Consider the following 111,583-nt stretch of genomic DNA (forward strand, 5'->3'; position numbering starts at 1 on the left):
TCCAATGTCGGGCTCGATAACCATGATCTTTCTAGGGACGATGTCACCTTCTTTGAATTAATGCTCTCTATCTTGGGAGTTATAGTATCTTGCAACTCTTTTCTGGTAGGCCGCAACCATGATTTGGGATTGCTCTCGGACACCTTCCAACAGGTCAAGGATGTTCCTAAACTCTTCATTGTTCTCAGCTTCCTGGTATGCTTTGGTTTGAAGTGTCGGTTGGTCGATCTCTACTAGGATGAGAGCCTTTGTCCCATATTTCAAGTTAAAGGGAGTTTCACCCATGGCAGTTTGAAGTGTCATTTGGTACACCCATAGAATGTTGTACAACTCGTCCGCCCAAAGCCCTTTTCCTCTATCTAATCTTGTCATCAATCCATCTAGGATCGTCCTATTAGTGACCTCGGCTAGCCTGTTAGTTTGAGGGTATTCGACCGAGGTGTATTACTGCCTTATTCCAAGGCTTCCACACCCTTCTTTGAACTTGGAGTCGTCAAACTATCAGCCATTGTTAGTGACGAGAATGTATGGGATGCCAAATCGATAAATGATATTTCTTCTAGAAGAAGCTCTAAGTCGTCTTAGCCGTAATGGTTGCCAGGGCCTCGGCTTCAATCCATTTAGTGAAGTAGTCTACTGCCATGACGAGGTGTCTTCTATTCCCCATGGATGGGGGAAAGGTCTAAGGAGGTCCATTCCCTACTTTGCAAAGGCCCAAGGGTTGTTAAGGGCCGAGAGGGTCGTTGTAGACCGATGAAGAATGTTGGAGTGCCTTTGGCATTGGTTGCACTTATATACCAACTCAACAGTGTCCTTCTGGCTGGTTGGCCAAAAATATCCTTGCCTAAGTGCTTTCTGTGAGAGGGCCTTTTGCCTAGATGAATGTCGTAGATGCCCTCACGATTTTCTCTTAACACATACTCACTCTCCTCTCGACGGAGGCATCTGAGATAAGGAAGGGTGAAGGATCTTCTGTATAGCTTGCCTTCATATATGGCATACCGTATTGATTGTCGTCGTACTCTCCTTGCCTCATTCTTATCAGATAACACCTGCTCACGTTGCAAGTAGGCAAGGATAGGATCCATCCAGCAAGGTTCGACTTGGATAGGATACACTTTCTTCTCTTCAATGCTGGGATGTGTTAAGTTCTCGATGTGCACAACGCAGCTGAGGGTCAATCCCGAATAGTTTACAAGTTTTGACAAGGCGTTGGCTGGAAATGACTAGTTAACTCTTGGACTTTGCCCAAGTATTTAGCAATATTTAGCTCATCGACCTCATACTCTCCATTCACCTTGTTCACAACCAACTACAAGTCACTGAAGACCTCAATGTGCTAGACTCCAAGGTCTTTTGCAAGTTGGAGGCCAACAAGCAAGGCCTCGTACTCGGCTTTGTTGTTGAAAATAGGGAAACCAAATCATAGTGGCCATGGCTTTTGAAGTATGAGGCCAGATCCACTTCCTTTGGCGTTGAAGGATTCATCTATGAACAAGGTCTAGGTCGGTCGAGGCTCTTCCTCAGTCTCGGGGGCTTGGCTGTGGTCGTGGATGAAGGTACATCCAACCAAGAAGTTTGCCAATGCCTGCGCATTTATTGCAGGCATCGGTTGATAGTGTAGGTTAAACTCTAACAGCTTGATATCCCACTTGGTTAGCCGACCTGAGGTCTCAAGCTTTGAGAGCATTGCTTAAGGGGCTGACTGGTCAACACCGAGATGTTGTGGGCTTAAAAGTAAGGCCATAGCTTCCTAGCTAAGACCACTAGCGCAAAGGCTATTTCTCTACTTTTGGGTATCTAGTTTTGGCCTCATAGAGGACCTAGATGACGTAATGTACTAGCCTTTGAATTCCCTTGTCCTCCTGAACCAGCACCAAGCTGATTGTCTCGTCCCCAACCAAGAGGTACAAGAATAAGGTTTCTCCCGGGATGGGTCGTGTAAGCAATGGAGGCGATGCGAGATAGGACTTTAATTCTTCAAAGGCTTTCTGACAACATTCTATCCATTGGAAATCTTTCAACTTTTTGATGGCCCAGAAGAAGGGTATGCACCGGTCGACTGACTTGGACATGAATCGGATGAGACTTGTGACCCGGCTAGTGAGCCTCTGGGTTTCTTTAATTGATTGAGGGGGCTCCATGTCTCATATGGCTTGTACCTTATCAGGGTTGGCCTCTATGCCTCATTGGGTGACTAAAAAACTCAGGAATTTCCCAAGGTGACCCCGTAGGTGAATCTAGTGGTGTTTAGCTTCGTGTTGTATTTCCTCAGTACCCCAAATGTTTTGCTAAGGTCCGAGGTCTGCTAGCTAGCCCTAAGACTCTTTACAACCATGTCGTCGACGTAAGATTCGACACTCCTCCCCATTTGCACTTTGAAAATCTTGTTCACCAGTCTTTGGTAAGTGGCCCTGGCATTCTTTAGTCCAAAAGGCATCACCTTTTAGTAGTAGGTGTCGTGCTCGGTGATGAACGATTTCTTCTCTTCATCATTAGGATGCATTTTTATCTGATTGTAGCCGGAGAAGGAATCCACAAAGCTTAGTAGCTCATACCCCGTGGTGGCAACAATGGGATGATCAATCATTGGCAAAGGAAAGTTGTCTTTGGGATAGGCCTTGTTGAGATATGTGAAGTCAATGTATATGCACCACTTTCCATTAGCTTTCTTAACCATGACCATGTTAAATAGCCATTCAGGGTAGTACACCTGTCCTATGAAGCCATCGTCAAGTAGTTTGTCCACCTCCTCTTTGATGGCTTTCCAGCGCTCCAGTGCAAAGTTCCTCTTCTTTTGCTGAATTGACCTACAACTCAGGTTCACGCTCAGCCTGTAAGTAATGATTGAGGGGTTAATTCTTGGCATATCAGCTGTAGATCAAACAAACACGTCGGTATTGGTTTTGAGGAAGCTTTCCAGTTCGGAAAGTGTATCCTAAGGGATGCGAGACTTGACTTGTGTCGTCTTCTCGGGCTTGGCCTCGTCCAGGGGAACCGAGATGAGATCCTCGGCCGACTGGCCTTGATTGAATGGTTCCTTATTCTTGCCTTTTAGCGTCACAACGTAGCACTGTCTAGGACTAGCAACTTGTTGGTTTTCCCTAACTACCCTTACACCATGCTCCGCAGGGAACTTCATGGTAAGGTGGTAAGACGAGATAACAGCCTTGAGTGCGTGAAGGGTCAGCCTCCCTATGATGGCGTTGTAACGTGAGCCTATCTTCACGACGAAGAACTTAGCCATTCGAGTGACGTTTCAAAGTTCGGTCCCTATAATGACCAGTAGGGTTATCTTTCCCTCCAGTCTGACATCTAACCAAAAAACCCAATGAGTGGCACCTCAATGGGTTGCAGTCAGTTTGGTGTCAGCAGAATCTTCTCAAATGTCTCGTAGAACAGGATATCGGTCGTGGAGTCATTGTTTGTGAGGATCCTTTTCACCATGTAGTTGGAAATGACCATTAACACCACCAACGCGTCATCGTGGGGCATAGATACCCCTTATAGGTTGTCATTCGAGAAGGAGATGAGGTCCTCCAGCCTCGGCCTTTTCAATGCTTGGATCTGAATGTTATATTTCCTAGCGTATGCCTTTTAAGACGAGGTGGATCGGAAAGTGTATCCTAAGGGATGCGAGACTTGACTTGTGTCGTCTTCTCGGGCTTGGCCTCGTCCAAGGGAACCGAGATGAGATCCTCGGCCCACTGGCCTTGATTGAATGGTTCCTTATTCTTGCCTTTTAGCGCCACAACGTAGCACTGTCTAGGACTAGCAGCTTGTTGGTTTTCCCTAACTACCCCTACACCATGCTCTGCAGAGAACTTCATGGTAAGGTGGTAAGACGAGATAACCGCCTTGAATGTGTGAAGGGTCAGCCTCCCTATGATGGCGTTGTAAGGTGAGCCTATCTTCACGACGAAGAACTTAGCCATTCGAGTGGTGTTTCAAGGTTCGGTCCCTATAATGACCAGTAGGGTTTTCTTTCCCTCTGGTCTGACATCTAACCAAAAAACCCAATGAGTGGCACCTCAATGGGTTGCTGTCAGTTTGGTGTCAACAGAATCTTCTCAAATGTCTCGTAGAACAGGATATCGGTCGTGGAGTCATTGTTTGTGAGGATCCTTTTCACCATGTAGTTGGAAATGATCATTAACACCACCAACTCGTCATCGTGGAGCATAGATACCCCTCCTAGGTTGTCATTCGAGAAGGAGATGAGGTCCTCCAGCCTCGGCCTTTTCAATGCTTGGATCTGAATGTTATATTTCCTGGCATATGCCTTTTAAGACGAGGTGGATGCTCCCCCAAGGTCATGCCCCCTATGACTTCAATGACTCTGGCCAGGGGGCGATGAGTGTGAGACCAACTTGTGACTGTTGCGAGGATGACGATGGGGTGTTGCCTTCAACATAATATTTTAAGTGCCCACGGCGAATGAGGGACTTGATCTCTTTCTTGAGCTCGTAGCAGTTCTCGGTGTCATGATTGGTGTTGTGGTGGTACTTGTTGTACTTTTTGGAGTTCCCCCTTCTCGGGTTCCTCTTCAATTTGGCTGGCCACTTCATGAATTCCCCCTTCCCTACTTGCATTAGTATGTGCATTTGGGAGAGTTTAGTGGCATGTACTTGTCAAAGGAAGGGGTTGGCGGCCTCTTCTCACCACCCTTTTTGGCGGGGCCATCGCGCGGCCATCCCTTCCCTTCCTCTTCTTGTCACTGGGCCCTACTTCTGGATCTTGGAGGCGTTTGTTAGATTTGACCTGCTCGGTAGCAATGTACTTTTTGACCTTTTTCAAGAACTCAACTTTAGACTTGGACAGAGTCTTGGAAATCGACCAGCTGAGGGGTCCATGCCGGAGGCCACTAATGGCCGTGTGCATGGAGACCGAGGGGTCGAGGTCCTTGAACTGGTCCCAAGAGCCAATGGAGTGTGGAGGCATTGACATGCTACTCCCTTGAATGTGGCCTGGAAGGCTCAACACATGAGGGCGTTGGAGTATCCACACAGGAGCATGAGGTCCTAGAAGCTTTCTAGGTGGTCTTCAAGATCTGTACTCCCATCATAGGTCTCCAGCGTCGGGCCTTGAAATTTGGCAAGAGGGGCTCAGAGATGATGGAATGCACGAATGCCTCTATCCGGCTGAATGAGGCATGGCAACTAGTGGAGGCGTAACCTTGGCCCTCCTTTACCTATCGAAGTTGATCTCGAATGGTACCAATTTGCATATGAATATCTCCGAGGCATTGGTCGATGTGTGGCACCGTTGTTTCAGCTTGGACTTGGTTCTCTCTCATGTGGGGCGAGCCAACCCTATTCCCATAGTGCTTGGATGCCAGCACGTCCTGAGCCTTGCAGGTGCGGTGATCACTGAGGAGGTCACAAAGGTCAGAATCCGATGGGGGAGAGACGTGGTGCCGGCCTCCTCCCCCTTGAGGGAAACTATAGTGGTCAGAGTGCCCGTCGTCATCCTGACTGGTCACCACACGACGTTGTTGGCAGTCGTGGTTCTTGTGCTCAGTGTGGGACCCCATGGGGCCACCCCCTTGGGTACTGCTGTCGGATTTTGAGGGGTTAGTCCCCTTCGGGCTGCCCAAGTGCTGGCATCGTGGCATATTGGCAGATCACCCGCCATGTTGTCCATGGCTTCTGGCGGGCTTATCGGACGCCCTATATCATCCAACCGCTAGGCTAGGTTGTCTACATTATCTAGGACTAGCTCGAACTAGTCGGTCGTGACTAGGTTTTGAATGTTAGGAATGGTGTCTTGCTTGTCAGCCATTTCAGAAACACTAGTTGATTAGGTTAAATTTGCTTTCTTAGGGAAAGTTTTGAAGATGTTTCCCACAGACGGCGCCAATTGTTACTGCCAAACATGGAGCTGAGGGCAACAATTATATTTCTGGTGTCTGAGGTCGACGGGTCCAACCTGTTGAGACAAATAAGATGTCAGAGGCCCCAGAAGTTATCCCAGGGGCAAAGGCTCTGATGGTCAAGTTAGCCGAGGGCTATAAGGGGTCGGACCAAGCAAGTGAGGAAACTTAGAGCTCAAGTCTGTGTGTGTCTACCTCAATGTGGGAGCCCCTTTTATAGCTAGAATTGCCTTAGAAGAGGAGCCGTTGGGAGTGGTTGATAGTAGTTGATGATGGACGGCCAGGATGCATCAAACTGACGCCATGTGTCACGATATAAATGTAAATATGTACTTTGCATAAATGTAAATGCAAATATGTACTTTGCATGTAAATGTAAACTGTGTCACGATATAAATGTAAACTGACGCCATGATGGACGGCCAGGAGCAGTTGGGAGTGGTTGAAGCATGTATGTGTAACATGTCTAAAGCTGCATTTGGCTGTGATATAAATGTAAATATGTACTTTGCATAAATACCCTCATTTTGGTTCAAGAATGTAAAGTGGGTTCATAGTGTAATCGATTTCTGTATTCTTCTTGTTTGTTTGAAATCAGTGCAAAACATGGGAGCAAACATTAAATGCTCCAATTACTGATGCTCTATTGCCTTGAACTTTGGTTAAACGCACCAATCTATAAGCCTTTTACATTGATTATCAGAAGAGCACAAATCTATAACCAAATTAAAAATGGGTACAATAATGCCCTCTTTTTAGGATACAAAGATGTTAGAAAAAGCATTTTTTGACCTCTTAACCATTGCACTTTTGTATGTGAAATAAATGCTCACAAATCTGAACCAGGGTACATAAATACCCCGATTTGGCATTTGTATCCCAAATAAATATAGCCTAAATGTCTAATGCTAAGTTTGGGAATGCAATCTAAAAAATAAGTGTTATTCTAATAAGTGATTATGAGCATTTGATGAAAAAGAATACTTATTTTAAACAGGGGTATTATAGGTATTTTTACAATGACATGGCCGGTCAAGATAAGCCATAAATGAAATAAGCACTTATTGATAAATTACTTAAAAATAAATCCATAATTTGAGCTTCTCAAATAAGTATTTATTCTATTTTAGGCTTATTTATCAAATGCAAATAACTGCTTATTAGTGCGGTTCCCGTCCAAAATAAGTATAAGTATGTATTCAAACAAGCACTTATTTTTAACCAATCCCAAACTTAATCCAACACGAATTAGGATCTGCTCCTCACATGGACCTCACAGCTACATCCCACTGTGTACTGAGAACGTCTCCCCTGTGAGGAGCGCTCAGTGAGGAACTAGCAAATCCCGACTCGCCCAACACTAATATATGATAAAATATTTCTTTAAAAGCTACAAATGCATTATTAACATTACCTGACTAGTAGTACGTAATACCATCTTAGCTATTATTCTCATCAAGAAATATAGATAGCCTACCTTTCAAAGAGAAATGTTTAGATAGTCTGGTAGTGGTAGTAGTTAGGTGGGATAGGGCTTGAATATAGACCGGAAGGTCGTGAATTCGATACCCGTGGCCGGCAACCACGACAGGCCATCGATGAAGAAATCGACCGAAAAGAAATAGACGGTTCTAACATCGTTGTTTGGTATCAAGTGAAAACCCGGCCACCTGATTCGTCTTTCCGGCAACCATCCAGGTCCTCCATTTTCGTATTCGCCATAATACAAGGTGCTGAGTGCAAAGTTACCATTCCATTCCAGCCATCCTTCCGGCTGAACCATATCACTCAGGTAAGTCCCCATGAATACAGTCCTTGAGTACTTCTTCCAAGGCCTCCCCAAGTAGGCCGGGTACGTGGCTTCCACTCTGCAATCTTGTAGCGAGAATCCCGTGCTCTGGGTCCAGTTCGTCCTACCGTGGGCAGTGATGGTCACCTGTTGTTGCGGTAAAGGCCGGTTCGTTTCTATAAAACAGTTCTGGAACACCGCCTGGCCGTTTCCAAATATATAGTCGACGGTGCCGAAGATGCGGCAACGGCGGAAGAACTGCCGGAGTGAGTGAGAATACAGGGTGTCTTGGTACCCTTCGATGCTGCAGTTATAGAACGCCGATTTGTCCGAGTCCACCCGGAGTGCTACGGCTTGATGGTTTTCGGCTCCTGCCGTGTTACGAAATGTGATGAACATGGCTATGAAGCCTTGTCCCGTTACCGCTGCCATAAATTCAAGAATGTGAACGTGGTGTCAATCAAGATTTTAAGTTAAGGGAAATTGTTTAAAATTCATCATGATTTTTTAGAATTTCTCTTAAACTCATCACAATTTTTCAAAATGTCTAAAATTCATCATGTCAGTAAGTTTTTATTTTTCAAAACTCACCTACCGTTGGTACACCGTTAATGCTTCTTAATAGAAGTGTCCATGTCAGCATAAATAACAATTTTCATGACCAAATCACCATTGAATGACGAGTTAGAGGAAAATGGTCTTTTTCAGTTTTCAATTTTCTTGTTTTTTAATTTCTAGTGTTTTGTTATAATTTCCAATGTGTTTTATAGTTTCTGTTTTTTTTTTATATTTTTCTATTTTCTACAATCTATAAATGTCCTGTATTTTTTGTTATTAATTTGCAATTTCTATGTTTTTCTATAAAATTTCTGTGTTTTTCTATAATTTTTGGTGTTTTTTCTACAATTTTTATTTTCTGATTTTGTTTTTCAATTTCTATAGTTTCTATAATTTGAAAATAATTTTTCATTTTGTGTACAATTTCTATATTTTTTGTAATTTATGTGCTTTTATGTATTTTATATTTGAAAATATTTTTAAAACTTTTTTCTTTTTTTCATGTCTAAATATTAAAATATATGTATATATTTTATATTTTTCTACGAAAGTTAACATGTGGTAATATATTAACACCCGTTAGTCTCTTTAACGTCAAGCTAGTGACATAGTGAGTTTTAGACATTTTGAAATATTGTGGTGAATTTAAGAGAAATACTGAAAACTCATGGTGAATTTTAGACAATTTCCCTAAGTTTAAGTATGAATGAAATTTAACCAGGTCAAGCACCATCTTTAATTTATTAAGGGTGGAAGTATGGATCGGCTTAGTTCGGTGATGGCAGAATTTTGAATCTATCTTATAGGGTCATTCCCAAGTTTTTGCTGTAACCTATTCTTTGAAAGTCGATTTCAGCGTCAGATTTGGTTTTGACAGTTCCGGAGGTAGTTAGAGGATCTACTCCTCAAATTTGTTCTTTCTTTATTCTTTCCTTCTCCCTTGAAAAAATGTGGGACAAGTTATTTAAAAACTTGATTTTAAATAATTATAATATATAGTTAAACTTTATATATTAATGCGTATGTTTCAAAACCTTTTTTATTAATTTTAATTTTGTAAATATTATTTTTTACATAACTTATTATAGATATTTAAATATTAAAATAAAAAAAAAATGACCAAACTATTTATGACTCAATGATAAAGTGAGACCAAAAGGGCTTCCTAACTATGAGTGCTTGGCTTCAAGTCTTTACTTCCTCAAATTATTTTGGGATTTATTTTAATGCAATTTAAGTTTTAAGACCAGTTTCAATAGGGATGCAAACGGATTGGATTCCAATAAGGGTATATTCGATTCCGATCTGACATTGTTTATGGTGGATCTGATAGGCTTCAACCTGAATTTGAATCCTATTGGTAAGTTGAATCTTTGGATCTGATCCGATTCGACTTGTTTACTTTAAAAATTAATAAATTATTAAAAGAAAAATAAAACATACCAATTTAAATAAAGAAAAAAACAAAAAACTAAGTATTTTTTTTATTATTTCATCATATATATACATGTTTTTATAAAAATAAATAATATAACAAATTTATAAAAATACAATATAAATAATATATTTATAAATCAATAAATAACATACATATATATGTATATATTTATATTTATATAAATAAATATATAACATATATCAGATCAAATGGAGATCATCATCGGATCCATTTGCACCCCTAAATTTCACAATGCGAATAAAAACTGGTTCTTCCGGTCGGTTCAGGTAAGATAAACATTTAAACCCTGAAATCGGTCTCAATAATTTAGAACCAGATCCCACCCTTTTTATAAATTAGCTAGGACGGGTTCAAGATGGATTTCGATTTGAGGTCAGTTGCATATGGTTCCGGGTATAACCTAACCATTTGCACATTATTACGGAGGTTGGACCTTAATTCGGCAGAAACTCACCAAAGGTGGCTGATCGAAACGTGGTCCATCCTTGTACGACACTCCGGTTTCCACTAATCACTGTGGTATCCATCTGTTGCCCCATAAGCAAGATATTCTGCTTTTTCTTGTTCAGGTCTACAATCTCTTCATACACACCTTCCTTGACGTATATAGTGTATCTCGTGGGACTGTAATCAGGAGCCTGGTTCACTGCTTCCATGATCGACGTGAAATTTCCGCTCCCGTCCTGTGCTACAATGACGTCCACATGCTCACCGTTGGGACCTGCCATTAGAAGATCACGATCCTGACCTGTCATCCACGGTGGGAAATCATCGGAGCTCCCTTCGTCTTCTGGATCATAGACGGGAGTTTCACTCATGGGGAAACCATGAAGCATCTTATGATACAAAACCAGTACGTTGCTGATGAGTTGCGTCACTTGGTATATGCTCCCTTTGATGCAGTCCGAAATGCGACCATCGGTGCCGTCGAAGCCTTCCAAGCAGGTATCTTGGTTGCCCAGAGCTGCACTCAGCCACGCGTGGAGGCTGGAGTCATAACAGACATCTATCATTTTCTCCGTCTTCCCTAAAGAGCATGACAATTCGTACACCGACATGTCGAGGAGTTCCATACAGTCTTGAATGGCTATCTTTTCAAGAGGAGTCGTCGGTGAGTTAGCGAACTTGTTAACCACATTCATGGCTTGATTCGCTTCGACAATCGACGCCTTGATGGCAGCACTGAGAACTGCAGCTGGGCTCTTCAATCCCAGTAGTTCGTATTCGCGTCGGAAGTTGGAAAAGCAGGATTCAGGGTCGGCCATATCCACGCAAACTTGCTGTATCATGGCTTGCATGGTGTGATTGCCTTCGTGCGAAAGGAAGGTAGATGAATTCGAAAGTGCTTCAAGGGAGGGAAGGACGAAAGGGAGGAGAAGGAGATGAGCTAATGCCATGGTACTGACGACTGTGAAAGGAAAGGATGTACGTGGTAGGTTTTTAAGCTGGAAATTCTGTTGGGTTGAGCCATGCGTTGTGCTTTTCTGGCGCTGGGCGCCGGTCACGGCTCCGTGTGGTCTGGTTTGTTAATGCACGCTCTTTGTGTCTTTGGTCGTTTTAGTACAAATCGTTTTAAAGTGGATCACCTGCGAAATATAAGGTTTTGCATATTTATATTTACAAATATGTATAATGCAAATACGGTTTTGTACTCTACATATTCGTATTTATATTTATATTAATGATCAGTTTGGAAGGAACACAAATACAAATATATATAATGCAAATAATACAAAATATAAGGTTTTGCACTCTACACATTTGCATTTATACTCCTTCCAAACTGAGCCTAAAGATCTAGAGCATTTAGAAGTATTTCCCAGATTTTTTGTCATCTTGGACTTTCATGAACTTTTTAGGGCATAGGATTGTTTGGTTTCTTGTCTTTCATCACCAAACAGAAAGACCAAATTTTAATCTTCTAAACTTTGAAAAGCCCAAAAAAAAACCACACAAAAAGATTTACCAAATGCCTCGTAAATTGAGTTACATCTTCTTTCCGTGTTGTCCTGCCTACACTTTTGAAAGCAGTGAAGCAATGCTAAGCATATAGCTTCTTTACTTGCACACCTTGCAAATACCTCGTTGACCACTGATTTGGAACATTGTATCATTTGAAGGTGGGGTAATCTCTCTAGTTGGCACACTATATTCCAAATGTGTGGCATGAGATGAAATTGTTAAACTTATAAGAAAAGCATTTGGTATGCTTAGAAATTTTGAAGTATGTGGAGGACTATTTGATTGGATTGAACCAGATAATATTAAATGGACCATATGGGTAAATTGTATCATGAGAAAGAAAAATAAATCTACTACTTATTTAGGAAACCAAGGTCCAAGTCGGGCAGGATTGGGTTAGGTTGAGGTCTACCTTCAGCCCAAGTAAAGATGCAACTTGAGTTGAGTTGGGTTGAAAATTTGTTAAATTTTTTAATAGGCCCAAACCCTAATCCCTTCTTGATGTAGTTGAAATTCTTTTTTTCTCACCAAAAAGTAATTGGAATTCTTAAAATCAGACAACCTGACTTGCAGCCCTAAGCCCAAGATAATGTATTTAAACCTCAAGCCTAATCCAAAACTAACCTGTTTGGGATTGAAAATCACCTACCAAATTTACAAACACATGCATCAATACACGCGAGCATGTGAAGCTCATGAGCCTAGTCGAGCCTAATACATATGTACATCTATCTATCTATCTATCTATCTAATATATAACTTGCTTGAATTATTAGGGAGGTGCTAGTAGGGGTGGAAACAAATCGAGCTTTTCACAAGCTAATCGAGCCTAATACATCTATCTATCTATTTATCTACCTATATTTCATATAACAAATTAATCACTACATTCATGTTGTAGGGGTGTCCTGCAACATGAATGTTTTTGCCTTTATTTACTTTTAAAATTGAGACATAGGCAAAAAGTATGAATGCTCTTTAACCATTTTTTGTTTTGACAAGCAAAGAGAGTTTTGGTTTGTTTCAAAAAACAATTCATGTTTTTGAAACCAACAATGGTCTTTAAAAAAATAAATATTGGAGTACTGATCTTACATAATTTATAGAACATGAGATCAAATAACCAAGGAAGAGATTGAAGAGGATATTACATATAGATTAGAACAAGATGGGCAAAATGGAGGGGCGCATCTGAAGCTTTATGTAATGATACACAAATACTATTTAGGTTAAAAGAAAAATTATACAAAAAATTTTGTAAGGCTAACTATATTGTATAGAGTAGAGTGTTGGATAGTTAGGGGAAAAAAAAAACACACTTAGAAAATGAGTATAGCAAAAATGCATATGCTGAGATGGATGAATAGAGAAGCTAGAAAGAATAGGATAAAAAATGAAGTCATTCAAAGAACTTAATTAGGAATAGCTCCAATAGATGATAAAATAAAAGAAAGTAGACTAAAATGGTTTGGTCATACACATAGAATACCGTCAACGACACCCACAAGAAGTGATTTGTTACAAGTTGAAGGGGCTAGAATGACTAGGGGTAGACCAAACAGGATCCGAGTTGTTGGCCCCATATAGTAGGGATAAGTCTTAAATGATGGCAATGATAATGATGATGATGATATCAAATCAAGAGATGAAAATATGTTTTTCTAACCAGAAATTCAAAAACAGGTTATTGGTTTTGGTCTTAGCAAAAACAACACATATAAAACCAAGAACATTTTTCTATGTCTTCTTGATTTGTTTTGAGAACTAACTTGTTTTCAAACCAAATTTTTGGTTGGGAAAAAGAAGGGTGTATTTATTTTTCCTTTTAGGGATCATAGGAAATGACTCCTCTCTTTTCAATCCTTTTTTCGAGTTTGATGGGATGGGTTGGGATAGTATCCTAAAGGGAAAATGGGTGGAATTTTTTCATGTTCTATTGTTTGGTTGCAAAAGGGAAAATAGTGGGAAAATCAACCCTAGTAACAATTATTAATTAATTAATTAATTAATTAACTAATTAGTAATATTTATATTTTACTATTATTAATTATTAATATTTTAATGTAAGAATTCTATAATTAATTAATATTGATAATTGTGTAATTAATTATTAATTAAAATTTAATATTTTAAATTTTATTTTATTAATATTTACTATGAATTAATTAATAAATTTATTTTATCATTAATTATTTTTTAATTATTTAAAAGGGGAATGCCTCAGGTGCCCAATACATGTTTTGAAAGACTAAACAAATAGTTTGGAAGACTAAGTAGGTCTTTGACATTCAATGTTGTTTCTCCGAAAAAACGGTGCCACATCAGCACCACATTTTGTATGTGTTTCTTTGAAAAATACCTAATATTTGATTAGTCATTTTTCTGAAAAACATTTTCTTAGACCATGTCTAAGAAATTGGGAAAGGTGTGGTCTAAGAAAGCACCCACTTTTTTTTTTATATTTTCTCGTTTTTTTCTATTATTGTTAACAATATATAGTATATTGACATGGCATTAAAAAACACTTATGTGATAGCAATAACAATGATACCAAATAGAAAACCCTAAAAAAATATTTTCCAAACACTGCCTTCAAGTGCCCTGCAGTAAATTGCTTTCTATCGTTAAGAAGAGTGATACCATCTTCTCTTAACTAGGGATATGTCAGTTCATAAAAAAAAAAAACGAGACGTAACAATTTCGGTCCCTGTGTTTATTGTCACATCATTGTTTCCCATTGTTGTAGTGGGATAGTGTGAACTTGAAAAGTTCACTTGTTCGGATCTGGAACACAAGATAGTCCCTAATTGCAGTCTGGGGCACTTATCACGTGGCAGGTACTCCGAAGATAGTGACCCATTTTTGGATGGAGCCCTGCATCCAAACAAGTATGACGTGGTGTCATTCAACGCTCATTGATCACTCTTATACATAGCTATTCATCATACATTCAAATATAAAACTTTGACCACCATGGAAATACAATTCAGCCCTATTTTAATTTTTTAATTCAAAACTTACACCAAGTGAATCACGACCACCTTAGAATTTTATTAATTACTAGCGGGAAACTATGCAATGTGATGTACAGAATTTATTAAACGAAATTATTTAAATAATAGAAACATACAAGAGTATATAATTTTTTATATTTTTAATTGTTTAAATAATTAATAATTATTTATATTTTATATATTATTTTTAATTATTTTTTAAATATAAAAATAACAATAATTAATATATATATATATATATATATTAATATTTTATATTTTTAATACAAGAAGATAGAAAATTCCTATATTTCTTAGTCTAAAATATTTTATATCATAAATTTAACTTTTACATTTATTTTTAATAATGACATTATATTTTTTAAAATTTAAATTTAAGTTTTAGGTTCAAATCTTTTTAACTTACCAATCAAACCAAAAATTGACCCAAATTGATACAATCTGAGTTGGCCAGTTTTCACTAATGGTTAGTTGGTTTCGGGTGACCAACTCTTCAACCTGACTAGGTTGATTTGGTTGGCCAAACATCCTACAACCAAGACAAAACAACTCATGAGTGCTGCTAATTTCAACTAAATTAATAATCTAATCTCTAATAAATAGCAATTGTTTAATCTCCAATAACTATTAAAAATTTATAGCAAAAATACACAATTATTGAAAATATATTGATAACAAAAATACAATAAATAACTACTAAAAAATATATTAAATTAGTCAATAAATAGTAGGGGTGCAACTTGGCACAGGCCTAACCTGAAATTTTACACGGATTGGGATTGGATTTTCAATCTTTGGGTTGGGCTCAAGCCCAAGAAGTTGTGGCTTTTTTTTATTTGGGTCGGGTCCACGCCTGGGCCTATAACCCTTAGGTAACTCGAACCTAGCCCAAGCTATATATATATCTGTGTGTGTGTGTGTGTGTGTGTAAATTATACATTTGTATACATGTCTACTTATATACATACTTATTTTACATACATATTTACATATATACAAAAATATATGTATACATATTTGGATAAATACATATATGTATAATTTTAGAGTGGCTTCATTGACCAACCCAAGCTCGAGCCCAACCCGAGTGCATCAATTTACAATGCAGGCTAGGCTTAGGTTGGGAAGATCGGGCTTGACCTTGGGCTCGGTTCGGGCTCAAGTCTGAAGCCCAAATTTTAGGGTCGAGCCCGGGTTGACCATCAACCCGACCCAACTTGCTTGACTTGCACCCCTAATAAATAGTTTAATCTCTAATAAATATTAAACAATAAATTATAAGAAAAATACAATAAGTACAATAAATTAAATTTAAAAAAGTTAAATTTTAGTATATTGAAAATATCTTTATCACAGAAACAATAAATATTAATTTAGTATAGATAAATATATAATAAATGTAGATTAAGATTTTAAAATTATTATTAATAAATATTAATTTTTTAAATATACTTTCTAGAATTATTAATTGATATAAGTGAAATTAGTTATTTACAATATTAGTTTTTACACTAGTGTTGTATTTTAGTGTATATATATACTTGAGAATGACCCCGTACTAAGTATGGGGCTAGTATTTTTTGATAACTTTTATTTTGTTTAAACAAAAAATGTCTAAATTTTTATTATTATTTGTATTGTAATATTTAGTTAATTATTATTATTATTATTATTATTATTATTATTATTATTATTATTAAGTTTTTAATTAATGATTTTGTTATCATAATAATTATTATAATTAAATTTTTTACTGTAAAAATTTAAAGATTAAACAAAATATAATATTTACTTAATTATTTAATTAAAGATTAATATTATTTTTAATTAGTAATGATGATGATTATTTTCTTAAATTTTTATTAATACTCAGTATTTAATTACTAAGTATTGTTGCTATTATAGATTTTCTAATTACACTAATTTTTTTTGTAATTTATATAACTTTAATGCACAATCAGTTTTTGAAGTTTACTATTTAGTTATCAAAAATTAAAAAACTATTACGGGTCTTACATCTTTGTAGTTGACAATCTATTCTGATCTATTTTATTTGAAACTCACTATTAATTTATGTTTTTTAATTCGATTTAAGATATTAAATGAGATCTTATTGGTAAACAATAACCCACTTTATTAGGTATGTACTATTTATCTAAGAAATCTATTTTGAGTTATTTATTTTTAAAAGTTAAATTAGGTTGCTTCCTAAAAGTTAAGTCAAGTTTGTAATTAATAAAATATTTTCTTTTTAAAAAAATCATTTAAAAATAAACATAGATTTACGGTAATTCAAACATGACCTAAGTTATATATTCAGGGTTTTATTTGGTCATTATTTTCTTTCAATAAGAATCATAATGATTTTAGATTTGGTTAAATGTTTTTATGTCGGCTACCAGCCTAATTACCCAAACTTAACACCAATAATTTGAGACAAATTGTCAACCAATGTTTAAAATATGAGTAGGTGATAGGCCTGATATGGGATAGGGTGTATGTGTGGAATGCAATGAAAACAATACATCCTATACCAGTCATGGTCATGACTGCCAATAACAATTGCTATAGGCTGCTCCAACCAATGTTTTTAAAACCGGATTAGACTGGATGGTCAAACTGAAAAAATTGGGAATTGGTCACCCATTTTATATATTGTTTGGCCAAAACCGTTGATTTAGTTAGTGAACTGTTGAATCAGGCAGTCGAATCGTTGAACTGTTCAACCCATGAATGATATTTGGCCATTTTTAGATTTTTTAAAATATTTAATATTTTTGTCAGAACGGACCATCCGTGACCAGATGGTTGGACCATTCAACACAGGAACAGGACCTCAGAACGGTTACTTGTCCATTCCAGTTTTAAAAGCCTTGGTTCCAACAACCTATAGAAAATTATATGTTTTAGATGATTTTCATTGCAGTAAAGAAAATTATAAATGAATCTATTGATAGTCTTTTAAACTCATTTATCTAACAATAATTTATATGCCCAAATGATTTTTTTCTTAATTTAAAAATTAAAAAATAAAATAATTTATTTTACATATTCTAAGTGATTTTTATAATAAGGAAGAATTATAAGATAGGTCTATCAATGATTTATCAAACACATTGATCCAATAATTTTGGAAATTTACATTTCTTATTTGTAGGATTTATAAAAATTATCCTAACTTATGAGGCCCAGGCTAGTCATGGAGCTTATCTTATGTTCCCAAATCCATGTATTTTTGCCTTGGGTTTATAAGTGAGACTGATTCTGTCATCGAATTAGGCTCTAGTTTAAGCTTTGACCAAGGTTTTTAAAATCAGATTGGACAGAGAATCGTTCTGGGACCGGTTCTCGGGTCAAATGATCCGACTGTGCGGTTTAAATGGATAATCAATTCTAATAAAAAATTAAAAAATGAATTAAAATTTAAAAAATAAAAAGGTAAAAAATGACTGTTCAGGTCAATGATTTAACAATTCGACTGCCCGAATCAACAACTCACTGATCAAATCTACAATTTTGGGGTAAAATGGAATTGATCAGGTGACCGACTTTCGATTTTTCCTGTCCGACCTTCCGGTTCTATCCGGTTTTAAAAACACTGGTTTTGACTGTTTTCCAGTTTTCCTCTCACAATAGTGGGCCCAGCGGGGCTTTAGGCTTTAGCATTCACCGAAAAACTGGGCTTTGTGTTATTGGAAACGTGGAAAGAATTCCGAGAATAATCAAATGTCCTGTTGCCATTAACGAAGCTTCCACTTTTTGCACAGTGACGCACCGACAAGCATAATTCCATTGCTTTTACCGGACCTCCTTTTTGTTGACTACTCTAAAGGGTTCCAGTCCATAGAGAGAGTTATTACTCAGTAACCCAAACTGGGTTCAATCTAATCTAATGAATATCGTTTTGGAATAGTTGAATTCAATGTCTCAACCATCTAATTTATTTAAATTAGTTTTAATTTAGATTGGGTTTGATTCAAACCTGGCATATTGGTACCTGTATTTTTCTCTTTTATCAATAGGCTATATTGTTTCATTAATCTAACTCAATTTAATATATATTCATTATACATGGACCAAATCCAAATCCAGTCCATATTGACACTCATAAATGAACTAATTTCGTGGTGGTTGCCTTGACGTGAGGCCAAGGGCAACTATATATCTATGGTAGATGAAGATATTTATGCACTCCATTTTTGCTCGGTTGCTCTCTCTCTATATATATACTTACATATTTTGCCTCCTCTCCTCCCTTTCTCCTTCCGGTCCGGCCACCATGTTTATCATGAGAAGAAGAACTAAAATCCAGCTTCTTGTTTTAACCATCTCAATTACTCTTTTCCTAGTCCAAGCCTCCTCCTCCATCCCAGTATTGCACCACCTTCAGATCGCACACTCAGCTTGTGAAGGTACCTTATACCCAGAACTCTGCGTTTCAACTCTGTCTTCCTTCCCAGACCTAACTTCCAAAACCATCTCACAAATGATCTCTTCTACTGTCAACTACACTGTAAAAGAAGTCGAGATTTCTGCCTCTAACTGCACTGACATCCGAAAGAACCTCAAAGCGCAAGACCCACTTGAACAGCGGGCTCTGGATGACTGTTTAGAACTTTTCGACGAAACCATCTCAGAGCTTCAAACCGCTCTCTCTGATCTATCACCAAAAAGCTCACCTTCAAAGCACTACAATGACTTGCAAACGTTGTTAAGCGCTGCTATGACGAATCAGTACACCTGTCTCGATGGATTGTCCTTGGGCAATGAGCAGGTAATCAGAGAGGAGATAAAGCAAAACTTAAACAACATAAGCCATTTGGTCAGTAATTCTCTAGCGATGCTTACAAAGATGCCAAAGGCGGCCGATACCCTGAAGGACGAGGTGTTCCCCGAGTATGGTAAAATGGCCGGCAGGTTCCCGGGATGGGTGTCGCCCAAAGATCGAAAGCTGTTGCAGGCGTCGACCAACACGATGAAGTTTGATCTGGTGGTGGCTAAAGACGGGAGTGGCAACTTCAGGACGATAGGCGAGGCGGTAGCTGCGGCACCTAATTCGAGTGCAACCAGATTTGTGATCTATATAAAGGCAGGAACATATTTCGAAAATGTGGACGTGGGGAAGAAGAAGACCATGCTGATGTTCGTCGGAGATGGGATCGGAAAGACAGTGGTCAAAGCTAGTCGCAATGTCGTCGATGGCTGGACTACTTTCCGTTCTGCTACTGTCGGTAAGTGCTACTTTGTTTTTATACTATCGATTGATTAAATTAATTGATTTTCATGAATTGATTAATCGCGAGGTGATTAGTCATCCCAGCACGGGTTGACAGAATCAACATCATTCTCAGAGCTCAGAGGTTGGGTTTTTTATCGTTCTTTTTCTTCCGAGTTTATTAACCAAAAAAAGAAAAAAAAATAAGCTTCTTCTGAGTTCTACCGACTCTATAATCTTGATTTCTTTTAGATTTTTAGGGGTAAGTTTTGAGCGTCGATCGGGATCTGATGGTTATCTGTCAGCAGGATACATCGATGCCGACAATCTGTCCAATTAATAATGCACCTTGTAGGTTCTAACGTACACCACACCGCCGACCGTATGCATTTAACGTGAAACGTCAGCTGTGACTACGACATTAGAACTATCCTGATGCAGTCCAACCAAAAGTTACTTCCCTTTGACTTTGTATTTGAAACAAATGGTTGAGATCTCCTCCCAACGAAAAGCCGTTTCAATACGTTCCAACATATGATCTATGTTCGAAGCCTAGAAGACCGTTGGGACTGTTTTTATTGAATAGAGATCCCAAATCTGGAACAAAAGTCCAACGTTTAAAGAGGTTTTTCTTTTCAAAGATATAATAAGCCAAGAACTACTCTACTTTGGGGTAGAGTGGATAGTGATTATTTAAGTATTTGAATTTACATTTTCGAGTCAGTTGACAAGACTCGACCAAGGTTTTGAAAACCGGATTAAATGGAACGGTCGGATCAGTTGAATCAGAAATCATTCAAGTAATCGGTTTCATTTCACTCTAAAACTGTTCATGCACCAAAAATCATTGATTTGGTCAATAACCCGCTGATCCACTAAAACTGTTTATCTTAATTATATTAATTATTTTTTTAAATCAAAATAAATTATCTGTTCGAATTGAATGGCCGAATCACTTATTCAAAAACTAATGACGAAAACAATCCTAATTTATCAATTTTTAGAACATTAGAATTAACTGATATAGCGGTTCAGTTGGTGGGATCTTCCATGTTTGTAGAGGAGATCGACTAGCCGAAGGTTGGAGATTAAGGGTATGAGGATGGACTGCCCCCGTTGTATAACCCCAAGAATATCCACAAAAAAAAAAAAGTTTGTGATACGTTATCAACCTATCATAGGTGTGGGGTAGAGAGTATTAATTTGTATTCAATGTTTGACAAAGAAGGGGACTGAGTTGACTTGTCATAGAGAATAAGCTCCTCAACAGCCCTTGCGATCTTGGCTTCTAACCACCAAAGTTTTCTAACGTGGAACCAATGATAATAAACCCATGCAATCATAACATACATGAGACCCACAAGTGAGAGATTGAATGATGTGGGTTTCATGTATTTTATGATTGGCATGGGGTGTATCATTGATTTCAATTAATCCAATTCCGCACTGTTGTAAGTAATCAATCAATTTTGAACTTTTATTAGATCATTTTGCTCTCATGGTAGATATCCCATCTTTCAAATCTCTCTCTCCACCATGTGAGGCAAATAAAGAGAAGAGAAAAAATATATATAAAGAAAATTTTAAATTTTGGGTTTTAACTTTTAAGATCCATAAAGGAAAGAGTAAAATGGATTTCATAAAAGTTTAAAATGGACAAAATACTACTAACAAGAGCAGAGTATTGGGATCTAAAAATTCGGAGTAACTCTCCATTGTAAATATGAAAACTCACACAACAAAGTGTCACTACCTCCAAAAGGGTAGTTCTTTGTATTTTATCCTTTTTCTATGAGTGCAAATACAAATATCTATAGTTGATTTGTTTATGGGCTGAGTCGGGATTTCATTCTTTTTTTTTTAACTCAAGCCCAATCCTCATAAAAAGCCCAAAGCTCAAGTTCGTCAGTTTCCTGAGTTTGCCAGTAGAGAGAGAGAGAGAGGACCTGATCACTATTACTTGAGTTCACCGAATGTCGCTGCTAGCCTACGTTTATGGCCGACTAGTCGGAGATTGATGAAAACTATGAGAGTTGAGAAATGAGAGGACTTGGCCGCTGGATCGTTGCTACTTGAGTTTGCCGGAGAAGGTAATGCAAGAAAAAAAAAAGGTTGCCGCCTACCATTGCTAGCCTACATTCGCCACCGACTCACTAGAGATCGATGGTTTGTTGGTCGTTGCTAGCTTGAGCTCTCTAAGAAGTGGGAAGTTATAAATGATATACGATGAAGATAGGGAAAGGGAAAATCAGGTAAGGTTTTTAGTTTTATGAATTTATAAATAATAATAAATATTAGGATGCAAATGGATTGGATCGGCTTCGAATCAAGGTATATTCAAATTCGATTTGACACTGTTCATGTCGGATTCAATTTGATAGGACTCGATTTGAATTTGAATCCTATCGGTAAGTCAGATCTTCAGATTTGATCCAATTCGACTTGTTTTCTTTAAAAATAAATAAATTATTAAAAGAAAATTTAAATAAAATAAAAACAAAAAATACAAGTATTTTTTAATTGTTTTCATCATATATACATGTTTTTATAAATAAATAAATAATGTAACAAATTTATAAAAATATATTTATAAATAAATAAATAACATATATATAATATATATATCGGATCGAATAGGGGGTGATTCGAATCCGATCCAAAGATCCGAACAGGGGGTGATCTGAATTTGACCAAATAGGATGGGATCATGATCCGATCCATTTGCATCCCTAATAAATATTATATATTTTATATTATATAAAATAGTTAGACTTGAGTTGGGCTTTTTTGGCAAATCCTGAGCCCGACACACAAAGCAATCGGGCTTGGTGTTTTGGGCCCGAGGTCAAGCCTGTGGCCTTAAAAACATGTCCAAGCCCATCGAGGTACCAAGCTACGCCGTTGGGCTACCCAGCCCATGAACAGGTCTGATCTACAATATAAATACGTACAAAATAATACAAAATACAATGTTTTTCACTATACATATTTGCATTTATACTCCTTCCAAACAGAGCTTAATGAGAAAAGGAGAAGACACATAATTTTAGTAGAAAAAGAAAGAGCTAAATTTATTTTTAATTTTTATCCAGAGCCAAACCCTTCACATTTGAACCTAATAGAAGTGAAGCAACAGTAAGAAAACTTAACAATTTATTTTGGAAATTGTTAAAAAAAAAATTATCAATAGATCCGAGGTGTTGTCAAGCGTTGTGCCCACGTGTGTTGATGTGGTGCAGTAAAGTGCCCCTCACATTGCCATTAAGGCGTTATTGGGGATAAATCGACCGCATGAGGTTTATATTTGGAAGGAGTACAAATATATTTACGTTCTTGTACATATTTATATTTGTACTCTTTTCAAACTGAGACTAAAGCTGTGTTTGATTGCAATACAAAATTATGATTTATTTTTGTTTCGAATTTTACCTTATTTTATTTAATTGCAGTAATTATGATTTATGAAGTAAAATAAGACCTAAATCAGAATAAATAAAACCTAAAAGAAAATTAAACCAGAATTTACATTTATTTTCATTTGCATTCATGCATTTGTAGTAGTGTAAATAAAACTGCACTGTAATCAAACGCAGCATAAGGAATTTTTTTGATGCCTCTAGTGACAACTATTGAGGATCATTCCCTACAAAACCAGGCTCCACTGTCGGCAGGATTTAACTTTTAACCAGCAATGGGCTTCTTGCCCAATTAGGAAAGCCCAACAACGGTTGAAACGTTAATGATTTTATTCTTTTCTTATCTGCTCCCTCCTGTCTTAAAAACATTCCATGGTAAAGAAGTCTTCGTCAAAGCTGTTGGATCATGGACGTGCACATGCTTAGCTCCCTGATTTGAAACATTTAAAGGATTAATGTGGGCCTTGTCAGCATCTACCTATAGGTAGGGGTGTCAATTGGACAATATTTGATCTAATAAGTCAATTGGACAATATTTGATCTAATAAGTCAATATTTGATCCAATCCAATTCAATGAATACTTTGGATAATTTTAGACCATGTCAAATCCAATTTAATGTCTGGACTGTACACTATACTCAATTTGGTTTTAATTTAGATTGGTTCCAATCCAAACTTAATCCATTCACACCTGTATTTTTATCTTCTATTAATGGATAAGATATTGTTTCAATCGGACCCAATCCAATTTAAATCTGTTACAGATGGACTAGGCTTAATCTAGTCCAATAAATACTTTGGACTATTAACTCTGGACTGGTCCAATTCAATGTCTTATTGATCCATCCAATCCATCCAAATTGGTATTAATTTGGAAGGGGTCCAACAGTCAATTGACATGTTCAAATCTCCTATTCACACATCACTACAGCCACACATTGGGAATATCTCCAATATTTCCATGCTATCATTCATGGGGAGATACTTCAATGTAAAGCTATAGTATCTTGCAGGTAGGTGTGGATAGGATTCTTGTGGCTAGGAGATCCAGATTGTCAATTGACACCCTGGCTATTGGGCATCTCTTGAGCGGGTTCGGCTCAGTTCATTTCCATGAATATCTGCCTAGGATCGACAAACCTAAGCCTGCTCCATATCATGCTCAACCAACCCAACAGGGGAAAACATTAAAACAATAATGTACTTGTGATGGATGTGGTGGGTTCGGGTTATAAAACCGTAATCATAGATTGGACCTATGTCCGATATTTGGAAACGTTTCTTTCCATGACCTGCTTGGGTTCAATTTGGGCAGGCCCAACCCAAGCCCGGATCAATCCAACGTGTAACTTTACAGAAGCTAGGGTTGGAATTTTGGTCTTCGAGTTGGGCCTGTCACCAAAAAATTGGGCTTTTTATGTATTGGTCCGAGCTTATGTCTAGCCCTTAGGTAGCCCAAGCCCTGCCCAACCTCATCCTAACTTGAGTCCGGCCTGTTTATAGAAATGCATATATATATACCACACACACATATATATATATATATATATATATATATATATATATATATATATATATATATATATACGTGCATACATTCATAAAGTACACATACATTGATGTTAGGCTCAAATTGAACAGTTCGGGCTTGAAATTTAGTTCGACCCAGGTACAGGCTTTAGGCCAAATTCTTAGGGTTGGGCCTAGGTTGAGCTTAGCCCAGCCCAGCCTGCCCCACCCCGCCACCCGGGTTGCACCCCTTAACTGAATTTTGAAAAACAGTAGTCTCTCTCTCTCTCTGTCTCTCTAAAATCTAAATATTGTTTTGTGCTTGGCAGCTGTGGTGGGCAATGGATTTATTGCCCGGGACATGACCATCGAGAACGCAGCGGGACCTAGCAAACATCAAGCGGTGGCACTAAGAAGCGGTTCAGATCTTTCTGCATTCTATCGCTGTAGCTTCGTAGGTTACCAAGACACTCTGTATGTGCATTCTCTCAGACAGTTTTACAGAGAGTGCGACATATATGGCACAGTTGACTTCATCTTCGGCAATGCAGCTGTTGTATTTCAAAACTGCAATCTGTATGCTCGTCGTCCCAATGCCAACCAGAAGAACATTTTCACGGCACAAGGAAGAGAAGACCCCAACCAGAACACCGGCATTTCCATCCTCAACTGTAAAGTCACCTTAGCGGCGGATCTCAGTCCGGTGAAATCATCATTCCACACATATCTTGGTCGGCCATGGAAAGAATACTCCAGAACAGTATTTATAGGTTCCTATCTCGATGATCTGATAAACCCAGCTGGATGGTTAGAATGGTCGGGCAATTTTGGATTGAGCACCCTTTACTATGGGGAGTATATGAATAAAGGTCCAGGTTCAGATACAACCAACAGGGTGAAGTGGCCTGGTTACAGAGTCATCAACAGCTCTACGGAGGCAACCCAGTTCACAGTGGCATCTTTTATACAAGGAGGTGGTTGGCTATCATCCACCGGAATTCCATATTCCGCAGGTTTAAGTTGAACATGAATTAATCAATCCTTCTGCGTTGAATAACAGCAGCTAGCAGTACTGTTTCTCTTGTGGTGTAACTTATCAATTTGCTGTTGCTTGGAAGAGGTTCACCGTCGAATTCTCTATATGGTGGTAATTTCACTTATTTTTCTGTGTTACTATTAAAGCTATGTCTGAATCCGTTAGGTCTATAATTGTAATGGTTTCCAATGAATACCAGCTAGTAATGCATCTGATTTGCCTGCTGTAACAGGGCTCTTTTACTTTGCTCAACGAGAGCTTTCCCATCATATCATCACTCTCTGGGTTGGCTTAAGATTGTGGTTTATCGCGTATTAGGTGGACGCATGAGATGCATGGTTTTATATTTTATTTTTTTAAATAATTAATAATTATATAAATTTTATATATTATTTTTAATAATTGTTTTACAATACAAAAAAATAATAATTAGTTTTAGTTAGGGTTGCCAATCAATCTAACCCAATTTGGCACGAGTTGATCGGTTTCTATTATCTCCAATTGACTTGATTCAATAATTTTCCAACCTGATCAGGTTGAATCAATTTCACTTTGGTCATTTAAAAATCAATTAAAATTGAATTAACCTGGCCTATATCGTAATGATGGGCTTGGCTTTTTTTTTTTTTTTTTTTTGTAAAGTGGGTTTAATTGCTTAGATCCTTAAGGCCCACAGTAACTAAGCATGCATTTAGGGATGGAAAATTTTCCCTCATGGGGACAAAGGATGGAGAAAGTTTCATCCCCATTGGTGGGGATGGGGAGAGTAGTCCCTGCCCCATGGGACCTCAATCCCCACCCGATGAGGATTATAAATTTTAATTATTTTATTTTTAATTTTTAAATTAAATAAAAATAAAATAAAATAATTGACATCATAAAAAAAAGTTATGGGGAATAGGAATCCCTGTGGGGATGGGGATAACCTTGTCCTTATGAGCAGGGATGGGGATAGGGATTTTTGTGGGAATGGATCCCATCCCCACTGTGCCCAATTGTTCCTATACACATTACAGATTTTTTTCATAAAATTTATTTTAAATCTGAAAAATACAAGTTAAAAATATGACATATTTTTTAAATCCAAAAAATTCAACATGAAAGCTGGGAGAATTTTCCACCAAAGTTAGGAGATATTTAATCCTACTTTTTCTTGAAAAACTACAGAGTAAATTTATTTGTGATGGCCTGGAAGGGCTTTGACATATTTTTCCGATTGAATTTACGGGCTACATGTAATTCAGGATTTTCCCTTTTTCATGAACATTATACTCTGACTGATAAAAGTGGGACTCGATCCCAGTCTCTACTACAACCAATTAGCTAGCTTTTTTATGTCTCCTATACACCCATAACTTGCAATGAGCTGCATCGAAGAGCATGAGAAATACTGCTAGAAGGGTCCAACACGGAGATTAGCGGGGCAAAAGTACAGGTTTCAACTACATCTTCTTTATTGTATACATTTGAGTAGTGGGGATCGTCGGGGAGAATATTCAATATTGCATTATAACTTTTAGATAAACTCAAAATTCATCGTCATTATCCAAGCCTTATCCCAATCATATGGGATCGGTTATCTGAATCCTGTTTTATTAATTTATTTTGTTTAATTTCATATCCATTATTAAACCATTGGCACTTAAATCTTCCTTACCTTTCTAGTCCATTCAACTTGTAACAAATCATTTCTTACCGGTGTTGTTGATGGTTTTTTATACACACTTCCAAACCATCTTAATTTATTTTATCTTGTTTTATCACATATTGGAATGACTCCTAAATTCCCATAAATGACTTCATTTATAATCTTATTCTTTTTAGTTTTTCCACTCATCCATCTCACCATACACATATTTACTACACTCATTTTTCGGGCATATTTCTTGAATGCCCAATATTTTGTTCCATACAATATAGCTAGCCTTATAATTGTTTTGTAGAATTATCTTATTAGCATTCACCCATCACATAAAACTCCATATACACCCCCTCCATTTTGCCCATCCTACTCTAATTCTATGGGCAACATCTTCCTCGATCTCTCCCTTGTTAGGAATCATCAAACCAAGCTACCAGAAAAAGTCACATTGATTTATTTTTTGGTCTCCAATTCTAAGCATACTTTGATTTGCACCCCCATCCCATTGTTGTCAAATTTATATGTGGTAACCTATTTTCTAAGGCATTTGTCTATAAGTTTAATTTTGCATTTAATCATTCATTAGTTTCAATAAGAACAATGTTATTAATAAACAACATAGATCATGGGACCTCCCTAAATATGTTTAATTAATTCATTCATAATTAATGCAAATAAATAAGGGCTAAGTGTTGGACCTTGGTGAAGACCCATCATAACTGTAAAATATAATGTCTTTCCATGGGTATTCTAATATTGGTTGGTGTGTCAATACATATATCCTTAATTAGACCTATATGCCTATTTTGAACCCCTTTCTTCTCCAAGACCATATGAAGACTTCTCTTTTTTTTCTCTAAACTTTTCTATCAATCTTCTCAAAAGAAAGACGACTTTTATAGTTGATCTCCGTAGCATAAATCCAAGTTGGTTTTCTAGTATATTTGTCTCATATTGTAATTGTTTCACAATTATTCCCTCCAAAGTCTTTATAATATGGTTCGTGAACTTAATCCCCTCATGGTCATTACAATTTTGTATATCATATTTGTTCTTAAATATAACTCAAAAATATGGATTTGAAATAAAATGGTCCATATCTCCTCAACTTTGAGTTTTGTCGATTCGTGCTAAGTTGTTCACTAACCAATAAGAATTAATAAAAAAAATCATTGGGTGGTTTTAATTGGTCAAACACAAAAAAATGCGATCTTTGACTTACATCAATATACCTCTTATTGTAATTATTGCACTTTCACATGTCACAGCAAACAATCAGGCCCTTATTGGTTAATGCAGAATTTATCACAAATTTTCAAGTTTAGAAGATTTTTCCACGAAAGCAAATAGTTTGTATTTATTTATGCACAAGAAGATCTACTACCCACAAGACACTCCTAACTTGTATGTTGCCATTGATAGGGTTTGTACGTGAGATTTGCAGCTATAGACTTATAGACAGCGTATTGTAGGTAGCAGATTAGGACACATATCTTTTATAATTTTGGTAAAGTAAATTTATAAGTTTGTTTAGTATGAATCAAAGTAGGCAAAGATGGTGAATGCATTAAGTAAGCACTTAGAAAATTTTGACACATGTCCCTTAAAATACCCCCACTCTACCCATGAAAAAGACTAAAAACAACTTTTGATACAGTTGTAAGAATATTAATTTGTGCCTACTAGATTCGGACTCGATCCGAACTCTGGTTGGAGGATATGGGACTTGTATATATGGTATGGGCTTCTAACTATGTGTAGACGGGCCAAATTGGGCTTGAATACAAAACTTATGTGTTGCTTGGGAAGTTATGGGGTATATTGCCTTTTGTAATTGGTTATCCATACTCAAGCCTCTTTTAGAGAAGTGTATATTGCCTTTTGTTCCTAAGGCTGTGTTTGATTGCAGTGCAGTTCTATTTGCACTAGTACAAAGGCATGGGAATGCAAATGAAAAAACAAAAAAAAATGCAAATTTCTTGTTTAATTTTATTTTGGGTTTTACCTTATCATGCTTCAAACCTTAATTTACTTCAATCAAACCAAATAAGTTAAATGTCTTGGAATTGTAATTGCTGATCTTTTGGGTACATAAATGTATTCTTACGAAATACATGCAAAACTGAACCAAAATTTGTGCTCTCTTACCAAACCCAACTGTCAACTTATGAACACAATCATCATTGCTTATAAATTATTCCACACAACAATAAGGAAAGAAAATGAGATAATTCAAATCAATAGCTGTGAGATTAGATATTTATATTCATCATCATCATCTAAGCCTTATCCCAACTATATGGGTCCCATCCGTTACATGAATCCTATCTCAAAAGCTTAATTATGGTCAAGTAACTTAGGAGATATTGATTGTTGTCTTTAAAAGGTTGGGTTTTATCTGATGATGGTGTGATCTTACATATGAATGTATTTTTATGGTTATAGTCTCTTAAAGATGAAATTCAAACTCATAGAGCATTAGGCCAAGGGACCATCATCTCACATGGTTTTTTTGAATTTATGGGATAAAAATTCAAGCTCCCGCCCCCCTCCAAGGAGTCTCCTCAGTCTCAATTAGGTCCTTGGTCATGGTGATGGAGACCAAAGCTTTGAGGAGGGGAAGGCTCTGGCAGAAGTTGTAGGAGTTCACCTTATTATGAAGAAAAGACTCTACCATAGCAGTGGGCCAAGTGGCACCTCTACTTGATTTTGAAAGACTGATAAACTGAAGGCTCTCATGCATTTACAATTATAGATCTCAATAATAGGATTTTATTAATATATGTTCACTAGTTCTGTTATGTAAACAGAAGCAGCAATCATGCTGCACACTTGTATAGCTCAACATGACAGACTCCAAATTGGTTACTGTGGTCAGTTGTGGACCTACTAATGACTGATCTGGTTTTGCTTCAATTTTTCTTTATTTTTCCGTGTGACAAGTGGCAAGTGGCAACACAGCATTGGGCCTTATTATACAACCTCCCAGCTGAGGCCATCCAAATATCCAATGGTGGGTTCCAGTCCATAAAGGACACGTGGCATTACTTCTCAAGAAAATAAATAAATAAGAAAGAAGAGGCTACAACTTAAAGTTAGAATCTCTAGCCCTAAGCCTAAGGCCATAAAGGAAGATGAGAATACAACTCAAGCTGTCGACATTACATGTATAAATATATATACATAAATGTAAAAGAAAAAAAAGGAGATAATAGTGATGAAGACTGACTGCTTGCTCTAATGGGTTGGGTTGGGCCTCCAAGGAAATATTAATAAAGAGTATCCCTCGATTCTCAACGTCACTGGTAAATTGTTCTAACTCCTCGGCCACGGCCAAGCACAGAAGCAGTCACAATTGCAGAGCTGCAGAATACAATTTGTTATACTGATAGAACCAAGCACAGAGCCTCTCTCTCTCTCTCCCATCTATCTGTTTGCTCTGCTTTTTGCATGTGAGGGATATCAGAGCCGCACATGAACCCCAATGCACAGACATACGGTCTAATCTGAGCCATCACTTTCTGTCAAAGCAGGAAACAAGGAGAAAAAAAAACAAAAGAAAAAGTTGGAGACTTTAATCTTATTTCTTAATTTGATCTTTTTATCCAATCCCATTGGCTATTTTAGAACCACTTTTGGACTTAGGATGACTGGGGTTCCCGGTTTCCTACTATCTTTACTTTTTTGGGGTTTTTATCTATTTTTTTTCTACGTGGACTCACACTGACCAATTCTTAGTCTTCTTTTCCCAAAAGTATATTATCATTGATTTTATAAACTGAGCCACCCTTTTTCTTCCTTCTCATTGTCCCACAACTACATCAAAGTCTAAGTCTGCTTAAAAAGATGAGATCTGTTTTAATATAAAATCTTTATCATTCTCTTCACTAAGATTACTTAGGTTACTGTGTCACTGCTTCTTTTTATCTGTTTTCTAGTTAACCTGGGTCTGGGTGGGTGGACCAGGTGATGGATGGTTGGAGTTTGGACAAATGGGAAAATAAATTTGTTTTTCTCTTTTCTATCAACTTTGACGACCAGTGTGTTTGATGTTTTTCTACATTCTACCCCCATTAACTACTAGGGTCTATGGGGTTTCTGACCTCTTAAGCGTAATCAAGGTCCTTGAGCAAGGCTGGGGAGTCATTCCAGTCCATCAACCATAGTTAATGGGCTCTACTGGCTTAGTCAGCCCAGATTATAATTTTGGGCCATATGGTCGGGGTGTCACTAAGGTTAGAGACAACCCATATGCCCAATTGCTCATAACTAAAAAGCAGATGGGTAGATTCATACCCTTCAGCCACACCATAGATTGAGTACTGAGTAGATGAGTATTGAGTTGGAATGGAACCAAGTATTCTCTCTCTCACTCATCATAGGTCTTGTCTGGTTTTTGCTGGGACTTTTATGACACAAGGAATGTATCATTGAGATTTATAACACCTAAATGGTCCATCCTATGGGTCCTTATAATGAACCCACTTGATTTGATTTATTAGAGGAACTCACTTAAAGTGATTATAAATGGTATGGATGGTTTTGGGGAGAGATTATACTATAATTAACGAGTTGTGTGGATTTTTTGTTTTTTTTTACTAAAACATTTCTATTTTGATTTTAGTCCTCTATTAGATGGTGTTTGGTATCGATTTAGCTTTTGGAAGAAAGGGTGCCAGCTCTGCATTTGAGATGAGTTTAACAAAAAAAATGCCTAAAAAGTTATTTAGTTGAGTCATTTATCTAATAAATGGCTCTTCCGAAAATCATGTGAACCGTTTATTAAATTTTGATGTTTTTCATTTTCAAGACTGATTTTTTCACTGTTTGGCTTATATGACGCCTAATGGTGCTGAGATGTAAAAAGAATCATACAAAACGTTTAAAGCAGATTTTGTCTCGTTTTTCAAAACAAAATCGTACAAAACATTTATCTTATAAATGTCATCGGCACCAAACAACCTCTTAATTGTTAGGGCAAAAAATATAATTATTAAAAATTAATACTTTTTCACTTCCTTTAATTCTTCTTTCATTGATTCCTATATTTAAGGTGCTAACTTCCAGTTCTCTTTTCTTCTAAACCTATATTAAAGATATTTTTATTTCTCACTAATAAATTCTACTTATAAATTCATAATATTATTCATTTACAGTAGTTTAATCCGTGAATGGTAATTAACCAAAGAATATATCATATATTCAATATATTGATTAATTAATTTGATTTCAGTTGTTTTCTCTTGAGACTAGTGATTAATCGATCAAAGTATTTTTAGCACAAATCAACGAAGATAACTAACAAGTAAAGTGTGGAAAATGGAGATAAAAACGAGTTAATTAAGGCCTACTGAAAAGTTGGTATTAAATACAGTAAAAGTGTAAAACTGAAAAGGAAAAAGAAAAAGAAAAAGGAAGACGAAACAGAGGGAGTTCTGCTTATAAATAAAGAACACCGGGTCTCAGGACTTGCAGGTTGGTTGTAGCAGTTGGGTTCGTTAGGCATCCCAAAATGGCTCTCTCTGTTTCTTTCACCTCTTTCTCGACTCTGATCCTCCTCTGTTTCTTCGCCTCACTGTTTCCCGGCAATGCCTTTCCATCCCAACTGTACCATCACCCCAACCACCGTCGCTTTGCCAGTCACAACTACAGGGACGCACTTACCAAATCGATCCTCTTTTTTGAAGGACAAAGATCAGGGAAGCTTCCTTCTAACCAGAGGCTTTCATGGAGGAGAGACTCCGGTCTCTCTGATGGCTCGGCCATGCATGTAAGCTTCTGACTTCAACTTCGACCTCTCAACCGCCATCTTTCCTTTTCTCAGTTTTCTCCTCCTTAAAAATCTGAGCTGGGTTTTGTTTATTTTTGTATGGCAAAAAAAAATGCAGGTTGATCTGGTGGGAGGATATTACGATGCAGGGGACAATGTGAAGTTTGGGTTTCCCATGGCTTTCACGACTACCATGCTTTCATGGAGTGTTCTCGAGTTTGGTGGATTGATGCAGGGCGAGTTGCAGAACGCAAGGGTGGCCATTCGTTGGGCTACTGATTACCTTCTCAAAGCCACTTCTCATCCTAATACCATTTATGTTCAGGTCAGTACTGAGTTTGTATTTTCAGTTTTCACCAGTCCTCTTTTCAGTTCTGTGCTTGTTAATCTCCTCTCTGTTTCTTCTCTACCTGGAACAAGAACCCAATCTGTTGTGGGGGTTGCCCTGTCGATCATTAATATATCTTCTATTTGTTTACCATCGCAAACATTTCTTCCATTGGACTGGTAGGAGAGAGCAATGGAGAGGAACTGAAGGTGGTTTTGGTTTCTGTTGCAGGTTGGTGATGCTAACAAGGACCATTCTTGTTGGGAAAGACCAGAGGACATGGATACTCCGAGAAGTGTTTTCAAGATTGACAAGAACACCCCGGGTTCCGACGTAGCTGCAGAAACTGCTGCTGCTCTTGCATCTGCTTCTTTGATCTTCAGAAAATCTGACCCATCTTACTCCAGGCTTCTCCTAACAAGAGCCATCAGGGTAGAGTTAAAACTGTTGGCGAAATGTGTTGCTCTCCTTGTTCGCACGCCAAACCCCCTGAGTTCTCACTCTTTTTCTAATTCTAATTATTGTGTGGGGCTGTAGGTGTTTGCTTTCGCTAACAAGTACAGAGGTTCCTACAGCAATGGATTAAAACCATACGTCTGCCCTTTCTACTGCTCTTATTCGGGTTACCAGGTAAGTTCCTCTGCTTTTTTCTCACTTAGGTTTCTTATTTTCAAGGGATTCGTTCTAAACCTTCTATTTTCCATTGTTTTACTCTGAAATGAAGGATGAGCTGTTGTGGGGAGCTGCCTGGTTGCACAAAGCTACCCGAAACCCTGCTTATTTGAACTATATTCAAGTGAATGGACAGAGCCTTGGAGCAGACGAGTCTGACAATGTATTTGGATGGGATAATAAACATGCTGGTGCAAGGATTCTTCTCTCCAAGGTCCTATTTCTGTAGCATTTTCTGTCGTATTTTATCTTATATTAATACTCATTCTATTTAGTGGAATGGTTTTTTTTTTCTTTTCTTTTCTTTTCTTCTTACCTTGTTCTATTTCAGGCCTTCCTTGTCCAGAAGGTGCAAGTCCTCCATGATTACAAGGGTCATGCTGATAACTACATATGTTCTCTCATACCAGGGAACCCATTCTCTCAAGCTCAATATACCCCAGGTTGTACTCTCTCTTTCTCTCTCTCTCTCTCCTAAATTTAGTGTAACGGCTAGTAATTGACATTCTTTGAAAACAGGGGGGCTTCTGTTCAGGATGAATGACAGTAATATGCAGTATGTGACTTCCACTTCGTTCCTCCTATTAACTTATGCCAAGTACTTAACCACTGCCCACAAGGTCGTCACCTGCGGTGGAATGACAGTCACCCCAAAGAGGCTCCGGGCTATTGCTAAGAAACAGGTATTATTATTTAGTTGGGTTAATAATGTTAAGATTTGCTTTGCTTGTCTGAGAGTGAAGAAAGAAGATTAATGGGGTGTATGGGGTGGTGAACACTGAACAGGTAGACTATCTGCTGGGAGACAACCCACTGAAGATGTCCTACATGGTGGGGTACGGAGGGAGATACCCACAGAGGATACACCACAGGGGCTCATCACTGCCGTCCATCGCCGTTCACCCAGCCAAGATCCAATGCTCTTCCGGGTTCAGTGCCATGAAGTCCCCATCCCCAAATCCCAACATCCTTGTGGGAGCAGTGGTCGGAGGGCCAGACCAGCACGACCGATTCCCCGATCAGCGGCCCGACTACGAGCAATCAGAGCCTGCAACTTACATCAATGCACCTCTAGTGGGTGCACTTGCGTATCTTGCCCATTCCTCCGGCCAGCTCTGACTGAAGTCGTCTCGATCTCTAAATTCTCAAGCTTTTTTAAGTTTTAACATAACACCACCAATGACCAAACAAATCAAAGGCCCAAGGCCTTTTATTGTAGATTTGTTGTTTGTTTTATTTTAGAATTTAGATTTGTTTAATTTAAACGATGTTGTATTGAATTGTTCCTGTGGAATGTGGAATCTAGACGATTAGCCCCCTCAACAAGCAAATATCTTATCTAACCAAGCAAAGGATTTCTTCTCATTTCTGTAGGAAGTGTTTGCGTGCTGAGTTTCGTGCCGGGAACGGCGTTTAACTGTTTGTTACTGGTGGTGTTATTGGGACTTGTGCTTTGTCTGCTTTTAACACTCTGGAGTCTGGGCTCTGGAGTGGGACAAGTTAGCAAATTCTTCAATTAAAAACTGTAAATAAAGCTTAAGAGAGATTAACTGAAATGTAAATAAATGACCGTTGGTTGGTATCTAGCATTGAATATTTGACCGTTGGCGGTAATTAACGAAAGAGACGAAACGACTTCTACTGGATTGATTATTGGTTCGTGTGGTCAAAAAAAAGAAAAGGTTTCAGTAGTACGTGTCAGGTGTCAGATTACGCGGATGCCCAGGAGGACACAAGGTGATAAGAGATTTGATTGGGGGTGTGGACACTCTCTCTCCACACTCCCACTCCACTGGACTCTCTCTCTCCAAGTGATAAGATCATAAGACCAGAAGACATTCATTCCACTCTGTCTCCCACTTTTTTTAATTGGTTTTTTATTTTCATAAAAGAGTAGTTTTTTTGCTGGTTGGGTCGTATAGGAAGGAGTCTACTGTATATCAACCAGGAATCTTCATACGTGGCATCGCGATAAGAAAGCAAACAGTTGGCAATGTATGCAGGGAAACCGGATCTGCTGCTAAGTGTGCCACGTGTCCTCCACAGTAATCGACCACACACAACATGCATTGTGTAATGTGTGTCACATGGTGAAGGCAGGTAGGTGGCAAACAAACATTTGCTTGTTGGCAGCAAATCCGGTCTTCCCATGATCCCTCCACTCCACTAATAAACGAAAGGGGTCGGATCTGGACTTTGTGATCCATATAATCCATATCCATATTCAAATGGGAAGGAATTATGAAGTTGGTTTGTTCGAATCCTCATGGTAGTTAGTAATTTAGTATCATATGGGAACCATACATGCATTCGGATCAGATCCCCAAAATTAAAGAAAATGCTTTCTTTTGATCTGATCCTGTGGGTGGTGGGATCTGATCCCAAACCCAAATGCTGATTATGAGATTTTTTTGTGAGCTTTCATTTTGGAGGTCTTGACCCAATTAACACCATTCTGTTTAATTCCGAAACTTGTGTATGAGAGAGAGAGAGAGAGAGGGGGAGAGTATGATGTGTTTTGTTGGAATATATGATTGAGTAATTATCAAACATACAGAGAGGAATGGAGGAATCTAAGCTGTGTTTGTCCCAGAAAAGACCCAACATGTAAAAAGAGTTCTCTACTAATAGCATTAGCAATAGTAGCTCCATTCCACTGAATCAAACATGAAAAGTTGTTATACTTTGGATGGGCCACAGGTGCACATGTTGATGTTGATTTTCAGACCAAGAACTAGATAATAAGGTATCTCAATTCTCAAAAGGCACGGCACGGCATGGGAATCGGACTCGGACCCAGGTACTAGTTATTGGAATCAAGGTAGTCCATCTCCAATTCTCCATTTGATTGCAGTTGCAGTTTCAGTTGCTCCACTCGATCCCTTTTGAGTAAGAGTGAAGTATTTATATCCCACATTTGCTGTTGTAACAGTAAACTTTGAAGTTTATGGTGAAGATCATATTTAATAGAGTCCAAGGAGGGGGTTGGTTCATGGTTTTTAAAAACGAACTGGTGACCGAACCGGTCAGGGGTCCGGTTACCAGTTCAAACGGTCCGACTGTTCGACTCGAACGATCGGCCCGTTCTGATAAAAAAATTGAAAAACGGTCAAAGCCGTTCGAACGATTAACCGACCGGTTCAGCAATTTTCTGACCAAAATCAACGGTTTTAGAGGAAAAGTGGTTTTGGAGGAAAACGGAACCAGTCAGGTGACCGGTTCCCAGTTTTTCCAGTTCAACCGTCCGGTCCGATCCGGTTTTGAAAACCATGTGCATGGTGCCAGACCTGTATTCGAATATGTTTTTGCTGCTACTGGCTCAGAGTCTCAGATTTTGAATTCTCATTTGAAATTTGGAGAATTCCAAAAACTTGGAGATCCAACTACAAAGCAGAGATAGTCTGATAAGTGGCAACAACATTTCTCTTGGCATCTTTCACCCTTTATATTCGACCTTGAGTGAATGGAGTTGCATAAACTTGTAAATACATGACTCAGACTCTTCTGAGATGGCTACTTCTTAGTCTTCAACACACACACACAGAGAGAGAGGGCTTCATAAGTTTTTAGAACAAGCTTTGTTTGGATTGAACTCCAATTCTATAATAGAGAGGAAGCGGAAAAAACATGTGGTCATATGAGAAAAAAGTTTGTTTGGCCTTGCGTGATAGTAACATGGGGGCGCAATCAGCAATGGTTAAAGTCAATCATGTAATAATTTCAGCATCCAAATACAGGGAACCTGCCCATTCATTGCAACACGTCTGTCTTCCCTTTTTTTCATTCTGGCCATGTGCTTTTAAGCCATCCATGTTTAATGTTTATACAAAGAACAAAATTCTCCCTCTAGTTTTTTGTTTTGTTTTCTTCTTCTGAGCGCTGACGACGAATACAGACCACCACGCCATTCAATTCAACATGTCTAGAGCTTTGGTTATTTAATTAACCATGGCTGAAGTTGCGTGCCAACCTTACAATGCGCTGGATACACGTGAAAAACAGAATGTAAAGATGACTCTTTTCCAACAATCAGCATGTTTTTTCTCTTTTTATTCAAATCTAGATACAATTGTTTCTAATCAAGGTATCAACGTCCAGTCCAAATTCAACAGTTAAAATTCAGGGGCAAGATCAGAACTAGTCCAGCCGATCTCATCACTTGAATGATTGTTTCTCCACTAAAATGAGGCATCTTCAGTTTTCCTTCTCCATATGAAATCTTTTATCTAAACAAACCACTGAGCTTACATGATAATATTTATTGAAGTATATACTAGTATAATACCGTGGTATTTTATACAACATGACTGGGAATTTATTCTACATGGTCACTCACCATCATGGCTTATTGCCGATTCCGTGTAAAAACGATATTTTCAAGCTTCTGTAGATTTTTACAGCCTAGCTCTCTGTAGCTCTAACTTAGCTATGGTCCCCAAATGAACTTCATCTGGTCCATCAGCAATTCTCAATGTCCTTGCGGTAGCCCATAAATGTGACAAGACAATGTCTGAAGATAAGCCAGCCGCACCATGAACTTGCATTGCCATGTCAAGAACCTGCAATGCCATATTTGGAGCTGCTACCTGCTCCATGCACACAAACAAAACAACTTATCAATTTTGAGCTACTCCACGTCTCTTGGTTAAAATGCTCGAGAAGGATAATATTTTATTTCCCTACAAGCCACTGTTTTAAAATCACCAAGTCTGGTACTGGTAATAGCACATATAACGAACAAGGAGTTTAACCTTTTCCACCTCAGCCTTCAGTTGTTGTACAGTTAATAGTTATCGTCAATGTTTTAAAAACCGACCTGGAGGCCGAACTGTTTTTTCCTCCGTGTTGCAGGTCACTGGTTCGACCATCCAGATCAAATGGGTCAGACCATGCTACATGCAATAAATAATGTACAGTTATGTTCTACATGTACTATATGTATTATTTTGTATTTAATTTAGGTTTTTTAATTCCATTTTTTAATTTTTTATTTGCAAAATATATTAAAAAATGTACTTCAAAAAAGGTTTTTTTTTTTTTTGTGAAAATAGCGAGGCAAGGCGCCTATTGGACATGTACTTTGGGACACAGAGATCTCAAAAAGTTACCCAAAATTAAAAAAAAAAAAATCACCTCAATTGGACATGACCACCCAAAGTTTGTATACACATTTAGTATGCAACCCGTAACCCAATCACCGGGTCAAATAGGTCAATGGTCCAACCATCCGGGTTGGGTGGTTATTGACCATCCTCTGGGTTTTACTAAAATCGGACCCGGAATCTTGAAAGGGTGATGGTTCGAACGATTCAACCAGCCAGGTCAGCGGCAGGTTGAAAAGACTGGTTATTATACAATTAGTAGTTATTGTATGGTTACTGTAACTAGCCTTATCGTGTATAATTTTTCTTTGTTCAAGTCAGTGAGAATTGAGTCGAATTGTAACCAATTATAAGTTGGTATCAAAGCAGAAATCCATTCACAGATTTCAATGGCTAAAGGAAACTCTACTACCACAGGGGCAGTTGCCGCCACTCTAGTCTATTATACCACTCCCAATCCTTCAAGCATGGGTAATATTGCTCATCTTCTTCCCATTTAAATTGAATGGGAACAATTTCAATCTCTGGAAGGCACAATTTATGCCTATTTTTTGACTTCATCAATAGATGGGGTATGTGGATGGTTCGTTCAGTCAAATGTCCACCACAGTTTGTTGGTGACTCCAGTGATTGTAATAGTGCATCCAACACAACCTACCTGCATCTGATGTGATATTTTGTTGTACATCATGTATGATAATATTGATTAATGTATATAATTTTGTTTATTTCAGAAGGGGGAGGAGACATATTGGTTTACGTATACAGGTATGTTAATGTGAAAGGGGATGACAAAGGGTGTTTCATTGTGAAATATTATTAGAGTAGATGTCTATGCCTCATTTTCATGTAAAATATATGCCCTTGCATGAGTGATAAAATATGATAAAGTGTATTACACATACAATTCAACTGAATTCAACTAAGCCTTGTCCAAACTATATTGGGTCAGCTACATGAATCTTATTCTGAACTCTATAGCTTCTAATAAAGTGCCTTGGAAATATTGAATTTAAAAAATCAAATTGGAGAAGTGTATCTTTGGAATCAATATGGGTGTGGAAGAGAATAGGGGGTATGCATCTATATTGAGGTATGTGGTGAACCAATGGCCTATGACAGATATTTAGGCCTACTACTTGGAGGTAATCCTAAATCAAGAAATTTTTGGGATCCAGTCATTGATAGGTTCACTAGAAAACTGGTTACATGGAAGAGAAACTGTGGCCTTGGGGACTCAAAGAGGGATCATTTTATAAGTTGGGAGTTAGTTTCTAAAATAAAGGACCAAGGGGGCCAGGAAGAGGGCAATTTGGCTTGAGGGACTGAGCATTACTGGGCAAGTGGCTGTGGAGAATTCTATTAGAGTGAGGCTATATGGCATGATTTGACTGCCAGCATTTATGGGGTGCATGCAAATGGATAGGATTTTATCTTGTTTACAAGCTTACCTTATCCCCTCCAATGTTTTAGCTGTGTCTAGGCATGAGCCTTTTTTGTTATTAACTTTTAAAATAAACATAAGCAAGACCTTTTAAATACCTAAACACTTTGTTCTTGCAAATAAGAACACAAATAATAAAATTTCCACTAAAGAAGAAATAACAATACAACCAATGCCCAATTCTTGATCCCAAAATAGAATGAACTGCAACTAAAATTACAAAACCAACCCCTTTAAATATATGGACTGAACATTTAGCTTGAAAACTGCCCTAAACCCCTGAATGGATTTGTTGGTTTTGCCTTAAAGGGCCTTTATGGAGGTAAAGGCCAATTTCCTAAGAATGCAATATGCTTAACATCGTATTAGCTACTTGAAGTAACGCAACTAGGAGATAAATAAACAGATTAAAAGTTTAACGTGTTTGAATTGTTGAGAGCTTAAAGCACATAGCTACAATCCACATATAGTTATCTTCATTTTTGCATTTTCACTTTGAGGGCTTATTCGTTTCCTCTGATGTCTGGCATCTGAAAATGCAATAATTACATTAAGAGGTATATTGGTATTGGTGAACTTTTCTTTCCTCTGAACTCTGAATGCAGAGAATGTTGTTCTGAATTCTGAATTCTGAAAATTATCAAATATCCATTTTGACCCCATATATGAGAGTTTTTGGTTGTCTTTTTGGAGAAAACAAAAAGTTGTATGATTGCACTTTAAGAAATAAGAGATAAGAGGAAACAAACAACCATTTTTCTCTTAAAGTTAAAAGATTCCTCTTAAGAGATAAGAGTTAAGAGGAAATAAACAGGCCCTGAATATGTCTTATATGCTATGTTTGTATTTTAATTTAATCTAATAGGCATTTTAAAACATTTAATTTCCTTTAAAATTCGAGTTTTCATTTTTATGTATTACTATTTTGTATGTTTTTTTAATTTGCACCTTTCTTAAAAAAGGCATGCCTCACCTAACACCTTTCATGCTAGAAAGCCCTTGTGCATTTATTTATTTATTTTAATTTGCACATTTCTTAATCATTTGTTTTATAAGGATTAAATCTTGCCATAACAGCAAATTTTGTCATTTTGTATACAAAAGCCCTTCTATATAAGAGACGCACCAATTTTAGGTATAGTGTAGCTAAACTGTGAGTTTGTCACATTGTATAAATAAGGGTAGAAGGGTGTGAAAGGGCATCAGGCATCATAGAAATTCAATTTTGAATTTAAATTCATAAATGGATTTAAAGAAAATTACAACAGTAAACAGAAAGTAGTTTTTCATATTAGTAGAGCTTCAACTAGTAGCCCTCATCATGTGTTCTTCACAAGCGGTTTCTCTTCTTTATGAGAAGAACAAAGCAACATTTTTCTCTATTGCAGATCAGGAGATTTAACTCTTTATTTGTTTTTATTTTCCCCTTTGTAATCAACAAACCATTCCCCTAGCCTTATCTCTTTCTGTGACCAGAACAGGGGATCCACCCCATGAATTCTTTCTTTTTTCTTTCTCCATGATTAACACAGACACACATCCACTCTTCTTATCGCAGTCAATATACTAAGAGCTCCCTTCATTGTTTGTTTTTCCCCATATTTGGTTTTATCACACACACAAATGCATACCATGTATCTCCCTCTTACATTACCCACAAGGATATGTTCTGGTGCCTCCATTCCACTTTATGTTTGACTTTCATTTTAGATCAATTTTAATGTTTTCAACTGAGGAAACAAACTAATCTATGAAACAATAGGGAGTTTTTACCAGATTTTATATAAAGAAAACATCACCTAGGTAGGCACCTAGCACATCTTTAAAAGTTGCACTTTGGTTCACAGGCATAACTCATTTTGTGGGATGCACCTCACCTAAACCTATGTGTGCCTCACCTGGCTTGTTGCTTTATTTTAATAAATCAATCTTGATTTTGATGTTGAATGTGATACTGAATAGCCACAACCATCATGTCAATAACCATAGTTGTCAAGGCGATGCCTAGGCGACAAGGCGCCCTTGGAGGCTCGCCTCACCCAGTCGCCAAGCAGTTTTGTGCACTGGGTTATAAAATACTTTTATATTTTTAATTTTTTGACATTATAATTATAAAATAGACATTATTAAACTAGAATATCCATTTTATATGTTTATATACTAATTTCTTTTTATTATTTTCTTATTTTGTTAGGGTTTAATCAACGCAAACATTGCTAACTATTGTATTGAACCCATGGTTCAAAGTATCGATACACCTCTGTGTATTGGCAAAGGTGACTCCCCCTATTTTTTTATTTCTTTGGTTTTCAATTTCATTTTTAAATATATATATATATATATATATATTATTTAAAAGAATGGGTCCCCGAAAACACCTATAAACAGGGTACCGGGACCCCAAAGATACAATACAATACAACCGATACGGGGCGTATCGTATTGAAAATTTGATCCTTGATTGAATCGTCAAAAATCCAAAACCTGAACCAATATGCAAGGGAAGAACTTAAAAATTTGTCTAATCAACACATTTTCTTCTTCCACCTTTTCTTTTCTTCTTTCCTATAACAAAAGTAGGGGTTCAGCCCCTATATTTTTTGAATTTTCTTTCCTTTGTTCTTTTTCTTCTCATAAAATCTTGATTTTCTAGACTTAAACATGAAATTTATATTTCTCTTATGAAAATTATGAATAATTGTTAAGAAAAGATGGTTATGGAACCTAGGGAACTACCCTAGGATATATGGTTTTACTAAAAAAAATCCATCACCTAGGCACCCGCCTACACGACTAGGCGACAAGGCACTCCCCTGTCGCCTAGCCTCGCCTTGGCGCCTTGAAAACTATGTCAATAACACTACTATTAGAATCCAATCTGCCTTTGAATTCTGTTAGAATGGTAACAGTAGAAATAAGAGAAAGAGAAGAAGAAGAAGAAGAAGAAGAAGAAGAAGAGAGGAGAATAGAGAGGGAGAAAGGTCTGGTTCGAACAAGAGAGAAAATCTTGTTAGACAGTTTTGTATGCCCTTAGCTTCAATCAGAATGATGTACTTTATGAATTTATTGTAAATGAATAAAAGTGCATATTTGATTCATGTTCCCTTGGTATGTTTCTGTGTAATACCCTTAAATTGAACACTTACTGAGACTCGTGTTAGTTTAGAATGTTCACAGCCAGTGGGTCGGTCTGGGGAGACCTATCCTGACAAGGCTGACACTGTGGTGCCACTAAGTCGGTTGGGGTGGCCTGTCTCAGCTGCCAGGGTGAGACCCTAGGCACATACAGTGTAGGATTAATTGAATCTATGAACTGGACCAGAATTCCAGTATTGCCCTGGACCTTGGAGATTGATGGGCAAAACTGGAAAGTTACACCCGACCCCTAGACTCGATTATGATACTGCACTAAGTGTCGGATTGGGCTGTCTTTGATGTACCAATCAGTGAGATCCTTAGCGGGGGTCAAAACCTGGGTATGTTGGGACAGTCTGAGAATTCATCTAAGTGGGTGATCATAGTGACAGAATCAGCCCCTTTGTCGGACAAAGGTAATGATCGGGGATGCACTCTCACTGATGGAAACCAAGACTGCCGGCAGCCGATTTCAACCATTGAGATTTGTTTTGCAAAGTATATTTTATGAGATATAAAAATATATATTATGGTTTCTAAAATGTTTGCAAGAAGGTTTTAATTCCTGGGATCCATATAAGTAGAGAGTGCAACACTGTTCCTTGCAGCCGAGGGAGAGGTCCTCTCTTGTCGGGCAGTGTATGACCATTATGGGCTGAGAGGTTATGTGTAAGACCATTGAGGATAATACCTGATGGGCTAATCTTGCATCTGCCCACAGTCCCTGGGTGTTACAAGGTGGCTTGGCCCAGGGACCACTTAGGGTAAGTGTTGGGCCCATAGAGGCCATTTGATGGGTTTCAGGAGGTGAACTGTCCATAACAGTGTATTCGGCCATGCCTTGTAACAAAGGCTGGGCCGAACCCATGTGGCTGATGTGTAGATCAATGCTTGGGTCCCACGCCATACAAGAAAGCCCAACTGGGCAGCAGTTAGGAAGGTTAAGTGAGCACATAAGCTTAATGGGCCTAAAGCCCATTTCGAACTGGGCTATTTTATTAGTTAATAATGGAGCAAATTCTGAGATGGATTAGCAGATAGGATAGGGTCTTGACCCTATCCACTCAAAGAGTCCAGATCTGAATGTGATTCAGATGTAGAAACCTCCTAATGAGATTAGGAGAAAGCTAATCTAATCTGCAGATAAGATAAGGGTTTATCCCTATCACCTAAAAGGGGTCTTATCCAAATATGATTTGGATAAGCAGCTCCTAATTGGATTAGGAGCTGATCTTTTAGGTTAACAAAAGGAGGGGGCGGCAGCCTTTAGGAGACACACAATCAGATTTTCTTCAGTGCTGAAATCACAAGAAGAGAGAATTTTGCACCCTGCGAATACTCTCTTGTCGCCTCCCTGTTCTTGCCGCACTGTTTGCCAGTTCGATCTCCAGTTGTGGGAGAAGTCAAGATTCGATCTTGACATCAGTTCTTTGAGAAAGAATTGATAGGAAGCTGTGCTCACGTGCCATCCTGCTGATTCTTGCGAAGGACAGAGTTCTTGGAGAAGAACACTGCTGATTCTGCTCCATCCTGCACTACGCCATCTTTAGTGGGAGCAGTCTTTGGATCCTTCCTTGGGCGTGAACACCTTCGTTGGGAGATACTATTTCTCTGTATCAGGTATAATCCTCTCCTACTCCTTTTGATTCAGATCTGGTTCAGTTCATGGTTCAAGAATGATCCTTGAAAATATGATTTTCTAAAATAGGGAATGCGATTCCCAATTGAAGGGAGAGAAAAATTTTGAAATTCGCACCCTTATTCCGCAATCTTTGAGCGTCCATACGATGGATCTCTCATCCCTTCAAATCTATCTCACTCCATTTGGCCAAATCTATTTTATATTACTATTAATCAAGAAAGGACACCTTTGCCCCTACTTAAGTGAGGGACACAAGTACTAACATAACTTTACACATCAGCAACTTAAACATAAGCATAAAGATAAAAATACCCCTACATAGTTGACATTAGCACTCCCCCTCAAGCTGGTGAGTATATATCATATAGTCCCAGCCTGTTACACATGTAGTCCACTCTTCCCCAACTCAACCCTTTGGTAAACAAGTCTGCCCATTGGTTTCCTATGTTAACATATGCAGTATCTATCACTCCACTCAGCACCTTCTCTCTCACAAAGTGACAGTCAACCTCTATATGCTTGGTTCTCTCATGAAACACCGAATTAGAAGAGATATGGACTGTAGCCTGATTGTCATAGTAGAGCTTCATTAGAGTGTCAATAGTGTATCCCATCTCCTGTAGAAGGTTCCTCAGCCACACTAATTCACAAGTAGTATGTGCCATAGCTCTATATTTTGCCTCTACACTACTTCTTGCCACAATTGTCTATTTCTTACTTTTCCATGTCACCAGATTACCCCCAAGAAAAGTACAATAGCCTGTAGTGGATCTCCTATCAGATATCGAACTAGCCCAATCAGCATTAGTATATCCCTCTATTTCAAATTTTCCTCCACTTCTATATATCAAACCACAACCAGGAGCCCCCTTTAAATACCTCACAATCCTTAGAACTGCATCCCAATGTGGAACCCGAGGTTTTTGCATGAACTGACTTACCACACTAACCGCAAATGAAATGCTTGGCCGAGTAATAATTAGGTAGTTCTATTTACCTACTAGCCACTGGTACCTACCAAGGTCTACAAACTCTTCACCATATCACTGCTCAACTTAGTATTTGCTTCCATAGGTGTTTCAGCTGGTTTAGCACCTAATAATCCTATTTCTTCCAACAAATCAAGAACATATTTCCTTTGACACAAGTTAATACCATGCTTAGACCTTGCTACTTCTATCCCCAAGAAATACTTTAGTTTACAAGGTCCTTTGTCTGAAAGTGTTCCTGCAGAAAGGTTTTCAACCTATCAATTCCCACTTTATCATTCCCGGTAATAACAATATCATCTACATATACCACCAATAGGATCTTTCCAGCCTGAGAGTCATGACTGAAGAATGAGTGGTCAACCTGGCACTGTTTCATACTAAACTTCTTTACCACCTCATTGAACCTACCAAACCATGCTCGAGGGGACTGTTTAAGTCCATAAATGGCCTTCTTTAGTCAGCACACCGTACCATCCTCCCCTTGAGCAATAAACCCCGGTGGTTGCTCCATATAAACCTCCTCAAGTAAATCACCATGTAAGAAAGCATTCTTGATATCAAGCTGAAAGAGATGCCAATCATACATAGCATCAAGGGATATCACAACATGAACTGAACCAATCTTAACAACCGGGGAGAAGGTTTCTGTGTAGTCAATATAAGTTTGGAAGTACCCTTTGGCAACCAGTCCAGCTTTCAACCGCTCTACACTACCATCAGGTAAGTACTTAACAGTGTAAACCCACTTACAACTAACAACCTGCTTACGAGGAGGAAGTGTGGTGAGATCCCATGTATGATTATGAATTAGAGCGGAGAGTTCTTCTTCCATTGCACGACGCCACCCTAGAGAGGCAAGAGCTTCCTGGACATCCTTAGGGACAACAACAGAGGATAACAAGGAGATAAACTGGCGATGGGAAGTAGAAAGGTGAGTGAGAAACATAATTAGAAATAGAATGAAGGGTACAACTGCATTTACCTTTCTGCAAGGCAATGGGAAGATCAAGTTCAGACACTAGGGTTGGGGATGGTGTGGGAACAACTGTCGGATATGTCGACGATGATGGAATTGGAGGAGGAGCCAGTACATGTTGGTGATGTGTATACACTTGACAAATAGGTGGCCATTCAACAGGTGGTGGCACTGGAGGCAAAGACTTGGTCACAGCTGGAACAAGTGGAACGGAATCCACAACTGGAAGGGGAAGAGGAGGAGGTAGTGAGGAAGAAGAAACATCACCTGACCCCGAGAAAAACGGAGTGGACTCAAAGAAAGTAACATCAGCACACACAAAGGAACGTCGAGTACTAGGATTATAACACATACCCTTTCTAAGTCAGGGAATAGCCAAGGAAGATGCACCTAATGGATCGTGCATCTAACTTGTCCCTTCCCGACCCCAAATTATGAACAAAACAGACAAACCCAAAAACCCGAGGAGAAAGGGAAAACGGAGACAAGGTAGGAAACAAAGTGGTGAAGGGAGAATGAGCATCAAGGATAGACGTGGGCATTCAGTTAATCAGGAAGCAAGAACTAAGCACAACATCACTCCAAAAAGATTTGGGTACATTCATGTGGTGCACGAGGGATCAAGCAGTTTCCAAAAGATGACGATTCTTTCTCTCAGCCACCCCAATTTGTTGTGGGGTGTAGGTACATGAAGTCTGAAGGATAATGCCATGTTGGTCCAAATATTCTTGAAATGATGTAGAAAAATATTCATGGCCATTATCGAAACGAAAAATTTTAATGTGGACACCAAATTGGTTTTGAATTTCAACATAAAATTTTTGGAAAATGGTAAACAATTCACTCTTTTCTTTCATTAAATAAAGCCACGTCATCCTTGAATAATCATCAACAAAAATAACAAAGTATTTATACCCATTGTATGACATTACTTTATAAGGACCCCAAACATCTGAATGAACTAAAAAAAAACGACTGACAAACGTTTATCAACCTTAGGACCAAAGGGAACAGGATGATGTTTCCCCAACTGACACGACTCTCAATCCAAAACAAAAAGATGACTCAACGAAGGAACAAGAGACTTCAAAACTTTCAGCGAAGGATGACCAAATCGACAGTGCCACTGGAGAGGAGAAAGAGATGTCTGGAGAGCTGTTGACATACTTCCACTACCATCAAGATAATAAAATCCACCAGCTTCATGCCCTCCACCAATCTTCATCCCCGTCTTGAGATCCTGAAAAAAACACGAATAAGGGTAAAAAGTGATAGAGCAATTAGGAAACTTGGTTAACTTACTAACAGACATAAGGTTAAACGGAAATTTAGGGACATACAAAACTAAGGATAAGGGTAAAGGGTTCATGTTAACATTACCAACACTACAAATGGAGGATATAGAACCATTAGCAAGGGTAACAGATTGTGATGTTGGGCAATGAGAGAGGGAAGAAAACACACCTGGAGTTCCAGTCATGTGATCAGAGGCTCTAGAGTCAATAATCTAGGGATTGGGTGTAGATGCCAGACAAGCCATACCTGAGTGTGCAAGAGTGGCTGTGTTGTGTTGAGATGTAGCCTGGACAAACCTCTCATACTCATCATTGGGGACACTCATCATCTCCTTCCTAGGAACAGCTGTGGATGTAGGGAGCATCTGATCAACTGAATGGCTCTCCTGTCTGAAGTTGCTATCACTGGTCATGGCATGATTGGCCCAAGTTGAAGGTAGACCATGCAAATCATAGCAATAATTAATGGTATGTCCATCCATACCACAGTGTGTACATCTTCTCAGACCTGAACTACGTCCTCTGCCGCGGACTCCCCTTGAATCTCGATCTCTAGTACGACCACCACCACGGTTATACGTAGGTCCACCACCACCATTACGGCCATATACCGGTCCACTGCTACCACTACGACTAGATTGAACTCCCTGAGCTCCACCTCTAACACCAAGGCCCCTTGATACTACAAAGGTTGATCTATCGAAAACACTAGAGTTCTCGGTAGATCCAATAGAAATCCTCCTAAGTCGAGCAAACACCTCTTCTAAGGGAGAGCTGATCCTCCTTGTATCTGTGCCCGCACTGGTTCATATTCAGACTTCAGCCCCACCAAAAATCGGGTCACATCTGGTTGTTCTCTCTACTGTTGCTAAATTTTAATATCAGATGTGAGGGGGTGATACACATTCAACTCATTATGAATCTTTCTCATACTAGCATAGTATTCCTCAAGACCCTGATTACCCTGTTGCAAATTAAAATATTCCTGATACAGCTGATATACTCTAGTTGTGTTGTCTTGACCCGAATACAATTTCTTAGCATGGTCCCACACTTCCTTGGTAGTATCAAGAAACATGAAATTCATACTAATCTTGGGTTCCATATTGTTCCATAACCATGTGATAATTTGTGCATCTTCTTGTTCACAGTCATCATACTCATGAGAATCAGTAGACGATTTTTCCTCCCTTATGTGTTTCACTTTCTTCTTTGCCTTATGAAAGACTTCTACAAATTTTGCCCAAGGTACATAATTTTCTCCATTCAACTTAATAGAGGTCATCTGAACATTCAGGTAGTCAGTAGGGACCACCACACTAGTTTTACTGTCACTGTTGTCTCCCATTGTTGAATTGTTATTGCTGAATTCTGCACATTGCACACTAAACCACACTGCACATTGAACCACACTGTTCTCAGCACCTGTTATTGCTGAATACCACACTCTCTACACCACAACCCTACCACACGACTACCTGAAAACTCACCACACTGTTCGAGGATCACTCCCCCTTCAAATCACACTAGAATTTGCATAAACCCTAACACACTACAACCTGAATTCCCACCATACGATCTGAAGCATACTCATCATTTGATTCACAATAAAAAACTACATAAAAACCTCTTACCTAATCACCAGAAAATCAGACTATACTCGACACCCACTGCATCACTCGAATCAGCCCTCTTCTCTTCATCGATTAGGGGGGGGGGTTCCTACATCCACAGCAACCACCCACGAACTGCATGACTGGAGGCATAGAAACCTCCAAGGAAAGAGGACGATCACTCCTTTTCAGCTCCTTCCCTTATCTCCAACTGATGGCGAAGAAAACAAGAGAAAACCCTAGACTGGGTGCGTGATGAACAGAATTCTGGGCAGATTCAATTTGCTCAATTTGGCTCTGATACCATATTAGAATCCAATCTGCCTTTGAAATCTGTTAGAATGGTAACAGTAGAAATAAGAGAAAGAAGAAGAAGAAAAGAAGAGAAAAGAGAGGGAGAAAGGTCTAGTTCGAACAAGAGAGAAAATCTATCTCACTCCATTCGGCCAGATCTATTTTATATTTCTGTTAATCAAGAAAGGACACCTTTGCCCCTACTTAAGTGAGGGACACAAGTACTAACATAACTTTACACATCAGCAACTTAAACATAAGCATAAAGACAAAAATACCCCTACACAGTCGACATTAACAATTACAACCAATTAAGCTAATAAGCTTTTGAAATATATTATTTCTTTCAAAATCTAGGTTTACACATCCTCCTATATGAAACTCTTCCTTTGTTTTCTTAATAAAAAAACAGAAACAACAACAAAAGGTGGTACTTTGTTTAGGTGCATGCCTCACCATGCACTTTAGTTAAATTTCTTGCTGTTTTAACTTTGGCGCTTAATTACCTAAGTGAGAAGGTGCTCTCCTATCACCTAGCCTCACTTTAAGCAGATTTTCTTCCTTTTTTATTTTTATTATTATTATTTTTTTTTGGGGGGGGGGGGGAAATAACTAAAAGTTGAGCATATGCAAGATTTAAAATAGCTCAGAACCATTGGAGGCTTATATGATTTAACAGACCAATCAAGTATTTGGGACTTAAAAGCAACAGGAAATAGTCGGAATGAAGAAGGCAGCTTGGTGACTGTATATAGGATTTAATTGTCAAGACCAATCCAGTTTCCAGGTTAATATATAGATAATCTCTTACCTTGGCCATGGCAATGGTTCCGCGGGCTTTTTTGTTTCCAAGACGATCAAGCTGATCTGCTGCTTCAAGAACTAACAGTCTTGTCTTTTCCAGCTCCACTCGACACTACAAAACATGATACAATTCTAATTCACATGGATTTATCAAGGCCAAAATAATTATCTGACTTTTGATTTAATCAAGCTTACTAGATTGTTAGATGCATAAAAGGTCCAAGATCTATACACTTCTAATAAATGAGTTCTTCAGTTTTGAAGCCCCACCAAATGACTCAAGTTCTGAGTCAAGTTAGATCGACACAAGTTTCATAAATGAGATGGCCAATCAGTATAACAATCCAATGGGTGATAAAACAAGCTTAAGTATATACAAGTATAGAACCTTTCTATGGTATAACTGTTACAGATGTAGCCGCATTGCATTTAGAACCTGTTAGTATTTTTTATTGCCAGCAAGCAAGATAAGTGGGTAAAGAGATTCTAAAAATTCATATATAGAAACTTCAGCAATTTGTATTTTGGTAATGGATTTCATCAGTTTTTCTTCACAAAGCTAGGGAGGTATCTTTCACTGTTTCAGAGTCAGGATGGGCAACCCAATACAAAGAATTGAATAACACACCTTTGCAATATCAGAGAGAAATGAACCTTGCTCAGCAATCAATTTTCCAAACACCTTCCTTTTAAGAGCTCTTTGTGCCATCATCCCCATCCCACGCTCTGCAGCACCTATCAGTCTCATGCAATGGTGTAGCCTTCCAGGACCTAGCCTGCCCTGCAAAATTTCAAGATAATCTGAAGTATCCACGAAGATATGATATAATTTATTTTAGATTTAACAAAGACACAGGGTAATCTAAAGTGTATTCACGAGGTAGAACCTAATGAAGGCCTACCACAATAAATTTGTAAACATGATTATGTGAGGCATATGCAGAGGGATGGTACCATATTTCCATGACACCCCTGCAAAACCCCTCTATAATTGAATTATCTACCCATTTCTCCTATTAGCATCTGGACCATTCATAGTAAATCAATCTGCAGCTCAAATTTTGTTTTGAATAGGTCATGAAGGAGATCCATTTGACAAAGGATGCTAACCCTAAATTGCCACTGAATAGAGTGGAGTGGTTTGAACAGGATCAAAACATCCCTCAAGAGGTAAGCTTTAAAAAGGTCAAATAATTTTCACCTGTGCAATCTCAAATCCACGTCCTTCTCCCAGAAGTATATTCTTGGCAGGCACAAGTACATTCTCAAACAATATTTCTGCATGCCCATGTGGTGCATCATCAAATCCAAATACCATGAGTGGTCTCTTTACATGTATACCAGGAGTGTTCATATCAACTAGGATCATGGATTGCTGCTTATGTTTGGGAGCCGTTAAGTCTGTCTTTCCCTGCATGTTATTCAGATCACCTTAAAGACATCAACCAAAACACAGTGGCAGTACTGGCCTATTCTCTTGAAGTTTCAAAAGTGGCTATACAAGTACAACTAACCATGACTATCAGAACTCTGCACCTAGGATCCATCGCTCCACTTGTCCACCACTTCTTTCCATTGATGCAATAAAAGTCCCCTTGTCTGCATAGAGAATGTTTAGGTGATCCATCAATAATAATGAGCAGAAATCCCACTCTAGACCAATTAATACTAACAGTTACAGAACATTGCTGCGAAATAATTAACATATTAGTTGTCTTAAAATGTACTTTATAATTCAGAACCCAAAATTCATGACCAGAGCATACAGTTCTAAACTTTTAGCAACCAAGGAAGTTAAAACTGAGCTCCAAAAGGTGAACATATTGCATATCCACCTACCTATTATACAGGTATTTCCTTAGTAGTAAATCAATATTGAGTACCTACTCTGACAATCCACCTTACTACCATATCACAAAAAACACTTGAAAATGATCAAGAATCTGACCTTCCCCTACACATCATCCTCAATATTCTTTCTACCCTATAAGACTGCTAGTCCACAGATCCATGCCTTTAAAATCCAGAAACCCGTGCTATATTATACAGTTCTTGTTGACCTTTCCAATTAAAACTTCTTTCATGAACCTACCTTTTTATTGAACACTCAATATTGGTTGCATCAGAAGATGCAACTTGTGGTTCTGTCATTGCAAATCCAGAACGAATTTTCCCATCAAGTAAAGGAATAAGCCACTCTTCTAGTTGCTCTTTACTTCCATACCGCAACAATACCTAGAACAGAAGAGAGCACAACACAAAGATACACAAAATCCAAAATAGATTCATTAGGTATGACATATTCTCTTCTAAACAAACCAAAAAATAAAAATAAAAAAACAGTTGAACACCTGTTGATAGATTTTACCGTTGATTAATACATGATTAACCATCAAATGAAAATATATTTCATAGGCCAGAACAAAATAGATGAAAGCAATCTCCAAAACATGATTACCTCCATATTTCCAGTGTCAGGTGCACCACAGTTGAATACCTGAGGAGCCCAAACTGAGCGCCCCATGATCTCACAAAGGTATCCATACTCAAGGTTTGAAAGCCCTGCGCCAAATAAATGATTTTTTGCATTCCCCGAAGATAAGTAGTTTGACCCATCAGAAAGTATCTTTCTTGCTCTGGCTGCACTGTCTAGCTGTGTATAAATTACAAATACATGCATCAAACAGCTGATTCGTAGGTACATAATCTTCGAACTGTCAAAAATATGCTTTCTGAAGAAGACATGCATATTGAGCACAATTTTACTAGAGAAATTACAAGGAGCAGAGCATTAAAAAAAACGCAAAATGAAAAACAGAGCTGAAATACATACAGGTATCCACAAATTCCATAACCCTTCTTTCTTGGCCAGCTCCTTCAAGTTTTCCTCCTCTGGATGAACAGTCCAGCGTGAAGCAGACTGAGCAAGTTTGTAGAACTCATTTTCCATGGGGTATATGTGATCCTCCATGAACTTGATCAACCTGTTTCTCAATTCAAGAACCTTTGGACTTGGAACAAACTTCCCACCATTTGTTATAAGCCCTTGGTTTTGACTTTCATTTCCATACTGCTTTAAATAATCAAAAGAATCTCTAGCAATTGACTGACCTGAGGAAAGGTGAAAAGTGATAGTTTGAGTCAGCAACCAGATAATCAGAATGATGGTGAGCAAGCAAACATGGTGATACTATGCAACTAACTGAAAAGTTTTGAAAACCGTCAATTTTTTATTTCTAACTGCCTTCAACTATCATTTAGGAGGACGAGAGAGATCAACCTTTTTAAAGTTGATTTGGTCTAAAAGATGGTGTTTGGTAGCACCAAATGGACCTCCAAATGCAGAAAAAGTTCTTTCCAGACGTTCGGGGTCATTTGGTATCTCCTCCAAACTCTTCAAATGTCAAGCTACCTCCAACCACATTTAGAGATAGCAGACGAAAATCGATTTCCACCCATGCCTCTTTGTTCGAAAAATCCAAAACTATTCATCGTCTTGTTTGAATGCTGTAAAAAACAGGAGTCAACAGTCAGACCTCATGTTTCTTCTTTCTCTGTCATCTCTTCCTCATTGTCGGTGAACAAAGGAGTCAACAAACAAAGAATGCCGACTATTCACTCTCTCATCCCTGTTGGAGAACTAAAAAGAAGGGAAGAGAGAGGGGAGAATGGGAAGAAATGGCGGTTCATTGACTAATTCAGTAGCGCTGAATCGATGGGGAAGAAGAAGAAGGAAAAAAAAGTAGAGGAAGGGAACTGGGCACACTGGTGGCCTGTTTGGAGTTTTGGAGAATTGCATCACAGCCACCGTTAAGACAAGAGATAGGGGAGTCTGTAAGGTGTGCCCCTGTAAAAAAACTAAAGAGAGAAAACAATCCTCTCTTAAGTGTGCCCCTTATAAAAACTAATCAAACTTAATTACTCTCCCATACTCCGTTTTTTATATTTATATTTTATCTTTTTTTCTCTCCAGGATTCCAATCTCTTCTATAATTAAATTAATATTTTTTTTATCAATAACAGAAAACTTTCATTAATTAAGAAAAACGTTTAAATACAAAGGTGTGGGGAGGTAAACTCTCTTAACTATCCCCAAAAGGAAAATTACAGTGTAGCCCAAAACAAATGACTTCTTCCCACTGGATACACACTTCCATTCCTTGAGTTAACCACTTGAATTGGCACATCTTTTAACCCACTGGATATGCACTTCCATTCCTTGAGTTAACCACTTGAATTGCCTTTGTTCATTAATGCATGAACATAACCCATCATTTGTCTTCTCTATCCAACCAATTACCACTTGCGAATCTCCTTCAATAATCAATCTGTTTATATTTAGTTCCTTAGCCCTTTTCACCCCCTCCAACAGAGCCAAAATCTCTATAAATAAATTAATATGATTTTATAATATTTCATAAAATATCATAAGATTTGTTCAATTAATATTATTTTGTAATATTAATATTCAAAGAGAATTATTATTTTATAATATTTTTCAATTAATAGTATTTTTATAATATTAATCTTTTTAATCTTATTTATTATTTTTTAATTTATTAATTTTATTATTTCTTAATATTTATCTTTTTATTATTTTATAATATCATAAGATATTTTAATCATTTTGTTATTGTTATTTAAATAACAATTTTAGAGCTAAATTTGTTGTTTTCTTTCTAGGACAGAGGAGAGAGAGGGGAGGAGAGAAGAGAGAAGAGAAGAGAAGAGAAGAGGAAGAAAAGTGTGTGGGAGTCAAAAGGTTGGGCTGGTGGCGCCCAACTTCTAATTTATAATAGCATGCTGTAAAAATAAAAGAAAAGGGAATTACAAATATGTCCCTGGCGGGACACCCTAATAATAAAAAACTTAAACAAAGAAAAGAACATGCTGACAGCACTTTAACGGTAGAAATAAAACGAAATCCAACAACACTCCCCCTCAAGTTGGGCTGAAAATATCTATCATGCCCAACTTGTCACACAACTCATTGTGTCACAAGTATGGAAGCCCTTTTCTGAGAAAATCAATTAGTTGTTCCTTGGAGTTGACATAAGGAGTACAGATTTCTCCCTTTTCCAATTCTTCTCTTATGAAGTGCTTGTCCACTTCAATGTGCTTGGTCCTATCGTATAGGACAGGATTGCTAACAATGTTTATAGCTGCCCTATTGTCACAATAAAGGGACATAGGATTGTGAACTGTAACCCCAAGTTCCCCTAAAAGATTCTTCAGCCAAAGAACTTCAATCACTCCATGTGCCATAGCCCTATACTCCGCTTCAGCACTTGACCTTGCAACTACACTTCGCTTTTTACTTCTTCATGTCACTAGATTTCCTACTACAAATGTGTAATACCCACTTATGGACTTTCTATCATCCACAACACCTTCCCACTGAATAAGCAATGTTTGGATGTGTCATGGACAAATAAAGCAGCGTTCCCACTAACCTATGAAATTGTTTCACATCTTTTATAGGTTCACCATCACAATTTATGATCAACATCCATAGGAGTATCTGCTAGCTTTGCACCTAACTTGCCTGTGCCTTGTAACAAATCAAGGATATAGTTCCTCTAAGAAATAAAGATGCCCCTTTTTGAGTGGGCAACTTCAATTCCAAGAAAGTACTTTAGAGGACCCAGATCTTTCACTTCAAATTGAGAGACTAAGAACTCCTTCAACTTTTGTATTTCTGAGCTCCAGTTTCCTGTAATGATGATATCATCCACGTACACTATCAACACAACAACTTATTCCTGACATCTCTTCACAAAGAGAGTATGATTAGATAGACATTGTTTGAACCCTACTCGCTGGACCGCCATATGAAATTTACTGAACCATGCTCTAGGAGATTGTTTTAAACCATAGAGGGACTTTCTTAGCTTGCACACATTATTTTCACTTCCTTTAGCACAGAAACCTAGGGGTTGAACCATGTACACCTCCTCCTCTAGATCACCATTTAAAAAGGCATTCTTTATATCCAATTGATGCAATTCCAAGTCAAGGTTTGTAACCAATGATCGAAGAACCCTAAATGAGTTCATCTTAGCTATTGGAACAAACGTCTCATCATAGTCAACACAATAGACTTGAGTGTACCCTTCTGCTACCAACCTTGCTTTGTACCCCATTGGATCTTTCCCTTTTGGAAGATCCACCAACTCCCATGTATGATTCTTATGGAGTGCATTAATCTCCTCCTTCATAGCATCTGTCCATTCAGGGTATTTTAAAACCTTTGCAACATTCCTGAGTATGAGGATGCTATCAACTACAAATAGGAAGGCACGGTAAGGGGGAAATGTGATCATAGGAGACATACTAGGCAATGTGGTGTTTGGTAGTGCATGACTTGACTCCCTTTCTATGAGCAATAGGAATGTCAAGGTCATCCACAACCGAAATGGGAGCAGGGGTATCAACTAGTGCAATAGTGCCTAGTTCATTTGGACTTACCTCATGGGAGTCTAAAGGTGTTGGTTGCTCAATGTTTGGTGGCTCCACATCTTTGCCGCACTGCTGATCTCTACGGCGTGTACGTTGGAAGACACGAAAAGGAGCAAGATCCAGAATAAAAGAAGAGAAACATGATGGACCTGGACCTGCTTCTCTTCCACGTTACTCTCCCCCTAAGAAGAAACCGAGAAGAATGGTTCAAACTCAAAAAATGAGACATCCATAGAGACAAAGAACTTATGACCAACGAGATCAAAGCACCGATAACCCTTTTGAGAGAAGGGATACCCCAGAAAGATACATGGAATAGACCGATGGTCTAACTTATCACAAGATGGAGATAAGTCATGGACAAGCACGACAACCAAACACCCTCATGGGAATGGAAAATAAAGGAGACTAAGGGAACAACAACTGATGAGGGGCCTTGTAGTTCAACACTCTGGAGAGCATGTGGTTGATGACATAAGCAACAACAAGTACAACATCTATCGAAAAGCATTTTGGAACATTCATGTGTAACATCATCCCCCGTGCTACCTCAAGAGGTGTTCTTTCTTTCTGCAACACCATTTTATTGCGTTGTTCTTGCACATGAGCTTCTATGAATGGATCCAACAAAGACCTCATTAAGCTCACCATGGAATTATTCCTTCGCATTCCGATTGAAAAACTTGAATTTCAACATGAAACTGTGTAAACACCATCCTTAGGAAATTTCTCACGATTGTTGGAACTTTGTTTCTACTAGGCATGGGAAATACCCATGTATAGCGGGAGAAATCATCAATCAATGTGATAAAGTACTTATACCCGCCCTCCGAAGTTATAGTAGTAGGCCCTTACACATCAGAATACACAATATGGAAAGGGAAACTTGATATTTTATTACTTGAATGAAATCTTGTTCTACATTGCTTGCTCAACTGACATGTTTGACACTGGAAATCCGGCACTGGACATGACTTAAATAAATAAGGAAACAAAGACTGCACTATTTCAAAAGACACAACCTAACCGATTATGCCACAAAAAAAAAATGACTCTTATTTGATTGACTATGCGACTTTAAGAATGACACTAAGAAACCAGCCTTGTTGTTGAGAGTGTAAAGACCATCCACTAAGCTTCATCTACCAGTCGTCCTCCCAGAAGTTTGATCTTGAAAAACACATGAACCAGGAAAAAAGGTTACGTTGTAGTTTAAAGAGTTTGTGATACTACTAATAGAGAGCAGATTGATAGGAAGTTGAGGGACATGTAAAACATTATTCAAGTTAAGTCCATGAGGAAGGGATGTTGATCTTTGGCCTGCAATGGAGGAGAATGATCCATATGAAAGTCTCACCTTATCCCTTCCTAACAAAAAGCTATAAGACTGAAAAAGGTCTGGGTTACTGGTCATGTGATTAGAGGCCCCTGAGTCAATGATCCAAGGGGAATCAGTGGCAGTGGAGACATGGAAGGTAGAGGCTACATTAACTGATGTAGACGCAAATGAAGTAGAGGGGGTACCAATAACTAAACTGTCCATCTGATATGATTCCAAATGACTACGACAGGAATTCATGATATGTTCCTTGGGGTCAGAACCAGTGAAGTACTCCCAAACAGTCAGTACCAGTTGATACCCCAGCAAACTAAGTATCTGGGATTGCCACATTTGCTGCATTATGTATTGTATTAGGCTTCTTCTGACCCTATACCTTACCCTATTCTTGGTTCTTTACAGCCCACTTTGGCCTCCCATAGAGCTCCTAGCATGTGTCACGTGTATGTCTTGAACGCCAATAGTGGGTACAGAACAACTTGTCCTTATCATCAACTTTATTGAAGTCATTTTTCTTTCCCATATTTTTACCACTCATTATAGCTAATGTCACCTGTTTCTTCCCCTCAGTTGTAACCATCACACTCCGCCTACTTTCCTCAAACTGAACAAGGGAATACACCTATTAAGCTAAAGGCAACTCTTTGCTAAATCTGAACTCTAAGAGGTTCATATACAGGGTTTAGTCCCAACAAGAAGGCAAAAACCCACTGCTAAGAAACCCGCTTCTTATAGACTTTAGCATCATCATCATGCTTCCATTCTATAACCTGATAGTGGTCCAATTCCTTCCATACGTAAGGGCTGAATAATAGGCTAACAAACTCCAGTTTCCCTATTTACAAGTCGAGAATTCATCTTGTAACTAGTAAATCTTGGCATAGTGCCTTTGCTCAAAATAGGTGGTGTTCCCATGTTTCCATATCTCACTACCAGTGCCTGCCCACATAAAGTTCTTCACATCAGGTTCCATGGCTACAAGAAGCCAGGACATCACCATACTATTTTCTTAGTCCCACCTATCATGTTCAGCTGTCCCACTCTTGGGTTCTTTCACTCTTCCATTTATGTAACCAGCTTTTCCCCTTGCTGTTACATAAAGTTTTACACCTTTAGCCCACTCTAGGTAGTTCAGGCCGTTTAAAGGGGTAATTGGCATAGGAAACATCAAATTTTTAGCTCCCATACCAGCTGTACTACGGGTTGATGTAACCCAAGATGAGGTAGAATCATCATTTGCCATTGGTAGAAACAGGTCTACAAGACAAAAAAACAAAGCCCACAGGTGCACAAGACCAGTCCCCACTCAACTACTACCTCTCAGAGTCACAATTAGGGCACTAAACACCAAAAAATCTGCTTCTGAAATAAAGAACACACTGCTGAGGTCTACTGGCGGCAACTAAACAGTCCAGAAATAAAGAAAACACTGCTGTAATCCACTGGCAACAAATAAACAATCCAGGAACAGTCCAGAAATTTAAATTCCAGTCACCATTGGACTACACACTTCACACATCAATCAATCACAGCACAAACCTGTGACAAAGGGGATCACACACCCCTGTACAGCACCTGTACGAAGGTGCAAATCCAAAGACCAAGTCTTTGCAGCATCGGCCTCTTACTAGGGTTACCTTGGTGCTACGATCAAGGAAGAACCCAGAAGAAACAACAAGAAGTGGTTCTGATCATTCCGATTAGGGTCTCTTGCCTTCACTGTCCAAGAAATCAGAATACTAGGTTGAATGGATGTGATTCAGAGAAGGGAGACTCCTATTGCCCAGAGTTGCACTCTGATACCATGTTTTCTTTCTAGAAGAGAGAGAGGGAAGGAGAGAAGAAGGAAGAGAAGAGAAGAGGAAGAAAAGTGTGTGGGTGATGTGGATGCTTTTATTGGGAAAACATATCACCGCCGGCAGCAGCAGTAAAGGGAGCAAGATTTGCTGATTCTCATCTTATCTAATTCTAGCTAGATACAGTTCTTATCTTATCAGTTCAGTAGGATAGATTAAGGGAGTCTTATCTTATCTTATCAGTTCAGTCTTATCTTATCTTATCAGTTCAGTCGTATCTAATCTTATCAATTCAGTAGGATAGATTAAGGGAGTCTTATCTTATCTTATCAGTTCAGTAGGATAGATTAGTAGGAAGTCTTCCTAAAAGTAGGACTCTTATCTCTTGTAATCTCCTATTTAAGGAGCTGAGAATATTGAATAAAATCATCGAAAATTTCAGTCAAGAAAAGAGCAAAGGAGAATTGGTGATCTCTTGAACAAATCACCATTAAGGCGCCAAGATAGGTTCCTCAAGAAAAAGGAGGAACAAGGGAAAACAGGAGGTTTTCCCCATGGACCGACCCGTGACGAGATCCTATTCGCGGGCCCATAACAATTTGGTATCAGAGACAAACGTCATGGGCGATCTGGAGCAGTTGACGTTCAGGGTCCACGAACTGGAGCACAAGCTTGTGGAGAACAGCATGGAGGTACGCGAAATCAAGGACGATATCCGAGAGTTACGGCGCTAGATGGAGTTGTATTTCTCTAACAAGGAAAGGAATCCAGAAGGGGCTGCAACCACAAACAGCTGCCAACCAGACTGGACGGAATCGTCCGACGAACAGCAAGTCGTCGCCCTGGTAGCCGCAGTCGTTCCCAAGTACAGCAGGCTAGAGTTCCCTTCTTACAACGGCACCGGAGATCCTTTGGGATGGCTGTACAGATGTGAGCAGTTCTTCCGCAACCATCGGACAAGGGACAGCGACAAGGTAAGCTTAGCCGCATTCCACATGACAGAGGAGGCACAACTCTGGTTTTATAAATTGGAGAAGGAGGAACCCAAGCTCAGTTGGACCCAATTCAAATCCTACTGCCTTCTCAGATTTGGGCCCCCATTAACAAGCAACCCATTAGGCGAACTAATCAACCTCAAACAGACGGGAACGGTGGCTGAATATCAGCGTCAGTTTCAGACCCTCCTTGCAAGAGCATCATCGGTATGACCAGACTAGCAAGTTGACATGTTCACCGCGGGGTTAGCAGAAACCTTGAGGGTGGATGTGAAGATGCAAAATCCCCCCAATCTGGTTACTGCTATGAATTTGGCTCGCACCTTTGAACGCAAGCTGCAACTCAACCGTGGAAGTATCAGTATAGGGCGGCCTCCAGCAGCATGGGCATCCCCGGAACCACTCGGAATGGCTCCATCTTCAGCAGCCAGCCAAGAACGGAAACCACAGACAAGCAACAATTCTAGATCAGCACCCAGTGTGGGGAGCAGCGTTGTTGCACCCCCTATCAAGCACTTGTCCAGGGCTGAGATGGCGGAACGCAGGGCAAGGGGACAGTGCTTTAATTGTGATGAACTTTACTCAGCAGGGCACAAGTGCAAGAGACTTTTCTGCCTCCTGGTGGAACAAGAGGAAGATGAGGATGAACCCTCTTCATTGGAACCCGATCCAGGAGGGCAAAATCATTCCACATATCCTGGATTCTTTTGATTGTGTTTCAAGACACCCATCCTGAATTCGAGCTTGAGGACAAGCTCTTAGTCCAGGAGGGGAGTAATGATGTGGACGCTTTTATTGGGAAGACGTATCACCGCCGGCAGCAGCAGTAAAGGGAGCAAGATTTGCTGATTCTCATCTTATCTAATTCTAGCTAGATACAGTTCTTATCTTATCAGTTCAGTAGGATAGATTAAGGGAGTCTTATCATATCTTATCAGTTCAGTCTTATCTTATCTTATCAGTTCAATCTTATCTAATCTTATCAATTCAGTAGGATAGATTAAGGGAGTCTTATCTTATCTTATCAGTTCAGTAGGATAGATTAGTAGGAAGTCTTCCTAAAAGTAGGACTCTTATCTCTTGTAATCTCCTATTTAAGGAGCTTAGAATATTGAATAAAATCATCGAAAATTTCAGTCAAGAAAAGAGCAAAGGAGAGTTGGTGATCTCTTGAACAAATCACCATTAAGGCGCCAAGATAGGTTCCTCAAGAAAAGGGAGGAACAAGGGAAAACAGAAGGTTTTCCCCGTGGACCGACCCGTGACGAGATCCTATTCGCGGGCCCATAAAAGTGGGAGTCAATAGGTTGGGTTGGTGGTGCCCATCTTTTAATTTATAATAACATGCTGTAAAAATAAAAGAAAAGGGAATTACAAATATGCCCCCGGCGGCACACCCTAATAATAAAAAACTTAAACAAAGAAAAGAACATGTTGGCAGCACTCTAACAGCAGAAATAAAACTAAATCCAACAACATTTGTAAAATGCACATTTTTCAGATGTCGCAGCATTCAAATTACCATACAACTCCACCACATTCAGATGTCTACAAAAGCAAAAAGGCAAATTTTCTATCATTTCTTTCAGACACTTTTCAAATATATACATACAGACTTCAGATTTAACAAACACCACCTAAATTTAAGATCAGAGCCTTGTAAAGTTCAGACTGTCAGAATAACCATCCAACCTCAGGTTAATTTTGGCAAGTTTTCTTTGAGGCTTAGTAGAAGTGGAAGTTATTGTTTGCACCCATATTCTTTGTTAGTGTCGAGTATGTAGGGGTATTTCTGTCTTTGTGCTTATGCTTAGGTGCTGATGTATAAGTTTATGTTAGATCTAATGTCCCTAACTTAAGTAGGGGCACATGTGACTTTTCCACAATATTTTAGTAATATAAAACAAATCTGGCCGAATGTGAGAGTTGACTTTTCTCTCATTCGAACCAGACCTTTTCCTCCTTGTCTTCTCTTCTACTCTTCTCCTTCTCTCTTTCTCTCTTCTCTCTTTTCCTTGACTGTTATCAGTCTAACAGGCAGGCCGAACTCGATATTCTTGTTATGAACTAATATTGTATCTCAGACTTTACTGTGGATGACATAATCAGAAATTGGAGAACAGTAGCATCCTCTTCATCAGTAAAGAAGGCCTTAAGGAACTGGGACCCCCCCCCCCCCCGAATCTGGTTTTCTCAAATTAAACTTCGATGGAAGCAACTTTGGTAATCCAGGAATGCCTGGAATTGGAGGGGTGATAAGAAATGACAAGGGGTCTAGTGGGGTTGTATTCGGGCCCTATTGGAATGGGAGATTCCATTACAGCTGAACTAAAGGCAGTGATTCTTGAGATACAAAAAGCTATGGAATTGGGACTTTGGGAATGAGAAAGCTAGTTGTAGAAGGCAACTCCAAAGTGGTTATAAGCTGGCTACAGCAGAATGAAAAGACTCCTTGGTTCTTCAGAAATGAAACCAAGAAGATTAAAAACATATCCAAGGACATGCAGTTACTAATTCAGTGGACCCCAAGAGCGACAAATAGTTTTGGAGACCAGCTAGCTAAACAAGGGGTTAACAGGAATCATTGTTTTTGGGTTCAGTTATAAGGCTGAAAAGTCAAAAGCTGATAGCTGGCTAATTTTAAGTCCTAGTGTGGTAGCTGAGGCTACTCATAATCCATACTATTTCCTACTTTTTTAATGAAATTGCTTATTGCTGATAAAAAAAATATGATATGGACCTAAAGCTACTCAGTATAACCATTAGCAACCAAATATATGGGTCTAGCCAATATCTGGAACATCTTTCCAACAATCATTCAGGAAAAGATTGCTTTTCAATCCAGAATTTCAACACTTGCAACATAAGACATTTAATTGGTGTCATAAGACATACTTGACATCAATTGCTATGTTATTAAGGAAAATAATGAACAGAACTCAAGCCTTCGTTTCACTGCTCCATAGTGCATCAAATTCTAAAACACAAGTTGATTTATGATTAGCAATATAAAAACCTTTATTATTTATCTTTTCTCTTTTCACTGCACCCATCCAAGTTTCATTTCACGCCAAAAAAGAATTTGGTATGCTTACATTACAAAGGAACAGAAAACATGGCCTATTACTACTTTAACAAGGTTAACCAAACAAAATTATGAAGAAAGCATCCATAAGTTATTCTACAAAAACCTCAAAGTTAGTATTATGGAACCAGCAATTAACAGCAATTGAAATGCCTGGACAGTGAAAAGAGATGAATGGCCAATCTGTTCCAAAGTTTTGATAGATTAATAAGCTGTAAGGTCTTGCAAAAATTACATGTGATGCTTCAAAATTTGTATTCATTTTCAAACTTGATTTGGACAGATTGTTGCAATTTTCACAGTAAGGTATCAAATGAAAAGAACAGCTCTTTTTCCAAAATAAGAAAAAATTATATGGTTTATCTTTGGCTTCTTTTTTGGTTCCTCAGGCCCCTTTTCTTCTTGTTCATTCAGCCTTTTTGGTTCTGAAACAAGTGAAAGGATAGTTCAGACTTCAGGCATGGAAGAGAGAGAAAAAAAGAGTTTAAGAAAGCAGATTTAGGAAAAGATTAGTTATGAATTTCAAGGATAAGTATTCTCATTATAGGCTTTACTTTAAGCAATTAATTAGTGTTAACTGAAATATGCATGTAGATGGTAGATACACACATACGAAACACCAAATTCAGGATTGGTGTTTCTAAAAAGGAATATGTGTACATATAATGGATGGTTAGATTTGATTAATTTTTCAACTGGTGAAGCAAAAAGTTCAGGAACAATTTGATTTTTTTTCCTTTCTTATCACTGTGGCTAAGTGGAAAAGACATGATGCAATTATAGAGGCGGTTCAAGTTCCCAGTTTGCTAAATTCTGACTCTTATATAAATTCATGAAACATTATGCACCTAACTTAACTTAATGTACCCCTCAAACTCTACAAAGCTGTAACCATCTTAATACTGACAATGAGCAATATAACATAATTGACAATACAACTAAAGAAATTACTGATCAAATTACCAGATGGAGGCTGCTCAGGAAGCACAGATTTCCTATTGATAAATGCCCATGCAGAATCTATCATAACATTAGCTAATATCCCTGTGTTTTTGGCACGCTCACCCCCTGAAGCATTACCCTACATTTCAGTGCAATAAATATATACATTACAATTTAGGCCTTATTTATCCATATTCCATTCAAAATATGCACGTGTGCCCAAACACTTCATTTCCAAAACAAAAGGACCAAATAGAATGCTTACCATAATCCATCTGTGATAGACACCTGCATAAATTGATGCACCACGAAACAAAGAAAAGGCAACACAAAATTTCCACTCAGAAACTGGCCATGGCTTCCCCTGAATTCCAATAGTCTCCAAGAAGGTAAGTTTCAGTCCAATCATAGTAACAATGTTAAATGTGAAATAGGAAACAGGTACATGTTTAGACGGGGTTTTTTTGAAAGAGGCAAAGTATAATTATTTAATTAATATATCAAAAAAGACACCTCATGTACACCAAGGATCTGTACAATGGGGATTATGCAACCTTTCCAACCTACTTGCCAAATTTTACAAAAAGAAATCTTTTGTCAAAAAAAAAGTATCATAAGATTTCCTTAAAAAGCCCTTTACACACCCACAAAAGAAAAGTCCTGGTCTTCACTTTTTTATCATAACTGAACCAATTCAATAAAAGATTAAGAAAATACAAGAGAAACAGAGGAGGGATAAGCTCTCTTAGCCCTCCCTACCAAAAAACTCAACTTGCAACAGAGTCCAAAACATGTTACCCTTGTTTAGCAAGTACATCAGAAAATGTATTAACACTTCTCCCCACCCACTGAAGCCTCACTTCCATATTCTGGGTCAGCCATTTAAACCTCTTTTTTTTGTTAATATAACACCTGAATGCATTTTCCTCTTGTTGTAACTTGTAACCAGTTTATATAACACCAGCTCCTACAATTTGCAGATGACAACTTTTGCTTCATTGATGCAGATGTGGATCAGTTGGGTGTGCTGTTAGGGTTCTTAGCTGGTTTGAAGTAGTGTCGGGTTTGAAAGTTAATTGGTCAAAAAGAAGAATGTTCCCAGTGGAAAGGTGGAGAACTTAGAAGAACTTCAGAGGTGTTAGCTTGTCAGATTGGTTTTCTGCCTGCTATTTATTTAGGTCTTCCTATAGGAGCTAAGCGTACTTCCTCCTTGGTGTGGGATCCTGTAGTGGAACGTGTGGAAAGGAAACTCACTTCTTGGAAAGCCAAATACCTTTCCCTGGGAGGTAGAATCACTCTCCTAAAGAGTTCCCTATCCAACCTTCCCTCTTACTTCCTCTCCTTGTTTCCAATTCCAGCTAAGGTGGCTCAAAGAATAGAAAAGTTGCAGAGAGGCTTTCTTTGGAGAGGGTGGGAGGAGGAAAAAAAAGATCCATCTGGTCAATTGGGACCAAGTTTGTGCTCCAAAGGAGAAAAGGGGCTTGGGAGTCAGGAAATTGAAGTTATTCAATGTTTCTCTTCTAAGAAAGTGGAACTAGAGGTTTGAAAAAGAAAAAGACAACTGGTGGAGGAAGTTAATTGCTGCTAAATACAATACTGACAGAGGTGATTGGGTAATGTTATAATTCGGCCTGCCTTTGAGTTCTGTTAGTCTGATAACAGTCAAGAAGAAAGAAGAAGAAAGAGGGAAGAAAGAGAGAGAGAAAAGAGGAGAAAAAGAGAGAAGAAAAGTCTGGTTCGAATTAGGGTAAAAGTCACACCCCCATTCGGCCAGACATGTTTTTATATTATTAATAGAATGGAAAAGACACATGTCCCCTTATTTAAGTGAGGGACACTAGTTCTAATATAATATAACAGATCAGCAACCTCAACATAAGTATAAAGACAGAAATACCCCTACACTAACAGGCAACTATATCCCATTTACCTTATTTGGGGTGTTCTCTTTGGAAGAAAATCATGGAATCTCTTACTCTTCTTAGCAGTTTATCCCCAAAGTTGGATAACGGTCTTAGACTGAGTTTCTGGAAGGACAACTTGTGCAGCAGTAGTTGTGTCAAATTGCAGAGGTTTATTCCCCCAGCTGTATCAATTGCAGAGAATCAAAAAGGACTAGTGGTTGATTGTTATGAAGTGAGGGATAATATCATCTCCCGGTGCCCTTCCTTTAGAAGACCCTTTCAAGATTGGAATCAAGTGGCAGAGTTGTTGGAGTTGCTGTCTAGGCAGTCCCTAGATCTGTTGGCAGATGACACTTTGAACTGGAAAAAGCAGTGCAGATGGGTTTTTTTCTGTCAAGTCCTTTGCAAGGATTTTAGCAGAAGGAAATGCCTTGGGCTGGGCAGCAACGCTGGATAGGTGCCTAACCAAAAGGAGCCTGATAAGAAGAGGCTTACAGATTCAAGACCTGCTGTATGTGTGATGTGTGGCCAAGTAGAAGAGGATAGCAATCACCTGTTCATCCATTGCACTGTTTCCTCTGATATTTGGGGGCAATTTTTTATCTTCCTTGGGCTTATCTTGGATCATGCCAAATTCTGTGTTGGACCAGTTATGGAGTTGGGAGCTCCAAGGTTTGTCCAAGCTGGAAAAAACTAAAAAGTGGTTAGTACTATCTGGACAGAAAGGAATAGAAGTATTTTCCAGAAGTATTAAAGATTTGGACTGTCTAATTTCTTATGCTTTTGGCAAGCTGGTCTCTTGGGTTGCGGCTGCAAAAGGTCTCCAGACCTCAGTTCTTGGGGCTCACCTGAGGACTAGAAGTCTGGTAGAATTGTAATGTGATCTAGAGCTTTGATCTTATATACTCGGCTCCTCTTTTGGGGCTGCTGTTGTAATCTCTTGATCATTTTCTAATAAAGTTACTTTACCCTTAAGGATAGTCTCCCGATCATCTATTCTCTTTCTTTGAAAAAACTTTAAGTTATTTCTTCTTTTCATGTCTCTGAGGATTCTTGTTATTTGGGGCTAAGGAGAGGATTAGGGGACTCAGAAGTGGGATTGGCAGATGATCTGTTTTATCTTCTCAGTTCAGTCTTCTTGGACCCTTATTGTCCTGATAGTAGAATTTGGATTGAAACCTCTTCAGGCTGTTTTTCTTGTTCCTCCTCCTTCAATGCTTTGTTGCCCCCTACAGACCTGATTATACCTTTTCCTGTTAAATAAATCTGGAGTGCTCCGGTGCCTCCAAAGGTAAGGGCTTTTTGTTGGAAAGTGGTTCTCCAAAAAATTAATACCTTAGAAGTGCTTCAAAGAAAAAGACCAAGTTGGTGCTTGTCTCCACATGTTTGTAGCCTTTGCTTGAGGAATGGTGAGACGGTAAATCATCTATTAATTTCTTGTCCCTTTGTTACTCTTTTATGGGATTGGTTCTCCTCTCTCTTTGATTGCAGGTGGAAATCTCCCTCAAGTGTACAGGATCTCCTTGACCCTAGCTTCTTCCAACAACCAAAGAAGAAGGGAAGGGTGATGTGGAGAACAACAAAGGCAGCTTGGATCTTCCAAGAAAAAGAAAAAACAGCTCTTGAACTTATTGAAGGGATCACCATCAAGGCTATACATTAGCTGAAAACTCTAGATTTGTTCAAGAACTACTCTACAGATGACTTGACTAGAGGATGAAGTATAAAAGCAGGGTCTTCAGTATCTTGTTCTACCTTACAAGCATCTTGGTCCCCTCCTTTACAGTGTACTGTGAAATTAAACTTTGACAGCAGCTCTGTGGGGAACCCTGGACCATCTGGAATTGGGGGTGTATTTAGAGATGAGAGAGGAAGAATCTTAGCTATATACTCCGGTCCAATAGGTGTGGGGGACTCACTTAGAGCAGAAGTGTTGGCCCTCCTTCAGGGGCTCAGATTGGCTAAACAATTGGGTATGCAACAGCTAGAAGTGGAGGGAGACTCAAAGTTAGTACTAGGGTAGGTGCAAACAAATAGTCTGGGAACTTGGTCCCTAAGACAAGCTGTAAGAGAATTATTGAGCCTTACAAGGGAGTTGGGTGTAGTTGTTAATTGGACTAGGAGGTCAGCAAATGCTTTAGCTGACTTACTAGCAAAGCAAGGGGTGAATAGAGAGACTTTGTTTTGGGCTGTGTTGTAACTTGCTTTTTGTTTCAGGGGTCACCTTGTCCTTCTGTAGGTGACAGTTTGTAATTACTGATTTTCTATTTAATGAAAGTTACCATTTCCTATCAAAAAAAATCACCAGCTTAGAGTCACCTTCCACAATTAGCTTTCTTAACATTTAGCTCCTTTGCCCTTTGCACTCCTTCAAATAGAGCCATAATCTCTGCTTTGAGTGAATCACCTGTACCTATTGGCCCTGAAAACAATTCAACAACTTTTCCTTCTTCATTACTGAAAACACCTCCAATGCCCAAAGGACCTGGGTTACCCTTACTGCTTCCATCAAAATTCAGCTTAGTGAACCCCTTAGCTGGTGGGGTGAGAGAGAGGTGAAGAACAGGGTTGCTCTCGTTCTTTATCGGGAGGTTGAAGAAGGTAGATGAACAATGTCACATCCTGCTAATAGGCCTCAAGCAAAGAAAGATGTAATATCATGACTGCAGCAGGATCTACTGTCTGTAAACTAGGATATTAGTAAATGAAAGCCTTAAAAAATGTGTGGAGAGAAGGTTCGTGGAGGCAGGACGGTGGAGAAGAAATCTGAAGGTTGAAGCTAAGGATTTCCTGTTTGAGGAAGAAAAAGGTAGAGAAAAGCTGAGTCTGAAGATAAGGGAAACGAGGAGGGCTATGATTCTGTTGACTGGGATAAAAGTAGTAGAATGGCTGCAGAAGTTTGTGGAAGGGGTTAGTTCGAAAGGTAAGCAAAATAACAGCCAAGAGATTGCAGCTGATGAAGGTAAGAAATATATAGTTGAAAGAAAAAAGAATGCGAAGGGTTGCTACATAGCTCTGGCTGAGTTTTTTGGTGGAGGAAAGAAACAGCTGGTTTGTTTCCCAGCAGGAAAACAAAATCAAGGGTGGAGGGACGTGAGTAAGGTGCTTCAGGAATTTTTGCTCCGTGGAGTAACAGCAACAAAGGAGAGTTCAGGAAGGGAAGATGGGGTGTATGAGAGAGCTACTATGACTGGAAACATGGAGCAGGGCACTGTGATCTTAGCAAAAGCCAATGGTCAATGCAGGGTTATGGATTATTCAAAGAAGGAAAAGTGGGATAACAAATTCATAATAGAGGCAGGGATGCAGAATACTGACTGGAGGAGAATTGCAGATTACTTAATATTGAACCTGAAGCTGAAAAGTGAGTTTATTGTAACTCCCTTCGATAAATGTAAAGCTGTAGTTGATTTTGGGGAGAACAAAGTAGACTTCTCGGCTGTCAACTTCCAGACTGATCTGGGGCCTATCACAATCTTCAAATGGAATCCTCTCTCTAATGCCAAGAACTTCTCGATTAAAGATGGGGTTCTGGTACAGATAATAGGTTTGCCTTTCCATCTGTGGAGGCAAGAAGTAGCAGATGCCATTGCATTGATGTGTGGAGGGAGATTGGATGGTGCTTACTGGGGAGACCTCCACTCTGCGGCTATTCTTCTAAGTGGAGTGAGGCCTGAAGATATACCAAGGAAGGTGGAGATTAGAGTGGAGGGAGTTTTCGTGTCAGTCTGGCTGGAATCCTCTATTGAAGCAAGCTTGTGGAAGGAAGCAAGAATGGAGAGAGGAGAACAGGTTGAGGAAGAAGTTGTACATGGAAGAAGCAGATTGGAGGATTCAAAAAAGATTGTGAGTTATACTAAAATGGGCCAACAGCTTTTGGGGAGTCATAAAGACATGGGGTTTTTGGAAAGTCAGAGGCTTAAAACGCAAGAAATCCCCCTGACACATAGCAGAACTTTTGCATAGGTGGTTGGGAACAATGCCACGACAAACCTTAATGTTGGGGAGGGGACTAAAGTAGAGGCAAGTGTTAAAAATCAAGTTGGTGGGCCAAGGAATAAGGTGGGTGAACCGGGGGTGGGTCGAGGTGGTGGACCAAGTTATCAGGTGGGGTCGGACAAGAGCACTGAGCCCGTGGACCTTCTTTCTCTTGGGCCAAGGGTGAGAGGAGAACTTATTTCAGTTGGGCCCATTTTTGAGCCCATATCTAAGAAGGATAGGTCACATGATCACTTAACACAGCACGTGACTGAAGGGAGGGAACAATTGATAGACGATGCTAATCGTCTATCATCTTCCTCCTCGAGCTCCATCGCTCGATCTCGAAAGGGAGGGTAGAGTGAGTCAAGTTGTTCCCTTCAGTGGATCCCAGCGAAGAGCCTGAATCGGTTGTTGCCTGAGAGGCGGAATCCAAGATGCATCAAGCGCTCTGATTTAGAAAAGCTAGAATCAGGAGATTGGCCTGGAGAAGAAAGCAATAGTGACGACGGCTATGAGTCAGATGGAGCCTCGAGTCTGGGAGGTTTGATCTGTGCGCAAAACAAAATTTGATCGAAACAGAGAGCTTGAATACGGAGGTTCTGTTCTTAGAAGAAGAGGGAACTATTGCAGACTGTCCCAAGGAAGAATGAAGGTTAGGAGGTGCTGCGAATGCTGAACAGATTTCACTCTCTCAAGATGAGGAAGCCAACGAAAACTCTCAGGGCATACGGGATTTAAATGGAAAAGCACAGCCCTCTCTTGTGAGCATGGATAAGGATGAACCAGAAAGGGGAGTACTGGATTTGGGTCTTCAAGGGGGTAGGTTAGGCGTTGCTGTTGGATCCACAAAAGTCCCCTTGTAAGGAAACAACACCAGACTCAATCGTTATTGGCAAACAGCCCAGTCCTAGCATTCCGTATGTGATCCCTATCCAATTAGGTATGGATGTCAATTTGCTTGTGGTTACTAACCAGTGTGCTATGCCTGAAACAGAGGTACCAACATCCCATCAAGAAGGTACGACAAGAGTATGATTAGAGGTGGAAGAAGGTGGGAGAGATGGGGAAGGGTTTTTTGAAAAGAAGAGTGGAGAGGTAGATGAAGTTTGGAGACTGGTTTGCACAGAGTTTGAGTTACTCAAACAAAAGGAAGGATATGTGGATGGGTTCAACAAAGTGGTGATGGGTAGGGGAAAGGAAGGGGTTGACTCTGTTAGAGGAGAATTTCAGACCTCAGTTGTGGAGGTTATTGGTGAGGGGGATCAAGTTGATGCAAGGGCTGAAAGGAGAGAACGGGTGAAAACATATAATAAAAAGACTAAGAGGGAGGCAAAAAAGAATAAGGAAAAGAAAAAAGGATCTGAGGTGGAAAGATTAATTTGTGACATAGAAGGGAATCTAGAGTTTAGTGGTAGAGGAGATAGGAGAAAGGGCATGAAGTAAGGAGTTGTGGTCTATGGCTGAGGGTGCTTTCTTGATTTGTGCCTATGAGGATAGTTAACTGGAATGTTAGGGGTTTAGGGAGTGCAAGGAAAAGGAGGGTGATTAAGGATTTACTTAGAAGGGAAAGGCCTGACATTGTTATGTTGCAAGAAACAAAGTTGTCAGAGCTGGACAGAAGATGTGTGAGGAACGTGTGGAGGTGTAGAGGAGTAGGGTGGACTTCAGCCCCATCTTGGGGAGCCTCAAGGGCGATTGTCACACTCTGGAAAGATGTAGTAGAGGCAGTGGAGGAGTTAATAGGGAGGTTCTCAATTTCCATTAAATTTAAGAATGTAGAGGATGACTTCGCTTAGGTGTTAACTAATGCCTATGGTCCCAATAACTATAGAGAAAGGAATGGCATGTGGGAGGAATTGTATGCAATTCAAGGTCTATGGGAAGGTCCATGGTGCTTGGGAGGGGATTTCAATGTGATAAGATTTTTTTAAGAAATTAACAACTCCCAACAAACCATCACAACTAGCATGAGAAAGTTTAATAGCTTTATTGCTAATTGTGAGTTAAAGGAGATCCCATTATTGCAAGCTCGATTTACTTGGTCTAACCTATAGGAAATTCCCTTGTGGTCGAAATTGGATAGATTTATCTTTAGTGTTGATTGGGAGAACTACTGGGGAAACTTGGTGTCTAGAGCTTTGCCTAGGGTAACCTCGGATCATTGTCCTATAAGAATAGGTGTGGAAGATTTTACTAGTGGACCTAGACCTTTTAGGTTTGAGAACATGTGGCTAACCCACCCGGACTTTGTGAATAAAGTAAAGTTATGGTGGAATGAGGAATTGAGGGGGATAAAATGGAAAGGAGTAAGATTTCACAAGAAACTACCGAGGCTAAGATCCAAAAAAAAAGATGGGATAGGGAACACTTTGGAAGACTTGAGGAGAAAAAAGTGAATCTAATCCCTAGGATAGAAGAGTTGAATGAAAGAGAGGCCCAATCTAGAATGGAGGAGGGGGAGAGAGATAGGGCTGTACATAAGAAGGCCCAACCCAACCAAACCGACCAACCCGAACCGACCCAACCCGAGTCGGCCGGGTTTTCATCAGCACCGGTCGGTTTCGGGTTGGGCAAAATCATAAACCGACCCAAACCAAACCGAACCAATTAGTTTTCTAGTTCGGTAGTTCCTAGTTTCCTACTTAACTAGTCTTCTACTAGAAGTAGAACAGCCCTATCTTCTAGTTCCTACTTAACTAAATTGTATCTATCCTAATTTTTTTAGTCTTTTACACCAAATAGGCAACCCATTAGGCAATTACAATTAGAATTAGGTGTCCTTCTAGTTCTAGGCTTCTCTATCATTTTTGTACAGAAGCAAAACCGAAACCGACCCAAACCAACCCAACCCGACTCAAACCGACCAGGTTGGTTTCGGTTTCCACCTCATGTAACCCGACCAGGTCGGGTTGGTTGGGAAAACCCCTGTAAACCGACCCAACCCGACCCGTGAACAGCCCTAGAGAGAGATTTGAGGGGACAGTTGAAGGACCTAGAAGAGGTCTTACTGAGGGAAGAAATAAGCTAGAGGCAGAAATCGAGGCATAGGTGGATTAAGAAAGGTGATGGAAATACTAAGTTTTTTTCATGATGTGGCAAATGGGAGGAGGAGAAAGAACTGTGTATCTAAGTTAGAGGTAGGGGGAGGCATTCACTAATCAGGATGATATTGCCAGAAAGTTTGTGGATCATTTCAAGTCGATTTACAAAAGACCCTTGGAAGAGAGGATGGAAATAGAAGGGGTAGATTGGCCAAGGTTGGATGAAGATCAGGTTAGATGGTTGGAAAGAAATTTTGAGGAAGAAGAGATTAGGAAGGCGGTGTTTTTTATGGATAGATCCAAAGCTCCAAGCCCATATGGTTTTACAATGGCTTTTTACCAAGATTGTTGGGAGGTGATAAAAGTTTACCTTTGTGAGGTTTTTAATGAGTTTGCAAAGAAGCATATAGTCAGTCGAGGCATTAATGCTACTTTCTTGGCCCTTGTTCCAAAGAAAGCTGATGCTATCCATCCTAAAGATTTCAGGCCAATTAGTTTGGTGACTAGTATCTATAAAATCCTGGCCAAGGTCCTATCTTTGAGGATTAAAGAAATCCTTCCCTCCATTATTAGTCAAGCTCAAGGGGCTTTCATCCAAGGGCGTTAGATAATTGATCAAATCCTGATTGACTATGAATGTGTGGAAGATATGAAGAGGTCCAAGCAGAGAGGCTTTGTTTGTAAGCTTGATCTTAAGAAAGCCTATGACTTGGTGGACTGGCAGTTCCTACTAGAGGTTTTGAGGAAGTGTAAGTTTGGGGAAAGATGGTGTAGTTGGGAGTCTGGTTGTGTCATCTCTTGTCACTATTCCATCCTAGTAAATGGGGTGGTGAGGAACTTTTTTCCAGCTAGTAGGGGTATTAGACAAGGGGACCCACTTTGGGTGATAAGTGGATGGAAAGTAGGCACAAACCGAATTCCAGTAACTCACCTTCAGTTTGCAGATGACTCGCTGATCTTCTGTGAGGGAGGCTTCGGTGAGAAGGTGGAAAACCTTAAAGAATTGATTAGAGATTTTGACGGAGTTTTCAATTTGAAAATCAATCTAGGAAAAAGCTGCATAGCCGGAGTAAATCTAGACTTAGAGGAGGTTGAGGCGATTGCAATTTGTCTTGAGTGTTCCATTTCTTCCTGGCCTTTGTCCTACTTAGGGCTTCTATTAGGGGCAAACCCTAGGAAGAGTAGGTTTCGGACCCCAGGCTTGGAGAAGATTGAAAAGAGATTAGCTGTGTGGAAGAAAAATTATATCTCTTTGGGTGCAAGGATCACTTTGATAAAAGCTACCCTCATGAATCTACCTACCTATTACCTCTGTCCTTGGGATACTATCTAGGGAAGCAAAGAAATTGGAAAAATTGATGAGAGATTTTCTTTGGGAACCGCAAGAAGGTAAAAAAGATCACTTAATTAGTTTGGGGGTTGTGGGTAGAAGCAAAGAGGAAGGAGGATTAGGGCTCGGGAATGTGCTTAAAAAAAAAAAAAAAAAAAAAAAAAAAAAAAAAAAAAAACTCAGCTTTGTTAGGGAAGTGGCTGTGGAGGTGGCCTTTGGAGCAAGATAAACTCTGGCACGAAGTGGTGAAGAGTATTCATGGATGTTCAGAGAGTGGTTGGGATGCTAGCGCATCAAGGAAGGCTAACCTAGCTACACCATGGAAAGCAATTCACAAAATTCTTCCGCAGTTCCTCAGTTGTGTCAAGTATGATGCTTGCTCTGGTAATTCTATTCGGTTTTGGGAGGACATTTGGACAAGAGATCTCCCTCTAAAAAATACCTTATTCCATCTTTGTGCTCTGTTTCTTTGTATAAAAAAAGAGGTGATTTCAAAATTCCTTCCGCTCTGCATTGTCTTGGGATTTTGGTTTCCATAGAGGGTTAAGGGATGAGGAAATTGAGTGTTTGTCTACTCTTCTTTGTCTCCTTGATAAGGTTTGGTTGGATCCCTCGAAACCTGATAAAAGGATTTGAGCCATTCACCCCAATGGGTCTTTTTCTTGTGGCTCCTTTTTCTATTTCCTCTGCCAAACATCTTCTCAACAAAGTTTCCCTTCCAAAGAAGCCTAATGTAGGCCGGTCCCCTCCAAGGTTATGTCTTTGTGTTGGGAAGTGTGGCATGGTAAAGTAAACACGATGGATAACCTACAAAAGAGAAGACCCGTCCTTTGTACTTCACCAAACTGATGCATTCTCTGCAGATCTCATGGTGAAGATTGTAATAATCTATTTTTATCTTGTAGCGTAACTACAGAGCTCTAGGTTTGGCTTCTATCTTTGTTTGGGTGTAGTTGGGATATGCCAGCAAAAGTAAGCACAATCTTTAACCCTTCTTTTATCTCTTGGCCCCATAAAAGAGGAAGGAAAATATAGAGGTGCATGCGAGCAGCATTGTTATGGACAGTATGGGAAGAAAGGAATGCCAAGATCTTCTAAGAAAAAGGAAGGAGCAGTCAAGCCTTAAAGGACTGCATTATGTACAGGTCGAATACATTGGTTAAATACTCTAGAATTATTCAACCATTTCTCTTTTACTAATTGTTGGAAGGGTTGGATGTTCGTAACAAGTTGTTCCTCCTCCAAGGTAAGGGTATTGACTAGCTAGGTCCCCCCTCCTCTTGGTTCTTTGAAGCTGAATTTTGATGGGAGTAGCCAGGGTAACCCGGGTCCCTCTGGGATGGGAGGTGTATTGAGGAATGAGGCTAGAGAGGTTGTCTTACTCTACTCTAGCCCTTTAGGTGTTGGGAATTCTATCCGAGCAGAGCTATTAGCTGCAATACAAGGAATACTTCTTGCAAAAGAAGTGGGCATGGAGCAGCTTCTGATTGAAGGGGATTCTAAGACAGTGGTGGATTGGTTAAATAATCTGGAGGATGTCACTTAGGGCTACAAAAATGAGTTAAAGAAATTCAAATGGCTGACAAGAAATATGTCTATAACAGTACAGTGGGTTGGGAGATCAGCTAATGCATTTGCTGATGTCTTGGCAAAACAAGGGATAAATAGGGAAACATTGTTCCGGGCGCAATCGTAACTCTTGTTTAACATCAACATTCATGTAATCTCTGTTATAGTTCATGTATTTGCTGTTTGGAGAGGCCGCACCTCGCTCCTCTAAGGGGATTTTCATGTAACCAATCTTTGAATTAATGGAAGATGATTTTATTTATCAAAAAAAACCCTTAGCTGGTGGGGACCAAGGAGGTCTAGTTACAGCCTTTAGCCGGAGCTGAATCAGCCACTTCCTTCCAATTCTGGTCTTCACTTTAGCTAACAGGCCTTCTTTTATATCAAATTTGCTTTCAAAGATCCTTGAATTTGTCTATGTCCATAAGGGGACCAAATTTGCTCCTCACAAAGCGCTCCTTACACAAACCTCACACTCAAAGAGCATTCATCTGTGCATTGGGAATATCTCCTCTACATGTATTTTGTAATTCATGGGGAGATGTTCCCAATGCACAGCTACAATGTGCTGTGAGGATGGTGCAAGGAGTGCTCTGTGAAGAGCAAATCAGAATTCGTCCATAAGGTCCAAAAAACTGCAAATTATGTGATTCCCCATGCAATCTTTCCTTCCTTAACTGGCCCTCTGAGATTCCAGCATTTAACATAATCTTCCACCAACTACAGTTGCATCCATCTGCCCCAAAAAAAGCTTTCGCCCACTGCCAGAGGGTTTCACCAATCTCACAGTAGATATAAGATGATTAGTGCTCTCCATTGCTTCATTGCACATGGCAGATGTCTCTCCATTTACCACCATTACCCTCCTCAAATTTTCCTCAGTCAAACAAAGAGATCCATGTTTAAATGATGAATGAGACTCATCACAATATGACATGCCAAGAAGATCTATGGCAAAAATTAAGGTGCCGTTTGGCAAGTCATTTTTGAAAGATCTTGGCAGCCCACAGACCGTTTGGTTGGAGGCATGTCTTTCAGCACGAAGATGAGACGAAAAAAGAGAGAAGCTTCATTTATAGCTTCCCAAAATAAACTTGAATCGAGCTTCCCACGTCTTTTCAGGGCGGAGTCTTTCAGCAGCTAGATCTTCCCTCAAACAAACGGGAAAAGACACAGGCTGCTGGGCTTCTAAACAGCCAATAGCCCACGCGGAAAGATGTGCCAAACGAGGCCTAAGCTACATTCGGCTTTTTCAATCACCTTGCATCGGTGTTCTTTTGATCCAAAGGAGTTCAAACATTAAAGATGGCACGTGTGAGGCAAGGAGCTAGGATCTTCTGATGCATGAGACATAAAATTCACAGGATTTCATACTGTCAACAAAAAAAAAATTAACTAAAAGTCTAAAACCAGAAAATTATAGAGCTATACACTAGGAAGCTCTTAATGTAAACCAAAACATAAACTCATGTTAAAACAACTAAGTATTAAAATAAAACAGAAATATAGCACATACACACATGGAAAACTTAGAACGGTATCTAAAGCAGTCTCCTGATGAGAACTGTACTTCACTTAGCATATGAAGCACATGTTCTCAAACAAGGCACCTCAAGGTGTGAGGCATTTATCTTACTCATTCAGGCATAAACCTCAAGGTTGAGACTCAGGATGTTTCCCTTTAAGCCTCACCCAAAGCAAGCCTCAAGGCATAAGTCCCATGCTACTTTTAAAACATTGATAAGTCAATATTTAGCAAAGGAGGTTTCATGATGAAATCACTTTACAACCCTAGTCCCCTGAATGAAAACCAACTCTACCGTTTTCCCTCCTGGGCACCCTCATGGTAACAGCCAATGACCTTAAATTTCCTCAGTGAAGGGAAAAAAATAAAGAATCATACTGGAAGCACAAGATGAAATGTTCCAATCAAAACCATCAACATGGTGCTTACACATGCAGAGCAGTATTCTGCCAGGTATTCTGCTTGTGATGGAATCCCTTCAGAAATGCCAGTACCTTCAAATCCTTCATAGGATTCTGCTTCAAGTTGGGTTGCGTTTATGATGTAAGGCTGCAGGAGAGGAAAGGAAATCAGACTCTTGTTGCTTCTTGAGAATTTGCACCATTACTTCCTAAGATGATGCAATCAGAAATTAGCATGAATAAAACAATTGTCAGAACAAAACAAAAGCCAGGATAGCTCCTTTCAATATCAACAATGGATGTTGAGAAAATGAGTAACTACCATGCAGCTGTACGCAACATCACACATTTGGTTTCCAAGAGTTGACAATTCCCAATCAAGAATTCCAATCAGTCGATCCTGCAGAATGGTGTAGCTCATTAGATGTGTTACTCCCATTATTACTTTTTAGTAGATTTTCATGAAACGTTTATATCAGTGATGATTTTCATTACATTACGAATCACTTCAAGAAGATAACATTTCATAAATTTCTATCTTATCTACAATTAATTAAACTCAATTACATGTATGATCACTTGTCATTACCACATGGAACTGAAGCAAGCAACAACCCAATGTTCAAAAGTAATGATGCCTGACCACTCAATAACTGATTTACATATGGCACAGAGCACTTCAATTGATAAAAAAAGAGTAATAGAACTCTAGAAGTACCAAACCTCAATTGGATGGAATACAAGATTATCAATCCGGAAGTCCCCATGAACTAAACCTCCTGTTGCTCCAGAAGAATCTTCAAGAGGAATATGTTTCCGTAGCCAATCAGCCAACTCTAGCATTTTTAGATTTCGATCAGGTTTACCCTCACCAGTGGAAGCAATATATTGTCTAGCCCACCTCTCTACCTAAAGAAAAATAAAATTCACAACCTGTTATTTCTATGATAGACATAAGATGTCCAAAAATAAACATTCAAAAACTAAATAACAAACCACTCAGCAACACATTTAAAATAGAAAAACAATGTGGATCTGAACCTAATTTAAAAGACAAAAATAGTTGAAAGAGTAGAATGTACTCAGCCAAACCAATGAAAGAAATTAATAAAATTACAAATGGATTTCGTTTTTATCCATTATTTGTATTATCAGAAACATAATCAACTTTATTAGATAAAATAAGAAAAAGTAGCACATACTTTTATGTTCGGTGTAACAATAGCAGGCATACCTTCGTTGGGTTATTTAGTTTTTCATTTGAATGATAGAAACATGTTTATGTTTTATTGGATGGTCACAAGAAATTGTTGTGATTGTGAACTCATGAAAACCAAATCACCCAGGCATGCACTCACTGGGTGATCTGGTTTATCCTGTTACTTGTATCATATGTGAACTCATCACTCCACATGTTAGGCTACCATTGTATTTCTTGATATTCTAGTAAGGTAGTTGATCCTAGATATACTCTCCAATTTATCATATGATAGCGGGTAGTTCAAGTATCACTTGGGGTAGCAACAACAAGCATGAATTCACTGGATAATTTGGTCTTTCATTTGATTTTTTTTTTATCAATAACACAATTCATTAATTATCACAATAAATTACAGAGAGGAAGACCAACTTGCTTATCTTCCAGCTACATCAAGAGCCCCAAGAGAGGAAGCAAGAAAGAAAGAGAACAGAAAAAGAAAAAAGTTAAATTACATCTTCGCCCAGAACATGACATCCCTGTCCACCCCTTGTTTAGCTAATTCATCAGCAAAAGAATTGGCTGATCTTTGTACCCAACTAATTTTAACTTCCATTTCTCAAACCAGCCATCTGAATTTTCTCTTCAAATTACTATAACTCCACAAACCACTATCTTCTTTGTTCAGCCACCCAACCACCATCTCTGAGTCCCCTTCAATTATGAGTTTTCTGATTTTCATCTCCCTAGCTTTCTGGACACCTTCCATTACTGCATGGATCTCAGCTCTAAGAGAGTCACCCACTCCAATTGGGCCTGAAAACATGGCAAAAACAACCCCATTCTCATCCCTGAAGACACCCCCAATCCCTGATTGTCCAGGGTTCCCTTTGCTACTTCCATCAAAGTTTAGTTTCATGAAATCCACAGGTGGGGGAGTCCAAGACACACTAATCCTTGCTTTAGTCTGGGTACAGCTAGCAATCTCACTCCACTTCCTCAGCAAGTCATCTACTGTAATATCTATGTTTTATTGGAGGGTTGCAAAAAGCGTTGTAACCATGTGGACCAATTGAAACCAAATCACCCAGGCATGTAATCACTAGGTGATTTGATTTTGCACTTTCTCTTTTGATTAATAACATGTTAGTGTTTTATTGGAAGGCCACAAAGAAGTATTGTGACCATGTGAACACATCATAACGCATGTTAGACTACTGTGGCATTTTTTGATTGTCATAGTAAAGTAGTATACCTTAGAGGTAGTCTCTATTTTTTCATATATTAGTAGGTTATTTTTGTATCATTTAGGCTAGGAAAAAGGCATGCATCATTGGGTGATTTGATTTTTCATTTGAGTTAGTATGTTTGTGTTTTATTGTAGGGTTGAACTCATCAAAACCAAATCACCCAAGCATGCAATCATTGAATGGTTCAGTTTTTCACTTGATTGATAGCATACTTGTGTTTCATCTGGTCGTATAAAAGTATTGTGCTCATGTAAACTCATCATTCAATATGTGAGGCTACCCTAGCATTTAATTGTCATGGTAAGGTAGTAGACCCTAGAGGCAATCTCTATTTTTTCATATGTTGGTGAGTTATTAGTGTGTCATTTGGGGTAGCAACAGTGGGATGCACTCACTGGATAATTTGGTTTTTCATTTGATTAATAGCATGTCTACGTTTTATTAGAGGGCTGCAAGTAAGTGTTATGGCCATCTGAACACATAACAACCAAATCACCCAAGCAAGCACTCACTAGGTGATTTGGTTTTTCATTTGGTTGATGGCGTGTCATGTTTTAATGGAGGTGCCTTATTGCCTAGTTACCTAAGCAATGGTCTTTTCTTTGAATAAAAACCAAGAATCCTAGGACAATTCCCTAGGTTCCATAGAAAGCAACAACCATCTTTCATTATTAACTGTTTATAATCTTCATAAAAAATGTATAAGCTTCATTTAAACATAGAAAAGCAGCATATTCTGGAAAAAATGGAAGAAAGAAAAGAAATTTCAAAAAATAGAGGGATTGAGCCTCTATTTTTGTCCTAGAAAAGGAAGAGAAGAAGATGATGATGATGAAAATAATCAACATGGACAAAATTTTGAGTTCTTTCGTTCTTACCAGTTAAGGTTTTGAAGTCTTTGAGGGACTTAAGACACTATACATGTTCACTGAACCCTAACAAAGAAGAAAAATTAAAAAAAAAAATAGTATTTTAACTCAAACCAAATATTTTTTGTGAAAAAGATAACTTTTATTGAAAAGGGGGAAGGATCAATAGTTGTCTGCACACTATAGCTCTAGAAAGGTCTTTGGACATTTGATATTTTAAATGAAATCAAAGAGATCTCAACAAGAGTTATTTGTAGTATCAGCACGAGTCAAACCGAATAATTTAGTTTAATAATGTTGGCTTTAATATTGTTTTTTTTTTGGAAAAAGGTAATGTAATTTTATTCAAACCAACACATACAAGCTGGATTCAGACCCAGAAAGGCAGTCTGAAAACTGCAGCAATTACAATCTCCACTAGGAGTTAGAACAAAATAAAACAGGCAAATTCAGACTTCTGAACTCCTCAGTAACAGACACCCAAGAGATTAGCTTGCCCACTGCTCTCTGAATTATATCTTCAGGGCTCTTAGCTCTATTACAGAAAATCCTACTGTTCCTCTCAGCCCAAATGGACCACAAGACAGCAACAGGAATGGTCCTCCATACCAGTTTCCCTTTCTTGCGTAGGCCTTTGACATTCCAGCAGTAGAGAAGCTCCTTAACCGATCTTGGCATAACCCAACTGATATTCATGGATTTGAGAAAGTGCTCCCAAACATGAGAGGAGAATGGACAGTGAATACACAAATGGTATGTCGATTCAGTAAGGAACCCACAATGACCACAAGATAAATTCAAAATTTGAATGCCCTGCCTCACAAGATTAGATCTGGAAAGACATTTGTCAAGGGTCATTGTCCAAATCAGAAAATTAGATTTAGATGGACTTGTAGAGTTCCATATCTGTGTAGCTGGGAAATCAGTGAGATCCAATCTGCAAAGCTTAGAGGCCAGGGATTTGACAGAAAATTCCCCATCTGGATTCCACTTCCAGCACCATTTGTCTTCCGAGAGCAGGTCTATCTTCTGCTTCTGAAGAAGAGTCATCATCTCCACAATCTCTTCAAACTCCCAATCAAAAAGATTCCTCCTAAAGAGGGGGGTCCAAGTAACAAAGTCTCCAGCCGAACAAAAGCACTCAGCTACAGATGCTTCTTGGTTAGAAGCACACTGAAATAGAAGGGTAAAAAACTCAGCTAGAGGCCCATCCAAGCACCAAGAGTCCTTCCAAAATTTAGTTCTATCCCCTTTACCAATCTTGACTAAAATCCCTTCTAGGAAGGCAGAAAAATTCTTCACGATACCTTTCCAAAGGGAGTTGCCCCAACTTGGAGGAGGATCCCTAGATCTCCAGTTGACCCACTCCACCCCATATTTACCAGCTATGAGGGATTTCCACCAAGCATTACTTTCAGCTGAGAACCTCCAGATCCACTTACAAAGGAGGGCAGAATTAAAGCTCTTCAACTTCCTTATACCTAAACCACCTTCAGCCTTTGGAAGACATACTTGGTCCCAATTGACTAGGTGAATTCTTTGCTCCTCTTCCCAACCCCTCCAAAGAAAACTTCTCTGAAGCTGCTCCAATCTTTTTGCTACTTTGTTTGGGATGGGGAAAAGAGAGAGGAAATAAGTGGGTAAATTGGAAAGGGTACTTTTTATCAGAGTAACCCTACCCCCAAAAGATAGATATCTTGTCTTCCATGATGCTAATTTCCTCTCCATTCTTTCAATAACTGGATCCCAAATCGAGGAGGCTAAACAATTTGCCCCCAAGGGCAAACCCAAATTTTTCAGTGTATAGAACACTGATGTGGTCCCCACTGTGTTCGTATGACTGTAGTTACCAGTTAGTTATGTTAGTTATTTCAGTTTGTTAGTTGGTAGTTTATTTCAGTTTATAGTTATTAGTTTTCTTTTATTAATTTGTCATGTAAGCTGTAAGGGTAATTCAGCCCTTTTACTTTCATTCGAATATTAATACAAATTGTAAGAGTAGGGCGGCTGTTGCGAGTCTCTCTCTCTCTTTTCTGAATTCTCTTCCTCGAGTTCTTCTCCTCTTCTCTTCTCTTATCCTCTTCTCTCTTTTCAATCTTTGTTAATTTCTCATTAAACCTAGGATAGATTTCAATCCTATTCGACTACTAAATTGAGGCGTTTACTGATGCAAATTGGGCTGGATCAGTTGGAAATAGGAAGTCTACTTCTGGATATTGTACATTTGTTGGAGGGAATTTGGTTATTTGGCTAAGTAAAAAGCAAAATGTGGTTGCATGATCTAGTGCAAAAGCTGAATATCGGGCTATGGCACATGGTGTTGCAGAACTGTTATGGACTAGGACTCTCCTTGGTGAGCTCGGGGTGAAGGTTGATGGTCCTCTCAAGCTGTATTGTGACAACAAGGCTTCCATCAACATTGCAAATAACCCAATACAACATGATAGGACTAAGCATATTGAGATTGATCGACAATTTGTAAGAGAGAGAATTGTCTTGGGTGAACTTTGCATTCCTTATACTCCCTCTGAGATGCAGGTTGCTGATGTTTTGACAAAAGGACTATCTTCAGTGAAGTTCCTAGCTTACTTGGAAGGCTAAACATGAATGACATCCATGCTTAGCTTGAGGGGGAGTGTTGGTTCGAGTGGTTAAAGTGTTGGTGGGCTTAGTTTATCTTTTATGTTTAAGTTCTTTAGTCTATTATCGGCCTTTAGTTATTGGGCCTAAACCTGTTTTATTTTTCTTCATTATATCTAGGTGTCCCATCACTAATCAAGGGTATTCTAGTCTTTTTCTGTAACTTCTTATTGTAAATATATAGAATAGCGTCTAGGGCCGGCTGAGACAGTATTGCCACCCATTCTCTAACTTCTCTTCTCTTCTTCTTCCTCTTCTACTGTTGTACTTCAGCAAACAAATTCATCAAAATAAAATCACCTAAGCATGCATTTACTAGGTGTTTTGGTTCGTCCTTTGATTATGTGAACTCTTTTTTTTTATCAATAACAACAATTTCATTAATCAACCAGAAAAATTAAGTACAAAGAAGGGGAGATAAACTTTCTTAACTCCCCCAGCTGGGCCATAAGAAAGTACTATGATTATGTGAACTCATTACTCCACATATTAGACTACCTTCGTATTTCTTGATATTCCTAGTAAAGTAGTGGCCCTAGAAACAGTCTCTAATTTTTCATATGATAGCAGTTAGTTCATGTGTCACTTGGGGTAGCAACAACAAGCATGCACTCATTGGGTTATTTGGTATTTCATTTTATTGATAAAATGTCTATGTTTTATTTGAAGGACACAAGAAAGTGCTATGACCATGTGAACTAATTGAAACCAAAATCACCCATATACGCACTCACTAAGGTGATTTTGTTTTAAATTTGATTACTAGCTTGTTTGCGACTTATTGGAGGATCACAAGAAAGTGTTGTATCCACATGAACTCATCAAAATCAAATCACCCAAGCATGCACTCACTAGGTGATTTGTTTTTTTTTTTTGTTTTTATTGAAAGATGGTTAGTGTTTTATTAGAGAGTCACAAGAAAGTATTGTGACCATGTGAATACATCACAACACATATTAGGCTACATTGGCAATTCTTGATTGTCATGGTAAGGTGATAGACCTTAGAGGTAGTCTCTATTTTTTTATATGTTAATAAGTTGTTTTTGCATCATTTAGGGTAGGATGCATTCATTAGGTGATTTGATTTTTCATTTGATTGTTAGCATTTCTGTGTTTTATTGTGCTGCTGCAAGAAAATTTCATGGCCATGTGAACTCATCCAAACCAAATTACCCAGGCATGCACTCACTGGATGATTTGGTTTTTCATTTAATTGAGTGGTATTTTTCTGTTTTATTGGAAGGTTGCATGAAAGTGTTGTGGTCATTCTGTTATGGACGCATTCCTCGGGAAGAAGTATCATCGCCGCCGGCAGCAGAAAGAACCTGACCCACCACCGGCAGCAGCAGCAGTGATTCAATGATTCTCACCCTACCCAGTTCGGCAACAGCAATCTCATCCAGATTAGATTAGATCATCTTGTTCTTATCTTATTGTTCTTATCTTATTCTGTTGCTCTTATCTTATCTTATCTTATCTTATCTTATCTTATCTTATCTTATTAGTGGATTATCAGATTAGGATTAACTTATCTTATCCTTAGCAAGATAGAACTGGAAGTCTCCCTATTCAGCAAGGAGACTCCCTAAGATTAGGACTCTTGTAATCTCCTATTTAAGGAGACACCTTTATTGAATAAAGATATCGAATATTCAGTTAAAGAAGTGAGTTAGGAGAGTTGGTGATCTCTTGAACAAATCACCAAGGCGCCAAGATAGGTTCATCAAGAGCAGGAAGGAACAAGGGAAAACAGGAGGTTTTCCCCGTGGACCGACCCGTGACGAGATCCTATTCTCGGGTAGCAATAGTAAGGTAGTAGATCTACTACCCTAAATGACACACTAACAACCCTCTAACATATGAAAAAAATAGAGAGTGCCTCTATGATCTACTTACTATGACAATTTAGAAACTGTTGTGACCATGTGAACTCACTGCTCCATATGTTAAGCTATCTTTGTATTTCTTGATTGTCAAACTAAGGCAGTCAATCCTAGAGGCATAGTTTTCAAAAGTGTTGAGGTGAGGCTAGGTTTTTTTTTTTTGGAATAAAAAACCATGAATCCCAAGGTAATTTCTTAGGCTCCATTATCCATAACAAACAATAGCCATCTTTCACTATTAATTGTCTATAATCTTCACAAAAAAATGTGCAAGATTAATTTCAAACATAAAAAATCAACATATTCATGAAAAAAAAATGAATGAAAGAAAGAAAAGAAATTTCAGAAAATAAAGGGCTAAGCTTCTATTTTTGTCTTAGGAAAATAAGAAAAGAAAAGAAAGTGTGGAAGAAGAAGATGATGATGAAAATAATAAATATGTCTTGATAGGATAAAATTTTGAGTTCTTCCATGCTTATCAGTTAAAGTTTTTTTCTTTTTTTTTTGATCAATGCTTATCAGTTAAAGTTCTGAAGTCTTCAAGGGTTGAACCCTAGCAAATGAGAAAAATAATGAAAAAGGAAGTAACATTTTAACTTGAACTGAATAATTTAGTTTTGTAATGCCTGTTTTATTATTGTAATCTCAAAAAGTTAAAAATATAGAAGTATCCAAGAGCACTGTGTAAAAAATATCTTGGCAATTAAGAAGGGGATGCTCCATGAACGCAAAAAATATCTTGGTGATTAAGCGAGGCAGCCCTTCATGAGTACCTTATCGCCTAGGTGTTGCCTTGACAACTATTATGTTTATAGTCATTCTTCTCCTTGCAATCATTTAGCAAAATTAAAACTCCAAATCATCTAAATCTTCTAAAAAAGAAAAATTGACTCACCTGCCGCTTGCAATAGTTGCTGCGACGCCCATAACTTCCCAAGCCAATGTAGTCAACATCAACACTATGTAAAGAAGCTAAAGCTTTGGAAGTTTCACGGTATATAGCCATCCTGCTATTAGGGGTTATCCCCTGACCATAAAGAGTTGTAATATCTCAGAATGAAACCATTGCAATTGAATGGTGGTCTTAGGAACAAAGTTTAAATGCAATGTACCTATTTAGTGAAGAAATAATAAAATACAAAATGCATATAAACCATAAATTATAAAACTACAAAGTAGAATTCAGATGCAATATCTTACCGGCAGCTTGGGATCTAGAAATATCCGTCCTTCCAAAAACTCCATGATGTAAAATGCAGTTCCAATTATACTAGGATCGGTACACAAGCAGAAAACCTTAGGAACAGGAACCTGTGTATGAAGACCTAAAGCTTTGAGGACCTGCAAGGTTAAAATGCTCAAAGTTTAATATCCAAAATATGTGCAAGCAAAAGGTCGTATTTGCAGGAAATAGATCAGTTCCCATTCAGTTTGTGATTTTGTACAGAAAAAACTTGAGCGGAGAAAGAACGTCTGTACATAACAGCTAAAACGATAGAGGTTTGCACCTTTCAAATTAGTGGAAACAGAAAAAACATTAGTTTCTAAATACAGAGCTTTTAAAAAAGAAATAATGATAACTTTTGTCATATATGTAGTTTGTCCCGAAAATAAAGAAGCTGGCATAAACCGAGAGGTCCTTTTTAGCTGCACTGATACCGGTCATCTGGAGTGAATTATATAATACCCAAATGCACGTATATACGCTACCTGAAATTCCCGTTCCACAGCATGGGCAGATTCTAGCAACTTCCCAGGAGGCTTCTTTCTCAAGACGTACCGTTTCACAGAAGCTCCCAAACGGACTTCCATTAGAAACGTTGGATTGGACTGCCCATGCCCAAACTGAAGTCCAGACAGATAATAGATCAGTGTTTTGCATACTCAAATGAATTTACTTTACTACTACACAAATATTTTTGACAAAAGAAATTTTGAGAGAAAGAGACAGACAGAGAGAGAGAGTGATGAATCAAAGCAAAAACTGACCTGCAAAACAAAGAGTTTGGCAGGTGGAGGAGGGAATCCTTCGACATGGGCACAAGCGTAACGAAACAGAGCATCAACGTCAAACCCTTGAGCAGACTTTACGCCGACGAGAAGATCGGAGGTACGGATTGCCATATATCAGATAAGCCTTTTCCTCTGACAAAGCTCTAGCTCTGCAATCCCAACCCTGTAAAATTAACCCTAATTCGGGTATTATGTGAGTAGATTATAGATAATATGGAGTGTTCCTTTTTTTTCCTACCTCGGGTAGTATGAGTACGAGACGAAAAGAGAGAGTGGGGAGGGGAGGCAGATAACGATACCGCTGTGGAGTGTTCCTTTGTCCAACCGGCCTAATTGGAGTCGGAAAGTCGTACAAATACTACCATTACTGCAGTCACTGTGAGTGAGTTATGACACTCAAATCGTAAGTTTGACTTTCTGCTTCGAAATAGATAACTATATTTATGAAAAATTTATGATGCCGAAAAATATGATATAGGAAGAGTTTTAACTAACGTGATTTTAGTTGATTGGTCAAAAAATTTTCAGATATTATATATTTTTTATATTATAATCGATTAATTATTTTATATTTTATATTTTCCATACCATAGTTGATTAATTATTTTGTTTCTTACGTATAGTTATAAATAAGCATTGTAGATTCATGAAAAATATATAATATCCAAAAAAACACCTAAATAACAGATTTGGTAATAAATTAAGTGTTATTCATCAAAATTCATGTATGAATTTTAATTGATCAAAACTTTTTCCATACCATATTTTTTTCACATCATAGATTTTTTATCCACGATAATCAACTTCCGGGGAGGCTTCTTTCTCAAGACGTACCGTTTCAAGAAGCTCCCAAAACGGACTTCCATTAGAAACGTTGGATTGGATTGCCCATGCCCAAACTGAAGTCCAAACCTGTGCGACGCTCGATGGGGTCGAGAAGACCTACAAATGCAAGAACAATACATAAAAGGCAACAAGAAGACATACAAATTAGACAAAAGGCAACTTGTATTGCATTAATCAATAGTAAGCACAAGTACACAATACAGTGTCGAGGGGATCTCATGCTTAACCTTTACATGACTCACTCGACTATCTACCTCCCCTCAAAGAGTACGTTAAGCTTTTGGGGGAGTGACATAAGAAAATATCAAAAGAATGGAAAATCATACTAGGTAATTACAATAATGCCATTGGCACTCCCCCCTTACAAGATACATGCATAGTCCACCCATGACACACATGATGACACTAAGAAGGCACGTTGTAGGCACTCTGATGGCATGACGATAGGTGCTCGATGGTGTGGTGAAGGCGTCACTTGTGACAATATGGCAATAAGCGAGACGCATGAGGAACCCATTTCATGCTGTGAAATGCACCTCCATTAATTTCTTTCTTGCCCAAAGGTGTTTCTTCACCCATACTCCATTATACTTCAAACTGAAATCCTTGGCGCCAGTCCCCTTTTTAACCCACTCACCGGAGGTTAACTCGGTCGATTTCCACTAGCCGACGCCGACAGCCATACCCGTAGGAGGTAAGTACTCTGTAAGTTTTTCTCATTTCTTATATATATTTTGCTTTTTCTCATTTGTTTTCTAACATTCACAGATCTGAACCCGCTGGAGTGGGAGCCTCTTGACGCCGTTTCAAACCCTTGACACCCCCGGAATTCGAAAGCCCTCCAAAATTCGAAACTCTCTGGAATTTGAGTTTTGACTTGAGGCGTTTGGCCATGACTGGAACAGCCTGGGAGGAGGAGTGGGAGCTGTGCAACGACGACGGCTTCGTTTACAAGAGAAAGAAAAAGAAGACAAGATTATATTGTTGCTGCTGCACCACCAGTAGTAGCTTCTGATCAAGTGGTGGAGCAGAGGCAGCGAAGGGAGTGGAAGAAGAGGATGCTACTGAAGCTGAGAGATCAGTTGCGACAAATGAATTTGATCATAATTCCCTTTGTAATGATTGTCATGTATTCTCTCATGAAATATTAAAGGTTTTTTGTCAATATTTCGTCTCTCTTTATTAGTATCTACACTGTAATACAATATCTCTCTCTCTCTCGGAAGAGGCAGTTGGTTTCAGCATGGTAAAAATTTTCAAGTCTTAGGCTTCATTTGCCTTTCCTTATTTCAAGGACTTACCTCTTTTTGGCGCTGGGGGCATTTTAACCGCAAAAAGGAGTCCTTAAACCAAGGAATGCCAAATGTAGCCTTAGACCTGGAAGCCATATCTGCATAGATCATGTAACAACAATGGAAAGCAAAGATGTAAAGGAGCATCAGTGTTGATGAGAGTATATATCTACTGAGTACTTACTACACAACACTATGACTCCTGCTACTACAAATATACAGATAAATACTGTTGGTATTTGGTTATTACCAAAATCCCTCTTCCAGACATAGCAACTATCTAAATGCATACATGAGCAATAAACAAGTGTTAGACACAGTGTATGCCCTTAGCTCCAATCAGCATGATGTACATTATGACATTTATTGTAAATGAATAAAGTACATATTTGATTCCTGTTATTGTGGTAAACTGGACACATATGAGACTCGTGTTAGTTTAGAATATTCACAACCATTGGATAGATCTGGGGAGATTTATATTGCAAAGGTTGATACTGATGTACCGCCAAGTTGGTCGGGGTGGCTTATCTCAGCTGCCAAGGTGAGACATGAGGATGCATGCAGTGTGTATTTTCTTGAAACCCTGAACCAGACCAAAATTTCAGTATTGCCCTAGACCTTGGAGATAGATAGGAAAAATTGGAATGTTACACATGACCCCTAGGCTCGACTATGATACTGCACTAGGTGTCGGATTGGACTGTCTTTGATGTGCCAATCAGTGAGATTCTTAGAGGGGGTCAAAACTTGGGTATGTTGGGACAGTCCGAGAATTCATCTGAGTGGGTGATCATAGTGACAAGATCAGCCCCTTTGTCGAACAAAGTGAATGATCGGGAAAATGCACTCTCTCTGATAGAAACCTAAACTGCCGGTAGTGGATTTCAAATGTGTTTGAAATTTGGTTTTGCAAAATATATTTATATAGAGATATACTTATATATATTATGGTTTCAAATTGTTTGCAAAATGTTTTAATTCCCAGGATCCATGTGAGTAGAAAGTGCAACACTATACCATGCAACCGAGGGAGAGGTCCTCGCTTGTCGAGTAGTATTTGATCATTAAAGGTTGAGAGGTTAAGTGTAAAACCATTGAGGGTTATACCTGATGGGCTAATCTTGCATCTGCCCACAGTCCTTGGGCCTTCATAAGATGGCTGGACCCAAGGATCATTTAGTGTAAATGTTGGACCCATTAAGAGCCCAAAGTGATGAACTCAGCGGTTCACTGTATTCAACAATGAATTCGGCCAGGCCTTGTAACAGAGGCTAGACTGAACCAATGTGGCTGATGTGTAGATCAATGATAGGGTCCCACACCATACAAAGAGAGCTAAGCTAGCCAACATTAAAAGGAAGTGAGCCTGAAAGCTTAATGGGCCTGAAGCCCATTTCAAACTGGGTTAATTGGATTAATTAAATAGGGGTGAATCTGATTATGGATCAGCATATACGGATAAGAGGTTAACTCTTATCCACTTAAAGAATCCAAACCCAAATAAAGATTTGGATCAATGAACTCCTAATTTGATTAGGAATAGTTGATCTTTATCTGCAAATAATATAAGGGATTATTCTTATCACTTAAAGAGTTCATATCCAAATAAAGATTTGGATAATGAGACTCGTAATCATATTAGGAGGTTGTCTCTTTAAGGCTATAAATAGAGAGCAGGGCAGACCTGAAAAAGACACACAACACAGACATTACAGAAGATAACTCAGTTTAACTGATTTTGCCTTCAGTTCTTTTTCTCCTTGCTCTTGCCGCCCTACCTTGTTCGGTCTCCAATTCTTGAAACTGATCAAGATTTGATCTTGATATTGTTTCTTGCCAGAAGAAACAATTTTGAATCTGTGCTCACTACCACATTCAATTCTTGTTGAAGAATCACAAGTTCTTGGTGAAGAACTACCTATTGATCCTACCGCATACTAAGCTGTGTCATCTTCAGTGGAGGGAGGATTTGTTACACTCTTTGGGCCTGAACACCTGCGTCGGGATGAGCTTTTTGTGTGGATTCCGTATCAGGTATATTCCTCCCCAATCTTGGTTTTAGATTTGGTCTGGTTTGGTTACAAGAACAAACCTTGAAAATGCAGTTTTCTAAATTGGGAATTCGATTCCCGAATGAGAGTAAAGAATTTTTTTGAAATTTTGCCCAACCTTCCTGCAGGGCTTGACCACCCATATGACGGATCTCCCATCTTTTCAGTGGTATCAGAGTCAGGTTCAAGTCTTGAACCAAATTATATCATATCTGAATATGCGCAAATGGGTAGAAGGCGTTCTACCCGATTCGCACAGTTAGCATTTTTTTCTGGGAATTGGTTTCCAAATTTTGGGCGGATGATCTGGAAAATAAATCTTTATTATTCTGTTATATTGTTCTGTGAATGTTTCTGGAATATTTGGGCTGCACATGTAATGGAGATCGAATCTTTCGGGTGCCAAGATTGGCACACCCTGCTATTTCTTTTCTATTCAATTTGGTTTGTAGATATTTTTTTTTTTAGACAAATTGTATAGGAATTCGATATGATGTAATAATAGAAAAATTAGGTTTTTCTATTTTATTTCCATTTAGAGATTGTTGGAGTGTGCAACAGAGGAGAAGAAGATTTTGTAGAAAGAAGTTCTACGATCTGCGATTTTGCAGATATCGATTCTACAATCTACGATTAATTGTTCTTTGTAGGTTTACAAGATATCCAAGAAAATCACATTGCAGCCATCTGATTTCATTTTCTTGATAATTTGATTATCTAGATTTAATTTATATTTTAGATCATTATTCTTGAATTAAATCTTGAACTGGACACCAAAACTTGGGCTGATTTAGACCATATTTGGTTCAAACTGGTTGGATCGAATTGTTGGTTCGATGTGGTTGGTTTTTCTGACCCAAATTCGATTTAGGCCAGAGGGTTGATGGCCCACTTCAAGTTTTAATTCGGCCCACCTCTATAAAAACCCAGTTTTAATATGACAAAACTGAATCAGCCCTGATTTAGCTACATGGGTCGAATTGCTTTTTGTATTATAGCCCATGTACCTAGATAATGTTATATGATAATATTATGGGCTCTGTTGGGCTGATACTGATTTAATCTAATTAATTAAGGGTTTTATAGATATTTCAATTGATTGGATCAATTTGTTTCATGCATGTGATGTATGGATGTGTGATATGCTACGTACATGGGCCATAAGTACTTGGTCCATGTTAATTCGATAGTGGCTCTTTCGCACACCATGGATGAATGCACATCATTGCTATGGTGTCCATAAGATCATTGGATGATTTTCCCGTTTGATGGGCCTCACATCAGCTTCCTCCCTAAGAGGAACCATACAGAACCCTAGCCGTTTAGGGCCTATTTAAATCTGGCTTTGAGAAAACCAGTGGGAGCCACTTTGGTTTGACCTAAACAAAATTAGGACATAATATTTCGTTCCCTCTACTAAAATATAAGTGCATGTGATAGGGAGATTCATATGATGAACTCTCTAAAGGTCTTTCATCATTAGCATGAAAATGGGTCATTCAGTAATGAGGAAATGCACCATAAAATTGGGTTATCCATTTGCTGCTGGATTTGTTGGATTGTTTCATAAGATGATAGGGGCGTCATAGACCGATGTGGGAGGGGCCTATCTTAAAATGAAAGGCTTGGCGTTCACGAATATGATGGGTAAGCACCTACTGGACAGAAAGGTTTAATTTAAAATGGCAATGAACTTTGTATGATAGAGGCCAAAGGGAAAGCTCATGAGATGAGTGGATGTGATCATTTACAGAAGATGGTGGGGTTATGCAGTTGAAACAGTTGGCTCCATGCACTTTATGTGGTTTCCCACATTTCTAGAGACATAGTTCGCAGTCTCCGTCATCGAGATGGGAGGGAAATCTCAGAGACGAACAAATGGAAATGGAACATAGATTAAAAGCCATATCTATGTAGATAACATGAACTAAATCAGGTTGTGGACTAATATTTGCTTTGCCTTTTATTAGAAATGGCAAATGGACAATTCGCCAAACCCACTACGGCGGGTTCAGATTTGTGAATGTTAGAAAAGGAATGAGAAAAAGCAATATATATATATATATATATATATATATATATCAGAAATGAGAAAAACTTACAGAGTACTTACCTCCTGCCGGTATGGCCATCGGCGTTGGCCGGCGGAACTCAACCGAATTAATCTCCAGTGAGTGGGTCACGAAAGGCGTCCGGCGCCAAGAGTTTCAATTTGAAGTAGAATGGAAGAATATGGGAGAAGAAACACTTTTGGGCAAGAAAGGAATTAACGGAAGTGCATTTCATGGTGTGAAAATGGGTTCCGCACGCATCTCGCTTAATGCGTGTGTGTCATGACACGCGTCGCGTTCCGGTTTTGTGGGAAGTTTTTGGGGGGGCAAGTATGTGGGGGGCAGATGCGAACCCGTGAGTATGACACTCAAATCGTAAGTTTGACTTTTTGCTTCGAAATCAATGAATCTAAGGGATAACTACATTTATTAGTTATTTTGTTTTCTTGCGTAAAGTTATATATAACCATTTTATCCATGATAAATAACGATTGAGAATATCTCCCTACTTATTTGTTTTATTTCACATGGAGATATTTTCTTTTTCTTTTTTTTTTTTGAAAATAAACAAAAATGGTAGTACATCCCCAAAAGTTAGAAGAGCAAATAAGAATAACAGAAAAGGGAAGAGATGAGATGCTAAAGAAGAAGAAAAAGCCTCCCGAGCCAGCCAGTTAACCGCCTGATTTGCTTCTTTGAAAACATATTGATAATGAAGGTCTCATTCGAATAGATCTCTCCTCTGTAAGCAGTTTGAGATAGTACCTTTCAGTTTCCAAGGAATATCCACATTTCTTTTGAGGCAGGAGATGACAAGAGACGAATCTTCCTCAATGATGATAGGAAACTCCCTATAGTTTGTAGCTTGGGCATGGGCTTCCCATGCAGCCCAAGTTTCAGCCTGGTTGATGGAACAAGTACCAAGTTTATATGCTTTGATCGCTAGAACCTTACCAAGATGGTCCCGGACTATACAAGCCACTAAACATTTTCCATCACTATTGCGAGAGGCATCAAAGTTTATTTTAATATAACCATATTTTGGAGCATTCCAGCTAATTTGTTTCCACAACTTGTGCGATGTGGTAGAGGTATTGAATTTATTCCCATCAAAAGTTTCCATAAACATATTTAGAGTTCTATCCAATAGTATTGGAATGGGAGTAGTACTATCATTAAAAGTTTTGGAGTTCCTATTTTTCTGGACCACCCATAAAGCAAACGTTAGTTTCTCCTTTACGAATTGAGTTTTGCTTTCTTTTTTAGTGCACATTCTTATCCACCAATCACTTAGATTTTCATTTTCATTTGGACCCTCCAAGGGTGTGTTTAAAGTCAACCAAACTTGCTTTATGTGATCACAAATTTTAAAAATATGTGCGGTATCTTCCTCAAGCCCACAAAAACTGCAAGAGCCATTAATATTAAATCCTATTTTCCTCAAGTGGCTTTTAGTAGGTAGTCTATTATTAAACAGAAAGAATAGAAATAATTTGATCTTTGGAGGCCATTTCAAGTTCCAAATGCTATTCAACCAATTAAAGTTGCTAGGAGGGTTTGAAAAAGAGGAACATTTAAGTAAATAAGTTGATTTGATAGAGAATGTCTCCTTAGGATTGAACCCCCAAACCCTTTTATCCTCCATGTAGTTAGGGGCAATATGAATAGTCTTAATGTCTTGCCAGACATTTTCAGAGACCTCATTTTTAATTTTATCTTCCTTCCAACAATCCCTCTCAAAATCAATCATTTTTGCTACTTTGATATTAATATTTGTGATATTTTCATGGTCCAAAGTTTCAACTAGAGGTTTGTCATATACCCAATTATCCAACCAGAAATTTATAGAGCTTCCATCACCCACTTGCCATCAAGATCCCAATCTAATGAGATCTCTAGCAAGGAGGATGCCTCTCTAGGACGAAGAGATTTCTTTTTTTAGTTTTAGTGTTCAAAAAGTTTTCCCTTATCAAATATTTGCTCTTTATAACTTTTACCCATAAGTTATCTTCTTTATTTAGTATCATCCATCATAACTTAGCCAATCTGACCTCGTTGACCCAATAAAGCCTTCTTATTCCCATATCTCCCTACCTTTTGGGAGTGTAGATTTTTTTTTCCAATTCATTAAGTGGAGGGTTTTCTTATCATTAGTATTGTTCTAAAGAAAATCTCTTTGAATTTTATCCAACTCATCTATAACATTTTTAGGGATTTTGAATGAATTCATTATTTATTAAGGCATCATGTTTGTTGTTGAATTGATGAGGGTTAATCTACCTATAGTTGATAGGGAATGTTTTTTCCAATTTGTTAATTTATTCATCATTTTCTCTTTAATCTGAGCAAAAGTGTTCTTTGTAACTCTTCCAATGATAATGGGGGCCCCTAAATAAGAATTAGATTTAGCCTCTAGAGGGATTTTGAGCATTTTAGAGAGCATCTTCTAGAATCTATGAGGGGTATTCTTTGAGAAAAAAATTGCAAATTTGTTAAAATTTGGACATTAGCCTGAGGCCTTTGCATAATTTGTAATGACTTTCTTAATTTTCATGCATGAAGGAATTGTAGTATTTGCAAAGATAAAACAATCATCTACAAATTGCAGGATAGGAATCTTTAGACCCCTCTTGAAACTCTAAAAACAACATGCTTTTCATTTTCCCTTGCTTATTTTTCTAGTTTCTTTGCAAGTGCTTCAACACATAGAATAAAAATGTAAGGAGAAAGAGGGTCCCCTTGTATAATACCTCTATTGGGTTTAAATTCATCTGTTGGACTCCCATTGATTAAAATCTTATAAGAGACCATTTTAATACACTCCATAAATCCATGCAATCCATTTCTCATGAAAGCCAAATTTCTTTCAAATTTTCTCAATAAATTCCCATTCTAATTTATCATAGGCCTTCCCATATCAATTTTACAACCATAATCCCTGAGCTTCCTTTATTCTTTTTCATAGAATAAATCATCTCATGTGCAATTAGGATATTATCATTTATTTGTCTGTTCGGCACAGAGGCACTCTGATATGGGGATATAATTTTGTCTAAGAGATGTTTAAACCTATTGACAAGGATTTTAGTAATGATTTTATAAATGACATTACAGAGATTGATAGGCCCTGAAGTCATTCACGATTTAAGGGTTTTTTTTTTGGATGAGAGTGATAAAAGTTTGGTTTAAAATCCCAGATAGTTTTCCACTATGGAAGAAAGCTTTAACTACACCACACATTGAATCTCCTATAATATTCCAAAATTTTTTGAAAAATAATACATTTAAACCATCTAGACCTGGAGCCTAGAGATCCTTCATAGAATCAAGCACCTCCCGAATCTCAGCATTTGTTACATTTCTAGAGATTTGAGCATTCTGCTCCTTAGTAACGCATTGGTCAATTTCATTTATGAAATCTTCCATTCCATACCCTCTGATTTGAATCTTTGCCTATATTTTTCTATGAAGTGAGATGTAATTCTTGGTTGGTCATTAATCCAAACGCCCTCATCATTTTTTATTTTAATAATTCTATTTCAATGTTTTTTAATAGTAGCCAATGTATGAAAGAACTTATTGTTCCTATCTCCCAATAGTTTATTAAGCCTCATCCCTTTCCAATAGTTTATCAAGTTGTTTTTGAAGAGCATTCTCAAGATTTAGTAGGGAGATATTATTTGGATTTTCGTAAATGTCTTTTTGAACTTGATTTAATCTATTAGAGACACTATATTTCCATCATGTGTTAATAAATTTCTGGAGGAAAGGGAAAGTGATTTATGGAGAGTATTCAGGTAAATGAAATGTTTGGAAGAACATGATTTGTTGTTGGTCTTCAATCCCAAATAACTTGTCGGTGTCATATCTCCCAATTCCCAAAGTTGTAGTCGGTGCACCAATGTATTTTCAGCTGGGGTGATCATTCTTGGCCCGGCCCAGCCCGCAAATTTCCGGGCCTGGCCCATGTTTTTGTATGCAAATAGTCCGACCTGAGTCCGCATCAAGTTAAAGAAATTCTGGGCTGGGGCTTGGGCCAACATTTCAAATTTGGCCTAGCCTATAATATAATATAAGGTAAAATGCAAAAACCTCTCCTGAAGTTTTCGACAATCATAAAAACCTTTCATATAGTTTCACTTTAGCAAAAACCTCCCTTCTATTTTTTAAAAATTTGACCAAAACCTCCCTTCCATCAATAATCAAGATGGAAAACATTAAACCGATGATCAATTTTTCTAATCCAAAGAAGAGAAAAACAGGAGGAACAGACGCATAAGGGTTTCAAGGAACACAGGAGAAACTTTCCATTTCTGTTTTTTTTTTTCTTTATCGATTTCTTTTTGGTGGGAATCATCAAATTTATGATGTCTTAATAACAGCTCGCGCTCCATTAATGATCTTTTTTATGGTTATATATTGACGATGATAGGTGGATCCGGAGACAACGACTCTTCATTGCTAAGTTACCTATTATTATTAATGTGACATGGCAGGACTACTGGCATGGACCAATAAGAACATGCAAAAAGATGCATTAGTCCTTTGTTGAAGGAACAAAGAAGAAACCTGAATGAAGTGGCTTTAACATCGAGTCCGGATCTACTTCTTACACCGACCTTACAACATCTCTAAACCGTACACGGGAACATCTCCCATATTTGCATATTATTATTCAAGGGAAATGTTTCTAATACATGGTGGGATGTGGCTGTGAGGAAAATTCCCAAATTCTTCAATATCCTTGTGAAAAAAAAGTGAAAAGATGTATTTCTATTAAGTCAGATCTTCTCCTCGCACAGCACACTTCACACTGGCTTCACAACATGTCTTGGCCGCACATCGGGAACATCTCCCGTACTTGTATTTATTATTCATGGGGAGATGTTCCCAATATAGAGTGAGATGTGGCTGTGAGGTGTGCTCTGTGAGGAGATTTCTACTTCTAGCATTGACTATTGAGTGGAATGAAGATCACTAAATTGTTTAATAGAGGAAAAAGGAATCACATCTCATATCCAGTCAAATGCCACTGTAAAAATTTGCTGGTCCAAATTATTTTCAACGGGCGACAAAGGTTAATTAAAAATTATATATTTTTTATTCTTTTGATAGATATATATTACCAAAAAAACTTTTTAACAAGATGATTTTAGTCCTTCACATGAAGTCTTTTTAATTTTGAAAGTTATCTAAAACTCACCATGAATTTTCAACATTTATCTTTAAACTTACCATAGCTTTTCAAAACATATAAGAAACACCATGTGAGTAAGTGACTGTCAAACATACTAACAGGAATTAATAAATTACCATTTTACCTTCTGCCTCCACCTCTTCGCCTCCATCTCTCCATCTCTAGTTCCCCGACCATGCTGTATTCATGTTACAGTTGATTTTGTAAAGGAAACAATTACAAGCAAACAACAGATAACAATTACAAGACCCTTTATGAAATGGGGCTGACAGGCATCAACTAGGCAGGGGGTTGTCCATACAAGCAAACAAACCGACCATGTATTCATGTCTTGTTCTCTTGGATTTGCAACCTTGGAAAACAGGTGGTGGACTGGGAAAGTGGGGCTGCAAACTATTGCATGACTGGTGAAGCAGTGGTGACGACAGGAGGAGAAGGAAAAGAAGAAGAAGAAGAGAGAGAGAGAGAGAGAGGATGAACCAAAAGGAGTTGTCGAGGTTGGGGCCCATCATCCAAGGGGATGACTGCCCGGGTGATCGGGTCCCAAGAACAAGCTGAAGCCACCGATCTTTGTGACCAAAGACTAGGGGTGAGCATTATTTGGTTAAAACCGAATAACTGAACCGAAAATTTCGATTTCAGTTTTTTTGATTCGGCTTTTTAGGTTTTTGATTAAATCGGTTCATTTTTTGGTTTTTGGCTATTTCGGCTTTTGGTTTTAGTTTTTGAAATTAAAATTTTGGTTAACTGAATTAATCAAACTTTTTATTACTATATGCAATATATAATATAATACGTAACATATAATATATAATATGTAATATATAATATATAATATATTGTATATTTATATATTAATATATAATATACTGAAATTTGATTTCATAATATATATTTTATAATATATAATATATAATATATATAATAGAGTATATATTATTAAAATTCAATTTTAACTCAAATAACCGAAAACCAAACTGAAAATTTCGATTTCGATTATTTCGGTTTTTATATTTTTAACCAAAAACTGAATGCTCACCCCTACCAATGACCACCAATCTACTACACGATTGGTTCGAGATATTATATCTGATAGGAGCCTTCCTGCTCCACTTTGGTCGATTGGGCTAACGGTCTACTTGGTTGGCAGTGAAGGGCAGCGTGGTTGGCACACTTGTTGCTGTGGGGCCGGTCATGGTAATTCATTTGTGAATGCGACATACAAGCGGCTCCCACTCGAGTAGTGGTGGGGTCAACTCCCTGGTTGTGCAATTTTTTATGTTTTTACAGCTTTTATTTTATTTCATTTTTTATTATTTCCAATTTCTAATGTTTTACATTGTATAAGGCAGTTGGGCGCTTAAGGGTATTTTAGTCATAAAAATGTTTAATAAGGCAGATTCACCATTTAAGGGCAGTTTGGTCATGAAAATTGTATTCATGCTGACATGGACTTCTATCAATGAACACTAATAGTGCTCTAGTGGAACAAAAGCTCTTTGACATGGGGTTCCCTGAACATTTTGAAAAGTTATGGTGAATTTAAGAGAAATGCTGAAAAGTCATGGTGAGTTTTAGATATTTTCCCTTTAATCTTTCATTGAAGAAGCCTACTAGAATCTATCTTTTCTCTTCTTGTAAAACCACTTTTAGTTCTATTGAATGATTTAACACTATCTTCTCTTGGCATGTGATAAGAGGAGAGTTTGATTTTAGTTTAAATTCTTTTTTGCTATGAGACACCCCATCATCCATAGCGATTTGGATTCTATCAATTGAGATGTTTGGTATCATTGCCATTTCTGTGGACAATAGATGCACCTTAGAATTCATTAAATTAACTCTTATTTTTGAACATATCTTATATTGTTATTTGGTGCCAAGGTTCCAAGTATCGATACATATCAGCCCATATTGGCTGATACGTATTGTTTTGGGAGCTCTCTGATACACTCTTACAGGGGGTGTATCGGGGTTCTGACCAGTTCACGGGGTGGAGGCGCCTCCAACCATCCCCTGAACCGGTTTTGAAAAAAAAAAAAAAAATGTACCAATATGATTTGATACGCCGGTAGCAATATTTTGAACCTCGTTTGGTGCTAGTTAAGCACCATTAGGCGTTAGTGACTTGGTGTCACATGAGCAAAAAGTTGAAAAAGTTGTTTCTATTGCAAGAAACATTAAAATGACCTAACATAACATGCGATATTTGGTGTTTGAAATGGCTTGAAAATACTCAATCATACAAGATAAATGAGGGAGAGAGAGCAAAATGCCTACATGGTGCTGATAATATGGCAGAAACACCTTGGAAAAATGACTCTAGTACCGAACACCATCAATATCTCTTTGCATTTGTAGCAAAAAGATGGATAATAAAGAAAAAAATGGATGAAAAGAGCTGCGTTTTTTTTCTTTTTTTGGTGAAACAGAAATAAGTTTCTTCGCATTTTCTAATGTAAAACACACTTTTGGAAATCTTGAACTTAGAACGCTCATGGAGCTAAAAGCTATATCAGCTTCAAAAAAAACAAAGGTTTATTTTCTTTTTCTCCCAAGGGACTGAATAAGCTAACACAAGAAACTCCCAAATGGCCTAGGCTGCTTTTTGCAAACAGCCAAAGTTTTCCCCTATGCTATTTCTTCAGGCTCAGTTTGGAAGGAGTATAAATACAAATATGTAGAGTGCAAAACCTTACATTTTGTATTATTTTATATGTATTTGTACTGTACATATTTGTATTTATATAGTACAAATACAAATATTTCATAGGTCAAAAAATATTGCATGCCATAAATATTTCATAGGTCGGAAAGTGGGCTATGGAAGTTCAACATATGCTGTATTAGAAGGCTTATTGGGTATTTGGGTTTGTACATGCATTTCAACTCTTGTCTATAGAGATACTCTAAGAATAAAAATTGACTGAGCTCTCTAAGGTCCAGTTTGAGAAAAGTGCAAATACAAATATGTACAGTGCAAACCTGATTTATGGTATTTCCTTTTTTTTCTTTTTTTTGATAAAACAAGAAAGGCTACACAAGACCAGAGATAGCACTTCCCTAGAAACCAAAAGCACAAATGAAAGCAAGGGAACGAAGAAGGATTTGCACATTAAAATTTGAGGAATTTAGGGCACAAAAGAGAGCTTCATGAGCTAACCAATCAGAGGCTTGATTTGCTTTGTGGAACACGTGATGGTACACCATACCCCTGTCAAAGTAGTTCTTCAGCTTCAGGCAATTCTCGATGCTCTTCAATCTCCATGGCAGCTCAATCGCCTTCTGAAGGTAAGAGACAACGAGCTTTGAGTCACCCTCCACAGTGATAGGGTGCTCTTTGAAGTCTAGGGTCATATTGTGAGCTTCCCATTCTAATTTGTAATTTCTATCTCAATGTCAACTATTTCTCTTGTAGTGTTCTTCCAAAAGTCAAAACATGGTTACTCTACAATGTTTGTACTCATAAACTAAACTCTATTTTGCTGAAGGTTGGTATTCAGAAATGAATGCAAGGACAAAAAAAAAGAAACTTTTTCTAGTTTCCTTTTCAATTTGTTCATCTATGGGGGCATTCTTTTTCTGGATTTTGAGAAGGGGGAAGTTGGTCAATGGAATTTTGATTCCCATTGACCAAGAATCCCATATTCTTTTTTCAAATTTATGTGAAAATCAGGAAAAGTTTATTTTATTGCTATCACTTACCCCATCTCCTAGGTGGATAAATAACTTTTCCACCTGGGGAGAAAATTGCCAACACTTGAATGGGACAAAAATCCCCTTTTAATAATGGATTTTTATGGATAAAATGGTCATTGCCTTATTTACATGGAAAATAAAAGAACATGGACAAATGCACTAACCCGAGTAAACCTTTCATTGAAAACACTTACCTGGGTAAGTAACTTACCGAAAAGCGAACGAGGCCTATGTGTTTTTCATCTCGAACAAATTGGATAATCTCTTGCAGCTGGTTGTTGCTCCCTCATGTCTTTTAACATCACTTCTCCATTCAAAAAAGAAAAGAAAAGAAAAACCGTTTAAAAATGGTTAAATAGAAATACTTCAACTGGTTAAAGGTTTTGTTGAGGTAAAAATCTCTTGATGTGTCACAAATTAATTGAACACAAAAGAAAATAATTTTTAGTTCAAACGTAGATTATCCGGACCTGAAAAACTTTGATTGGTTGAATAAAAACCTAGTCTGTTTGTGAACTTTTCCTCCTATGATACATTGCCATGGATGTGGGATAAAAAAAATGTTTGCCCCCAATATTCTTTTAGCTAAAAAGACGAGACTGAATGGAGCTAGGGCCGTTAATGGATCGGCTCTGCCCAACTGTCTAAACTGAACCAATTCTTTCAGTTCTGGTTTCATGATTTTATCTAAATTTTATTTTCTAACTCATATTAAAACCTAGCATTATGGTTCTCAAGACCTTATATGGGTATGTCATATGTGTTTCATCGTTTTAGATAAAGTAAACACTTGCCATTTTACTTTCAACGTTGAATGGCGCATTTAATTTGGTAAACTGCTTAAACACGCCTCGAAATGCTAAAATATGCGCCAAATCTTTTAGCAACCATATGATCACCAAATGTGCTCACAATGTCATAAATCAGATAGAAGCTCAGCCGAAGTTCTTCAACGCTTGCCAATTGGACTGCGAGTCTCAAACAAATACAAATTCTTTCTGCACTGAGCATAAGGTTATTCACTACTTTTAATTGAGAGAACACACATGTAGGGGTGCAAATGGATCATTGATCCGATTCGACATCATATCCTATTTGGTCGAATTCTGTTTAGATCTTCGAATCGGATAATAGGATCCGATCAAAATTGGATCGGATTCAGATCACCCCTATTCGATCCAATATATTTTATATTTATAAATATAAATATATAATATATATATATATTTTTATAAATTAGTATATTTTACTCTTTCTTTTAATAATTTATTAATTTTTAAAGAAAACAAGTTGAATCGGATCAGATTAGGAAATCCTTCAAATTCAAATTAAATCCTATCTGATTGGATCGGATCCGACATAAACAGTGTTAGGTCAGCTTCAAATATACCCTAGTTCGAATCTAATCCGATCGATTTGCATCCCTAACATGTAGTGCATAAATCAATAGAAAAATTGGTGTTTTAAAAAAGGTAGGCACCTCTGAGCCCTGCGATCAACTTTCATTATCATACCTTTGAGAAGAGTTGTGAGATTGTTACTAAAAAAGTGATTTACTATGCCAAGTAAAAATGAAATACAGCTCCTATCGGGACAAAAGACGATGATTCAATACCAAAAAGAAAAAGAAAAAGAAAAAGAAAAAGGGGTATTTTATCATTTTAAAAGGGATAGCCACATCTTAGGGACTTAAGACAAACCGGTGGGAAACATTATTATAAACGTAACAAAAGCCGGTTTTGGCTCGTGAAACTGGTTGCATAAACATTTTGATTGAAAGAATCTCAAAATTATAATGATAGTTTAAATAGGAAAATGAGTATCAACTTGAAACATCATCCATTTACTTCCAATACTGTGCCCCGGTATCTCATAATTAAAAGTGGTAACCAATCAGTTTCAGTATTCATCTTCAAAAGATATTGAACACATTGGAAGGACACCCTCCATTAGAATTGGTAAATATTGCTACTAATCCAGGATTCAAGATTGTTGAATGACCATGGATCAGGAAGGCATATGCATACAACTTAAAATATAAAGAGATCGCAGGGCCACTTGAGTCCATTGACATGGCCTCTTCCTGCCAGAGGCACGTCAAGCAACACTAGGAGAACAATCCTAATAATTACTTGCCCAAGTAAAGAAATAATTGTTAGTGTCAGAATCAAACTGAATTGACCCAATTACTTAAGGTCTAGGCATACATCATGTTCCCTGGTTATAGGGTGGGATCAGTTTTGGTTGTTCCCAATTGATACCCAAAAAAAAAAATAATAATAAAATTGACACCCAAACCAACAGTGTATCATATTATGCATGTTACAGAGATACCCCTTCTCTAGTAACAACTTTTCTCATGATGTACCCAAAAGTCCTTATTGAAAATTGGGTCGGTTTTGGTTCTGTTGTCATAAATCAAGGCTGTATTTGGTTGCAGTGCAAATCTATTTGAATTGATGTAAAATTATAGTAGTACATTTGAGTGCAAATTTTGATTTATTTTTGTTTCAAAATTTACCTTATTTTATTTGATTATAATGCAAATGAAGTAAAATAAGACCAGCTGAAGCAGAATAAAGTAAAACCCAAAACAAAATTAAACTAAATTTGCATTTTTTCATTTGCACTCCCATGCATTTATAAGTGCAAATAAAAATGCACTGCAACCCAAGGTTCAAAGTATTGACACGTATCAGCCTGTATCGGCCTATACATATCATTTTGAGAGCTCCCCAATACACCCCTTTTTAGGGGTGTATCAGAGTTCTGACCATTCAGGGGGAGGAGGAGCCTTAAACCGACCCCCCTGAATCAGTTTTGAAAAAAAAAAATAAAAAAAAGTAAAAAAAAAGTACCGATATTGCCTGATACGCCCCTACCGGCATATTGATATTTTGAACCTTATTGCAACCAAATGTAACCTAAGGTGTTTGGTTTGAAACTAGTTCTGAATATTTATTTATTGGTTTCACGACCAGATCTCTTGATCCTGATCAGACCATTGACAGAATGACTTTGATTTAGCTAGTAAATTTTTGACCTGGACGACTGAGCCGTTAACCTGTTAGCACCATTCACTTGGTGACTATTCAAACTATGATTTTTGAACCGCTATTGACCAAAACGGTCAGACCGTTTGTCCAAGAACTGTCCAGACAACCAGTTTCGTTTTACCCCAAACCTGATCCCTGGCCAAAAACTGTTGAATTGGTCAATGACTACTCATTGACCTAGGTGATTCAACCATTAATCTGTTCAACCCATCCAATGGTTTTTACCTGTTTTTATTTTAATTATTTTTTAATGTTTTAATTTTTTGTCAAAACAGGCAATCCGTTCGAACTGGATGATCGAACTGTCGACCCGGAAACCAGTGGCCAGAACGGTTCCAACTCTGGGTTGTTTTTTGAAAACATTGATTTAAACACTTTGAAATCTTTATTTAATCTAAAATTAAATAATAAAACATAAAAGTTATAATGCGAGAGAATTTATGTAATAATATGAAATTGTAGTTAGTGGGGCGGAAAATAGAGAATTGAGGGGGTTAGATAAGGCCTTATGAGAGAAATTTTTAATTGAATACGAGAACATGGGGTGGGAAATCTAGAAAAAAGAAGATAGGCTGGCTTAGGATTTATTTGGACTAGCTAAATGCATTAGTTGTGTAAAGGGAGAGAGAATAAAGTGGATTAATCACATAATAAAGGAGTTAGACAGGGCTGAAGCAGATAGGAAGAAATCAGCTTGCAGATGGCTTAAGGAAGGGGATAGTAATACGAGTCTTTTTTTTTTAAATTTTTTTATGCCTTAGCAAATTGTCAAAAAAGAAAAATTGTGTGACAAGGCTGGAATGGATGGGAAAATATCAACAGAGGAGGGGACATAGCTAAAGCATTTGTGGATCATTTCGTAACATATTTTCTAGACCACAAAATGAAAGGGAAGGATTGGAATATGGTGGATAGGAAGGGGATGCCTAATTTGGAGAAAAACTGAGGTTCAAGAAGTCAGAAAAATGGTCTTTTCCATGGAGAGATGGTTTTACAATTGCCTTTATCAGGACAATTGGGAAATTCTAAGAGATGATCTCATGGAGGCGTTTGAGGACTTTCATGAGAGGGGAAGATTTATCGTGGAGCAAATGCCACATTCATAGCTTCAATCCCCAAGAAGGCATACACATTGATTTTAGGCCTATTAGCTTGATGGGTAGTATGTACAAGATCATCTCAAAGTTTTTGACCTCGGTTAAAAAATGTTCTTTCCTCTTTAATATCTTCTAATCAAGGTGCCCCTGTAACAATCATAAATCAAATTCTTATTAATGAATGTGTAGATTATAGGAATTATAGGAAAAGGAAATAAGGTTTGGTGTGTAAACTGGATTTGAAAAAAGGCTTATAATATAGCTGATGCTAGGAATCTTGTCAAAGGCTGAAGAGTGGGGAGGGAGGAAGTAGTGGTGTCAACTTTACAGTTTGCAGATGATTTGATTTTATTCTATAAAGGGGAGGAGGAAGAATTGCATGACCTCAAATCCTTGGTTAATTACTTTGAAAGGGTGTTCAATCTCAAAGTGAATTGGGGAAAAGTTGCGTTCCAGGAATAAACAAGGCAAGGGAAAAAGGAACTTAGACGGAGGGGGGATCCTTACTCTCAAAGGTTTTGGGACCAAATAGTGGAGAGATTTACTAGGAAACTAGCAAGGTGTAAAAAGAATTATATCTTGTTAGGAAATAGGATCACCTTAATCAAGTCCACATTGGTAAATTTGCCAGTCTACTACTTATCCACCTTTAGTACCTCAACGAGAGTTGCTAATTAACTTGAGAAACTAATGAGAGGTTTCCTGTGGGAACCTAACCTAAGGAGCAAGAAGGTCTAGGGATAGATAATCTTAAAAGGAAGAACTTGGCATTGCTAGGTAAATGGATTTGGAGACTGCCTCTTGAACAAGACATGATAGTTAGCATTCATGGAAGAATTGCAAATGATTATGATGTTGGCCTTGATGTGAAGATGTCTATGTCTTCCTCCTAAAAAGCTATTCATGCTACTTTTCCTTTCTTCCTCCCTTTTGTAAGGTATGATGCTGGTTCTAGTAATAAAGTTCATTTTTGGAGGATATCTAGTTAAGAGACAATTCTCTTAAATATAAATTCCCTTCTATCTACTCCATCTCCCACAAAAGTAAAAACCTATTTCATTAGTCCACTGTCGTGGGGGTGCTTGGGATTTAGGTTTGAGAGGAGGGCTAAGAGAATCTAAAATAGGGGCTCTATATGAGCTGCTCAGTCTTTTGAGCTTTGTGTTTTTGGACCCTTACTTGCCTGATAGTCGATTCTGGTCAGTCACTTCCTTGGGGCTTTTCTCGTGTGCCTCTTTCTTTAGTGACCTCCACTCTTCTGATCAAGTGGTGCCCTTTCTAGTTAAAGAGATTTGGTGTAGTCTTGTACTTCCTAGAATCGGGGCTTTTTTGTTGGAAACGGTTCTCAATAAGATACACACTTGTGATTTGTTACAGAAAAGGAAGCCAAACTAATGTCTCTCCCCTAATATTTGCTGCATTTTCCTTGATTGTGATGAGAAAATGATCCACTTACTAGTCTCTCATATTTGGGAATGCTTGGTGCCACCTTGTGTTGCAAGGTTTTTTTTTATGCAAACTTCTTATCTCAAGTCCCTCTGTTCTGCCCCTCTCTCTTTGGAGTTTCCTATCAAAGAAATCTAGTCAAGGCTCATTCCCCCCTAAAGTAGTTTTTTGTTGGGAAACCTTTTATGATAAGATCAATACCTTACATGACCTGCAAAAGAAGAGACATTTTCTTTGTATATCCCCAAATTGGTGTATTTTGTGTAAAATGCATAACGAGGATCACCACCACTTGTTGTTATCTTGTGCTTTTGCTGCTAATATTTGGAATTGGGTCTTTATATTGTTTGGGTGCAAGTGGATCTTGCCCTTTAAAGTAAACTTGCTTTTTGATCCATCCACTTTTGGGCATCCAACTAAGAGAGGGAAACTAATGTGGAAGTGCATTAGAGCAGCCATTTTGTGGACTATCTGCGAGGAAAAGAATTATAGAATATTCTAAGAGAAGGAAAGAAGCATCGATGAAATAAAGAAATGCATTCTAACAAGAACAATTCATTGACTAAAAACTTCCACTGCCCCCAAAAAGAATAGACTATACAGATAGAATGGAGACCTTCTACAGAGAGTGTGGTAAAGTTGAACTTTGATGGCAGCAGTCTAGGCAATCCAAAGGCCTTCATGTATAGGGGGGTTTTAAGAGATAAGGATATAAACATCCTATCTCTATTCTTAGGACCAATGAAAGTTGGTGATTCAACAAGGGCTGAGATGCTACGGTGCAGGGCTTACAAACTGCAAAGCAACTAGGAGTGGAAAATCTAATAGTTGAGGGAGATTCTAAATAGTAATGGGTTGGTTGTTGGGTCCAAAAACAGTTCTATGGGGCTACGAGGATCTTCTTAAGAAAGTTAATTGGCTCACAAGGAATATTCTATTCACCTATAAGTGGGTTAGCAGATCAATAAATGCTATGGCAGATTCTTTGGCAAAACAAGGGGTCTCAAGGGTGTCAGAGTCAGATCGAAAAACTGAGAAAGAGAAAGAGAGAGAGACAACACAGCCGAATGGTGGGTGTAGCAA

General features: G+C 38.3%; 5 protein-coding genes across 7 annotated transcripts; 2 read left to right on the forward strand and 3 right to left on the reverse strand.

The window, feature by feature from the left end:
• Positions 1–2,446: 2,446 nt before the first annotated feature.
• Positions 2,447–3,247, reverse strand: LOC104599056 (uncharacterized). The gene is made up of 2 exons (XM_010261425.1): positions 2,955–3,247; positions 2,447–2,834 (listed from the first exon to the last, which is right to left on the reverse strand). The coding sequence occupies exons 1-2, from the start codon at positions 3,245–3,247 to the stop codon at positions 2,447–2,449; spliced, it is 681 nt and encodes a 226-aa protein (XP_010259727.1).
• A 3,289-nt stretch (positions 3,248–6,536) lies between these two features.
• On the reverse strand, positions 6,537–11,130 carry LOC104599055 (putative pectinesterase/pectinesterase inhibitor 22). The gene is made up of 2 exons (XM_010261424.3): positions 10,133–11,130; positions 6,537–8,086 (listed from the first exon to the last, which is right to left on the reverse strand). The coding sequence occupies exons 1-2, from the start codon at positions 11,073–11,075 to the stop codon at positions 7,392–7,394; spliced, it is 1,638 nt and encodes a 545-aa protein (XP_010259726.1). The 5' UTR covers positions 11,076–11,130; the 3' UTR covers positions 6,537–7,391.
• A 7,683-nt stretch (positions 11,131–18,813) lies between these two features.
• On the forward strand, positions 18,814–26,060 carry LOC104598897 (pectinesterase-like). The gene is made up of 2 exons (XM_010261179.3): positions 18,814–19,885; positions 25,125–26,060. The coding sequence occupies exons 1-2, from the start codon at positions 18,829–18,831 to the stop codon at positions 25,817–25,819; spliced, it is 1,752 nt and encodes a 583-aa protein (XP_010259481.1). The 5' UTR covers positions 18,814–18,828; the 3' UTR covers positions 25,820–26,060.
• Positions 26,061–32,936: 6,876 nt separating this feature from the next.
• On the forward strand, positions 32,937–35,566 carry LOC104598896 (endoglucanase 17-like). Its single transcript, XM_010261178.3, has 8 exons — positions 32,937–33,243; positions 33,362–33,568; positions 33,803–34,003; positions 34,109–34,201; positions 34,296–34,457; positions 34,575–34,686; positions 34,763–34,926; positions 35,030–35,566. Exons 1-8 carry the CDS (start codon positions 32,986–32,988, stop codon positions 35,360–35,362), a joined length of 1,530 nt encoding a protein of 509 aa, XP_010259480.1. The 5' UTR covers positions 32,937–32,985; the 3' UTR covers positions 35,363–35,566.
• Positions 35,567–38,261: 2,695 nt separating this feature from the next.
• Positions 38,262–90,180, reverse strand: IBR3 (acyl-CoA dehydrogenase-like protein). 3 transcript variants are annotated; one of them, XM_010261175.3, is made up of 18 exons: positions 90,001–90,180; positions 89,739–89,911; positions 89,460–89,594; positions 88,950–89,090; positions 88,645–88,776; positions 80,631–80,816; positions 80,230–80,307; positions 79,936–80,055; positions 66,422–66,520; positions 66,178–66,295; positions 54,374–54,651; positions 53,999–54,193; positions 53,633–53,775; positions 53,055–53,139; positions 52,742–52,951; positions 52,169–52,321; positions 51,548–51,652; positions 38,262–38,829 (listed from the first exon to the last, which is right to left on the reverse strand). In XM_010261175.3, exons 2-18 carry the CDS (start codon positions 89,871–89,873, stop codon positions 38,638–38,640), a joined length of 2,505 nt encoding a protein of 834 aa, XP_010259477.1. In that variant the 5' UTR covers positions 89,874–89,911; positions 90,001–90,180; the 3' UTR covers positions 38,262–38,637. The 3 variants fall into 3 exon arrangements, with proteins under 3 accessions (XP_010259477.1, XP_010259475.1, XP_088757484.1); XM_010261173.3 differs by having other exon boundaries at positions 89,739–89,925; positions 90,001–90,139; XM_088901358.1 differs by having other exon boundaries at positions 89,739–89,925; positions 90,062–90,084.
• Between the last annotated feature and the right edge of the window lie 21,403 nt (positions 90,181–111,583).

This window comes from Nelumbo nucifera, chromosome 3 (genome assembly GCF_055504915.1).
Source record: "Nelumbo nucifera cultivar China Antique chromosome 3, China Antique-T2T, whole genome shotgun sequence".
NCBI lineage: Eukaryota > Viridiplantae > Streptophyta > Magnoliopsida > Proteales > Nelumbonaceae > Nelumbo > Nelumbo nucifera.

Bases quoted from the DNA above. Each gene is read 5' to 3' on its own strand.
- LOC104598896 (XM_010261178.3), top strand. From the start codon at position 32,986: ATGGCTCTCTCTGTTTCTTTCACCTCTTTCTCGACTCTGATCCTCCTC. The intron at 33,244-33,361 runs GTAAGCTTCTGA...AAAAAAATGCAG, and splicing joins CTGATGGCTCGGCCATGCAT to GTTGATCTGGTGGGAGGATA. The intron at 33,569-33,802 runs GTCAGTACTGAG...TTTCTGTTGCAG, and splicing joins CTAATACCATTTATGTTCAG to GTTGGTGATGCTAACAAGGA.
- LOC104599055 (XM_010261424.3), bottom strand. From the start codon at position 11,075: ATGGCATTAGCTCATCTCCTTCTCCTCCCTTTCGTCCTTCCCTCCCTT. The intron at 8,087-10,132 runs GTGAGTTTCTGC...AATTTATGGCAG, and splicing joins GTTTCGATCAGCCACCTTTG to CGGTAACGGGACAAGGCTTC.
- LOC104599056 (XM_010261425.1), bottom strand. From the start codon at position 3,247: ATGGCTAAGTTCTTCGTCGTGAAGATAGGCTCACGTTACAACGCCATC. The intron at 2,835-2,954 runs GTCTCGCATCCC...CATTACTTACAG, and splicing joins GAGAAGACGACACAAGTCAA to GCTGAGCGTGAACCTGAGTT.
- IBR3 (XM_010261175.3), bottom strand. From the start codon at position 89,873: ATGGCAATCCGTACCTCCGATCTTCTCGTCGGCGTAAAGTCTGCTCAA. The intron at 66,521-79,935 runs GTAAGCACCATG...ATTGGAATTCAG, and splicing joins CAGAATACTGCTCTGCATGT to GGGAAGCCATGGCCAGTTTC. The intron at 52,322-52,741 runs GTGAAAATTATT...GAAATTTTGCAG, and splicing joins GTGGATTTGAGATTGCACAG to GGCAGGCTAGGTCCTGGAAG.
- LOC104598897 (XM_010261179.3), top strand. From the start codon at position 18,829: ATGAAGATATTTATGCACTCCATTTTTGCTCGGTTGCTCTCTCTCTAT. The intron at 19,886-25,124 runs GTAAGTGCTACT...TGTGCTTGGCAG, and splicing joins TTTCCGTTCTGCTACTGTCG to CTGTGGTGGGCAATGGATTT.